The sequence below is a fragment of the Leptonychotes weddellii genome, chromosome 13 (genome assembly GCF_054177405.1).
Source record: "Leptonychotes weddellii isolate Sample4059 chromosome 13, ASM5417740v2, whole genome shotgun sequence".
In the NCBI taxonomy this organism is placed as follows: domain Eukaryota; kingdom Metazoa; phylum Chordata; class Mammalia; order Carnivora; family Phocidae; genus Leptonychotes; species Leptonychotes weddellii.
The window spans coordinates 37,253,959-37,360,768 of record NC_138381.1 but is presented as its reverse complement, the minus strand read 5'-3'; the positions used below and the strand labels follow the sequence as shown (position 1 = coordinate 37,360,768).

Here is a 106,810-nt window from a genome sequence, read left to right as displayed (position 1 = left end):
TCCACAATTTGACTTAGCTGAAATAATTTAGGATAGAAGCAGGAGGTTTCAAAATATTTCTCAGCATTCAGACTAAAATACACAGAAAAAATACATACTTCATTACATAGTTCACCAACTTACTTGAACCAGACATCTTAAATTCCCATAATCGTGTTCATTGATGCAAGAGAAGCAAGAGGACTAAAAACTAATACAGACCAAACAGAAGACTAGCAAAAGAGAGGATTTTTTTATGCTTTCCTGTGCATATATTATAGTAATATATATTATAGATAATAGTACATCAGTAAAATATTTTATAGAAAATGTTACTATTTCTGTTCACCTGTTCCAGCAAAATTTACAATTTGTATTTAAGGAAAATCATTTCCATTACATGTATTCTTAAAAGCTTTATTATTTCACTGAAGATTTAGGATCAGCATCTTCTTGCACCTTTGTGAAAACAGGGACTACAAATTTACCATCATTTAATTGGTTTGAGTTGCCACAGAGTAAAACATTTTGCGATGCCTGATTTAGGTAATAGAAAAACCTAAACCACTGAGAAATGCTGTCTCGATAAATTTGAAGGCTTGGCCCCTAAGGGACAAGATTCACCTATTTAACAAGGCTTATGAGTGTAAAAAAGAAAACACTCTTGTCTATACCCAGAGCCCTTAATTTCAGGTAACTCTTTTTCCACTATACATTCTTGAAGGACATTGGTGCCTAGTATCCCCGTGTCCTAACAGGTATTGCCTAACAAATAAGCAGAAAGCATGCTCGGCATTGCAGTTACTCATTATGCTTCTGTCCATGAGGGAATGCCCTACAGAGTGCTGGGACATGCCACTCTTGCTGGTTATGCTTGCCACGCAAATTCCTTTAAAGGACTTAGGCAGGTCGAAGTAGTTTAAATGCCATTGGCCGCTGATCTATATTCTCTATTGGTCTTTGAGAATAGGGTGCAAACTTATACACTTGCCTAATGAAAAGCCACATCTCCACAAATTAATGGCTGCTGGTTGCTCATAAAACTACTTGACTGTAAGTTATTTGAGGACAGATTCTGTGTCTGAATCACTTTTGTATCCTTCGTAGTCCCTTGCACCAGTGCAAGATTGCTCAATAGATGTTTAATCACACAAAGTTGGGGCATCAGAAGGCAATTTGGGGATAGTTTATATTTCTCTTCCCCTACACGTTCCAAAAAATCATCAAGGAATTAAACATAGAAATAATCAGGTTGAATTTCCTTAACACTTATTTTTATGGTGTTTTATTATATTTACTTTACATTTCATCTAAGTTTACCATAGTATTTTTTAGAGCTTAAGCCCTTTATCTGGTCTTTATTCCACATAATATACATTCAATACATATTTTTGTCAAATAAATAAATAAACCAATGAGCAAATAAGAAAAATCAACCTATCGAGATGTTGTCAACTCCAAACTGATAGTAATACAAAGACAAAAAGGTTTTAAAAAGAAGCAAATTGTTATATTTTGGCTCGGTCTCAAGTTCATCCTTGTGATGTAAAATACAGTTATCAAATATGTCAGCATTTGATGCTTAACAACCAGCGAGTGGCTATGGAAAACCAACTCCCAATTAGTATATACAAGAGGTTTTCCTCGTTCAAATTACTTATTACTTTTAAGACCATTTTATTATTTGCAAAGAAATGTAAACCTCAGTATCAAAGGAAAAAAAAACCTAAAAATGAATATAATTAGAGAATCATTGAAATTAGCATGTGTCTTGTGACTTTTTAAGTTTTTTATATGTGGATTTGCTCTTCAAATAGAACTGAAGGACGGACTCACTGAGGATGCACTTCAAGTGAATTATATCCACTACTTTTTTAGAATTTTTGAATTAGAAAGGGCTTTAGTCTCATAAACAGCCGAGGAAACGGAGGCACAGAGGGACACACCCAGTAGGCAAGAGAGATGAGATATACTCAGCCTAATAATGCCTGTATTCATTTCTAAGTGAATCTCCATCACGAGCCTCCACAGTACATATTTTCAACTCATTTAGGAATCCAAACTGCTCCCCTGATTGACAGAAAATAACCTTATCTTTACTCTACAGACAAGGTCTAAATCAATCGAACGATGTCCTTCAACTACCTCTCATGGCCTATTGATTTTAATCTCCATCCTTCCTCTCTTCCTCACCCTCTGTCTTCAGAGTCTTTTCTTTCTGCCTAGTCCCTTCTGCTCTCTCCATCACACTTCCACCAAATACTTTCTTTTTGAACCTCTCTTTCTAATCAAAATCTCCTACTTTCTTCTTTCTTCGCCTTCAAAAATCCATGTCTCCCTCTCCCAGAATATTTCCTTGTATGCCAGATCTCATTCTACCATTCCATCTTTGTTTCCTTTTACAATCAAATTTCCTGGAAAGGTGGCCATCTTTATGTCCTTTCCCCCTCCATTTTATGCACCAATCCCTTTCAGTCAGGAAGGACTCATTCCATGGAACTGAAAGGATTCTCCTGAAGGTCACAGGAAACCTCAGGATTCACTCTACTCAAGTATTTTATGTCATCTGACACTTGTTCCCATCCCATCTCTCTTTCAGTTCTCCCTTCCTTTGACATCTGTAATATTGCATTATATTGTCTTCCCATTTCTTTGGCTATTTCTTTTCTCTTTTTCTTTGTTGCTTGTTTCTGTCATTGTTCTTTATTCTATCACTGTAGGAATTCCCCTAGTTTCATGCTCAGCCACAGGCTGTTTCTTTGTTGTATTCCCTACTTTAGGGTTTTCAAATTCTCCCATGATTTAAACTGTTCTACCTGAGCAGATGTCCCTCAAATCTGTGTATGAGGACTGAACTATTGTTCATGGTGCTGAGACATATTTCAAATTGCTAAGTACCTTCACCTGGCCATTTTTGTAGCATCTCAAAGTCAATGTGTTCTAACCTGCTAAATCTCATCTCTTAGTTTGAAACTGCTATCACTTGAGATTCTTCCTTCTCTTGACTCCCATGTCCTACTTGTTCTCAAGCCCCATCAGTTTCAGTTGTGTGGAATCTCTCCCTTGATCTTCCTGGTCTGTTACCACTACTACTGCTCCCCTTCTTCTCTGCCTTATCTCTGATCTGTTTTGATGTGGAACACTCCACTACTCATGGCCTATAATCCTGCCTCTTCCTACAACCTGTGGTGAGAGTAATCTTGTAAACCCACGATTTTATCATGCCTTTTCCATGATCAAGTAACTTTGATATTTTCCTACTGCCCACAGGGATTTGGTGTTAGAATTGGAAAGGTAGCTGTATATAATTCAGTTTACCCCTGTCATTTTACAAATGAGAAAACTAAGGCTTGAGAACTTAGGAAGTACATTGAAAGCTTTCTGACTCTACCAAATACTCTTTTTATCTCATTATTTTGCCTTTGAAAGTCCAAGAGTGACTTTGTTTCATCGTTTATTCTAGACTCTGAGCAAAAGACAATAAGGCTACGTCAACACAACATATTTTTAAGCAGACTTGGCAGTTTTTTAATTACTAATTCAATTGGGAGACTGACACTATGGTGAAACTGACTTGGTCTTCTGCCTAAATTGCTTCTCATGGGAAAAAGAATGACCCAGCTTCATAAAGTTGGAAGGTTTATTAGTCATCTGACATAGTTCTCCACAACAAACAGTAGGCTCTGACACTTCAGTGCAGAAGGGAAGTGCAAGACATATAACAGATGCCTACACAACTCTGTAGCTATGAAGAAATGGCTTCCAAATAGACAAAGAAGGTATCCCCACACCCCCATTCCACACCCACAAATGAGAGGAGAGAGTGCTCATGAGTTCATAGGTAGCAAGAAGTAACATTATCTTAATTCTACACCCGAGAGGGACTCAACAATAACATTTCAGTTACTCATCCAAACCATTTGTGCCATCTACTTCTTTTCCCCCTGGAATTCCTATTACTGTTGTTGTTGTTGTTGTTGTTGTTATACATGAACATTCTTAATTGTAAGGCTAATATGAGATGAGATTAAAATCAGAATGGCTTGAATTCTCAAAGTTGTAATGTCAATTCTCCGCTGTATATTTTATTAGTAATTTAGTTGGAATAGGTTATCTTGCATTTCATTGTAAAACCCATACCACAAGCACAAATTTAGGCTGAATTGTATTGGGTAATATTTAGCCATAAATTAGTATTCCAAACTCAATTTCCTCATCTGTAAAATGGAGATAATGAAATTATAGTATTGACCACATGTATTTGTGAAGATTGAATGCATGGATTTCTCTAAATACATTGTCTAGTAATTAGTCACTATTCAGTGAATTGTAACAGTGATAATAATAATAAACATTAAATATATACCATGAGTATATAATTCCTATAAAAAAATCTCTTTACACTACTCTTATTAACCAAAAAATACGTATTTTCCTGAATTATCAATTATAACAATTTTTGAAAAATATGTACTTGAAAACCAAAATTTTATTTTTATCTATTGGTGAGATTAAAACTATAAAAAGTAACTTACTATATTTTGAAATTACTCTTATTAGTATTTTTAAAATGCAAGCTAAAATTTCTTCTATCAGTGATACAGAAGAAGTCTGTGATAATTTTCATACATTGCAATTCTGAAAAAATTCAAATAGTTGAAAATTTTGTATTTAGGGATAAATAAAAACTAAGGATTTACACCTTCTTTAATGACTCCAAGTGCAAGTTAAAACTTAATAAATGCAAATTAACCTTCACATCTACACCTAATTTTTTATTTTTTTATTTTTAAAGATTTTATTTATTTATTTGACAGAGAGAAACAGCGAGAGAGGGAACACAAGCAGGGGGAGTGGGAGAGGGAGAAGCAGGCTTCCCGCTGAACAGGGGACCCCGATGCGGGGCTCCACAGGGCTCGATCCCAGGACCCCGGGATCATGACCTGAGCTGAAGGCAGATGCTTAACAACTGAGCCACTCAGGCACCCCTACACCTAATTTTTTAGATAGGTATTTTACTCTGTCTTAAGTATATTGACACATTAAACTTGATATATAGATGTCTGTCTTTTTAGAAATGCCTTTGGGTTTTAGAGAAAAGTAATTTAAATTATCCTGATCTTTCACTACAAATCGTATGTAAAGATTGAGGCCAAGTTGAAACAAGGCAGACCTCTGCTTGAGTAGCTCATTTGTTGGGCAAGGAAATTGTTTAACGCTGAAGAAGAGACTAATGGAAGTTGCTTACCCACTAATTTGTCCCTACATGCCTACAATTTCTTCTCCTTACTATGGAACTATAGAAGGATGCATTTATATCTGCAGGAACTCATTTTTACAGAGGAAATTATTTGCTTTTATTTTAGAACTTTTTATTCTCATATTTCAAAGTAAATCTATCATCTTAAGATTTTCAAAAATACTAGAAAATCTTCCATTTAGAATTAGAATATGAAGGAGCAAATATTCTGGAACTTTTCAGATATTTTCCGTTTCATGTCCTTTCTTCACTCCAAAACACTTTTTTTTCTATTTCCGTCGATGGCTAGTCAGATCCTGGAACTATAGTCAGAAGTTTAAGTATCATAACTTACTACTGAATATCACTGAGTAACATCAGAGTATCCCTAGCTCCTTAGGCACAAGATTTACAAAGAAAGCCTAAATTTCCAACCCTCACTCCCTCTGGGTTCAATATCCTAGTTCATATCATAACAAGTATCTGCATAGGCAAAGAATGAAAAAGAGGTTAAAAAATAAAAGTGATTAAAAAGAAGGGCATAACTGAAAAGTAAAGACAAAAAGAAAAGGAATCCATAGCATCATCATTAGACCTGAGAGAGAAGCCAGATCCATCTGCTATCCGGACTGATGGAATAATTCTAATTACTCACAAGATTTATTTGACTTTTTAAAATGATTGGATAACATGAATTATAAAGCACTCAATAAAAATTAACTGCTGTTATTATTTTGTTTTTTATAGGTGGTGGTGGAAGTTAACAGTGAATTTCGAATCCAGGTAATATACAGCAAATCTATCTTTTCCAAATTAAAAACAAGGAAAATGGTTTGGGAGTAACAACACATTTTCCAAAGAAAATTCATCCTTATAAGTAAAAATATAATGTTATGCTAAAATTAATAGATTATCAAAATCACCAATTTTCCCAATTAAACATCCTCTCTTTCTGATATTACAATTACCCTCTCCTTCAAAACCTTCAGTGGCATGTGAATTATGAATAAAAGTTCATAGATATCACTATTTTATCGTGCCCATTCAAGGTAAGAGATTACAACACCAAAAATGGCACCATCAAGTGGCATTCAATCAGGAGGCAAAAACGTGAATGGATCAAGTTCGCTGCAGCCTGTCGTGAAGGTGAAGACAATTCAAAGAGGAACCCAATCGCCAAAGTAAGTATCAACACCAAAGTGTAAAATCAAAAATCAGAATGGAGGGGCACCTGGGTGGCTCAGTTGTTAAGCGTCTGCCTTCAGCTCAGGTCATGATCCCAGGGTCCTGGGATCGAGCCCCACATCGGGCTCCTTGCTCAGCGGGGAGCCTGCTTCTCCCTCTCCCACTCCCCCTGCTTGTGTTCCCTCTCTCGCTGTCTCTCTTTCTCTGTCAAATAAATAAAATCTTAAAAAACAAAAACAGAATGGATGGTGTTAAATATCGAAAGAACCTGTCTCTTAAGTATTTTATGAATATAACTCACTGAGAAGTTATGATACAAAACCGAACTATAGTCACTCAGATTATGAAAACTGAAGCCATGAAAAGGATAAATTAAGAAATTTAGGCACTGGGGTAAACAGTTAAACACTGATGCATCTCATAGGTAAAATAAATACACATGATCATAATTTACCCCAAATTCTAGGTAGATAAATATAGTGATTTAAATAATGAATTTAACAGCACACTCAGAGGGACTATTTTAATCTGTATTCTTTCTGCCTTCACCTACTAGAATTGAATTCCTACTTTTGGCTTTTTTTAATAAGAATTCACAATGTACCCTGTTTCATACTCTTTTCCTTTCATTTCCCTTTGTCTTCCTTTGTACAAACACACACACATACACTCACAAATACATCCCCACACAGAGATATATATACACATACATAGACACATACACAAATATACACACACATTCAGACAGATATACAGAGACTCCCCAGTTAGATTTGCTTAGAGTCATACAATATTTCATTTCAAAGAAAGAATCCCAGCTTCTATAGACCACTTATTTGGGACAATTTCCTTACTTTTCTGATAATACATCCTCCCCATTTTCAGAATTAAGGGCTTCTACACAGAGTCAGATGACTCTTGCCAACTACATAAATCTACTTAAGATTTTCTTCTAAAACTTTACATTTTAAAAAATTTTTGGATCGGGAGATCAAAGTTATATAATGACAATACTGGTAAACTCCTTAAGAGGGCAAGGAGTTCCCTACTCTAGCACCAGGGCTAGTACAGAGCAGGAAAATAATACGATCAATTGTAAATGTTGAATGAATGAATAAATGAATGAATGAATGATGACTGCCTAGTCCTGGATTTATTAAAAATAATATTTTTTTCTTATTTGGTAGAAATAGAAATTGAATTTCTTTTATTACATTGCTAGTTATTATGGAAAATACTAGAGTTGTAACTAGAAAAATAACTATTTCCAGCATTTCCCAAAAGATAACAGGTACTTACATTTGACAGTTCTCGAGAAAGGTAGCTGTTGTTAATCACACCTAACACTTTTTATTTGCTCTCCGTAACATTTTCACCTGCGCTCTCTCTGCAGATTCACTCAGATTGTGCTGCAAACCAGCAAGTTACATACCGCATCTCTGGAGTAGGAATTGATCAGCCACCTTATGGAATCTTCATCATTAATCAAAAAACTGGTGAAATTAATATCACATCCATTGTTGATCGAGAGGTCACCCCGTTTTTCATTGTAAGTAGGCTCCACGTCAATATATATGTTCAGGCTTACATTATTTTTGGAATACCTTAACTTCGGATCATATTTGATTTGATTTCAGAAATCCCAAAATTATTTTTGGTTGTCCCAATTCATGAGCATCTCATGACCCAACAGAAACGAAGAGATTAGGAGAAATGCCTTGCTGAAATGCCTTAGCAAAAACATTAGCCTCAGTCTGTCCCTGGTGGCAAGCTGGAATATCTGTTTGGAAGGGCAAGGGCCTAACTCTTCTTTTTCTTTAATTCACCTGAGAATATTGGTTCTCTTTAGCTCTCAAGTAATGATTTTTGAGCCACTAAGGGAGCCTCTTCTGAGTAAACATACTTTATTATAAATCCACATTGCTCCAGCTCACCTGAGCTCAGAATGTGCTTTGGAAACACTCTAATCCATCCTTAACTGAATCATACCTCCATACTTGACAGCGGCCATGATAAAACTTCAAACCTCATTTCCACTTTAAGCAGCTGACATGATGACCAACTTCGTTAAAAAGTCTGAGGCCTTCCATCACACACTCCCACAATTCTCTCTCCCCTGGTTCAGAAATGTTCTGCCGTAAATCCAAAAACAGGATTAATTTTCTGCTTTTTCCCACAGCTTACCCTCAAGAGGTATCCATTGTTCCATAATCACCCGTTTCTTCAAGAGCCTTATTCTATCAACTTTGTTTTATCATCTCTTTTCTGCTTGCTCCTTGCCTGCTTCCATTTCCATTTATCATCATGGTCAACACTTGTTAATACTTAAAATAAAAAGGAAATACAGAAAACCTTCCTTGATCTTGTAGGCTCTTCAGTTAAAACCCCATCCATCCATATCCCCAAACATGTTCAAATAGGAATGGATGCTTGTGCTTTCAGTCATACTGCCTAAGCTACTTTAATTCCTTAGTCTTCTATTCCAAATCTGTATTCCTGCCTTACCTCTGACAATGTTTAACAACAAACTCTCGAGGTCAGCATGCCAACCTATTAGTTTTTCTGGAAGCACAATGCATTTTTATATGAATATACTACACAGGTAAAACAGCATACATTATACTTATATACACTTCATATATAAATAATAATAATAACAATAATAATATGAACACCCACATAGTCACCACCTAGCTTATGAATATTACCTTCCTTTGAAGCCCCCATGTGACTCTCCTTTACCCCATCCTCAAAGCCAATAGCCCCCACCCCTAATTTGAAACAACGCATTTTCATTACTCTGCTTCTTTCCTCACATAAATCCCTTTGCTTGGAACATCTTGCCAAATACCAGTTACACTTGCTGAAATTCTCTTTCAAGATCTTTCTCAATCATTACATCCTCCTGTGATGTCATACTATTTTTATTCTTCTTTTAAATAACTTATCATGTTACTTTTTTTCAAATGGTATTTTGAGTTTGTGTTTGCCTCCCCTTATCGATTATAAGTACTTCTGGTACCTACATTCTAGTAGGAAATAATATGTCTTAGTTTTTTTGGTTACCCACAGTGCCTAGCATAGTGCCCAAACAAAGTAAGAACTTAATAAATATCTGGACACCAAATAATTATTCTTATCTTCTCTCCTAGATCTATTGCAGGGCTCTGAATTCACTGGGTCAAGATTTAGAGAGGCCTCTTGAGCTCAGAGTCAGGGTTTTGGATATAAATGACAACCCTCCGCTATTTTCTATGTCTACTTTTGTAGGACAAATAGAAGAAAATTCTAATGCAAGTAAGTAATCCATCTTATTAAGTAAACAAGAATATACTGACTTCCAGATCACTCTTAGCCAAGCAATGAGAGGCCAAACTAAGAAGGCACTACTTCATCATGAATGTAAGAGATTAAGTATAGAAAAGCATTCAGGACAGAAAGGCATGAGAAGTCTCCATAACGGCTTTCCCTTCAACTGTGGTGGCAGCTCTAATCTGGCATACCCATGGAGCAACTCCAAAGAAATGAGAAAGATTTTCTCATGTAACTCACACAGCAGCTGTTTTTTAGATTCCTAAGGAGAAATCCCAAAATACTTTGTACGGTGGTGGCAGGAGTACTGGAAGGAGATTTAGCCTCCCAGCCGGGCTGCTCTGAAGGACAATCTCATCCACTTCTGTTCATACTGACTTTTTTTTTATTATTCATTTAAGAGAGAGAGAGAAAGAGTGCAAGAGCGAGAGTGGCAGAGGGGGGGAGAGGCAGAGAGAGAGAATTTTCAAGCAGACTTCCCACTGAGCGTGGAGCCCTTCATGTGGCTCTATCCCGTGACCCATGAGATCATGACCTGAGCCAAAATCAAGGGCCAGACCCCCAACCGACTGAGCCACCCAGGTGCCCCCCCCTACCCTTTTTTTAAACCTACTTTAAAGTCATTAGTAGAAATCACTTCCAGGCGATCTATTTTGTGACCATAATCTTCAAGAGCTTTTGTTGACAATAAATGAACACTAAACAAGCATTGTTTTCCCTTTTTATATATGATGAAATAAATACAGGCCTTGCTTGCTTTTTACTCAAGTTACCAATTTTATGTATTTGAAATGTACTATAAACTTAATCCTGTTTGGCCCACCATGCATACTGAAAGCTGATTGTCTCAAGTGGAGTTAGTTGAGAGGTACCAGAAAACCTAGAAACTAGATAGACTATTTACCTATAAGAGTTTTGGCAATCTAAAGGTACAGTGTCCTCCTTGTGGATTACTGTAAATGGCAACATTTCAACTGCCAAATATTCAGTCACTTGAGAATTAACTGCCTAGCACACTGGTGAAGATTGTCCTAAATATATTAAAAATAGCAGAGATGATATCTCATTTGAATTCAAAATTTCAATTTACCATAGTTACTTTTAACCTTTGAGTGGTATAATTTCTTATAAATTCCAAAAATCATCACATTTTACTTTTATTCATTAAAATACTAATACTATACCTATATTTTGAATAGGTATCCATTCTAAAATATCATTTTAAAAAATGTTTGTTGTAAAAATTCACACAATATGGAAAGTAAAAATGGAATAAAAATCCATTCTTTGTTTTCCCTAGTACCATTCTTAAGAGGCAAACACCATCATTAGTTACTTAGATACATATGTTTATGATTATATAAACATGCTTTTGGAAACAAATGGGAAGATATTTTATATACAAATCCATAATGTAAATTTTTATTTAAATATATTTTTAACATTTTTCCATATTAGGAAATGAAGATGTCTTCATTCTTTTTAATAGCTGCATTGGGGGCGCCTGGGTGGCTCAGATGGTTAAGCATCTGCCTTCGGCTCAGGTCATGATCTCAGGGTCCTGGGATCGAGTCCCGCATCGGGCTCCCTGCTCCTTGGGAGCCTGCTTCTCTCTCTGCCTTTCTCTCTTGCTCTGTCTCTCATGAATAAAAAAAAAAAAAAAAACTTTAAAAAAAAAATAGCTGCATTGGATTTTACTATATGAATGTACCATAATTAAATGCCTACTGAAAAAATTTTTAAAAGAATGCTGAAATGAATTACACAAACACACACAGAGATTGAGAGCGAAAATGGGAGGGAGAAGGGAGATACTCTGTTGCATTTGTGTTTAAAGACAGGACAACTGTGCTTGAAACAGAGTTGAGTGTAGAGATTTCTAGTTTATGAACACTGGCAGCTTTTCCTTCTTCAGTGTCCTTCATCGAAATGGCTTATAAGATTCACAGAAAAGATAAGGGATAAGACAAAGTATGTAGTTAAACAAGCACCTTTTTCAACCTAATAGTTACCTAGCACTTCACTAGGGACCATGCAAAACAGAACAATAATACACATTTATTGAGTATACATCAGTCAATCAGAACTTTCTATGATTTTCTCTCATTAAACTGATCAAGTCTCTCATGAACTCAGTGAGGACAGTACTGTTATCGTCCCCATTTACAGATGTGGAAACTGAAGCCAAAGTCATAGAGCTAGAAAGTTCTATAGTTGCGAAAGAGCTGGTCTGGCTTTAATATCATTTTATTTCACAACGGCAGCCTTAAAAAAAAAAAAGGATTATACTAGAATAAGAAAAGGAAAGGCAGAGTTAAAACATTTCTTTATTTTCTAACTATCAGTAATGTGTAAGTTCCTGATAAAATGTGGTATTTTTGTCAAGGCAAAGGTATAGAAAGGAGCTAAGCTAATGATATGTTGAAGAAGTAGAAAGGAGAAATCGTAGCGCATACATTATACAGACGAACCAACCCTAATGCCTTGTTAGAAAAGCAGTATACTATCCTATAACGAAAATGTAAACTGTCCACTTACAACCAATTTTCCTTGATTTCTAGATACACTGGTGATGAGACTCAATGCTACTGATGCAGATGAACCAAATAATTTGAACTCAAAAATAGCCTTCAAGATCATAAGACAGGAACCTTCTGATTCACCAATGTTTATTATCAACAGAAACACTGGAGAAATTCGAACAATGAATAACTTTCTAGACAGAGAGGTAATTTTCTTTTTCTTTGAGTGGTTTGTTAGTTTCAAAGGAAGTGATTCTAAAAGCAAGAGTACCTAAGAAACAAAGAAAAAGAAAACAATATGTTATAATTATATAACCTTTTCACATAATGGTAATGACATAAGAAATACCTTCAGAATGAAAAAATAGGGATTCCTCAAATACATTTTAAACCGTCATTTTTCATTCAATCCTACTTAATATTTATTTGCCTTAATTTAAGAAAACTATATTCTGAAAGTACACAAGAATATACATAAGGCAGAGGCAAAAGCTCTTTTTCAAAAAAAAAAAGTGTGATTTATATTGAAATAGATTTAAGAAACAATTGTTATTATGTCCCCCATCTTGGCAAGTCACAATGCATGAACATGGTAGAAACTCCAAGAATTCTTACAGGCTAAGAACTTGCTTCTCTTTCTTTAACCCAGAATACCCTAAGCTCATCTGACAACAGAATTCTTCTTTTTCCTTCCTATATCTCACCTACTGACAGTCCCCTGATTACTTTGGGAAATGTATCACAGAATCAGAATGATGGATAGCAACTGAGTAACATCTAGACCAATCTTTTCATTTACGAATAAGAAAATAATTAGTGATTGTTAGCAAGTTAGAATCAGCATGGTTTCTATTAATAACATATGGTCCCATTGAATATAAAAGTACCGACTTTTTCATTTTAAAAATACTGATAGGATTTACCTGATCTGTGTGTATTTTAAGGATATAAATGAAGAAGTTTTACTTTTGAATTTGTACTTAATTAAATTTTATTTTAATTACTATAGTTACTTTGAAATGACAATTCCCCTGTTAATGACTCCTAGGCTTAAAATAAATCAGATGATTTTCACCTTTAATGATCCAAATCCTATCAGTTCCTAAGTTACCTATATCTCCTTTTGCACTTGTTTGAAAATAACCATCAGAAGAAACTGACTATTAACGTTTTCTCGCTCAAACTTCTTTAAAGGGCCCACTGAGAGTCCTTTAATGTCAAAAGAGGTTTAGTGGCGAAGAGCTCTAGAAATTAAAGGAAGTAAAGTCACTAGCAAGCCACCAAAGCAGATTATTTTTAACCTGGAGTTCATGGAGAAACCTCAAGATGACTCCTAACTATGAATCCTCTAAAATTATATCCACAGTTTTGAATGAGGATGTGTGCATTCATGTGTCTGGGAAAGGCTTCATTGCTTTTGCCAACTTCTAAAAATTTAAGCACCATTGAGTAGAATCAAGAAGATAGATTATCAATAACTCCGCTGCTTCAGCCCACTACCCCCACCTCCCAGAAATATAAACCATTCATTATCTCTTTATTTTTCTTGCACATTCCATGGCTGATTATTTACGGCATGGAATTTTCATGTCATAAATACTTGGTAAACCTTAATCTCTCTCCTCCTAAGCATTTTGGTCCACTTTACCCTTTATAAACTTTTTCAACCCCTGGACATATAATCAGGCATGAGGCCTTTAAATGTGTTCTTTCTTTTAAATGATGCTGGATAAACATTTTAGGAAATAGACGTGGCAACTGCCATATTGATTCAGGTGAGATCTGTGGATTTTCAATATTCTGTGTTACTGCATCTTGATCATAGATTTAAGTAAATGTTGAGCCAACATTTTAAAAGAACTTTGCATGAGACAGAATAAGGACTGTGTGGATCAACTGTGATATTTTTTTGTAATGTGTGCTTTTAGCAATATAGCCAGTATTCCCTTGCTGTGAGAGGCTCAGACCGAGATGGTGGAGCAGATGGTATGTCAGCAGAGTGTGAGTGCAACATTAAAATCCTCGATGTTAATGATAACATCCCATACATGGAACTGTCTTCCGTAAGTATTTGACCTTGAAATTAATAACTTCAATTCATTACATTCTAAAATTTGTTCAAACAATTCTGTTTACAGAGGTCCATGTTATCTTTAGTCACATACAACCCAAATGTAGACACGTACTTTGTCTTGTGTTTGTTTATATAATACCTAGGAAAAATATATGTATTTGGACAGTGAAGCATGAGCCTATAAACACAGATTTCATTTCTAAATAATGAATGACTATTAAAATTCTTTGTAAGTCCAGGATAGTTCTTCTCTCACTCACACAGTTAGTGTTAAGATTTGTTTGCTTCTCGTTTCAGTATTCCGTTAATGTTCAAGAAAATGCTCTATACTCAGATTTGCTCCAGATTAGAGTAATCGATTTGGATGAAGAGTACTCAGCTAACTGGATGGCAGTAATTTTCTTTATCTCCGGAAATGAGGGAGGTTGGTTTGACATAGAAATGAATGAAAGGACAAATATGGGAATTTTAAAGGTTATTAAGGTATGGTATAATTGTCCTAAATATTTTGTTTTCTCGGTCTCTTTCAAAATGTTAATAATTCACAAAATTGGGGGGGTGAAAGAATAAAAATTACCATGTTTTAAAATGATATATGATTATAGAGTTTTTAAATAGTTTTTCTGCTTATTATCACTTTATGAAAACAGGCATTAAACTTGAAACTCTCTTCTGTTAATACACTACTCCTTCACAGATCATATAAATTAAGAGCATTTCTAAAAATGAATCTTATTTTATGCTTAAGGTTTTGTTTTAGATGTTTGAAGAATACTTTTTTATTTTTTTTTTAAAGATTTTATTTATTTATTTGAGAATGAGAGAGAGAGCATAAGAGGGGGGAGGGCCAGAGGGAGAAGCAGACTCCCTGCTGAGCAGGGAGCCCGATGCGGGGCTCGATCCCTGGACTCCAGGATCATGACCTGAGTCGAAGGCCATCGTTTAACCCACTGAGCCACCCAGGCGCCCTTGAAGAATATTTTTTAAGCAGGTTTCACATGGCTTTAAAAAATGTGTCTTTGCCAACATTGTACATTAATTATTATGCACTGAGAATATTTCTCATGTAAATTAAAAGTTGTTTAGTCCTCCGGTGTGTTTTTATAAAATTAAAATTAAATTACTGTAATTACAGAATTATCACATTCCCATCTCCCTCCGGCTGCTGACCAGGACTTATTATGAACATAAATATACTAGAGAGTTGGTCCAAGTCAACAGAATTCTCCTATGTCCCCACTATATTAATGATCCACTTCATGTACCAGAGGTAGAATTTCCTCTAAGATTTGAGGGGAAAAAAAATGTGACTCTTAGGGAGCTAATAGTGAAGGTTTGAGCCTGTGTTAGAAGACTCGTGGATTCTTTATGGTAAAATGTAGTCCCTTTTTTTAACTATTTCCTTCCTTCAGAATAGTCCTGGGAAATAGACTTCTAAGGAATTCTGTTCCCAGAAGAATGTGTGATCATTTACCTCAGTTATTCATAAAGTGTCCCCATGCCTATAGCTTCCATTTACTGAGGCAGAATGCAGATGCTTTCATTTATTCCTCACAGCATCCCTGCAAATTAAGTTATATGCCCATACTGTAGATTAATACACTGCAGTTGAGAGAGAGTACATTATCCGTTCAAGTTCTGATAGCTCGTAAGTGGTACAGCTGACATTCAAATGTAGGTTTCTCTAGCTATTAAGTTCATATAGTCATCACTATCCTATCTATGATTCCATGCTGGGGAAACAGTCCTAATCTATTTCACCCCAAACTACTATATTACTTTATTTATTTTTTTTACTATGATATTACTTTAAAAAATTAGTCTATTTATCCTCAACATCTCTATCGGTAAAATGGGAGTAATGTTGATTTTTCTCCCAAGCATGACATCATATATTAATTCCTTTGTTATGTGTGTGCGTGTGTGAGGTATGTGTATACATGATTTTATAGCCATTCTTGGAATTACAAATAAAGCCAACATTGGAGCCAAGATTGAAGGTTTTACTAAGTGGAGAGTTTGATGTGTGAATCGAGAATCATCTAAATTACTCTCATGTGAAAATTTAGAAAAATATATTTGGAACTTATGGGCAAAATGCATAGTTGTTTGTGAATTTCATAAGTAGTAGATAGTGACACCAACTTTCATAATGAAAATGGCTACTTGAAATAATTTTTTTCCAGAATATGTTGAAGAAAATAAGGATTTTTATTATTTTTATACAACTATTACCGGGCTTATTGAAAGAAGTCACATTTACAGGAGTAAAATTTCTACTAAATAGTTCTTTATGGATAAAACCTGTCAAATGATTGAACCTACTATATATTCGGCCCATACTTTGTAATAAATAGAGCTACTTTGTGAGAAAAATGGAATGACAGAAGTTAACATACACTGTCTTTGCACTACAAAATGCATGGATTTGAACATCTGTATTATTTTAAGTTTTTAAATTTGTTTTATGGATAATTAAAACTCATTTCATATATTTTCAACTTTTTTGACTAAGGATTTAGGGCAGTTGGATTTTTTTTCTTACTATATTTTCATGCATTTATATTGCGTTAAAGATAAAGAATAGAGAGTGTATTTGTATGTATTTAAATTAAATTAAAGAAAGAGATGTAAGAGTTTTCTTGCCTATTATCAAAGGATCTGTCTTTTTTCCAGAATGGTTTTTTTTTTTAGAGTAAAACTATTTCACTCTGTATTTTCTAGCCCCTAGATTATGAAGATATGAAGAATCTGCAACTTAGTCTTGGTGTCAGAAATAAAGCTGAATTTCACCATTCAATTATGTCTCAATATAAACTCACAGCAACTGCAATCACTGTGACGGTGTTAAATGTAATTGAAGGTTCGGTGTTCCGTCCAGGTTCAAAGACATATGTAGTAACTAGTAACATGGGACAGAATTATAAAGTGGGAGACTTTATAGCTATTGACTTGGACACAGGTAAAGCTTCAACAACTGTTAGGTAAGACTGACATTTTCCAAATAATTTTTACCATATGCTGAACTAAAGTATATATGTTCTTTTTAGAAATTTTAAGTATCTGAACTAAAATATTTTTCACATTTTTGAAACTATCATTCAATCATAAAAAACACTAACTACTGAATTGTTATTTAATTTAGAGCTTTGACCTTAAGAAAACACAAAACAGTTGCGCAAAAAGTAAAATGCAAAAAATGTGAAGATGTAAAATATGGAAAATACTGGACCTTGAAAGTTTGACATTTCTGTATTTATGTATTTTATTGACCAATTAGCTGATTACCACATATCACAGTTATTCCCCTAGAAGATTTTATGGACTGATTTTCCCATTGCAAACGTGCCCAGATTGAAATCAAATAGAATTAGTTAGCTCATTTCAGTTACTCTCTTCACTTTACTCAGCATTTAATATTGATAAACTCTCTTGTACTCCACAGATGTGAGTTCACGGAGGGCAGACCATCCCACTCTCCACCCCACTCTGCTCCTCTCTAAGTTCTAGTCTTTTGAGTTTAACAAATACATAAATGAGAAGGAAATCCAAAGAAGTCCTATGAAGTCATCGTGTATACGGGGAGGGAGAGTGAAAATAGGGAGCGAATGAAGCCCCAAGCTTATGGAGAAGTAACTTCTTTGATAAGAGAACAGTTCAGAATTAGAAGCAGCCCAGGAGGTCCCAGGATCTGGGTCTTCCAGGAGAGTTCTGATGCTACCAAAACCAAATGAAAATGAGACTGCTAGATTCAAAGATTATTCTGACATCCAAGTGGGCATACGAGATCATTCCGTCAGAAATGGCTGCCAGCAATTCATTTTTCTTAAATTTAAACCTTTTCTATTTCTGAATGTCCTCAAACAGAAGGCACCTGCCCTGAAAAAAAATAAAGTCCCTAATAATTGACAATGATATCCAGAGGTTATAACCACTGACTTGAAACATGTTTTATAACCAAAATTTCTCTGTCTCTCTGTCTCTTTTAGAAAGCTAACATTAATTCATACTGTTTCTTCAAATACAGATATGTAATGGGAAATAATCCAACTGACCTACTCAATGTTGACTCAAAAACAGGCATAATTACTTTGAGAAATAGAGTTACCATGGAACAATATAACATGCTTGGGGGAAAATACCAAGGAACAATTTTATCTATAGATGGTAAGAAATCAATTTAACTTTTTCCCTGACTAGAGGAAATTATATATACACTCAGAAATTAAAGTTTCATTTGTTGTATTTTGAGATAACACTTTCCCAACAACAGCAAAAAACCGTAGAATCAAATTTTAAATAATATGAGAGACAGTATAACTCAGTGGCCAAGTCCATGAACTCTGGAGCAAGACTGGATTGGTATCTTGTACCATCACTTAGTAGCTATGGGATTTTAGAGAAATCATTTAACCCATTTATTCCTCAACCTTTTCTTCTGTAAAATGAGACACTAACATTAGGGATTTAGAGATATTAAAGAAGTTATTACATGTAAAGCACTTAGAAGAGTGCTGGTATTCCATGTTAGTTCTTATTAATGTCAACAAATGAAAATTTTTAATAATATTCTGAAGTTACTTTCAAATAATTAGTCCAGAAGCAAAGTTAACTTAACTTTACATAATTTTTGGAAAGTTGATGTACAACTTTGTGTGAACAATTTGGAAGTAGCATGCTTATATTACTTTTCCAAACCAACAAAAATAAAATTAGGCTGGCCACCAAAGGGATGGGGAAATGGGGAGATGTTGGTCCAAAATACAAACTTCCAGTCACAAGACAATTAAGCTCTGGGGATCTACTGCAGAGCCTTGCCTTGCGATTATTAATGACAGTGCTGTTGCTACATACTTAAAAGTTCCTAAGAGAGTGGATCTTAAATTTTCTCATCCCAAAAAAGAAATGGTAGTCATGTGAGGTGATGGTGATGTTAGCTAACACTACGGTGGAAATCTTATTGCAATATACAAGTATATCAAAATGACACACTGTGTTTATACAATGTTATATGTCATTTATAGTACCTCAATAAAATTGGAAGGGGAAGAGAGCAGGAGAAAAGTTTATCATGGAATTTTTAAAAATTGCTTCAGACACAACTACATATAAATAATTGTAAGTGGGCTACAGAAAAGGGTTATGTTCCATCAGCATCATTCCTACACTGTAGTAAAAATTATAATCACCAATGTCCAGCCAGAGTCTCAGAGTTATGACACATTTCTAACCTAATAGCTGTATAGTGGATGCTAGACTTTGGAAATCTTATCTCCGAAGGAGGAAAAAAAAAAAAAATCACACCTTGAACTTTCAGTATTGTGGGTTTTCTGCACTGAGCAGTTCCTAATCAGAGATTTTGGTATATTCAAATCCTACGGGAAGTAGATAGTGCAGATGTGATGAAGGAATCCCTGTCAAGGTAATCTAAGAGAGAATAAAGCAACTAACTACTGCATATAAAATACAAATACAAGTAACTTCCATTCATTTAAATAGTATGCGGAATAGGACTGATTTATTTATCTAAGGTGAATGACAGCACACACAACATGGCATTTACTGTTAATGCTTCTCAGCATATGGGATGGTCTCTCAGGAGCACTAATCTTCATCACGGTTTGATTTAAAAACTGAGTCACAAACAAGGGATGATTTGGGAAGTTACTGAATCGATGAAAATAAAGACACTGAAATAAGTTACTGATGCAAAAACAGTGGCTTTGAATTGTTCGATGAGTACTGCATTGAATGCATTAAATATTTCTTCCGTTTTGAATCTTGTTGCAGATACTCTTCAAAGAACTTGTACTGGAACAATTAATATTGTTTTTCAAGATTCTGAATGGACTGAGAAGGGAAACGTTACTGGTGGTGACACCAGTCCTGGAAGCAGTGAGACTACTAGTGGAAGTGTCACTGTAAATACAAACCTAGGTGATAGCGGTACTGACACAGGTGACAAAACGTCCACGGGGGATGACCCTGGGACCCAGATAGGGGGAACCGTCAATCCAGTATTAAGTTTTTCAGATAATGTCCATTTTGGTCCTGCCGGCATTGGACTGCTCATCATGGGATTCTTGGTCCTAGGATGTAAGTACTTTTAACAATTCTATTCATATGTGTCCCTCTTCCCCTGAAACTATGGGGAGAAGATAAGCTTTCTGATCCTTTGATAAAATATACTTTACCAAATCTTTTTTTTTTTTTAAAGATTTTATTTATTTATTTGACAGAGAGAGACATAGTGAGAGCAGGAACACAAGCAGGGGGAGTGGGAGAGGGAGAAGCAGGCTTCCCGCCGAGCAGGGAGCCTGACGCGGGGCTCGATCCCAGGACCCTGGGATCATGACCTGAGCCGAAGGCAGATGCTTGACGACTGAGCCACCCAGGCGCCCCTACTTTACCAAATCTTATTTTGTGCATTTATCAAGAAATGCCTGTTTGCTGTTGGGTCTATAAGATGAAAAAAATCAAACTGCTTGACCCCTTAGAGTGCATTGGAGAATAAAAATTTGCATTCAGTTTCAGTGCCATGGGAAAGTGCCATAACAGGCTGGTTCGGATTGCTATTTGAGTGAAGAAGACAATCAGAGATGATCCGAACAGTCAGAAACGGCTACATAGAGAAAGCAAACTTGCAGAATATAACATAAAATACATGAGAAGACATCATTCTCTAATTTCACTTTTTTAGCCATATTAATTATTAACCAACATTTTAAGACTTTAGAATTAAGTATTTTATAAAAGTAACTTAATTACCCAGGTGTTGATTATCTCTACTGCAAGTAATATATGACTTTCACTTTGAACTTGTTCTTTGTATTGTTGATTGCCTTTGGGTAGCATAGTTAATAAAGATTTAAAAATTATATATTTGGGGTCAAATACCTCTAATTCAAAGCTTTCTCTAAGCCTAGCAAATCTTCAAGAAAGCAAAATACACGGGATACTTTTCCTCCTTTCTTTCCTTTTTCCCCTCTCTTACCATCCCTCCCTTATTACTATCCTTACTATGTTCCTTCCTCTCTACCTCGCTTCCTTCTTGTTTCTTTCCTTCCTTCGTCATATTTTCTACTTACACATCCTTTCCTTCATCCGTCCATTCATTCCAGATCATTTACCAAGATTATATTATATAAAAGGCTCCATGCTAGAAACATATTTAGGTGAATAAGAAAACCCAGCTGATTAACAGAAAGACATTGTTAGGCAGTGTAATGTTCTCTATTTGTGCGGGAGTAATTTCAAGAAAAAAAAATCCATGTAGAGGAAAATAATAGAGGGAATAATCACCCGAAGCATGAGTAAGATTTTACTGCTGAAAGTAAAAAGGCAGGCATGTGTGTAAGGAAAAAAAGTGAAGGCATGCAGGAGTGAACACAAAGACTCAAACATATTGCCTGTCCTCTGCAGCTCTCCTTTTTGTCTCCTTTAATATTTTCCAGAGAAATGACAGTGGAAAGACTAATCTGTTTTAACGGTATAATACTATTTGCCATTTGAATACCATATAACAAATTACAATGGATTGCAGTCTAGTATACTGAAGCTCACATTGATTTTGGTATCTGACCGTTGTTCAGTTTGTTTTCTGAAGCTTTCCTAAGAATTTCGAAGCCAATGCAATGATATTAGGGTTTCAGATTTAATCATAAAAGAGCAAGTTGTTTTATTTTAATGTGGTTCCACTGTTAATATTCCAATATTCCTATCCTTTCACCAACAGTGGTCCCATTTCTGTTGCTGTGCTGTGATTGTGAAGGCGCCCCGGGTGGGGGAGCTGGCTTCGAGCCTGTCCCCGAATGTTCAGATGGAGCAATTCACTCATGGGCAGTGGAAGGCCCACAGCTGCCTCCCGGAGTAAGTGCTAACTTTTAAGAAATGGCCTTTGGTAGGCCCCGAGACTCAGCCTTATGCACATGAACCAAGATGCTGGCGATCATGCACAGTCTGGCTCTTCTTCATTCTGGGATAGCCCATGGGGAAAATGAAGAGAAGTCAAAGGTGCATCCAAATAAGATGGAAGTAACCAGGAAAGGCTTTCTAAAATGAAGTGTGGGTTTTAAATGGATTTCGGAAGTTTTGTAAATAGTATTCTTTCAGAATCTGCGTCTATTTTGAGAACAAACCCACTGTATAAGGATAGACAGAAAAGAGCCACTACAAATGGGGATATGTTTCTTGTCTTTTAGGATATGACCACTGTCTGTGTACCACCCATACCTCCTGATAATGCAAATCTAATTGAATGCATTGACACCTCAGGTAAGAAGGTTTTGTTTCGTCTTTTTAATTTTAACAGCTCAAATGACTAAGAAGGAATTCTGCTCTGTCTCTGCATACCTTACTATTTCTCAGTTATCTCATCTTTAAAATTGTTTCTATCATTCATTTTTAAATGACTAATATGCAAATCAAATGGGAAGGGAAAAACCTCCAGGAATTACTATTCTTATATGTTGAATTTTTAAAATCTTCCTCAATCATCAGAGAGTACTTAGGAGATGACTCTATTAGGACCTCTATAAATAGGAGAGAAGAACCACAAGTCAATTCTGGTCCAGGTTTTCTGTCTAATAGAGCAAACATTATTCACCCAAAAAAATACAGTTGACCCTCGAACAGCACAAGTGTTATGGATGCTGATTCCCGTCAATCAAAAATACAAGTATTAGGGGCACCTGGGTGGCTCAGTTGGTTAAGCATCTGCCTTCAGCTCAGGTCATGATCCCAGGGTCCTGGGATGGAGCCCCGCATCAGGCTCCTTGCTCGGCGGGGAGCCTGCTTCTCCCTCTCCCACTCCCCCTGCTTGTGTTCCCTCTCTCGCTGTGTCTCTCCCTGTCAAATAAATGAAAATCTACAAAAAAACAAGTATAAACTGTTGACTCCCCCAAAACTTAACTACTACTTAACTACCAGACACCTTACTGTTAACATAAACAGTTAACACAGAGTTTGCATGTTATATATACATATTATATACTATGTTCTTACAATAAAGTAAGTTGGAGAAAAGAAATTGTTATTAAGAAAATCATAAGGAAGAGAAAAACATTTCTATTACTGAACTGTATCCATAAAAAAAAAAAAATCTGCATTCAAACCCACTCTGACTTTAGCTGCTATCATGACAAAAAAAATAAACTGCATCTATTCTCAGCATGAGCATAAAGTTGACCTGAAAAGATTTGTCCCGTTTCTCAAATTGGAAGTAAGCGGATGAAACACTATCAGAATCTTTCCAAGTTCTTGGCTGAGGCCTTGTGCCGGGGGTAGAGTTTCTCCTTGCACAGGGTTAACCAAGACTCTAACGACAACATGCCTTAAAACAGGGGTCTAGACCAGTTCACAGGCAGAAACAAGGGAACAATTCGAATTTCACAGCAAGGGAATAGCTACCACGCTAATAAAAAAATTTCTTTTAAACTTTTCAGATCTTTGAAATCAGTTGCCTTTTCTCGGAGTAAAAAAGTTAGTGATTCTCGGGCGCCTGGGTGGCTCAGTCGTTAAGCGTCTGCCTTCAGCTCAGGTCATGATCCCAGGGTCCTGGGATCGAGTCCCACATAGGGCTCCCTGCTCGGCGGGAAGCCTGCTTCTCCCTCTCCCACTCCCCCTGCTTGTGTTCCTGCTCTCGCTGTCTCTCTCTGTCAAATAAATAAAATCTTTAAAAAAAAAAAAAAGTTAGTGATTCTCTTCTTTTTCTCTCAGTCTTTTTCAAACTTGTCATTACTTTCTTACTTTGAACTCTTTAAAATAGGAGAGACGTAGGAATGCTTGTAGGACTGCACCTTACTTAAAGCACTAGACACACTGGCCTCTAAACCTATTTCTCTTCCAGATGTTTCCATTTGTGTTAATGACATCAACATCCTCTCACCTCAAAAGCAGCAGCCCCAGTTGACTCTTCTATCTCCCTATTCTTGACACCCAATCCGTTCTCAAGCCTTGTCAAATCATCAAATCCATCAGGATTTACTTATGCATTTATCCCCTCATTACATCTACCAGCCTTTACACAAACCTGGAACAAAGCACGAGCGCCACCAGAGTCCTAAAAGGATGAAGAACACACTGTCCCTAAAAACCAAGATCTTTAAAATATTAAAGCCATGGGGCACCTATCTCACTGTCAACACTTTCCCTATTCATGGCTCTTGCGTAGTCTGAGCCATCATTTGGTCTAACTTGCCTCGAATATGGTAACAGGCTTCTAATCACCCATCGCATCCAAGTGAAAACCCAAGAGTCTCCGTGCAAATCTTTCCCCTCACCACAGCCATGGCTCCTCCTCTGAAAGCCAGTGGTTCTCGGGTCTCCTTCTGGATGTCCTATGCTTCTGTGCCCTGTGTTGGGGGGTATTCTTATACTATTTAACTTTGAGAATTTGGGTATTTCCCCCCAAACTCCCTCAATTTGAAATCAAACTCACTAACGCATAGGTTTTTATAACGCCTATGCAGCCCCCCCTTCCAGCACGACACATAATTAGCAACAAATAATTAACATCAAACAACTAACAAATTAACAAACTGTTTAATAATATTATTTCAAACTCAATATTGTATTTATAGCCCTGTATGTATTGTCTTTATTTTACTTCAGTGAAGAAACTGTACATTATAGAAAGTTATTCGTTTTTGGTCTATAATATACTATAGAAAGTAAACTGCATTTTATCAACACTTCTAGGGGTTTACACAAATGAGTATGGTGGCAGAGAAATGCAAGATCTGGGAGGGGGAGAAAGAACAACAGGATTTGAACTAACAGAAGGAGTTAAAACGTCAGGAGTACCTGAGATATGCCAAGAATATTCTGGAACATTAAGAAGAAATTCTATGAGAGAATGTAGAGAAGGAGGTCTGAATATGAACTTCATGGAAAGCTACTTCTGTCAGGTAAGGTCTCAAGCGCCATGCCTTCCTCACCATCCTGTGCTTCTGGCTCTACTCCAGGCTGCCACTATTTCTCAACCGGCTTTGGCGGATTCCCAGCCTTTAGTCTATGGCTGACAATCATACTGCTGCTGGATAAAATTTCTTTAATTCTGAACTGATCACTTTACTCCTCTACTTAAAAACAGCCAATGGCTCCCAGCTCATTTGTCCAAGGCAGTGAAGTCCAAACTCCTTAACACGACAATTAAGATTATTCATAAAATGACCGCTTCCCTCAACTTCAGTTACTCCTTACCACCAACCCCACATACCAAGTGCCTTTGCCTCATTCACACCATGCCTTTGGCTATGCTGTGCTCCTCCCAGGATGCTTTTATCCATCATCTCTTTCATAAACTCCTATTCAACCTTTAAGACTCAGTTCAAATATCACTGCCTCTCTGAAGCTTTTACTGGTAACCCTCACATCCCAAACAGAATTGATGTTTCTTTATCTGTATTTCTGTAGTGCTCTGTGTATAGACTTTATAGAACCTACCATTGCTAAAATATGTTTATATGTCTACCATGGTTTTTAGTGCTTTGTCCATATGTTCTCTACATCATGTTGCCAGTACCCCCTAGCTCAGTTCCAGGCACATAATAAACATTCAGTAAGTATGGGTTCAAGAGCCATAGCACACTTCCAGAATATTCTAAGAACCAGCAAGAATTAATTTTGCCATCCTCAGGTAGAGACAGAATTGTCTGTGGCTACACACCATCTGATACTTAAGCCTTCAGGGATTTCTTATCTCTGAAACTGTCTCTGATAGATCTACGTCCTTCTACATCCTGGCCTAAAATACCTTCTTTAACTCTATTGGTTTAGAGGGTGGCTGATATCTTGAAATAAAACAGTGATAAAAGCCTTTCAGATGGCAGTAGATAATAATAAGAAACCTGTTGCTGAATCCACAGGAATGCTTCCTACCCATGTCCCTACAAATGCATGTTATTTTCATGAAAAGTACAATTCTGCCTCAAAACTTTTGCACTTTGCAACTCCTTCTGCACAGGACATTCTATGTGCTTTCCTCACCCCGCTGCCTTATTCTAACCTCTGATCGAACATCACTTTATGAGATGCTGCCCTTGGCCACTCTATCCCTTCACCCTGAGTTTACCACCTCCCGACAAATATGTTTATGTATTGTCTGTCTCATCCTACTAAAAGGTAAGCCATATGAGAGAGAGACTTCATCTGCTTTTGTTCACTACTGCATTGCCAAGTTCCTAGTTGAGTGTCTGGCAAATAGTAAGGACTCAAAAATACTTTTGAATGAAATGTCAAAATGACTTGGTTTGCTAATAAAGATATTTCTGATACTTAACCTGAAAGTTTACAATCCAGTATTATAAACGACAAAAACGAAATAAAAGTGCACGTTTGGGGCACCTGGCTGGCACAGTTGTTTGAGCGTCCAACTCTTGGTTTCAGCTCAGGTTCAGGGTTGTCAGATGGATCCCCACATCGGGCTCTGTGCTTAGCGGGGAATCTGCTTGAGATTCTCTCTCCCTCTGCCCCCTCCTGCTCGTGCTCTCTCTGAAATAAATAAATAAATCCTAAAGAAAAAGAAGTGCACATGTCTGTAGGCTTTACCTTTGAATTGAAGGAGGTCCTATTTTTAAGAACTTCCAGTTCTGAATTCCAAAATGGCATAGACCCAGAGTCAAATGTTCTGTTGTTTTGCTGAAAAAGCAAATCTTCACAGAACCACCAAATTCACTCCACTGGAGGAAGGAAAGTGCAATCCTGAATGAACCCAAATCAACTATGAGCTACCTTTTTTATACAAACAAACAAAAAAAAAAGAAGAAGAAAAGAAAACCCCCCACAATTTGGTGTACTTCATGTTCAGTACTTCTAGTACCTCCTTCTAAATTGGTTACAAAGTAATTCATGTGATTTTTTGCATGTGCTTTTGTATCCAAAGTACACTATGATGAGGGAAGTCCATTTAAATAAATTTTAAAAGTCAAAATGTATTAATAGGATTATAGTTAAAACAATTTCTAACCAAATTCTTTCAAGAAATTATATAATGAGGGGCACCTGGGTGGCTCAGTCGTTAAGTGTCTGCCTTCGGCTCAGGTCATGATCCCAGGGTCCTGGGATCAAGCCCCGCATCGGGCTCCCTGCTACGCAGGAAGCCTGCTTCTCCCTCTCCCACTCCCCCTGCTTGTGTTCCCTCTCTCGCTGTCACTCTCTCTGTGTCAAATAAATAAAATCTTAAAAAAAAAAAGAAATTATGTAATGATTTTTAATGCATCTCTAGGAGAGGTTAGAATTTTGTCTAATATATTCTTCTTTGGTAATGCCCCCGAAGAAAAAAGAATGATAAAGACTTCTATTATTGTTAAATATGTATCCATAATCTCATTTTCTCTCTCCTCTACAAATCCAGAAAGCATATGCTTATGCAGATGAAGACGAAGGACGCCCGTCCAATGACTGTTTGCTCATATATGACATTGAAGGTGTAGGTTCCCCTGCTGGCTCGGTGGGTTGTTGTAGCTTCATTGGAGAAGACTTGGATGACAGCTTTTTGGACACACTGGGGCCTAAATTTAAGAAGTTGGCAGATATCAGCCTGGGAAAAGAAATTGAAGCATATCCAGACCCTGATCCCTCTTGGCCACCTGAGAGCACCGAACCGATTTGCCCTCAGCAGGGAACAGAGCCCATCACTGGTGGACACCCACACATCTCCCCACATTTCGGCACCACCACAGTCATTTCTGAGAGTTCCTACCCCTCAGGACCTGGTGTACAGCAGCCTATGCCTATTCCTGATCCTCTGGGCTATGGTAATGTCACTGTGACCGAGTCTTACACCACCTCGGGCACTCTGAAGCCCTCTGTCCATGTTCATGATAATCGACACACATCAAACGTAGTGGTGACCGAGAGGGTGGTCGGCCCAATCTCTGGCACTGATTTGCATGGAATGTTAGAGATGCCTGACTTGAGAGATGGGTCAAATGTTATAGTGACAGAAAGGGTAATAGCACCAAGTTCAAGTCTACCCACCTCTTTGACCATGCCTGATCCTAGAGAGTCATCAAATGTGGTCGTGACAGAAAGAGTAATCCGACCAGCTTCTGGCATGATGGGCAATCTAAGTATACACCCTGAGCTATCAAATGCCCAAAATGTGATTGTGACAGAGAGGGTTGTTTCTGGCTCTGGCATAAACGGAATTAGTGGCCCAGCTGGGATGAGCGGAGGCAGTGCAGCTGGACTAAGTGGTGGTGGCATTGGGCTGAGTAGCCTGGGAGGAGGTGGGGGCCTGAGTAGCAGCATGGGGGGCACAGCCACCATTGGCCACATGAGGAGCTCCTCTGACCATCACTTTAGCCAGACCCTCGGATCTGCCTCCCCTAGTACAGCCCGAAGTCGAATCACAAAGTACAGTACAGTACAATATACGAAGTAGCCAGGATCCCAGCACACTTGTTCTCAGTAGTGGTGATTTAGATTCAACTCCCACCACCAAAAAACTAACAATGTGATTTATGATGCACAACTCGGTGCCAAGTAACTGTGGAGCGAGGTGAGAAACCACAATGAGAAAAATAGATGGAAACAGTGCTGTTGGACAAGAGCTCTCCTTAGCATATGTAAACTTCTTTCTTACATTAATACTAATGGAACCATGACAGTGAACTAAAACTTGAGACAGGATCTTCTCTGTGCCTGTATGCCCTGTAGGGTCTTCTTTGCTTCTGTGTGGCCTGTCTGGTATCTCCAGCATATGGAATAAATTAAACTCAGTCACACAAAAGCACTGGCCTTAGGATGGCTATTGGTACAATTCTCCTCGCTCTGTTTTGATTTGCCATGTAGCTCAGGCAATATTCAGAAAGGACTAACCGTGTACTATGAGCTCACGTATGCAGGAAGAATCTGAAATATGTGCCAGCACTGATCAATTTCACAGAGAATAGAAATAAAAATCCAACCATATATTCAGACCATGATTAACCAGTAAAGAAAACAAATCTGGCTACACAACCCAGCTCATAAGCCACCAAACTGGACTACCCTAATAATTGCACTAGATCAAATAAACCTCAAATTAGGAAATGTTTCCTGGGAGGAAATTTCCATACGAGAATGGCAATAGGGTGAGATTCGTTTGGGGAAAATTGGCAATGTCTGAACCTGAATCTTAAGATGGGCTTCAGCTAAAATTCCCATGGAGCCAAGGAGTTTTCTGATTCTAGTTTGTGTTTAGTAGTAGATGCAGTGTTTATGAATATTGCATACTGGCGAGGGTGCAGGATATCCACTCACTTTTCTCCTTATCACTGTGGCTCTGACCTAATAGTGTAAATTTGCCAAGTGTACTTCTCTGACTGAAGCAAGTAACATCTGACATGGTTGTCATCCCTAACGGTAAATTACCTTCCAAGGAAGCAGATGGAAACCACATCGTATTTTCAGATGTGTGTTTAGTAAGTGTTACTCATCTATATCCAGCTCTTTATTATACATCTCTTAAGTTAAAATAATTTACTTAAGCTGAGCTGTGAAAAAAGCCTGCAGTATGGTTAAGCTTTGGGGGAATTTTTTTTAAGGGGGTCTAAAAAAAGTTTTTAGAACATGTAAAATGTTTAATGGGAAAAGTTAGAATTGTTCTGTAAAGTAATACTGTATTATTAGTTTTAATTGAGTTTAGTACTTTTTAAAACAACCCTCTGCTGCTATTTTAAAGGGGTCAACTAAAAACTTTTAACAGAGTTGATGGTATTGTGTTAACACAAATGAAATTGCACTAGACAACCCCATATCCTTACTTTATCTCACTCCCTAACTAAATTTTCTCACTAGAATAAATCTTGCATTCCTGATTTGATTTGTCAATAAGCTCTTGGCTTACATAATGCTCCAATTTATAGATAATTCCCAAATTATATAGTATGATATATTTTTCTAGCTTCAAAATTTAATAATGTATTATTTATGATATGTCATTTATGTTTTGCTATATAGTATTACCCGGTTTAAAAAATCTCTAAATAGAATCAAAGCATTTTTAGATGGGGTAAATTTACTCTAGCAAAGTAGACGAATTTTTTTCTCTTTTCTAAATTCAGTGTTAATACGAGCTCACTGAAGTGAAACTGGATATGACAAAATCTTTTAAGGATTATTCCCCGCCAATTACTCAAATTCCCCAGGGTGTTACAAGATAAAAGAATAGTCATTCAACTTCCAACACTTGTCAAAGGGGGCTAGGGAGTGAACTATTTTATTAGAGCTATTTTGCTCTATCTTATAGCAGATGATGTCAATATTTTCAAAGCCACAATATACATCTTATTTTATGTCTGTAGACTATGTGAAATTTTGATAGTCTGTAGCATGCCAAAATGCAGAGGTATAAATAAAATCATTCACAGGGACTCTTTCTTTTATTTCTTTCTCTCCCATTTGGGAGGGGGGGTTCCCATTAATGATGGATAATCTTTCCAGAAATAAAGTCAAAAGGTATTTGTTGAAATATACTTGAGTATGCGGGACCCAGGAGTTTGAAGGAATAAAAGTAATTATTAGTTAATTAATTAAAGGGAATGGTATCTGACCACAAGTAGCTTATGTGTCACTTTGATTTATCATCAGAAGTGTTTGTTAAAGACTCCTGATATCTTCCAAAAAAGTTTTTTAGGTTGTCTAACAAAAGCTAGAGTGACCAACTTCAGTAACTCTTGTTATTAAGATCCATTAGTAAAAAACCATGGAAGATATAAAAAGGGACAATATTAGTTGTCAATCCTTCTAGGAAGATACTTTCAAATAAATTTTTTGTCAGGATTACACACTGATGGTCTAACTCTTTATTCTCAAATTTTAAAATTATCTTTTTAAGATGCAATTCTAACAATCATTTAAAGGCCTGTCATTTTTTTCAATAAACAACCTTTGGGCAGAAATCAGTTCTTCTCTGTAGATCCTTTACTCCAACTCATGGACCTTATAGGTCATTCTACAGACCTAAGATAGGGAAATTATTTTATAAGTAAATAGTTATAATTCAAATCTATATTGCAAGCTGAATCTTAGATCAACATGCTCTTAACAAAAGGAAGGAAGAAATAGTAATTTAAATGTTATGTGTATATAGTTTGAAAACAAAAAGTTTAATGTTTATAAAACATCTGACTTTCTAAAGAGGTGGCCCTTAGGGTCAAAAATTAGTATATCGTAAATACTTTATAATTTAATATCAACCAAAATACCATCTTGAGCTAATTTTGACATTGAATTCCAGATACATCTGCTACATCTTATTAGCCTCTATGTATATCGCCTGATGTAACTGTATGTGCACTAAAAATCTGCAGAAAGATTATCTACCTGGGGATATATACAGGCCTTCATCTGGACCTCTCTTCTACACTGGTGTATAGTTTTTATCCTTATAATCTCCATTCAATGTAATTTCCTGACATAATTTTAATTATATAGCTTCAAAAATTACATATTCGTTCTAACTAGATGTTTTCAGTTATATACACAATTCATTTCTGAATTTATACCAACATCTGAAGGTCAACCCGGGTGTAACACATATGATACCCTTTGGCTAGAGTAGGAACTAAAAGGTTTTATAATCATTGGCTAAAATAGCCAATTTAGGAAACCCAAAACGAACTTCTAAAAGTATTTGCCACATTTTCCCATGCCTAAATTCCCATGCCTATTTAATAAATTCCAACCTTTGGTAGGATTTCCGGTATTTTTAAGACTTACTTCCCTTTGCACTGCAATACACCAGTCCACATAGATTACTAGTCCCCATGAAATAGAATCTGCCTCCCAGTTCTAGATGGTTCAATTTATGTTGGGACAAAAGCATGAATGGATCAACCAAATAACCATCAAAAAATTTTAAAACAAGGAATAATCTATTGTTTAGCTGTCTGTATTCTTTCCATTTAGTTATATCTGAATTACTGAACACTTCATCATCAAGCAGTATCTAGTCTAACTTATTTTTCTTTTGCTATTTTACAAGTATTTTTAAGCTCTAATATTCATCTTCGGTGATGTTTAAAACAGGGTGTTTTCTTTCAGGTTTCAGTATAAAAGTTCTTGGCTTATTTGGGTGCTAGTTCCTTGCTTGGTCCTCCCTTGGCTATTTTAAGTCGGTTTGTAATTTCCAAAGGCTTATGTTTATAGCAATAAAATGATTGGTATGCTTCCATTATCTTTTCTGAATGGTAAAGGTGGGGAGGTTTAGACTGTAAGGAATAATTAGAGATGTTAAAACTTATTTTCATTTTCCATTTTCTACCTCTTTTTTTTTTTTTTTTCAGCGTTTACTGAGGAGCCTCCTCTCTAAGAGTGCTTCCCAGCAGTGTCTGGGTGCAGGCATGAGCAGCCTCACACTAACACATAAATGACAAATAGGATTTTAAACATCCGTTGGATACTTTTAGCATCTTTATGCTTTCATCTTTCTCTCTTTCATACTCTAATGTTTATTTTTGTTTACACTAGCATTATATTTCTTTTAAAATGGATTTTCTTGGGGCATCCTGGGTGGCTCAGTCGTTAAGCGTCTACCCTCGGCTTGGGTCATGGTCCCAGGGTCCTGGGATCGAGTCCCGCATCGGGCTCCCTGCTCAGCAGGAAGCCTGCTTCTACCTCTCCCACTCCCCCTGCTTGTGTTCCCTCTCTCGCTGTGTCTCTCTCTGTCAAATAAATAAATAATCTTTAAAAATAAAAAAAATAAAATGGATTTTCTTATTTGCCTTTCAAATCCCACCCTTTCATCTTTATTGGGCGTACATCTCCTTTTTTGCTCTCCAATACCACTTTCAGAACATGATCACCTTCATCTTACACAAAACCTTACCCTTTTCAGACTCCTGTGATCTGCTTGTCTCCCTGTCTTCTGCTTGTATCATTCCCTGACCTCCCAACAAGGTCCTCACTTTTACTGAAGACTCAGTCAGGACCACAGTTCGCTGTGACCTTTCCAACTCCGGAGAGCATTCACAGGAACTCAACTGACCCCATGGGCGAGGCAGCCGACACCTGGAATTCTCAGTTCTCCAACCTCCATTCTCCCCATCCCACCCCAGGAAGGCAGTGTTCTGGATGCCTGTTTCAGTCTTCCCAGCCTCTGACCACTTCCTCCTTCTCCTTCCAGCTCACTTGTTCATGGATTCTGATTGCACACCTCCTCTGCTTCATCGAAGCTTCCTTGTTTTGACTCCTCCCACTTTCCACTATCCACCACCCCACTTGCCTCCATGTCTAATCAAGCTTCATGAGTTCAAATACGCTATCTCTTGGTGAATGCCTTCGAACTCCTTGCTTTGCTCTCCCCTTTTGTATCCCAACTCTTTCACCCTCCATCTCTGTCCTCACACAAACAGCTAAACAAGTGATTCAAGGCAATTGATTTTTTTGTTTTTCATTTTGAATACTCACTCTCAAATCTCAGATTAATATAAAATGCTTTCCCACAATCCTACCTACCTCTCCAATAGACCTCCCATCTCATTGTACTAGGTCACTATTCCGTACCTTCTCTGTCCTCAAAACTCCCACACCTCTTCTTTCCTCCTCACTCTTAGTTGACGACCTAATCTTATTGTTCACCAGACTTACACAGCCACCTGTCCTTGCACTCTCTCCCTCCGTCTTATTACAATGGAGTTAGTGTCCTGTTTATATAAAAAGACCATCCCCTATTTGTGCTCAAGGACTTTACTCTTTCCCTAATAGTCCTTTTTTGAAACCATCTCTCTCTCTCCCCCTCTGTTTCTTTCAGAGCATGTTCATCAGCACCCCTTCCTGGAGCTACTGCTTCATTTTTTGTTTGTTTCATCAAACTTCTTAAGACTCAAATACACATGCCTTCTTTACTTTCCCATGTCCTATCAAACTTCAACCCATCCCATCAATCTGCCAGAATGGCCCTTGTCAAGTTTGTCTAAGACTTATAGATTGCCAAACACAAGATCCATTTTTCTGTCCTCATCTTTCTTAACTTCTGGGAGGAATCTGAAAAAAGTAACTATTCTTTCTTCCCTGTAACACTTTTCTTGGCTTTTATACCATCTTTTCAAGATAAAGCTTACATTTCATTGGCCACTCTCTCTCTTATTTTTTTGTTTGTTTCCCATCTACCCAATTATTAAATGGTGATGTTCCCCCTAAAGATGCCCTCTGCTCTTAATACTCTACACTGTCTCTATGAGACCTCATCAAAGCCCCTTTTAAAATGTTTAAAATTAAACACACTTGTATCCCCAATACCCCCCAATAAATATGATCCCACGGATCCATTGCTCAAGACAGAAACTAAGCACTCCTCCTTGATTTCATCCCTTCCCTCACATCCCCCGCCTTCATTTCATCCATTAGTAAATGCTAATGACTTTGACTGATTCTATAACCAAAATATAGCTCAGGCCATCCAATAGTTTCCATCCCCATCTGCCATCACCCTACTAGAACTGTCTCTTAAGTAGTCTCTCTACTTCCATACTGGCCTTCTTCAAACAATTTTCTACAGATGAGCCTATGTGGCCTTCTAAAATGTAAATTAGATTAAGCCAATCCTCTATTTTAAGAATTTTAATGGATTTCCATTAGATTAAGTTCAAATTTCATTATGAAGTGTCTTGAAAAAACTCAAGCATAATAAACACAAGTGTAGCATATTAAATTGGTCCAAAAGTTTGAAAATGAGCCAATTTCTGGGTGTGTACTTAGTGACTGAGTTCAAATAAGACAAATTCTAGCTGACCCTTACTTTTCCTAATTTTACAAACAAAACTTAATTATGAGAAACTTGGTATATCCCTGTCTGTGCCTATGTGCTAGTCATCCCTCCTTATATAAAACCAAAGAAATCTACAGATTTAATGTAATCCCTATCAAAATACCAACAGTATTTTTCACAGAACTGGAACAAATAATCCTAAAATTTGTGTGGAATCACAAAAGACCCCAAATAGCCAAAGCAATCTTGAGAAAGAAAAACAAAACCAGAGGTATCACAATCTCAGATTTCAAGATATACTATAAAGCTGGAGTAATCAAACAGTATGGTACTGGCACAAAAACAAACACATAGATCAGTGGAACAGAGAGCCCAGAAATAAACCCACAATTATATGGTCAGTTAAACTTCGACAAAGGAGGCAAGAAAGTGGGAAAAAGACAGTCTTTTCAACATAAATGTTGGAAAAAACTGGACAGCTACATGCAAAAGAATGATACTGGACCACTTTCTTACACCATACACAAAAATAAATTCAAAATGGATTAAAGACCTAAATGTGAGACCTAAAAGCATTAAAAATCCTAGAAGAGAAGACAGGCAGTAATTTCCCTGACATTGGCCATAGCAACATTTTTCTGGATATGTCTCCTGAGGCAAGGAAAACAAAAGCAAAAATAAACTATTGGGACTACATCGAAATAAAAAGCTTCTGCACAGCAAAGGAAACAATCAAATAAACAAAAAGACAACCTACTGAATGGGAGAAGATATTTGCAAATGACATATCTGATAAAGGGTTAGTATCCAAAATATATAAAGAATTTATACTACTCAACACCAAAAAACCCCACAAATAACACAATTTAACAATGGGCAGAAGACCTGAACAGACATTTCTGCAAAGGATACATACAGATGGCCAACAGACCATGAAAAGATGCTCAACATCACTTATCATCAGGGAAATGCAAATCAAAGCCACAATGAGATATCACCTCACATCTATCAGAACAGCTAAAAAAAAACAAAACAAAACATAAGAAACAACAAGTATTGGTGAGGATGTGGAGAAAAAGGAACCCTTGTGCACTGTTGGTGGGAATGCAAATTGGTGCAGCCACTCTAGAATACAGTATGGAGGTTCTTCAAAAAATTAAAAATAGAATTACTATATAATCCAGTAATTCCACTACTGGGTATTTACCCAAAGAATACAAAAACACTAATTTGAAAAGATATATTCACCTCTATGTTTACTGCAGCATTATTTACAATAACCAAACTATGAAACCAAACTATGAAAGCAGCCCAAGTGTCCAATGATAGATGAATGGATAAAGAAGATGTGATATATATATATATATCTGTATATATATATATACAGGAATATTACTCAGCCATAAGAAAGAATGAAATCTTGCCATTTGCAACAACATGGGTGGACCTAGAGGGTAAAATGCTAAGTGTAATAAGTCAAAGAAAGACAAATGCCATATGATTTCACTCATACGTGGAATTTAAGAAACAAAACAAACAAAGAAAAAAAGAGACAAACAAGAAAACAGACTCAAGATATTATAAAATATAAAGAACAAACTGGTGGTTGCCAGAGGGGAGGATGGGGGACGAGTGAAATAGGTGAAGAGATTAAGAGTACCTTTGTCATGATGAGCACCACATAATGTATAAATTGTTGAATCACTATATTGCATGCCTGAAACTAATATAACACTGTATGTTAGTTATACTGGAATTAAAATAAAATAAAAATAAATAAATAAAATAAAACCTTGCCTCAAGAACTTTCCCATAACTACTCAAAATGTCAGACTCTAATTCTTGTCAAAGGTCACATCTGGGGGTGCTTGGGTGACTTAGTTGGTTAAGCATCTGCCTCTTGATTTCAGCTGAGGTCACAATCTGAGGGTCATGAGATTGAACCCCGTGCTGGGCTCTGCACTCAGTGAGTGGGGAGTCTGCTTCTCTCCCTCTGCCCCTCCCCCTCCTCATGCACACACGCCCGCACGCTCTCTCTCAAATAAATAAATAAATGTTTAAAAAAAACTGTCATATCTGGTTGGGCCCAGAATGTAATTTGTCACATTTTTCAGTGGAAAATACTTAGCTGTGTTCAAATTAATAGATATTTTTTTCAAAATATATGCCAGTTTCTACTTGACAAATTACTGACCTGGGCTTCTCGATTTGTTTTGATCACATCTGAGGTTGGGTTTACCCAGAATTAGACCCTGAGAAACAGGATTTGTGGGCAACCTGAGGGGGAAGGGGATGGATGTAAAGGAACACTGCTAAGTAAAGGAGAAATAAAATAGAGAAGGGAAAATAGCCAATAGAGGCCAGTCACCCCCACGGGCAACTAAAGCTCAGCCCTCCTGGGGAAAATGTTGGAAGTCAGTGTAGTGCACACACCGCAGAGTTAAACCATCCCAGAAATGAGGATTTCACAGGCCTGTCCTCCACATTCCACTGTAAATAAGAATGGATTGTAAGTTAACATACTGATAAACTGGATAACAAAACCCGGTGGTGTAAAATAGGAAAGTCTTCAAGTCCCCCTTGTCATTAATTTGTACCTTTATGATATTATATGATTCATGTTAATTAGATGCCTGTCCCTGTAAAGTGTTTAGACATGTAATCATTCTCCCCTAAGAGATGACTTAGCTTTACTGTTATAAACTTAGGAGTGACCTTGATAGGTAATTGGTTTAGATGTTTGTTTACTGCTAGAAAGAAGGGTCATGAGTCCATTAAAGTCATCATTTTTTGTATAGGCAGCTCAACATTTTAAAAGCTTATTTCCAATAACATCATGTTATTTCACTCAGTTTCTAAGACATGTTCTTCACCTGGCTTATTTAAAAAGGTACACCAAAAATTGTATTGCCATTCTTTGGATGTGGAAGTGATTAAATAATAAACTTTGAAATTATGTGTGATACACAGAGGTCAGCACAGCAACAAACAACAACCCAATAATTATTTGTTGAATACATACATAAATGCAATCCATTCACTACTCGACTTTTCTAAAATCCATCCTTGCACTGACAGTCTATATAAGAACTGAGCCCCCAGATTACACTATATTGCTTGTCAAATTCCACCATTCCCAATAGGACTTCTCCTTCTAAATTATTCTTTGGCCTGATGATTCCTCTTTAAAATGAGGAACAAGATAATTTAATTTTGTTAGATTGTAAAATACATTTTGACCAATGGTCTTAAATGTGCTTTGGAGAAAGATTAGATATATAAAAATTTAGATCTTACTAGGATGTAGTTGGAATTAAAGGTAAACTAAAAAGTAGTTTATTTTCAAATACAACTAAACATTTTTCAAGTGGAAAATATTTGGAAAATAGAGTCCAAAAAAACTTGGGATGAGAAGGTGGCTTTCTTCATATGACAGAGGTCATGGTGGCAGTTGAAAAAGCGTTCCCAGAACTCTGTGAGATTGATAAATCAACAAGCAGAAACTCAATAATTATTTGTTGGATACATAAATAAATGCAATCCATTCACTTACTCAATTTTTCTAAAATATATCACCTGATAAATTAAATCAAATCTTTGTAGAAGTTCAGGCCTTTCCATATGCTGTTCCCTGAGAGAATAAATAAAGGTATTTCCTCTCCTGGTAAAAGAATATCTTACTAGATACGCCTTCAGCTTAGATGAAAGGCATGTCAAAATAACTATTCATCTTTGCTTTCCATTCATGATCAATAAACAATTTTCGAGCTAGTACCTTGATTGCTAGGGTAAGTGGAGGGCATTTAGAGAGAGAATATAAACTTTATAGTTATCCCGCAATGGAAAAATCTCCTCATGGCAAATTAATAAATTAGTATTTTACTTCATAAATCATCTTCTATAAACATGATTATTGAACACCAATCACCAAGAAAACTAATCTACTTTCAATATAAAGATGAAAATAATCTGAGGCTAGAAAGCTTGAATGTAAAGCTTGCCAGCCACCCAGGCGCCCCTAATGAACCAAATTTTTAAAAAGATATATAATGTATTTTGGGGCACCTGGTTGGCTCAGTCAGTTAAGCAGCTGCCTTCTGCTCAGGTCATGATCCCAGGGTTCTGGGGTTGAGCCCCACAACAGGCTCCCTGCTCAGCGGGGAGTCTGCTTCTCCCTCTGCCTCTGCCCCTCCCCCTGCTTGTGCTCTTTCACGCGCTCTCTTTCTCTGTCAAATAAATAAATAAAATCTAAAAAAATAAATAAATAAAAATAAACTTTTTAAAAAAAGATATATAATGTATTTTAAAAATCATTAAAACCAAAATGAAGATCAAAAACCAATTAAATAGAATAAAATTTCAAACACAGGTACAAAACTGTCAGAAATTAATGTGCTATAAACTAGAGGAACAAGCAATAAGGAAAACCATATTTATTGACTGTCACTACAAATTAAATATTAGTATATGGAAAAATAGCATATCTTTTTTTCTAAGATTTTATGTATTTATTTGACAGAGAGGCACAGCGAGAGAGGGAACACAAGCAGCGGGAGTGGGAGAGGGAGAAGTAGGCTTCCCACCGAGCAGAGAGCCCGATGCGGGGCTCGATCCCAGGACCCTGGGACCATGACCTGAGCCGAAGGCAGATGCCTAACGACTGAGCCACCCAGGAGCCCCCCAAAAATAGCATATCTATATCTAATGCCATAGGCTTTAATAAATGGCAAGTCTGTTACAGACATACACACTCTAGAAATGATGAAGAAAGAATACTAGTCAAAGAGAATGGACTATGTGCTAGTTTCTCTATATAAATGTATCTAATTTAACTCCCAAAATCTGCCCGGGAAGGAAATAGATGAGGTAATTGCAATTTACAGAGATAAATTAACTCACTCATAGAAACAAACCAAGTTAGTGAAATTTCTGGAATTTGAACCAGATCTGCATCTTTATCCCTTTCAATCTGCTACACTAGCATTACACATTTACCTTAGCTCTAAATAGATAATTCTATGAGCATCACAAACTAGAAGCTATAATTAGAGATAAACTACATAAATAAAATTAAATTCTACACGACAAAAGCTAACAGATGTGATAATAATACATTCTTTCAAGATCTAGTGATGTAAGCAAGCTATAGAATCATCAGAAACCATTCTTCGAGGAACCAGTTCCACATCAGTGTTCAGTAGGGGAGTTGAAGCTGAAAGGCAGACTCCTTAAAGATACCACCTTTATTTTCTGTCACTAAGCTTCTTCCCCCATAGAGATTTTTGGGTATGAGGCAGGATGGAAAGGCACAAAGAGAGAGAGAGAACACAATAGCACGTTCAACGTAACTCAGAAACCAATCCCAACTAGATTTAATGAGTAAAAACCAGCAGAAACAAGGGAAAGCAGAAAAATACCTAAAAAGACTTCAGATACGAAAATCATCAGGCATATACTATCAAACAAATAGAAATCTAGTAAAATTTATATACCTAGTGAGGCTGATCAAAACAAAAAGAGAATGTACAAATAAAAAATATCAATAGTTCTTTAAAATAGGACCTGATTGTAGATTCCACAGACATTAATGAAATAAGAGGAGATTATAAATAACTGTTGCAGATTTAGATGAAGTGGACAAATTCAGAGTAAAAAGTACAATTTACCCAAACTTTCAAGAGCCAAACACTCAAGAAAGAAATAATTTCAATCTTATACAACTCTTCTACATAAGAGAATAAGACCTTACAATCCTCAACTCATTTTATAAGGCTAGCATAACTTTTTGACAAGTTCGACAAGATCAGCGTAAGAAAGGAAAATTATATGTTAATTTCACACATGAACATGGATGGAAAATTCTGTTTAGGGGAGTGGGAGGTACAGGCTTCCGGTTACGAATGAATAAATCACAGGGATGAAATGTACAGCATAGGAAGTAGAGTCAATGGTATTGCAATAGCATTGTATGGTGACAGATGGTAGCCACACTCGCGGTGAGCCCAACACAACATATAGGGTTGTTGAATCACTGTATTATATTTGAAACTAATGTAACATTGTGTGTTAACTATATGTGAAGGAAGGAAGGAAGAAGGAAGAGAAAGTTTAGCAAAATTGCTGGATATCACAATCAAAAGGCCAAAATCAATTGTATTTCTTTTTTTTTAAGATTTTATTTATTTATTTATTTGAGATAGGGACAGAGAGAGCACAAGTGGAGGGAGGGGTAGAGGGAGAGGGACAAGCAGACTCCCCACTGAGCCCGGAGTGGGGCTCAACGCGGGGCTTGATCCCAGGACCCTGAGATCATGACCTGAGCCGAAGGCAGACGCTTAACTGAGTGAGCCACCCAGGAGCCCCAAATGTATTTCTGTATGTAAGAAAATAAATGTTAGAAACTGTAATTAAAGAAAATACATCATTTATACTAGTAAGGTAATGAATTTTTGTTGTTTTTAGTCACTAAGTTTGTGATAATTTATTACCACAGCAACAGGAAGCTAATAGACAGGACTATTTATAACAGTCTATTCCAAATAAAAACATAATCATTTTCAAATGCAAAAAAAAAAGAAAGAAAGAAAAATCACAACAAACTCAAAAGAGAAAAAAAGCAAAAAACAGTTTCAATGTATTTGACAGAAGTTGATTTCCCTTATATATGACGAGTATTTACAAATCCATAGTAAATGCATCAGTAACACTGATGGGGGGGAAGGAAGTAAATTTTTCAAAGAAACACAAATAGCCAATACCAACCCCTCATGAAGAGATGCTAATCTCATCATATTAGAAAAATATGTTTACCAGCTGCCGTTTCTGCCTACACCAACCTAGGCTTAATTACCCTGACTCGGTAGTTCTTAAAACTTCAGCCTGCACCCCCAGAATTATGTGAAGAGCATGTTAAGAATAAATAATTTTGGTCCCATCTCCAGACATTCTGATTCAGTAAGTCTGGGGCCAAGAAATCTGTATTTCCTATATACTGGACCATATGATTTTTGGCACAAGTGGTCCAAGAAACAGTTTCAAAAACCACTGCTTAGCTTTTGACCTTCCTACTCCTGAATTTCTTCCTAGACAGCCTAAGCCCACATCCCACTTCAGAGTGTGCTGGATGCATAACTAACAGCATAAAGGGTAACCTATAAACACAATACAACTTTGCCAAAGAGGGGGGGTCATCGCCAGAGCCACTGAAGCAGCCTGCATGACACTTAAGTAATTACCATAGTGCAGAAGGTGCGGCCACTGACATCATGACCAGGAGTCAGGGGACAGACAAAGATGATATTTTTGTGGGATAAGGATGCAGCAAGTATGTAATAAGCATGTAAGTGCACACTTTAATTAATACAGAGCGAGAAGCCACACTAGTCTTTCTGCACTGACTGAGAAGACATCCCACACCAAGGACAGGACATCACAGAGAGAGTCAACAAGGCCCCTCTGTCAGGGGGTGAGTATGATTTTAGGGTGTAAACTGACATCATCCTTATGGTATTAACGTAACTCTTTAGGAAACTGACATTTAATCTCTGTGATTTCCAACACCTCCTAAATAACCTGGTTTGCAGGAACCACAGTTGCCATACATAAATTGGCTTTAACGAGGAGACAGGTTGTTTACCTTCAGTGCCATTAACTCAAGGTGGACAGTCAGAGGTGTATTCACAGCACGGCTCTAGGTCAAAACCAAGACAAGCTTTGTTTACATTTTTGTTCATGCCCCTAGGCCCATGCTAATGAAAACCCTTTTGCTTGAGTCAACTCTAGAACCTACTTGCCTACTGCATTTGACAAACATAGTTTAGGACCATAAATATTTTTTAAATTTCCTTTCTTCTAACACCTGCTATCAAGAAATAGAGCTGCCCTTGGATACTTAAATAATACCCACCGGTAACCCTACACTGATAACTTGATGGCAAATGCTGCCTTAACATCATGTTCACAATATTTGGCCTAAATAGATTACATTTCTTTTTTTCAAAAAGAATTTGTACTGGCATGCATTCAATTACCCTTCTTTGACGGCATTACTTTTAAAAATATGTAAGTGTTAAGATACTTACTCTTTTAGATGGACATGAGGTATGGAATGAGAAATGTCCCACTACTTTAAAATGTCCCAGTACGAGACAATATTACAGAAGCACAGAACAATGCTTAAATATCAAGAGCATCCCTGAAATTCTACGTAGGAGCAAATGAGATGCTACTGGTTTGATATTGAACAATAAGAGGACAAACTTACTTTTAGAATTTGCTTGCAGTGCCAGCTATTAAACTTAATAGTCTGGTAAACTCTAAACTCTGTAAAGAGTTTTTGTAAAAGATAATAGCATTTAGCCATCAACTCTTTTTTATTTTGTTTTCACATATCCAGCCAACACTGAATAGTGGTTTGGTATTTATATAAATTGACTATAATCAGGAGGTAGAATTCTTGCCCTACTTTGGCACTAATAAACTGTACAGCCTCTCAGGGTTATACCTGTAACATGGATCGGAGAGAAGGAAGAGAGGAGAGATTGCATTAGATCATCTCTAGGGTATTTTTAAGCATTAATATTTTAATGTTCTGTTTTTATGATGGCTGGTACCCCAAAAGAGAAAGAAAAGTAGCTGCTCTTTATCTACCTAAGCTCAGAATCATGACCTAAGTTTTGCCCAGAAAAGGATTTCAGTTAGTAACTAGCCACAAACTGAAATCCTTTCAGGATTCTACTCTGAGATCACTTCCACAACTGTCCCAAGGAGTAAATACAAATGAGGTGATGGGGCATCAAGTGTCCACTTCTCATTTACTGCACAACCTTTTAAATTTGGCTATAATCATAATCACCAGATTCAAATTCTGAATCACTGAGTACTGGAGTTACAAATGGGGAAATCTGGAGGAATCACCTAAAAGATCTAGTACCTATTTCTATTGTTTGCTGTTTCTTTTCTTTTTTCCTTTTTTTGAAACTCACCTTATGAATAAATAGCAAGTTGGGTAAGTAGAAAATTTTATATTTCAGGAGAAATCAACCAATCACGATACAAACAAAGGGTGGAAACCCTTGCAAATACCTCCATCAGACATAGCCAGGAAAGAGTATAATTTTTCCCCTTGTGAAAAACAATAACACAGAGAGATCTAGATCTGTTTCATTAATCCTCTTAAGCAAATTAAATTATTCTAATTCAATATTAACTAAATATTGAACTGAACTATTAAATAAAACAAAAATGAATTTCTTTAGCTGGCTACACAATAATCAACTTGCCCTACAATGCCTATTAATGTAATGCACTATTATATGTTGACTCAGAGCCAACATACAGTGGTGAAAATAAAACCATCATAACAGCCCCTGACTTCTCCCTGAACTTTTAGTTCCTTCTTAAGCTCTGACTGACCCATTGTTTATAATCATAAATCTGCTAAAGGATCCTTACTGGCTTCTCCCATTCTCCACTGTTGTGCAGTTAGTCCCATTGCAATAGAAAGGTCTCCCAGATTCGTCTCTGCTTGATGGCCAGGAGCATCATACTGAAAATACTGAAGCTATACATTCTCTTCTATGCCTTCATATTTTCCTTTGGATACAGACACCAAAGGAAATTTTATGTACAGAGGCCACAGTCAACTGGGTGGCACATAGAAAGAAGATGTCAGCCATTTATTTTTTAAAGCCTAAAATTCCATTTATTTGAGACACTTTATATTCTCCTCTTATATTTCAATAATTCAAATCTGAAGTAGCCTTGCACACTGAATTTCCACAAGACACAAACCATCTCCATAGCTGTTTTTGGTGCGTTTCTAGAGATAAAAATGCACACCGTTAGCCAAGGACTAGCCCTACTCACTGATACAGCGCAAATTCTCATCATCCTTCCTTCTTTATTCCAAAATAATTCGAGCGCTTTGTGCAAAAATTAAAAAAAAACAAAGCCACAACACAGTCTTAGCCAATGAAAAGGTCTTTGGTAGGCTGGATTGGAGAGAACCACTCCACACCACCCTGTCTCTTGGAAATCATTTTAAGCAACAACACCCTTTGTATTTCTCACATATAGAGAAACACAGGGAAAATGCCACTGTGTCCCCAAAGCCCAAAGCTCACTAGCACTATTGATAAAGGTTATATTTCAAGAGTAAAAATATTTAATTTAATGCTGCCCTAACCTTTCTATAAAAGAAAATTTTTCCAAGGTAGATAAAATTGTCACATTTCAAACCTCTGAACAATTCATGAAAACAAAGGATGAAAGCTCAGTTGTGTGTAAAAGAGTTGTAAAAGAATTTTCTTAAAGCTTATTTACTCAAGCATAGCTTTCCATAACTCTTGGTTTAAGGACTTATCTAACACACAATGAAAGAGTAAATTAATATCTGGAGGACTACCTGATGTACTTTAAAACTTGATATCATACGCATGCTTTATCAGGTCAGTTTATATATTTTTTAATTAGGTAGATATCTTCAAATATTAGATTTGCCTTGGGCAGATGTATCCAAATACCACCTTTTTGTAACAATTTACTTTTCCCATTGTTTAAAGATAATTTCCTGCTCTCTTTCTTATAAATCCTTTCAACATATAATTCATTTATCTTCATTTTAGGATACTATACCAGCCCTTTATTGCCCTCTCCTATGCTCCCCAAAATGCCAAACTAAGATTCTCAAAGACTAAGTGTTATTTAGAATACTTTCCACTACCAGCGATAGAGCCCATCTTGTTTCTTAATTGCAGCAATGGGGTAGTGAAGACAAGAGGCAGTCTCCAACCAACATGTATTAGCAGTTAGAGAATTGTATCAAATTCTCCAACCAACGTGTATTAACAGTTAAGGAACATTCAACTACATTTTCTTTTTATGTTTGTTGATGATGCTTGCCAACTTGCAATTTTTTCATAGGGAAACTATACCTATTCTAAACTCACACTAACAAAGGGTTAGAGAGAAATGAAAAAAGGGAAATGATTTTCAGGAACATCCAGCCGCTGCTCTGGTCTTTTCCCCCTAAATTCTCAGGTTCTCAATTTCAGCTTTCTCTTAATAAATATTTATGAGGGATTCAAATGTGTTCCTCACCCATGTTATGTACTTTTTTTACCAGTGGAAATGCCATGAAGAATGAGCAAACTCTGTCTTGCGGTTACCTTAAAACAGTTTAGTTAATTAATACCATATATAACAGGTTCAACTGTATATTGAGGAAAGAAGTTGCGAAAATGTGGGAACAAACATACTAGTGAAATCAGAGTCTCTTTATCCTAACCTTATTTTTTTCAGAACATCTTTAAAGTTGAGTAATGCAGTTTGACCATAGGACTCCTCAAGGAGGGAAGCAGGAATCACCTGAATTAAGAGATGAGAGTTTCATTATTCTATCTCTCTCCCTACACCATCCTTTGGGCCTGATACCTTTTCACAGTGTCCTCTGCTCAAAGTGTCACCCTTGAAGTTGGTTCTGTAGTGGATCTGTGTGTGTGTGTTGTCAGTATATATAATTTTGCTTTTACGATGTTGGCAGAAGAAGAAGCCTACTAATTTTATTCAGCATGATGATAGGCCCTAACATTTTAATTATTTTTCATGTTGTGAGTAATTTATTATTCATTGGGTATCTTCCCTGTAAATCTTGTCCTCACTCTATAAGATTTTTCTTTGGTGTCCAACAAAGGGTTTCATTGCAATAAGAATCAAGGTGTGTCTATGTTCTTACCCAGAGCTCAAACAATGCCAACCTTCCAGACCAGCCCAAGAGTTTGGGGTGGGGAAACAGAGTCATTATAGAACATCTTCAATCCTCTGCGCAGACAGCACCAGAGTTCTCACCCATGCCCTCCTAAAAGGGCATCTTGAAGCACATCTTGCTGCAGAGCCGAATTCAGAACCCAGAGGACTAGGACTAAAATCAAATCTCACTGGGGTTCGTGTGCAAGAGAGACTCAAAGGAATGGATTGGCTCCTTTTCAGGAACATTTGCCTTTTGATCATTTTAATGGTAAGTAGAATTTAAAGGCCTGGAAAGGAAATGCAGCCTTATCTCCTCTGTCGGTTTTCAGACTTTCCACGTGGGATTTATTCCTTTCTAAACCTGTTCCTATAAAGAGAGTTCTGTGAGTTCAGCCAGTGGTGACTTGAAAGTACTCTCCATGCTTGAGGGACCAAATGCCATAGAAAAGCAGGGGGAGAATCTGGCTAAATTAGAATTCAGTGGCATCACAGACATAATCTAATTCAGATTCAATATCAGAACAATTCTAAAATTTATAGTCAGAAACAAAATTATTTTTCTATCTTCTTTTATTTATACTTAAACCAAACAGATTGCTGTCAAAATTCCCAGTGCAAATGGATTCTACATGTGTAGGGAAGTAAAGTTGGTCAAGGCCATTTCTTTTAAACAGTTATTTCCCTGTGAGTTTGTTTCAAGGTGAAGGAATGGTAGCTATGTCAAAATTACATTGTGAATAACTATGAAATATTTAAGTCATATGAGAATTTTTTCCTATCAGAAATGGCTAAAGAAAATGAAGAAAACCAAGCCATCAGGACAAACCCTTTCTGGCATTATTAAAGCATTCCTACAGTCCAGGAAGGAACCATTTAGATGATGTATTTCTTTAAAATAAACATGGCATTTTGGATATTGTACTACTTTCCTCCAACCCTTGGGTGCTCAAGGCATGAAGTACTTTCCAGATAGGTATCATGCATAGTAAGTGTCCTATCCTTGAAAAAGGTAAGGCAGCTCCTAATGCCAGGGCCCTAGAGAACAAAGATCAGGTTGGTCAGTTCACCAATTTTCAATTAGAAAAATCTATTTTAAAAATTCAATTAAGGGGTACCTGGGTGGCTTAGTCAGTTAAGCATCCGAAGTTAAGCTTGATTTTGGCTCAGGTCATCTCATGATTGTGGGATCAAGCCCCGAGATGGGCTCTGCACTCAGCAAGGAGTCTGCTTGAGATTCTCTCCCTCTCTCTGCCCCTCCCCCCACTCATGTTCTCTCTCTTTCATAAAGAAATCTTTGAAAAAAATGAATTAAACTACGTTAGATTACATTAGACATAAGTCTATTGATGTTCAGAACAATTCAATCAACACAGTTAAGAAAAATTAAAGGGAATGATAAGAGGAGGGGATCATTGAAATTGTACATATTTTTTTTCAAAGCAAATAAATGCAAATACCCTATTGCTGGCCTCACCTCAGTCTCCCAGGAATGTCCACAGTGATGCTATGATATTAGCTTGGAAAATGATTCTCACCATAGTCAGGCAACTGGCATTATATGGGACTCATCTGTACATCAGTTCTAAAAAGCAGAGGACAGCCGGGCTAGGGAGATATGGGAACACATGGCCATCCAGTTGGCCCAGCAGGTGCCATTCTTCAGGGCTTCACAGTTACCACGAGCTTCAAAAGCAGTGCAGGAGCCTAACACTGCCAAAGGGCACACAGCCCAAGCTTGGAAGGGAACAGTGGTAGAACATTCCATTCTCTGAGTTTGGGAGACAGATTATTAAATAAGATCATTTTTGAAAAATATTTGTAAACTGAAAAACTCCAAAAAGAAGTGTAACGCTCTGTTATAATGATCATTTTTATTTATGTTACTAAAGGAAAAGGAAAGAATCTGACTTAATTTTTAATAGAAATTAAGAATCATCCATATAGGGGCACCTGGGTGGCTCAGTCAGTTAAGCGTCTGCCTTTGGCTCAGGTCATGATCTCAGGGTCCTGGGATCAAGCCCTGCGTCGGGCTCCCTGCTCAGCGTGGAATCTGCTTCTCCCTCTCTCTCTGTACCCCGCCACTCATGCTAGCTCTCTCATTCTCTCTCTCTCAAGTAAATAAAATCCTTATTAAAAAAGTATTTCAAAAAAAGGGAATCAGCAGTGTAGACCTCTTGTTATACTTCTGTGGGTTATCTCCATGATTTTAAACTCAGATAAATCTTTTGTTTTTGTAAGGAAATCTGATTGCATGCATCTAGATTTTAAAGGCTACTTCTGAGCACTAAATTTTGCCTCCTGTTCTCTGCACAGGCATGTTTTATGACAATATTATTTAATTGAAGAGTTAATTTTTCTTCTCCTTGATCTTGAAAGAGTATTATATTTCAGATTCTCAGCATCTCTTTTTGGTAGTATTGCTTTATTACTCTTACTAATTTTCATGTTTCTGATGCTTAATTTCTCCCTACTCCCCACTGATACTACAGTATTTGTGTTTTACATTTCTTGGTAATTGTGATAGATTTAAGGTCTTTTCTAATAGATTTCTAATAGAGCTTTTAACATATCAAATAATAACATCTGTAATTAGAAGTAGAAACTTCTAGCATGTCTCAAGATTGGAATAAGTTAGGGAAAAATCAGTATAATATTATGGATGTTGTGGAAAATAGGCACACCTACTTGCCTTTCCCTTCTTGAACATGAACTCTGCCCTTTTTTCATTAACTAAATCAAAGGCTATCTGGGCATCACAGCAGCTTATGCTAATGAGGGTGGGGCAGCTTCTCAGAGATGGGTACTTTGTGTCATCTGTATCTCGACCACAAAGAGTACTTTAAACAAGATTTTGACTGACATGATCTATAAATGGTACCCAAAACTCTAAGCTACAATAGGGTGTCTCATTTTATCACGTGAGCCCTTTGGCATCGTCCTCCTAAGGACGTTCACCACGTTTTGCTTAAAATGGGTTGGGGTGGTCAGGTACAGTCAACTGTACAGTGAACTGGGACTCAGAAGCCTCAAGGGTGAGTCACAGCTTCCCCTCAAAGGGGCTGGGTAACTTTGGTCAAAGTACCCAACCCTTCAGGGCCTCATTGTGCCCCGTGTCAGGACACACTGTTAGACATGATGTCATGAAGCTTCTGCCAATGCAGAAACTGAGATCCTTTAATGACCTATATTGAAGAGTCGGGTAGTAGAAGTTCATCTCTGGCTCCCAAATATTATTTTCATAACTTTAGTCAAAGAATCTAAAGATTTAGGTCATGCTGTGGATTGTATAAGTTTTACTAGGAAAGAATCACTTAAGACAGAACAGTTATTAGCTGTGAGAGACCTATATTTTATCAAGTTGATACCATAAAAAAAAACCCAGCCAAGTAGCTCTTGTCAGATAAGAATTCTTGTGCATATATGGTGATCATTCCTGCTACATATGAGATGTAAACATTTCAACTAAGTCTTCTCCTTCTTGGAAAGTAAAGAAGGTAGATGGCTAAAGCATATAAATATTATATCTCACTGTAAATTGAAAACAGACATCAGAATTTAAAAACATATTTAGAACTAACCGAGCCACTTACCAATTTAGTTCTCACATAAAACAATGTGATTCTGCCATATAGAACAGAAATTTGTTTTATTTTATTGTCAGGCAAATCTCTAGGAGTATAGACTTACGGGAACACCACCAACAACAACAAAAAAACACCTTATCTGATTTTGTTTTTCACTTGTGCTAACCAGAATGCCCTAGATAATATTAAATGACTGGTTTTAGTACTGCTTGTCACAGAAACATTGATGTCCCAATTGGGCCAGTGCTGTATCCCTTCCATGCTTCTTTTATATTGTCTATTACATTCCAATATCTTTTCTCAGTTACTGACTTTCCTCCTTCTTTCAACACGTAACACCAAAGGTCACATGGAAGCAAATCCCACCTCTATTATTTTTGTTGTTGTAAATATAAGGAAATATAATATATATTTTAATCCCAGTTGGCAAATTTATATTTTTACCTTCAGATTCCTGCAGACTACATGTTGGACTAAAAAAAAAAAAAAGTTATATCCCAAGAGATATCTCGTATTATCATCATAACATGACCCATAATTTTACTATAGTCTTCTCAAGAATATCTATCTGTAGAGCTGTAGGATAAAAATCCTGCTCTAAAAATACTTCATGCCTCTTGAGATTCTATGATGTTTCCCCTTTTTCAAAGATATTTCTCTTTTTAAGAGAACTCTTCAATCCTGATTACATAGTCTTCTGACTCCTTGTTAGTCCCTAAGTATCCAGGCAGGAGTTCCTTACAAAGTAATGAAACTATTGTTTGAGCTGCCGGGACATTTCCTTCCCTTTCCCAAGTGGGAGCACAGTTGGAATATTTCATGCACAGGGAGCACCTCTGATGAGAGGGTTTGTGGAAGGAGTGATTGGAGTGAAACTTTCAGATATTACCTGCATGAGAAGTATTTGCCTTTCCTTTCTACATGGAAAATTACACGGCTTACAAACTAAAATGCCACTACTCGATATACCTTCAATTATAAACAAAAGTGGTATAATTAGGCTTGTACTTGGCATCTCTAACATACCTCTGTGTGGATACCAATGGTTTTACACAATTATTTTTATAAGTATTATTCAGGAGAGAACTGCTTATTAATAAGTTAGTCCTAGGTGTGCAAGTGACTTCAAAAACTGACTTCAAAAAGGTAAGTCACAAAAATGAAAAATAGCTTGTTCAGTAGCTACTGCTTTAAATCACTCAGTATGTAAAAGAATCATGTGTAGTCTAATATTGCAGGAAGCACACATAATGACTTAGATTCCAATATCTTGTATAAAAATCATCCTATTCTCTCTAGGAGAAAGTACTGACAAAGAAAAATAGGCCCAGGAAAACTTCAGCAATTTGCCAAAAGTTAGATGGCTACAGAATATTGTCTATCCTTTTATTCTCCCTAGAACGGGTACGTCATTATAGGTTGGAACTCCCACACAAAGGATAGTACTTGTTCCATAATATTTTATCAGTGAAAATTTTTAAATAATCAATGGGTTTCATTTCTAATTTATCTTTCTTACCAAGTCACTTCACCATATGTCCCACCTATATGCTAATGGGCCACTTTTATGTGGCTAGTGAGCTTGAAGGTTTAAAATTGAGACAACCGGGGTGCCTGGGTGGCTCAGTCGTTGAGCGTCTGCCTTCGGCTCAGGTCATGGTCCCAGGGTCCTGGGATCAAGCCCCGCATCGGGCTCCCTGCTCATCGGGGAGCCTGCTTCTCCCTCTCCCACTCCCCCTGCTTGTGTTCCCTCTCTCGCTGTGTCTCTCTCTGTCAAATAAATAAAATCTTTTAAAAAAATAATAATAAAATAAAATAAAATTGAGACAACCATGGAGTTGGATCTTGGGGATTCGGTCTGCCACTGCATTCCCATTTTACTGTCTTACACTAACAAAGCACTTTACAGTTAACAAAGTCATTTCACACACATAAAAGAAGTCCTCAAGGATAAAGAGAAGTATCCTTGTTTTACAGATAAAGAAATTTTCAGGGCATAAATAATTCATAAATGTACCATAAGTGGTATAGTCATCAATACCACATGTCCAAAACTTTATCCACTGTTCCAGCACTGACTCCTTCCCATACCTGGGCGGATGCTCTATCCTATCCATGCTTCTTCGATAGTGCCTATAAGATGCCCATCTCTTTTTATACATCTCTGCTTTCCTCCTTCTTTGAATGTGGGAACCCCTTCTGGGCAGATACTCCGTCTTAGTCTTCATCACATTCTTGGAGAGTAGGTAGCACAGGCACATACGTTTTAGCTTCTGAGTTCTTATATTGCCAGAAAAAGTCCTCTTCATGTTACTTCCGCTGATGCAATTTATGGTAAAGACATCCAAAGGAAAAAGGAAGATGGGAAACCCTCTCATCAAACTAGGCCACAGAGAGCATAGCACACTCAGCATACCAAACATCTCTCTGGGTTATTTCTGCTCCCTCAACTGCACGTGCCTCTAACACCCTTTTTCCTGTATTCTGCCATTATGGCAACTGGTCCAAACCTCTCCATTCTGTGTGATGTCTTTTAGCCAGGCTCTCAGGCCAAACCACATCTTAGCATGATGTGTGACCTACATAGGCTCCAAAAACGCGACTTTTATAGACAAGGAATTTCTGCAATTAGCCAGGAACCCATAACTATCCTGCACAGTTTAATTGAGGTTCATGCAGGTAGGCTACTACATGCAATTTAGAAAGATGATGTCATTTCACGTTTCTTCCAAAACACCTATTCACAGGTATTTCCTGGAAAGTGAGGAGTCTCCTGACAGGGCTCATGATTTTGTAGGGCTTAAGAATAAAACCCACAGTTCGTTCAGTAACACCTGCCCATAAAGGGACAGGATTTGGAGAGTATGGCTATTAGGACTCTCATCAGTAGAGCCAGCTGAGCAGAAAACAGAAATACCAGAAGTGTACCATCCCAGTCAGGCACAATGAAAGTTCTCCTAGATAAGAACCCTAGGATCTAACACTGCAACTTCCCCAAACTAAAAAAAAAAAGTCAGAGACATTTACACCTTACACTCGCAGACTCATAGGGCAACCATGGATCGTTGCTACTCTTCAACTGAGTTGGATTCTGTAGAGAGGACAAGAGCAAATAAAATAAATTCAAAACATTGCCTTTATCCCTTTAAACTGAGGACTAATCGGGTTGATGTGGCTAATTTCAAGTCTTTCAAAATGAATGACTAGTACTTTTATATGATAGGGTGTGCTGTGAACATACCCTCTAAAGCACAGAAGGAAACTCTTCTTTCACTCTTCTTCCTCTTTATAAATATACTGAGCATTTACTGTGCCTATCACTTTCACACTTTTATTCTTTTTTAGATCAGAACCTGAATCAGAGAGAGGCTAGGAAATTTATCCAAGATCACACAGCTGGTAAACAAAGTCAAGACTCAGACTCAATTCGTCTGCGTCCAATTTTTATGAAGCTAAATTATAATTTAGGGCTACTTATCTTTGAGATATAAATTATTTGACTTAGATACAGACTTAAGAAACTTGATACCACCTTAATTGCTGCTATAACAATAATCTTCATTTGGGGCACCGATATCTCTGATGTACATGATCACTTCAGAGGGTACAAGTGTACAGATAGTCCTAAGTGAATCATTTACTAGATCTTCAGCTCTCATATATATATATATATTCTTTCCTTAAGTCAATCTTATGATCATGCACCTGAACTTGAGGTATCAAGCTAGTTGTCCTCTCCCAAATCACCCTTTAAAAAAAGTCACACCTCTCAACAAATATTATTATGTTGCACTGCAATGGATTATAAAAGTATCTGGGGGCACTGAACCAAGGGATAATTCAAAGTATCTATGTCAGTATTGAGAAAAAAATGACTCTAAAACTCATGAAGTGTCTTCTTGCAAGTCATATGATTCTCAATTATTTATTTTCAACAATATTAAAAGAGGACCCAATAGAATTGTCAGCATATAGATCATTTTAAAAATCATTTTTAATGATAGATGAAATATTATTAAACATTCTCAAGAATGTAAATTCTATAAAAATGTTTCTTTTCATGGCAATGTTAGTGTTTAAAATTATCTGCAGGATCACTTATAAGAATATGAAATCCAAAGATTTATTTTGGAAATATAAAGAAAATACAAGTAAAATTTTGTTCTCTTAAATTTTACACCTGTATTCTATTTCTTAAAATATTTTTAAACACTAAATGCCTCTGTCAGATTCATTATTAGCAATAAATTCCAAATAGTCACTCAGCAAAAATAAAATACCTATTTTGTCCTACTTTTAGATCAGAATAAGACTTTCACTTACAACACATACCTCCATGTATACTTCCCATAAATGCACAACTTGAAGCACAATAAATCTCCATAATCATTGATGTTATATTTTCATCTAAAGTCGGTATATATAGTAGAACTAATTTTATGAAGACCAAGCAGTTGGATAAGAGGCAGGGGAAGAACAGTACTAAATTACAAATATTATTTTGTCTTCTTTTTTTTAAACCCCCACTTTTTCTGAAAGGTCTACATTTCACCCAACTATTTACAAAGTAAATACAGATTATAAACAAAGCCAACTTCTAGATTTCAAACCAAGTTTATATATTCCATTTTTCTTAAACAGAGTTTTGTGACAAAGATCAAGTCTAATAAGACTTTAATCATCCCACAGAGCCATCACATGGCCCTGTAGAAGGCAGTCCCCTCTAGCTATTTTATCACAGTGCCAATGTATATGTAAGGAGTAGAGTTCACTTCACTGCTACCCAACTGGTTTTCTAATCTATCATCTATCCATTTGTACAAAACCATAATTTAGTCACATTGACACTAAAAGTCCTATGGTACAAATGCATGATATATGAGTTTAGTCATGCCTTCAGATACTGCTAATCAAATAGTTATTTTCTCATGTGCGTTTATCATATTTATAATTAGATTAATGCTTTACAGATAAGGTAAAAAGTTGAAAAGAAATCTCAGAAAATTACCATTTAAGGTACATGGGAAGTCTAAGAAATCATTTAAATTTGGAGAGAGAAAATTCTCCACAAGGTAGAAGTGTGTCTGAGTGGACATGGAATGCAACCCACTCATTCCAAGGCTGCTCCAAGTTCAATGCTTAATCAAGAGTAGGGATAGTGAGTGATCACATGCATATCATGAACCAAAAGAAAAGGATATCAAAAGGCACTGTAAAACAATTTCTTTCAAAGAATTATGTGGATTATTTCATACATCTATGTATCTGTGTATATTTTTCCTTTTATATCTTCTACATTTTCTAATAATGCCACACTCAATTTTTGCAAGGCTTAGTATCTTTATCATTTTTATAGTGATTGTCCATTCGTTTCTACAACAAATATTTACTGCATGCCTAGACACTGGGCATTCTGATAGGGGAGAGAGTAAGAACATGATCCCCAAAGTCCCAGCTTTCTTGGAACATGTATAGTAATGGACAGGTACAGATAATAGAGAAGTAAATGGATAGCTTTTCAAAATAACATCGGACACTGAAAAATGCTAGGAAGACTCCTACAGAGGAAGATGTAACAATGATGGATTTGACAACCATTAACAGAGTGGTGGTCATGGATGCTGACTGAGCATGGAGGTCGGGAAGTCAGGGATGTCTCACTGAGAAGGGGACTGAGCCAGTGCTTTGAAAATCGAAGCTTGAGCTTTCCAGGCAGTGACTCAGTAACCTGAGACAAGGGAGCACTTGGGTCCTGGAAGAACAGAGAGCAGCAGAGACAGAGATAAGGGATAGAGTTGAGAGATCGGCAGAGCCAAATCAGATAGAGCTTCTTTGCTATGAAGGCGGTGTAAATTCCATTCTAATGGCCCTGGGAAGTTGCCTTGAGAGTTTTAAGCAAGGGAGTGACTTAATCCAATTTGTGCTTTAAAAAGCCTGCCTTAGCTATTAAATCATTTTTATTTGGCCCTTGCAAAAGATCTATGATGTAGCCCATATATATATAATATCAGATTTAAATAAGGACTTTGTATTTGGTAACTTTTTCAATCTTAAGAGAATTGGGGATAACCAGTTAGGAAAGAATCTTAATGAGAAAAGATTTGGTACTCCTAAGGAACATATATAAAAGCTATACATTATACTCCACAATAAATATGTTTGTACAATATTTTTCTTTTTTCTTTTTTTTTAAAGATTTTATTTATTTATTTATTTGAGAGAGAGAGAGAGAAACAGCATGAGAGGGGAGAGGGTCAGAGGGAGAAGCAGGCTCCCCGCTGAGCCGGGAACCCGATGCAGGACTCGATCCCAGGACTCCGGGACCATGACCTGAGCTGAAGGCAGTCGCTTAACCAACTGAGCCACCCAGACCCCCTGTACAATAGTTTTCAATAGAGGTACAATTCATTAGTTAAAAATAAAAAAGCTTCTATGCAAGCAAGAAAGATTTTCCAACCGTCCTTTAAAATTAGCACAACACAAATGCAATGACATGATTGTCTATGTAGAAAATTGAAAAGAATTGACAAAACAACTCCTGGAACTAATAAGCAATTACAACAAGGTTGCAGGATACAAGATTAATATACAAAAGCCAAATGCTTTTCAATATACCACCAATGAACAAATGGAATTTGAAATTTAAAACACAGTATCATTTAAATATCCCAAAATTAAAATTTTATATATAAATCTAACAAAATATATACAAAGGTATACATGAGAAAATCTACCAAATTCCGATGAAAGAAATGAAAGAAGAATTAGAGAGATATTCCATGTGTGAGAAAGAGAGAAGACAGTGCAGGAAAGGGAGAAAATAGAGACTAGTGGGAAGCTGAAGATGAGGAACAAGAACCTCTAACAGTGGGCTCTGCGCCAAGTTCACCAACCTTCTGGCATCCATCAAGGAAGGCCATGCTTCTAATTACATTAACCTCCCACTGGAAGACAGTACCTGACAGTCTCATGTCAGATTTAGTCTGTAGCACTAACTAGTCAGTTCTCTGTTACCCTGATAACCCAAAGACCTGAATGGAAGACACCTGTTAGAGTGATACATTAGGCAACCTTCACAATGTATGATGTCTCTATGTATTCACTGATGTGGAACTTTACCACAGTAATCATTGAGTGCAAAAAACATATTACCAAATGGCATATTATAACTCCTTTTAGGTTAAAAAAAAATATTACAACTTGTATATGTATGGGTTTGGGGAAGAAGAAGAAAAAAAGCCTGAAAAATTTTTTCCAAATATTAACAGTGATAATCTCCAAGTAGTAGGATTTAGTGTGATTTTTACTTTTCCTCATACCTTCCAGAATCATCTAATTTTCTAACAACAAAAAAACACCTAAGCCCCAACAGGCATTATTTATTATGAAATAAAACATCCTTTGCAATCAAATAAAACCAGCTTCTATTAAATACTGAACTTTTGGGACCCTTGGGTGGCTCAGTCGGTTAAGCGTCTGCCTTCAGCTCAGGTCATGATCCCAGGGTCCTGGGATTGAGTCCCATATCGGCTCCTTGCTCAGCAGGGAGCCTGCTTCTCCCTCTGCCTGCTGCTCCCCCTGTTTGTGCCCTCTTTCTCTCTCTCTGACCAATTAAAAAAAAAATCTTAAAAAAAATCAATAAAAACTGAAGTTTTTTTCCAGGTCTAGATCTTTTGTTAATGTCTAATAAAAGTACATGTTAGGGAGAAAGTGAATTAAGAGGAAACACTATGCCCCACTGCCAAATTTCTAATCTGTGTTTTTCCCCTTTCTGGACTCAGGTGCCATTCCAAATCCCCACCAGAGCCCCACTCCCTCTTATACCCCCCCACACACCTGCAGACCTGCTCTGCATCCTCTCCCAGTCAGTCTCTCTCCAGTCTCTCCCTGATTTCACTCTGCTCCCTGACTCACTGGAGTTCACCTTAGTACCTTATCACCTCTCTGAATCTCCCATCTGCCTTGGTAACAATCCCCAGCTAAAGGATAGCCCTCACATTCCTTCTCTTCCTGCTCCCAGGCTGCCAAGTTCTATTAGAAAAAGTACAAAACAGATGGGCTGCACATCATATTCTTGCTTCCTCATCTCAACTAGTCTTCAAACTCTTCAACAACTATGGACTAAGAGTTGGTTTCCTCTGCTTCTAACTTTCGGTGCTCAAGTGTTCCTAACTTGAGAATGCTAGGTAGAACTACTGCTCCTGATTTGAGGCATTCGTTGGCTTCCCGTCACTTTCGCTCACCTCTCCCCATTCTTGCTCATTCCAACTCCACAAAACGGTGGTATGATTTTTCTCCAGTTATACCTCAAAATGATTTTCTCCCTTTATTCTTCTATTTCAAAGGAAGAAATAGTCTACCTCATTACCCAATCTCTTTTACTCACAGTTTTGATCCAGCCATTCCTATCCTCTTTTAGTCACAGTTGTAACTGTTCCTTGATGTGTTCCTCCTGCTCCCTTCCCTTTATCCTCTTCCTCTTATCACTCTTTCTCCACAAACCCCTTTTCCTCTCCCTTTAAACTGTATATTTGGTCATGATTTCCCAACATAAAAAATATGTCTTGATCTAATTAACTCCTCAAACTGCTCCTAACTTGAAAATGTAATCTCTGCTTGCTATTTCCACTTTTTCAGTAACTCGTCCCTTGACTCTAATTTGGCTTATGCCACCAGCAGAAGTTAGCAATGACTGCTTGCTTTAAGATCCCACAACCTTCTCAGTTCCCATTCACCTTGACCTTGCTATGCACATAAATCATTAAATATTCCCTCTTTGTCTAACTTCTTATCACCTCACTCCACTTATTCTGCTTCTTTTCTTGCTACTTTTCCACCTACTTATCCCATCTCTCCTTTCTGAAGTCAGTTTCCTCACCAACCCACCACAACCACCACAATCGCTGCCATTTCTTAGCATTCTGACACTGACAGAATGTGCTGTGCACCCACAACCCTGGTGCCTTGATCTCTCTATTCCCCTAGTCTCTCAGAGCCCTTGGCTTTTAGACTTCTTCCTTCCGTACACTGCACAAATGTCAGCATCTCCCATAAGATTCTTTTCCCTGCCTACTTCATTTACTTTAAACCATTTCATGTAATATCCTCATTTCCTTTAACTTTAAATAGCACTCTCCTTTGGAAAATTCGACTTCTTTAGCTTTGATGTCTATCCCAAATTTTAGAATCACATTAAAAATAAATAAAACAAACATCAGTCACCCTCTCACTGCAGTGACACTCTCCTGCTGAATTTTCTGTTTTTATTGTCCCTGAAAGCCAAGCTTACACCACCAGAACCATCTGACCCTTCCTCCCCTGGCACCCATGATCCATAAGCCCTATCTGTCCTTTGGGAATGTCTCTGTCCTCTCTCCATTCCAGTGCCACTTCAGCATAGTTAGAATAGTTGTTGTTCTATGCCCTACCTAAGCAATTGCTAATTACTAAGTGTCTCGACTTCAAGTGTTTTTCCTTTAAAATCTACCTTTTTTATCAATGCCATGTTTTACACACACTGCTTCAGTCACTCCTAGTCTCTTATCCAATAAAGTCCAAACTCCTTAATCTGGTATATAAAGCACTTCATGATCTGTCTCCAAACTGACATTCCAAACCTTGTTTCCTATGTCTCCTTAATACTTCTTCTATCTTCCAACTAATATATTAGTTATCATTTCTGGAATATCCTTGACACCTGTGCTCATGTTTTACTCTGGCTGAAACTTTCTTTTTCATCAATTCCTCTTATCAAAGCAGCTTCATCCAGAACCCCTTTAATCCCTACTTTCCTACGAGGCCTTACCAAAATTCACTTTGAACACTTGAGTTGTCCGCTATACCCTTCCACTGAGCCCAGGGGTGACTCTGCTAAAGCATGTATCCTAACCTGCCTTGCTGTAATTAAGGGTCTTTCTTCCCTAAAAGTTTAAAAGCCTTTGGAGCGCAAAAAGTCTATTATTTATTTTGTATTACCCATGTTTATTCCATATTATGAACAAAATGCATATTTAAGAAATGAATTAATAAAAGAACATTGTCAATGGTTTTATGATACTGCTTCCTTTAATTATGCAAATTTTTGCTAACGTTGTACCTTCTGTAACAGGTGCTGCTGGAAGTAAACAGCAAATTTATCATTGAGGTAATGTATAATAAAACTATTTTCTCAATTTAAAATTGAAAGAAAAATGGAATTTTGTAATGCATCATCTATCAAATATCAGAATATTTGAAATCATAATCATCTAGATAAAAGGTAAGAGAAAGAACCTCTGCCAAATTGAAATAGCAATGGTAAAACCCATACTCCCAAATATCCATGTTTTCAGGCATAGTTTGTGACAGCTCAATGTCATAGTAACTCCTACTTTTCAAACTATATTAGTAGTTTATCCATACATTTCCCAACTTAAAGCAAAACAAAAGAAGCGCAATAACACATTAGGATGGGAAGAGGTTTTTTAGACAGTTACATCATCAAGAAAGACAACTGGTGATCTATCAATGAGGGAAAGATAGAAAAGTAAAAAAAATATGTAATCATAACTAAGTAGAACAACAGAGAATCTGGTGCCAGTTAGAGTGGGGCTCAGGAAATAAAGCAACCATCCTCGATCTCTGGGAGGGCTTTACTTTATTACAGTAGTTAAACTTTCATTATGATAGTCCCAAATCATTGAAGAAAACAAAATTTCTTTTCTAATCTCTGTTGACAAAATAGAGAATATGTGGTACATTTCAGGAAGTTGTATCAAAATGGGAGGAAAATGTACATGCTTTGGTTCTTGAAAGGATAAGCTCCATTCACAGGGAACATTTCCTTCCCACAAAGTGCTAATTAAATGAAGCCTTAGCTTAAACAAACCTACAACCATCTGTCTCAAATAAGTACCTTAGGAGTTACTTAAAAATTTATATATATACATATATTTATACATATAAATATATGCATACATTTATACATGTATACAAATGCTTATGCATGTAGTAACATTTCTAAACTCTTGAATACTATAAAATTCTTAGACATCCTCCAACGAAAGCAACATAAGACTATAAAGAGAAAAACATATAGCTAGCAGAGATACAAATGGACAACATTGAGAAGTCACATATTTGTCCATGGGATTATTACAAGTACCATCAATTCAGTTAAAATACATATTCTTCTAATCCTACAATAATATATCTGGATGCTTAGCCAGAGTGGTGTCCTTACCAACAGAAAAGAAAAATCCCTTCCCTCTTTTAGGTGAACATACTCACCAGCACAACTTTCCTTTTGCATAGGACGTACTCACTGGAACGCTAATAGTCTTTTAAACTCAGGAGACCAGAAAGCCTGGTCAGAGTTCAATAAAGGGTGACGTAGGCAAGGCCTCCACGTTTTGAGGACAGAATGAAAAAAGAAAAATCATAACATATTATCCAATATAAGACATTGTGAGCACCACACATAGCTAATGAAATTTGTTTCACTAGAATCATATAGTTAGAAGTGAGATGGATTCCAAAAGAAGTAGGTAGGCAGGTGACTGGCTCTACCTATCTAGAGTCATGAAGTGTTTACTAAAAACACTTTCTGTGTTCCTCAAATTCAATACCATTGCTTCTTCTGGGTGCACCTTGTAATGTTGAATAAATATCCTTCCTAAGTAAATGTTGAATAAATATCCTTCCTAAGTAAAACTGTACTAACACTGTACAAAATGTGAACTATTTTGCATAAGGTGAAAGAATTAGACATTGAAAATGGCACTACAAAATGGCAGACCGTCAGAAGACAAAAGCGGGAGTGGATCAAGTTTGCTGCTGCCTGTCGAGAAGGAGAGGACAACTCCAAGAGGAATCCGATTGCCAGAGTAGGTGATGAAATAAACAGGAGCATGCTGTGCTGATAACAAATGATTTTGCAGGGCAGGAAAGCCCAGACGTTTTGGAGATTGGCAGCCTTCACTACTCCATAGTGATTTAGGAAGATGAGTGACATGTATTCAGTCATCTGCTCATGTTGCTGAGGCAGTGTTCTGAATATCACCTTTGGGGAACTGATACAGAGCAGAGAGTCTTTGAGTAATCCTAGAAGAGAGACCTGGATCTCCAGCACAACTGGGCTTTATCTATTCATTTGTGTTCTGCTCATCTGTCTTATGTACATGTTATAGGAAAGGTAGGCATGTAGTAATAGTCTTCTGACTATCCCTCCCCCAAATCAAAGGTTTACAGTATTGATTAATTCTCTCCAAGAAAAAAAAGAAAGTGTCAAAAGTTCCCACTAGATTCCTATATCCAGAAATTAGGAGAGACTTAAAAAGTATTCCAAATAATGGTAATTAATAAGGAAGGAGAGTTAAGAAAGTGTAGTAAATTGATCCATGAAGAATGGGATCCACATTGGCAGTATCACTAGCTCTTTCTGGGCATCTAGGCCTTGCCCCACTAGTGAAATCAGCAGAGCGATCAACCAGAATTCTCTCCTGAAAGCTTTACATTTATACATTGTTTAAATGTATATATAAAGTTTTACATAAATATAGTAAGCATCAGCAGTGATGTGACAAATACAGTCTCAGCTCAAGAAGAGATTATATATTTTCTCTCGGAAGTTTTCAGAATTTGGGAAATTTTTGGAAAGCTTTAAATAATTATTGTTTCCTTTCGACTCACAGTTATAGCTTTATGTTCCTTCACTCTCACTGCACAGCATATTCTTTTCTTTTTATTGCATTTGGAGGATTTCCTGGATTTTCATCTATATAAATAAAATCTCTGGATTAGAGTGGAGCTAATCCAAGTTGTATTTCCAGTTGTCTTCATTTAGTTGTGGATATTTGGGTCACAAATCTTAGTATTTTACTGAATGTTCTCATCTTCAGTGTACAGGTGAGATTTCAAAATTTAAACTATCTTTGTTTAAAATTATGAGCAATAGATATAAAACTATTAAGACAAAACCTATATGGCAGAATATTTGCTATAAAATCGATTTGGTAGATGAATGAAAGATATGGTAGGTTTCAATTCAAAAAATTATTGCCTGTATCTCTAAACACTGTGTTTCTCTTCTGGTTTTCTTAAGTTATCTAGAATTTTGATTACATCTGCAACTAAAATCTAGTCAAGGTACATATCAAAATGACTCAATCTTTTAACAAATACTAAAGATGGTGATTTCTTCTGTCAAACTCTTTATATGCAAAGAAAATCAGAGAATTGAACAATGTGTTGTTAATAATAACAAATCCAGCATCAAGCATGTATGTGCCTTATGCCAGGCATTGGGGTGGGGTGTATGCATGTTACCTCATACAATCCCCACAACAAAATTAGGATGTAGGTGGGATTATCTCATTATACACTGATACGTGGCAAATTTAAGTGAACTTTCCATGGTCACACAGGCCTAAATCATGGTGCCAGGTTTCAACCCAAAGCCCATCTGTCTACAAAGCTATTCCCTTCTTATTCTATTATCCTCTGCAGTTCATGATCTGCTTTCAATAAGATCACAGTCCTAGCCATTTTCTTTATAGATTCGATCAGACTGTGAAGCGAACCAGAAGATTACATACCGCATCTCTGGGGTAGGAATTGATCGACCACCTTACGGAGTGTTCACCATTAATCCTCGGACTGGGGAAATTAACATCACTTCAGTGGTGGACAGAGAGATAACTCCACTTTTCTTGGTAAGTCACAGCAGTGTGTTTTAATTTATGCATTTTATTTTTCTTCCCCTTTTAAAACACAGTAAAGCTGAAACCAGATAAAGGGATCAAAGAGATGAAAAGAGTATGAAAACATAAGTTTATAGTTCAAGAGTGTCTGTCTGGCGTGTTGCATATGCCATCAAATGTCTTGATAATGTTTAAATTAATAAACTGTAATATAGTCTGAATTCACTAAGTAAATTGTTTCTTTGCATATTTCCTGAAATATTTTTGAGCATGTTACTTAATTTCCTTTGATGGAAAAAGACAATTTTTTCCCCAACTCTCCACAGATCTATTGCCGGGCTCTGAATTCACGGGGTGAAGATTTAGAAAGACCTCTTGAGCTTAGGGTCAAGGTTATGGACATAAATGATAACCCTCCAGTTTTTACACAAAATGTGTACACAGCCAACATTGAAGAAAACAGTGATGCAAGTAAGTAGATGACAATCCTCTACATTATACCACATTGATTTCTCTTGGCCAAAAGCTGTAGGAAATTGACATACAGGTAATTTAAAGATCAGAAAAAGTCAAACTTGTATTTTGAACAAACCCTACAAATTCTAACTTAAAACTTACCTAGAAAAAAAAATTGTATCTAAAATGTTAAATATCCCCTTATTTGTGGAGGATCCTTATACATGTGATTTAGCAGGAGCTCTAGCACCTTCCTTAAAGATTGTTACTGGCTCATGATTAACTTAATCGAAATGAGTAAACCGAAGAAGAAACCACGGATGTGGAAAAGCGCTCTGTGTTGGCCTATTCCTCAAACTCTGGGCTGAAGCACACCAGAGAGTCATGAAGGGTGCATCTCTGACAGTACCCATTGGGTTGGTCCCAGAGGATAATCACTGGTTCTTCACAGTCTACACAGCAAGCTACATTACATTCTCTCATTTTTTTCACTTTTTCTATCCTGCTTAACACTTTTCTCCCTCTATCAGTTCTCCTGAACGTCTTTCCTTTCTGTTGTTATTTTCCTCTGTTCTCCCCTTTTTCCTTCTGCCTCTTTCTTTTCCCAATCCTCTAATATTCCTTTTCCTTTCATATCTATGTCTGCATGTATACCTCTAAATTAGATTTGGAGAAAAGAATAGAAAAAGAAATTTCAGAAGAAAGGCAGATAGAAAGCAAACTAGAGATACTGATGGAGGGTCAAAGAAAGAAGGATGGAGAAGTCCAGAGGAAAAGAGACAAAAGGCAAGAAATGCTGGAGAAGAGAAGGAAACGGTAAAAAGGCAGGAGTCGAGAGGGGGTGTCTGCAGAACTCCTTCTTCAGAGACCCTAAAAACGGTGATGTTGAAAATAAGAAACACAATATGTTTTATAACAAAGGATGGGAAGACATACAGAAGTAAAACAAAAGTTTTGTCCAAGAGAGGCCAAACAGAGAGAAGGTCTCCAAAGCCCATCATTGTTTCCTCACTAATATACTCCAGCACAACCTGATGAAGGGAAAGAAGGTGAAACCCACACGCAAACCCACACCCAAGTCCACGTCCACCTCTGCTTGGTTGCTGGTTAGCAGTCTTGTTAACACTCCCTCATGTGAGAAGAGTGAACCACAGGGCCAGGGCATGTTTTCATAAACTGTGAACTCCATGAAAACTGGCTTTTTCTATTGAAAGGGTCCCTGGTTCTCTGTGTTAGGGTTTTTCACTTTGAAACTGGGCTAGGAAGGAGAAAAACATCAGGGACAAGCCAGGTCTGGAAAATCTGTCCTGTGGGCTGATGTCCTAGAGGACTGCCTAAGATGCTTGTTCTTTGTCCCTACGAATAAGTAAGAACTTTTTCTATTCCTGTGGACAAGTCTTCTTTTCAACAGTTATATGTTTTTGATGAATCAATAAAGTACTATCATCCACCAAGGCAACCAACAGTAATTCTCTACTTTCTGGATGAATGAAAATAAAGAATATAGGTGCTCAATAAATAATCTTAAAATCGAATTTAATTAAGCTATAATCTTTCTTACTTAAGCATTTTAAAGTAATGTCACATGACCACAGCAAAAACAAATTGATAAAATCCGTTTTTCAGCTTTATGATAAAGGCTATGGAACTTTTCATACATTAATGGTTACTCTAGTTTGCTCTTAATTTACCATTTAATCACTTAAAGAGTGCAAGTACTTTATAAACCGTAAAGGATTTTATAGAAGCAAACCACCATTATTTTTGCAATCAAGGGTGTAGCTGAAAGTTATGATACTATATTCTCATCAGAACTAAAACAAAAGAAAATTCAGGGGAAGGCCAACCACTCTTTCCTCCTATGCCTGATGATTTGCTGAACTGATTCTAACAGAACCCCAAACATTCTCCACCTCCATCTTCATTTCTAGACACACTGGTTGTAAAGTTAAGGGCCACAGATGCAGATGAAGACAATCATCTGAATTCTAAAATAGCCTATAAGATCATCTCTCAGGAGCCAGCAGGTGCACCAATGTTCATCCTGAACAGGTACACTGGAGAAGTTCGCACGATGTCCAGTTTCCTTGACAGAGAGGTAAAGCCTTCTATGAATGAATGATAAGAAATAAAGAATTCCATTTTCAAAAGACAAAGATAAAATGACCTATGTATGCCCTTCCTCCAATGTAAAGGAGGGAAGGAAAAATAATCCAACCATGACTTTTCAATGAAAATTGTAAGAAGAAAAAATTATATTAGAGTCTTACATAAAATTATAAAAGGAAATTGGAAGAACAACATCAGAATGTGTTGGATTTCATTCAAAATGAGATCTAAGTCTTACAATTCTTTTTCATCTTAAGCAACACAGTATGTATAACCTCCTCGTGAGGGGCTCAGATAGAGACGGAGCTGCAGATGGACTGTCTTCTGAGTGTGACTGTAGAATCAAGGTTTTAGACGTCAACGATAATTTCCCCACCTTGGAGAAAACTTCTGTAAGTTGTTACTCTTATAATCCTTTTTTCCTAAGTGTCAATAATTGATTTGCTTTCTTGGCAGTTTGTGAGCCTGATTATGTTATATGTATGGATGGACTCAGCTTTGCTGCATAAACCTCGGAACTTCTTTTGTATGATAATAATAGACCTCATATAATCAATAATGTTGTACTAACTCTGTATGGTGACAGATGGTAACTAGACCTACTATGGTGATCATTTCACACTGTATATAAACATCGAATTACTACATTGTACGTCAAACTAAAATGATAGTGTATTTCAATTGTATTTCATTAAAAAATAATAATATGCCTTACTAGTCATGTTTACCTCTGAGTCACTGTTCTGTGCAACTCACATCTATGAAAGCAGCAGACCGTCTCCTCTGTACTCTCTACTTATAGAAATGCAGGATTTTATTAATATAAATCTGCGAATCATGTAACATTATTGATCTATCTTTATGGGTCTGATAATTTGCTGAATTAATTCTACAAGAGTCCCAGACATTCTCAACTTTCATCTTCATCTTTAGGCATAAAGAAGCATAAAATTGAAAATAGCAAGGCCAAATCTGGCTCAAAAAAAAAAATGTTGGTTAAAAAAAATGTTTTATTGGACCACAACTTGACTCATTCCTTTATATGTTGTCTGTGGTCCTTTGATCCTACAGCAGCAGAGAAAACTAGTTGCAACATGAACTCTCTGGGTCACAAAGCCTAAAATATTACTATCTGACCCTTCATAGTAAAAGGAGGGAGTAACTCAAGGAAAATTAAAAATAAGCAAGAAAAATGAAACAAAGTGACAGTTTGACCTTGATTTCACATACAGCACCAAAAAACTCAGTTTTATTATCTTATAATCATTTTATTCTTATATTTCTGATTGGAATGTATGGCATTTAATAATGGTGCAAAAATTATTGATGGAGTTTGTTGTTAGTATCTTAAATGACAGTTATGCATTAGTAAATATCTTTCCTCTTTTGAAACTTTATTGATTATAAAATTGATCTATGTCATTTCAGTATTCAGCAAGTATTGAAGAGAATTGTCTAAGTTCAGAACTGATACGATTACAAGCAATTGATCTTGATGAAGAAGGCACCGATAATTGGTTGGCAAAATTTTTAATTCTCTCCGGAAATGATGGGAATTGGTTTGATATTCAAACAGACCCACAAACCAATGAGGGCATTTTGAAAGTCGTCAAGGTACAGTATGGGATCTACAATACTTCTAAAGCTTTAAAATACTCTTACAGACAGAATCTGCCTCCAGAAAACACTCTATAACCTCAAATACTACTTATGTGGACGAGTGCAGTAACTTAGCTCACTATGTCAGTCTGAGACTTGCAGCTCAGCAACACACTCTTTATTACCAAGAGCAATAAGAAATAAGGAGGGTGTTTTGTTCTCACAGTGCCCAGTATCTAGTTGAGAAGACAAGGCATGCACTCCTGAATTAGATAGTGAGTTAAAAACAAAGAAGTAGTTGTATAGATGTTATAATGTTAAACATAATTAATGGCCAGATGGGTGAAATATAAAATAATTACTAAGAGGTGAGATCTTTCTGAGCTGGATTTGTCTGAAAAGATTTCGTGCAGAGAATACAGCTTAAGTAAGACCTTACAACTGAGATTGCTAATGTGAGAACTGAAATGAGCAAACTCACTCAGGTGAGGAAAGGTAAACCATGTTCAGGGTACTGTGAGGAATTCTTTGAGGCTGCAGCAGAGTGTTCATGAAAGGAAACAAAGATGCAAGAACAAAGATGTTGAGTTAGAGTCGGTCTACTGGTTTGACTTTTTCCTGTAAATTAATTTTTCTTAAACTACTTTACGATTTTTACCTTATGGACAGCAATCAAATCTAAAAATACAAATTAGAAACAACTAAAACTGTGAACCAGTAAGATTCAAATTAACTTTAATGTAATAAGGGAAATTAATTTTTTTCTCAAACGAAATTACTACTAACAACATAAGCAGAACTTACAGTTATGAAAATATATACTAATAGACAAATGCACACATTTAATTTGGTACACAGGGTGAACTGTAATTATTCCATTCTGTTACTACTTTTCTTTATCCCAATTACTATATATCAGGAAGCCATTTGGCCTTTATCTAATGCAAACATATCATTTCTATAGAGTCTTTCTCCGTTCTTTTTGCAGTTGTCTGGAGCAATTAAAGTATTACTACTTTACCACAAAACACAATCAACAGCACTGAAATCATGCACTGCATTAATTTATGAGGTGGTCACCAAAATTATGGAAAATATCTATGTATACCTTCTAAGATTGTCATTCAAATGAACACACAAAATTTCAAAATTCCTGAACAGAACACAAGGACTCTAAGAACATACCAGAGCCTTCCTGTTTGAGAAATATTGCTTTAGGCCATAGGTCAGCAAATTATAGTCCAAAGGCCAAATATGCCTGCCACCTTTTTGCACATAACATTTTACTGAAACACAGCCACACTCATTTATTATTTTCTATGTCCATTTCTGCCTTCCAATGGCTGAACTGAATGTTTAAGACAAAAACTGTATATGACCTCCAAAGCCTAAAATATTTACTATCTGCTCTTACCCAAACAATTTTACTAATCCCTACTTCTAGATGAAGAAAACTTGGGGATATTAAAAAAAAAAAATTGCAGTCACATTATGAGCTCAACTCCGGAAAGATTAAAGAAAATAATTACATACTGTAAAGCAAGTCCTGAAGTGCTAAGAACCTGATCTAAGGCAATAGCAATAAAAATGGAAATGAGGGAATAAGAATAACAGCCACTGGCAAATTAACATAGGTAAGGAAGAGACAAGAAATCACCTACCATCCTATCAAACTCTGAATATTTAGTCAAGTTTGTTTCCAGGGATCAGAATTTGTTCAACCTTGTATCTCAGTTAAAAACCAAGATCTAGACATGTCATATAATTCTTACCCATCTTCTTACCATCTTCATCATTGACTTCGATTGTTATCTCATAACATGTAACTGTTCTTTGTTTTGGTTTGCCTCCGAACCTACTAAAAAACATAGTAAGAACTTTGCATATAAACAACTCGATCTAAAATATCATTCCACTCTTAGCACCTGGCCTAGTGTCCGGAAGATAGTAGAAACTCACAAAAGTTTGAGGATGGTGTGGCTTTCACCCAAATGGGTGTCACCAGACTTGATTGCATATTTCATATTTCCTAAAAAATTATAAAAATGAGAAAGAAAACATGTTTATAATGCAGGCAATACACTATAACTTACATGATGTGTCTTCTGTGAGAGCTAAAAAGTGTTTTGCTTTTTTTTTTTAACAGACTTAGCTCATCACAAAGAAAAACTATGGGAAATTCAGTTTCATGAAAAATTGGTCAAGGTAGTGTTAGATGTTATGTAGACAGAGTGTCTCTCTTTCTTTCCTGGATGATAACTTCTCAAGTCTATTAAAGAAAGCAGGAAAAATATGCTTAAGAATATCAAAATAATATGGAAAGGCTAATTAAAATAAATGTAAAACCTTAGTATGCATGTCAGGACACAGCCAGAGGAATTATGTATTTAGAGAACATATGTGTAATTTCCTGAATTTGGCATTTGGAATGAGGTCACTAATGCCCTCCTGCATCTTCTCCATTTTCACCCAAGCTGCCATTTAACCTTGTGGAAACTTGCCCCTCAGCATGGGTTTTGACTAAGTTTTCCATAAGTCTTTTCTTAGTCTAAGGATATAACCCTTTTCTTAGTCAAAGGATATTACAAATGATTCAATTCAACTCAGATGTATTGAGAACTGCGAGGTGCTAGAGATATGAAGGTGAATGAGACATGGTTCTTGTTCTCAAGGAACTTGTAGTGTAACAAGAGAAAACCTTTAAGAAGGTAAAAGATCTCTCTGTCATTAATAACTTCCTTCCGGTATTTATTGATAAATGTGTATGGAAATACTAACAAACAATATAAATGTGTGTGTGTACACACATTCATTTCAGCACTGAGAAGAAAAGCAAAATGTTATCCAATTGGAATTCTAACAAAGAAATGTTGGTTCTCTGTTTTTATAATAATTCTAATTAGCATTTACTAAGCAGCCACAAAATACCAGCTAGTCAGTCATATGCATTATAGAGGTTTTATGCATACTATCTAATCATCCCAACTCTGGGAAGAAAATACTCTGATTCCTTTTTTTATAGAAAGTGAAACAGGGGCGCCTGGGTGGCTCAGTTGGTTAAGCAACTGCCTTCGGCTCAGGTCATGATCCCGGAGTCCCGGGATCGAGTCCCGCTCGGGCTCCCTGCTCGGCAGGGAGTCTGCTTCTCCCTCTGACCCTCCTCCCTCTCATGCTCTCTGTCTCTCATTCTCTCTCTCGCAAATAAATAAAATCTTAAAAAAAAAAAGAAAGTGAAACAAAACCGAAGAGGAAAACTAACTTTTCTTAAGTTCACCCAGGTGGTCAATGACAAAGACAGGATCCAACCCGAGCTCTCTGTTTCCAAAGCCTTACTGAAATGCCACCTCCGTGCCTCACGGTGGAAGGTGGGACCAGGAAAACAAGTCCGGCTCAAGAACTCGTGCCTTGAGACATTTCCCTCTGTTCACCCCTGTAAGCCCCTTCCCAACTGTGTGTGCCTGCTGCTGTCTTCCAGACCCATTTACAGCAGAAAATGTCAATTCCTGCAGAGCAGAACATACACACCCCCACACACATAACCACTTCCTCAGTCCCCGGCCACAGAAACACTGCCGTTTGGTGTACAGACTGCTAACCTCCTCCCTTTCTCCATCCTTAATTCTGAAATGAGCCAGCATCCCCCTGAGAAATAGCAGGGTCCTATTAGACCCAAAGCAAAAACAAACAAAATTGCACGGGAGACTCTAACAGCTAAGCTTCTATGTTAAAATGTAACATAGCAAAAAACTCCCCAGAGGCCAAATCTTTTTCTGAAGGGGTCATCTTTATCCTGAGCCCTTCCTGAGCCTCCTGTAGACTCTCTAACATTCGCTCCACCCATTCTGACACAGATCTGCGTATTCCTTGTGAGTATTCTTCAGTCAGCCTTACAGTGCAGAAACCGAGTTGTTCTAGCCACTCCATTCTAACTCCAAGCAGAAACTCATAGTTGTTTTTATTGCTCTTCGCACAATCCCAACTTCTGCGCACAAGCGCAAAACTCTTGATAAAAAGTCCCACTTGCATAGGATATGAGACAGTCTCTGCTATTGGAGGGAAGATTAGCCCCCAACCAATTTCCTGTCACTATATTCTGTGAATGTCTATAATTGACACGATGTTATATACATATTAATATATTTTTCACATCTATCCAAAAGGGAGAGAACTATTCTGACAAACAAAAAGCACACACGTGTGTACACACAAAAAAGCTCCAAGAGATTTCTCTACCAGAAGAGAGGATCTCAGATCTTTCATTTGTTTAAAGACAGCATGGAATTCTAGAAAATAAAAGCTGAGTTATAGAAGAGGGGTTTCTTCTGATCGAAAATCTATTTTTGAGTACACCATTCATAGTCGGCTCTGTGCAAGGCATCCTGTAGACCAGGGAGGAGAACAGATGTACAAAAGAATCAAAACCCCAAACCTGAAGGGGCTGAGCTGAAATCTAAGAAAATCATGTGATCACAATTGAATTCCTGTGAATACTTCTTTCTTATTAGCTCTTATGAAGAAATTAACTAAAATTTACTGAGAAAATATTTATGATGTCATAGAATTTCTTTGAGAAGCAGAGATTTACCTCAGGGTCTTGCTGATGGGGCTTCTATCTTGACTTCTGTTGTTGGTAAATGTGGTGCAAGTGATGCTTACATTAGCTTCCAGAACACTTCTAAACAGACTTTGTCCAGGACTCCCTTTTTCACAACTGCTTTCTCATTTGTTGTGCCAGAGGGAAATCTCTTCCAACTGAAAATCCATTTTTTAGTACACAATTCAGTCAGCTCTGTGCTGAATTGTTGGTGGTGACTTTTCATGTCACCACATCAATCATTCTGGATCAAAAGATTCCATTCACCTTTCAAAGAACCCATTTCAAAGGTGGCTTTTCTCTGGGAAAGGTATTTATTTATTTGAATGTGCCCTGTGAAGAAACCTTCTTGTCCACCAGATCCAGCACAATGAAATTATAGTTTAGGGCTGCATTTAATAATCATGAATTTTCTTTTAGAAGTTGTTTGCATCATTTTTTTTAAATTACATGTTCATTTACATCATATATATTGGCTCCTTTATTCTGCTGATTTCAAGAGATTCTCAGATGTGGATTCTACAAAGAAAACCTGGGTCCTATTTATTCATTCACCAGGTGTAAACCCCTTTTATTTCATGCTAAGTTTATTTTTTATGTTTCTCATTTGGAAAGACATCGTTTTTGACTTCAGGGTTTTTATAAAAGAAGTTTAAAACTCTAGGATTTGAGTCCAACTTAAGTCACAGGTCAAAATGACCTACATACCTGATTATGCCGAGAGATAAAGGGAATAATATGTCTGAAATATCTGATGCAGTAATTAGGAAAGTTTTATCCATTAAAAATCTGAATTACATAGCTCCTGGACTTCACTCTCGTGTTTGCTTTCTTATCATGGCTACTTATTCTATCAAAAGAGAGTCGTTTTGCTGTTTTGGAATTTTTTACTTTCCATCATTTCAGATGCTGGATTATGAACAAATGCCTAATATTCATCTTGGTATTGGAGTGAAAAACCAAGCTGAATTTCACCACTCAATTGCCTCTCGATTCCAAATGCACTCAACCCCTGTGAGAATTCAGGTTGTTAATGTGAGAGAAGGACCCACATTTCATCCAAACTCTATGACCTTCAGTATACGAGAAGGAATAAGAGGGACTTCCTTATTGAATTATGTGCTTGGCACCTATACGGCTACAGATGTGGACACGGGAAATCCTGCCACCAATGTCAGGTACCACAAATACTGTGCTCATGTCAAAGTGATAAAATGTGGTTTTGTCCAGTGTTAGCTCACGCAGAATGTGCTAGATTATGTGGGTTGAAGTGCTTTTTGAGTTTTGCTTTGCTTCTCTTGTTCATTTGCTTGTTTTAGAACGCTTTTGTAGCACTGACATTTTTCCAAGATTTAATAGTATTTTAGGGGCAATATGGCCTCCAACTGGTTAGAAAGGTAATTGTGCCCAGGGAGAAACTATGAGGTCAAAGGGCTACCTAAGAGACTTTGTGAGTCTCTCTAATCTTCTGTGGCCAGTTGCTACCACCCTGGCCCCAGGCTGATTAAGCCATATTGTAAACTATGAGACATCATAAAGGATGAAGCACTGCTTGTTTCCTTAAAACCCATGTTACCTAATGATTTTGGGGCTAATCTCAACCCCCAGCTTAATTTAAAAGGAAGAAAAAAAAGAACAGGAAAAGCTGAAACACAGGCGTTTCAGAAATTTGATGAGTATAAAGAAAGTCAGAATTGGAGAAATAGAAAGGTAAGCATTTGAGGCACTAGGTACACAGATTATATACATGAATTACATTATATTACAAGATATTCTAGAAAATGACTCTAGTGAAATATTTAAGTATTCTTTCCTTATCTCTCTTCTTTTCTCTGAACAGTTTATTGACTTGTAAATTACTTTGATGTTAACAGTTTTGATTACTTAATGACTAACAAATTGACAGACAACAAAAATTATGAAGTCTATCAATATGGGATAGAGGAAAGGGTGTGTCAGATAAGTGCTTTGGACCCTTGAAATTGTGCTTGGTACAGAGATCTTGTTCCACTAAGGTCAAGCACTTTGAATCCATTATTATATTATAGTATATTATATTATATTAATATAATACCACAATCCCTAACAAGCCAACAGTGAGGTACCCTAAAACACATACGCCTTAAAATCTAGGAAAAACAAAGTACATCACATGTGAAAATGAATAAAGGATATTCCCTCAGTAGATATTGCTATAATAAATAAATCTGAAAGAGACTCATACATTTTACTAACAATTATAGTAAGAGCTAGAAGAGTGAGAATCATGAAATTTTAAAACTCTGTTGTGAACCTGTGTATTAATAAGTTCAACACTAAAATTTTATTGATATATATATATATTTTATAAACCGAGGCAATTATCACCATAAACCATACAAACACCATATTTATGTTTAACACATTGTATGTGACTTAAAATTATTAACTTTCATATGAGCAAATGATGAACTTATTTGTTTAAAAAACAGGTATATCATAGGACATGATGCAGGCAGCTGGTTAAAAGTAGATTCAAGGACTGGTGAGATAAAATTTTCTAGGGAATTTGATAAGAAGTCAAAATATATTACCAATGGGATGTACACGGCAGAGATCCTCGCTATAGACGGTAAGAAAATTTCTTCTCAATATTTTAATAAAATTATTATTCCATTAAATATAAATGTAATTCTAATATTGATATTAGATTGACTCAAATAAAATATATCATTTAATGTGTCTGTCTACAAGACTTAATAGAGAGTTCTAAATACCTTAGATTAAGAACTGAACTCAGTACACTCATAACCATAATTTACATTTAAATCATAATTTATTTTACCTACTTCCAAAAAAGAACTGTATGTGACTTACAGCAGAAAGCATAAAAGTTTAAGTCTATAAGTAAAATTCAGTTTCTGCTTATGGCCTCATTTCTTGAAATGGTTAATCCAACTTTCAGAGTATGTTAGGAATGTTTACATAAGGTAAATGCTACAAGGTGTACACAAAGTTCATTTGGGGATGACCTATGGGAAAGGCAGTGTCCCAAAGAGTATAGTTTTTTTAAGGATTTTTTTGTTTATTTATGAGAGAGAGATTGTGCACACACATGCGAGCGGGGGTGGGGATTGAGAGGGAGAACAGAGGGAGAAGGACAAGCAGACTCCACACTAAGCGTGGAGTCTGAGGTGGAGCTCCATCTCAGGACTCTGAGATCATGACCTGAGCAAAAAACAAGAGTCAGACACTTAACCAACTGAGCCACCCAGGTGCCCCAAGAGTATAGTTATTTTAGAATCACTAAAACTGAGCTACAGTGAGAAGCCTGTGTAAATGCACCTTAAGTGGACATGTTGTAAAGCACAAAGTAAAGCACAAGATTATTCCAAATATAAGAGCCAAATTAAAAGTCATAACTGCAGACACACTGAACTTTTAACTGAGCTGCTTCTCATGTGGGAAAATCTATTAAGCATTCTTCCTGGTGACTACAACAGGAATTTATTTATCAATAATCATTCTCTAAACAGTGCCTAGGAAACCAGCTACTACAGAACAAAACAAAAGAAGGTCAATAACCAGGAAAGAAGAGTGAAAACAGGTGTTCCAGACATATACCTAATATAAGATAGATACTATGGGTTTGTATTGTCTATCTGAGCTTTACAGTGGCCAAAGACAAAGATAAAGAGGCAGTATAAGATTTAAAAAGAAACCATAGTAACTGTGGTCCATAATTCTGGTCTTCATCCTGTGAGTGTCACTTTTAACACCTGGGTCAGTTATCAAAATATTGTAGTTTGATTTATTATCAGTATTCTGGAAAACCTATTCCTATAAAGGATTCTAACCATGTTGATCACGGCCTATGTTTGCACACTGGTCATATGTGAATATCTTCAAAAACTAGAATAAAAATTAGTCATTGAGGGAATAGAGGGAGGAAAAAACTATCAAAATGTACAACAGAAAACTAAAACCAAGGGCTATTGTTATGTACCTAAGCAGAGTATCTGCACAGACACAAGCCAACCAGATGAAAAAGTGAACTAAAAGCCCAGATTCCTATTTCTTGGTCCTCTGCCCTTTCTAATAAACTATATTAACCCAAAATTTGTTCCAAGTAGGTTAGGAAAAAAATTTAATAGATTTATGTTTGTTTTCAGAAGTGTCATTTCAAAGAGAAATAGCATCTAAGGGATGGCATTAAAATAAACAGCAAAACAGAAAGAAAAAATATACAAACAATTATTGCATTTGAATTTTGGGTATTTTCCTGCAAACACAGAACTCAATAAGCATCCTGAATGGAAGGCTATAGGCTGGACTGGGAGTCTTGTTCACGGGGACAGGGTAGGAACAGAAAGTTGTGAGCCTTTTCTGAGGGACATTTACTTTTGCATCTTGGGATATGTAGGAGTTGGCTGAATGAAATTGAGATGAAAACATTTTGGGAAGAATGAATAGAATGCACAAGAGTCTTGGGTTAGGAAGTAACTTGTTCCAAGAACTAAAAAGAAGCTAGTGTGGCTGGAAGGTAGTGAGCAAAGGCAAGGGTGGCTTCGGGTCATTGAAATAAGCAGAAACCCATCAGGCACCACCTCAAAGAGTCATTCATGTTATTCCTCTAAGCTGCAGCATCATCATGGAATATAAGAAAGAATTTTCTCCCTCACACCATTTACCCCAACACCCATGATGCTCTGCTGTTTCAGATGGCTCTGGGAAAACGGCAACAGGGACCATATGTATCGAAGTTCCTGATGTCAATGATTACTGTCCAGTTGTTTTGGCTGAAAGTGATTACATATGCATTGCCTCTCCATCGATCCTTATTTCTGCAAGAGATGTTGGTGATCATTCTTATGGGTCTCCCTATACCTTCTGTGTGGTTGATCAGCCACCAGGGACAGCTGACTTGTGGGATATCAGATCAATAAATGGTAAGTGGAATGCAAACTTGCTCATCTTTAAGACCAAAGCAAAAACAATGACTAAATAGTTAGGCAAGACGTGTAATAACACTTTCTATCTCTGTTTCTATGATTCTTGGCCATATTCATAATAAATAAGAAAATCTTTCATATTCACACTTAGGATATTTGGAAAATTTTTAAACTGAAATAAAAGTAAAAATGTTTTATCAATACTGCAATTACAAATAGTAGTATGTAAATATCAGTTTATCCACCATTTTGTCTACATGGGGTGCTACACCAATATTTGATCAGTTTGAAATAAACAGAACCCTTGACTAACTCACCATATGTCACAATTGCCTATTTTGAATTATTTCAAGCAAATCACTTAAAAGTTTCTGAAACTTTTCAAGTATCACATAAATACATCTATGTATTTGGTACTCAGGTACATAAGATCAATGAAATTCTTTTTAGAAAGAGTGATAAGCTCAGACTTTTTGTAAAGGTAAAAATTTAAATCCAAATTGCTCAATATGGGAAGAATGGTTAGGCAAACAGTAGAACATATTATTAGGATATAGTATGAACAACATTAAAATTAGAATTATGTGAAGCATTTAGATACAGAGAAACACATAAACCAAAGTATTTAAAGAGTAAAGATCTCCAAGTAGTTAAGTGTATTGTGCTAAGTGTTGCTATGTAAAAACGAATGCCTGAAGGTACTGAGAGCGAATTTCAGATGACATAACATTTTATATACTTAGGTTCTAGTTCCTTGAGATGTTAAATGTATAATAGAAAATGAAATGCTGTAAGAGAACCTCATTTGGGTTACAATAGCTCTCTAATTTCATATTCATTTGAGGCAAAACTAAAAGATGTTTAGGGGGTGATGGGATGGGGGTCAGACCTCAGAGCCCAGAGTGAGAGGAAATATTTCCCACCTCTCTGAAGCTGCTAAGCTTCTCCATTCAGAGAATGGAGAAACCCTAAAAGGATGCCAGAAAAAAATGCCACCCGTAAGGACTTAGTCAAAAGAGGAAATTAAGCAACTTGTTTTCATGATAAAACTTTTTGGCTCTTTTCCACAAAACCGCTTTAATATTTTAAAAAGCTAGGGACATTAAAGTAACCCCATTAAAATCAAGACAACTTTGAATTCACCCTTCCTATAAAGCCCAATATCCCATTCTTAAATAACAACTGCTAACCATGTTTTCCTCATTAAGATCCTAGATATTATGAGTAAAATCATTTTTAAAAAAAGGTTCAATGTGGAGGTTCATAAAGGTATTCAAATTATATTATAGATTTGCCAATAAAAAATATAATCGCATTGGAGACAATATGCCTGGAGTCCTATTTCGATGTTGGTGTTAAAGAACAGAATAAACTTTCACCTAATGTGCTATAGCATTGCACGTTATTCAGCTCTTGCCTTGTGCACAGGTTACATTTTGGTAGACATAGCTGGCTTATCATATAGCTAAATGAAATTAAGAAACCATAATATTTATAATTATTGCATGTTATGGATCAATTAATTAACATTCGTGATTTAAGTGTAAATTTAATCATCTCTAAACCCTCCCTGGGTTAATAAATAAATTTCAACCTACGTTTTAAGCAATAATTTCCATGCAAATCGATAGGCAATGGTAGCAAAAAGATTTAGGAAAATAATAGTTACTGGAATCACTTAAATGTAAATGATAGAACAGCGTCTTTGAATAAGAGATCAACAACAGTCTTAAGGAGGGTATTTGCAAACCATAATCCTAAATAGAAGACTTTTAATATTTCCTTTCTGCTCGATAGTCTTCATTCATTGGACAAATATTTATCAAATATTTCTATAATATGCCAAATATTGTTGCTCTGGAAAATAAGCAACAGGGTCCTAGCCTGCTTCAGAGAAATACCAATTCAGCAGGAAGAAGTATTCAACAATTCATTATAAATATTAAAAAAAAAAATAAGTAGAGGGTGCTGTATGACTAAGGGAACATGATAAAAATCAGGCCCTAGGTGAGTCTTGGGTATTAAGAAGGGTTACCCCAAGGAATTTCAGTTTATTTTCTCTTTCCTCTCTTCCTTTTCAGCCACCTCTGCAATCCTGATGGCTGAGCAGCCTTTAAATCCCATAGTTTACCAAATCCCAATCATAGTGAAGGACAGCTATAACCGAGCATGCGAATTGCCACAGACTGTGGCATTAGAGGCCTGTGATTGTGACAACAACCACATGTGCTTGTACTTTAGTACCACGGGCATCAACGTAGAGGACGGCAGCTCAGCTACCAGTGACGTATATGGGACTGTCACTGATGAACAAGCTGGGGGTTCAAATGTTGGTCTCGGACCGACAGGGATTGGCATGATCGCTATGGGACTCCTACTACTACTTTGTAAGTACTGGATCGAATCCCCCTTTTCAGCAATTTTTCAAAATAAGAATGTAACCAGGCTCACTGCGGTGGCTAGGTTCATTTGGCCATGTCCTTTTGGTATCTGTAGCAATTCTCAGGGGAATCTGGAAGAAAACAGTGGGACTAATAAGGGCATGTACTTGTTCAGTAATGATAACTAGAATTAGTGAGGGTCATAGAGATGAAAAACACAAGCAAATTTCTAAGTATAATACAGCAAAACATAGAGTAAATCCCATCATGAAAATTTCAGCAACGTGCTTTAAGAGAGGTAAGAAGCAATTCAAGTCCAAGTGGGAAAGGTTGGGAGTCTTTATGGAGAAAGTGGCTTTGACCCAGACCCTACACGCTGAAGATTTTCTTAGAAGGAGGATGGCATTTGAGGGAAATCTGAAAGGAACAACACAAACATAAACAAGGAGAAGGATCAAAGGCATTGAACACTCAGGAAATGGACAGGCTAAAAACCAGGCTGGGAGTCATCACGCAAGAATGTTCATGATAAGGGGCGCCTGGGTGGCTCAGTCGTTAAGCGTCTGCCTTCGGCTCGGGTCATGATCCAGGGTCCTGGGATCAAGCCCCGCATCGGGCTCTCTGCTCTGCGGGAAGCCTGCTTCTCCCTCTCCCACTCCCCCTGCTTGTGTTCCCTCTCTCTCTGTCTCTCTCTCTCTCTCTGTCAAATAAATAATAAAAAAAAAAAAAATTAAAAAAATTAAAAAAAAAAAAAAAAGAATGTTCATGATAAGCCAGACATTCTGGGCTTCAGTCCACAGGCAATGAGAAATCAGTGAGGATGTGTGAGATCAGGTGACCTGTTCATGCTGGCATAATAAGAAGCAGGCAGAAGAGCCTAGAAGAGAAAATGAGCCTCTGGACTCTTGATAGGAGTGTCTGCAAGTAGGACCAGGGTCATAGGAATGGTGAGGTCCCTAAGCAAACACCGCAAAAAGGGTCCTCCTCTGCCTATACCATTTTTTAAAACATGTAGATCCTCAGAGGAGTAATACATTTTAGGCTGCGCCTGCAATACTTTAGATTTTGTGGACATCAAAAACTGGATTCTAAAATTAAAGCAGACTAAATCCTTCAAACTATAATATGAATATGTTTCAATGGAGAAGTACACACTGAAACTTTACTATTTTGAGGAATGAAAAAATAACAGATGACTTTTGGGCAGACTTTCTTTCTTAAACTAATATGAACTTTCAAGATTATACCAAGATCATGAGTGATCATCATAACGGTATTAGAGATATTTTCCCAGAACACGACAATAGCAAATGAGTCGAGGTGTCAGCTTGCCTTTAAGCCAGCAAGTCTCCGTCTCAGCTGCACATCAGAATCATTGGCAATCTTTAAAATTAATCCTTTTCAAGCAGGAGTAATCAAGATGAGACCCCAGGTGTGGCATGTGTAAGCTCTCTGCTGAGGCTGATGTGCAGTTCAGGGATCAGCCGCATTCCCAGGTGGACTAGCACTCAAAATTTCACACCTCTTCCTTAATCAGGCCAAGGAAACATAAGAGTTGTGAAGTCGATTGTAGACGGGGCATACCCTTTTGGAAAAAGTTATTTGTTCTCAACGGAAAAGCCCAGGCTGTGGTCTGGTGGGGGAGGAGCAGTGTGATGGAGAGAGGAGGGGTCACCGCCCAAAACATCTTCTCAAAGGGCCTTCATTTAAGACTTTTGATGTTTGCTCCAAGTGAGATTAACTATTTCAACGAAATCAATAAAAGCCCTGATTTAGCAGCTTTGATATTTTCATCCGTACCTCTAATTAACTCAGTGGAATGCATGTTATACTAGGGAATTAGGAAAGTATAAAAAAAAAAACTAGAGTGGACCCAAAGAACTAAACTGAGTGTATACTAGAATCTTAGAAAAGTTAAGAAATGTCGATATTTAGGGGCGCCTGGGTGACTCAGTCGTTAAGCATCTGCCTTCGGCTCAGGTCATGATCTCGGAGTCCCGGGATCGAGTCCAGGATCGAGCCCCACATCGGGCTCCCTGCTCAGCAGGGACCCTGTTTCTCCCTCTCCCACTCCCCCTGCTTGTGTTCCCTATCTTGCTGTCTCTCTCTCTGTCAAACAAATAAATAAAATATTTTAAAAAAAAGAAATGTTGATATTTATGGATTAAAGTGTAGAATTGAGGTAAATTTTTCATCACAGTTTGTAGACAAAAGTCTTAAAATAGGGGCGCCTGGGTGGCTCAGCCGTTAAGCGTCTGCCTTCGGCTCAGGTCATGATCCCAGGGTCCTGGGATCGAGCCCCGCATTGGGCTCCCTGCTCCGCGGGAAGCCTGCTTCTCCCTCTCCCACTCCCCCTGCTTGTGTTCCCTCGCTCGCTGTGTCTCTCTCTGTCAAATAAATAAATAAAATCTTAAAAAAAAAAAATCTTAAAATAATAAATGTAAATAGCTCAATTAAGTTTAGTGGGTGATATTTGATTGATTCAAAGTATAAGTATAAGGGTTGAAGAGGAGACCTATTTCTAGGTCCTATACTGAAATTTGTATTCAATCCTTCTGATAGCATATATTGATTATGTATTTAACTTATACGTATGTACATGATGTTTGGCTACATAGGTTTGTATATATTGGTTTTTATATGGATATGCAAATATATATATACATATCCACAGAGACAGTCTATGTGTATGTTTATACATACCCAGGTACCTGTGCATCTACACATGCTTATGGAGATAAGTACATATTTATCCATATGTATATATAGCTAGCAAATACATATACATACACAGACAATTATATGTGTGTACAGGAGGGACTAGGAATCAGAAAACTGGATTTGAATCCTGGATCTGCCAGCAACCAGCTGGGAGTGCTAGAGCAGAGGGAAGAAAGACCCTTACTCTCCTAATCTATCAGTAAGAACCCTGGTTACATGATCCCAAATTCCCTTCAGTCTAGCTTCAAAAGTCTATGTGATTTGGTGGTTTGGTGTTTATAAACATGGATATGTATATTCAATCCTTTAGGGGAATCCTTTAGCATTCAATCCTGATGCTTTCTTACACTTGCATTTAACCCTTTGGTTCTCAATATAATGCCACGTTTTTCAAAAAAGGAGACATTCAGTGACTTCCCAAATTGGGCAGTATGTGCGAGCTCTCTTTCCACTTTCTTGGGTAGTGTCACCACTCTTGCTGCTCATGTGTTGTTGCAAAAGAAGACAGCCCGAAGGTCTGGGGACGAGGTTTGCTCCTGTGCCAGAAGGGGGAGATGGAGTGATGCAGTCTTGGAGGATAGAAGGCGCCCATCCCGAGGACAGGGTGAGTGCACTGACGTGTTCCAGGGAAGTGTGGGGTTTCACTGGAATTGAGCATGTCTTGACAACTATACAAGACACAGAAATAAAAATATGTCAGTGTTTATATGTTTAACATAAAGCATGCATTTTAAAAATATTTTTCTTTCTTTTCAGGATGTGTCGAATATATGTGTACCCATGACAGCCTCCAATACCCAGGATCGTATAGATTCTTCCGGTCAGTGGACAACAAATTCTGTTGTTCTTTTTTTTTTAATTTACAAAATTATTCCACCAGATAAATTTCATGTATAAGTAATTTTAAAGAAAACAGTATGTCTGCCAATCTCTTTGGATGACAGCATAAAGGCAGGGAAAGTTACGTGTTTGAGGTTAGCACTCTCTTTTTCTTAAACTACAGGCAGCGGATTATGGTGTAGCAATTTAAAAGGCAAACTCTAGAACTAGAATGTTTGAGTTTGATGCCCAGCTATGTCTTTGCGCAGCACTTAACCTCTCTGGGCCTCAATTTCCTTATCTTTGAAATTGAGTTTGTGATAATATCTACTTCAAAGTGTCACTGTAAAGAGTGACACACACACAGACATATACACATACGTATGATATATAATGTATGTATTAGATATTATATAAGTTAGATATTATATATGTATATGTGTGGTATGTGAATATATATCACAAAATATACACATATACGTATACATACAAAATTTATATATATATATATCACAAAATACACATTAGAACAGTGCCTTGCACAGAGTGGTATTATAGCCATTATTTGTAATGCAAGCTGTTCAAAAAAAAAATAAGAGAACAGAAAAAGCAGCAAATATGCTCTTCTAATATACACTGAAGCACTTTTCTTAAATCCACACGTGCATTTGCCTCACCAGTTATATTCTCCTAATTTACCAGCTCCATGTACACCTAGCAATACTGTACAATACCCAGCTAGTGGGCAACGACTGAACAAAGAGGAGAGGTTGCCCAATTCGAGAGCAGACAGGAGATTTCTCAGTGGTGGTTCCTTAGTATCCCAAACCAGACTCTGGAAGGCTGAACACGCCTCTGGAAGCCAGCTGTTCCTCCAGCACTGGGGTGAACGAGGACTGTTTCCGTTTCTGCCGGCCTTGGGGTGGAGGGCTCCTGGGTGGGGTGCAAGCCCTCTCTGACAGCCGGGGCAGGTTGCCAGATGCAGTGATGGAGAGCCCCGGGCGGAAGCGGAGGTCCTGCTCCTTCTTGGCGAGCTCTCCACCTGTGAGTCTAGGGAGAAGCTTGTGCAAATGTGAGGCCAAAGTCCGAAAGCTGACTCCCTCTACTTTTATTTCATCAGCCAGCCTGAGACTGGGTAGAATTCGAATGGCCCCTTGCCTTGGTTTCCAGGACCTACTCGTGCGGATAGATGGGGTGTGTAACACGGCACACGGTGGCCGGCAGTGTTTCCCATGGATGAACAGGGCAGACCATTCAAGCACTGTCACCTGAACACTCTCTCCTTTCAGAAATCTACACTAACACCTACGCGGGCGGAGGAACGGTGGAAGGGGGTGTGTCAGGAGTGGAACTCAACACAGGTCTGGGGACAGTCGCTGGCCTGGCCGCGGGAGACCCAGCAGGAGCCCGACGGAGAACGAGTTCCACAATAGGGACCCAGTGGGAATATGCAGACACAGGTCTGAACATGGCTTTCCTGGACAGCTATTTCTCTGAGGTAATCCCCCTGCACACGGTTACTCAAAATAGTCTTGAGACTGAATGATAACAACAATGGCAGTAGGTTCTTCTGAAATACGTTCAGTTATTCTCAACTCTATCCCAATCCTGAAAAAAGAAAGTCTTTCATTTCTCCTTAAGATACAGAAAGCCAATTCGCCAAACGCATTTCATATTCAATTGACCTACATCCATTTTTGTTTGTTTGTTTTCTGTTTCCTTCCGGTTTTCCTGCTTTGTTTCCCATATCAGCAGCAAAACAGGAGGATCCTGATCAAGAAAAAAAAAATGTGTATCCGTGTCCCTGTCTTTATGGTGTCCTTCCCGCTCTGCAGGTATCTCCAATAGAAAGGAGAGAAAAATAGATTAAAGGCTAGGACGGGGGAAGGAAGAGAATGGTAACTCAGAAACAGAGCATCACCATGACTTGATGATAGATCAGGGCCTAGAACCCCTGTCTCCTATTCTGTATCCAGTGCCCTATCCCAAGGATACCTGTCCCTCACTAAGAGAAGGGATCATGGGTCTATGAGCATTCTAAAGAAGAAAGCTCCATAGGCATTAGATTGGCCTAACAGAGTAGCACAAAGGATAAATAAATCCCCTTGTGAATCCCTACTAAGTATGCTTATTTCATTTAATTAGCAATCCATTTCATATCACATTTCAACTGGTTTGTTTTACCCCCTATATGGTAGTACATGAATTTCACCACTGATCTTAACAAAAAAAAAAAAATGCTAAGGGTGTTGTGGTAATTCTAAGCTCTCCTAAAATTGGTGGTTACAAATACTATCACAGACTATGCATGAATAGCATCGATTATTTAAATGAGTGATCAAGGGGCGCCCGGGTGGCTCAGTCGTTAAGTGTCTGCCTTCAGCTCAGGTCATGATCCCAGGGTCCTGGGATCAAGCCCCGCATCAGGCTCCCTGCTCAGCAGGAAGCCTGCTTCTACCTCTCCCACTCCCCCTGCTTGTGTTCCCTCTCTCGCTGTCTCTCTCTCTGTCAAATAAATAAATAAATCTTTAAAAAATAAATAAATAAGTGATCAATATCACTAAGTATACTCAATAAATGGGCACAAATTATATACGTATCATAGAAATGTCATAGAAATTATATTTAACGAATCATTCATAAAAATCACACTCATTTTAAAAGAGCTTTACCATTAATGTCAAAATTGCACTGGGCATTCTGATACGTCAAATAAAATCAAAATGTGTTCTCCTTCTCTGTGTGCACTGAGGTCATCCTTCCCCAAATATTTCAGCTCTACACTTAAAAATTGGCACTACATTTCAGAGGTGGTGAGGCACAGACTCTCCCTCTACTAGGTGGAACCTGCAGGACGGTGAAGTGCTTCCTTCCTGCCACGTTTTACACCACCACCCTCCACCCCTACAGCCAACATGTGCCCCACGCAGGAGGGGATTATCCTCTTACAGAGGTGTCACTTCAAAATATTAAACGGCAGAGCGCCCGGGTGGCTCAGTCAGTTAAGCGTCTGCCTTCAGCTCAGGTCATGATCCCAGGGTCCTGGGATCGAGTCCCACGTCAGGCTCCCTGCTCAGTGGGGAGTCTGCTTGTCCCTCTCCCCCTGCCGTTCCCCCACAACTTGCACTCTCTCTCTCTCTCTAATAAATAAAAAATAATAATTAAAAAAATATTAAACAGCAAAGTTTTAAGGTAATACCAAACTCATGAAGAACTGATTTCAAGACTTAAAACCATTTATTTCCAATGGTAGAATTTAGAGTCTAGTACATAGTACAGACCGGAGGGTAGGGAGCACGATATAGTGTAAAAAGGATAGTTGGACTTGAGGTAGCATTCTACAATTATTTGAGTCTTGGGCACACCATTCACGCTCTCTGGGCCTTCGGTTACCTTATTTATAAAATAGAGAGGCGGTAAGATTATATCAGGTCCTGCGGGATTTCATGGAACCCAACAGGGCCACAGCAACTGAGGGAAAGCGAGGAGAGAACTAGCAGCCACTCCACCCTCTTCAAACAGAGAAGTTCCCTTTCATCTGTTCTACATAGAGGGCTTCTACCTAGGATTTCATTTAAAGGGGCTGTCATTAAAAATAATTTGAAAGTCACAGTAGGTAACCTCTTATTGTCTTTTCCTGTTAACCTAACTCCAAAGACATCTTGGGTCTCTTTGCTTAGGTCACATAAAACCACTGAACATTTGGACATAAGCCTCTGAAACTTAAAGATATTGACATCTTTATACATGCTTTTATTCCAAGTTGATCAACTACCTCTCCTTAAGTAAATAACATGTTGAACATAACTAAATATATTTTGTTATTTCTAGACCACCTCAGAAACAAAAGACTATAAATCCAAAAAACTAAAACCTTGCCTTTGACAAATCTGGATTGTCAAAATCTGAATAAAATGTAGAAATTATTATTTGTTAGCTTTCAAATAAGAACAATTCACATTTATTCCAATTCTATGCACCATTAATACAGACTGATCTCCTTTAAAAATTCCATTTAGAATTTCAGCAAAAACTCATCAGTGTTTTTGTTTTTTTTTTTTCAGTTCATTCCATTAAAATCTTCTCAAATCAGACACCTTTAAAGCACTGTTGTCATTCTTTGGTTACTTTAAGGAAAAAGAAACTTCTAATTTCCTGTTTTTCTTCTAATTTTAGAAAGCGTATGCTTATGCAGATGAAGACGAAGGTCGGCCGGCAAACGACTGCTTGCTCATTTACGACCACGAGGGAGTGGGGTCTCCCGTTGGCTCCATTGGTTGCTGCAGTTGGATTGTGGATGATTTAGATGAAAGCTGCATGGACACTTTCGATCCAAAATTCAGGACTCTGGCTGAAATCTGCTTAGATACAGAAATTGAGCCATTTCCTTCACAGCAGGCCTGCATACCTATCAGTACCGACCTGCCTTTGCTGGGGCCTAATTATTTTGTTAATGACTCCTCAGGAATGACTCTCTCAGAGGCTGAATTCCAGGCAGAAATGGCAATACCTGAACCCATGATCCATGGGGATATTGTAGTGACCGAGACTTACACAACGGCTGACCAATGTATGCAACCCACTACAATTGTTTTCGATCCTCAGCTCGTACCTAATGTTGTAGTGACCGAAACGGTAATGGCACCTGTCTATGATGTTCAAGGGAATATCTGTGTACCTGCTGAGTTGGCTAACACACACAATGTAATCTACACTGAGAGAGTGCTGTCTAGTCCTAGTAGGCCTGACATGAGCAGTGGTATCATGACTGATGGCTGCGTGGGACCTGTAATGAGCGGCGGTGTTTTGGTAGGGCCCGAAATTCAAGTGACACAAATGGTGAGTCCCAACATGCACAGAAGCCAAACCACTGGTTCCACATCCCCAATGACATCTCGACACCGAGTAACACGGTATAGTAACATACATTACTCCCAACAGTAAGTGTTTTGGGGTCAGTATTCTACAGGGAGACCTTGCACCTTGTAATCACCAACATATCCATCAAAGATGTATAATGTACTATATTTAACATTTTAACAGCCAACAAATATTCAAATATCCTAAGGTCAATGGCACTCTTTGAATATATCTTTTGGGGGGTGAATATGTCTAAGCACTTTAGATATAAGCCTTTTATAATTCTTTCTGGTTTTAAATAATGTGCCAAAAACTTAAAGAAAATGTGTTCTGTCCTTTGATACTGTCTAATAAATAGCACATAACTCATAAGGCGAATCTTAGAGGTCTTCAGGCCTATAGGACTGGTCGTGTAAGCCAAGATGCCCTTGTTCTTGGAGGCTGCAAAAGAAGTCTTGCCTGCATTTACCAGTCGTATTTATCTTTTGAGAAATATTTCTGTTAAAATTTTTTAATTGAAAAAGTGAACAAAGTGTACATTTCTGAAAGGAGGTTGAAAAGGAAAATAGAGCATCTCATTAGCGATCTGAAATCATTTGTCCCTTCAAACAGTTTCTCAAGATATGCAATATTTCGGGCATAATTAATATAATACAGGGAAAGAGTTTGCCAGCTGAGTGCATCACTGAAAAATGGTTCACTGAAAAGAATTACATATGTATAGATATGCATATATACATAAATCAATATGGATGAATTTTTATCGCACTTTATTGATTTATATCAGTAACTGTAAATGAATTTAGGATAGTAAAAAGAATTATGACAACAGTAGGGTACAAATAGTTCTTAGGGAAAGCATTAGAGTATTTCCTTCTTACAGAGAATGTTTTTTCTATTCTTGCTAATTGTGTCAGAAAACCGTATGAATATGGTTTATTCCATTTTGTTGATCCAAATCATAGAGCTTTGATTTGGTGATCAGATATTCTCCAAAGCACCTGGTAGTTATGCATGTATTCAACAATATTTACTTAGAAGCTACTATGTATTGAGTGCCGGTCTTATCTCTATGAATAAATAGATGAAGAAGACAAACATGATTTCTGTCTTCCTAGAACTTCTAATTCATTTCTCGACTTAAAACTCTGGGGATACAGCTTTGAGTTCCTACCAAGAATAATTAACAAAATATTTAAGTCCATTACCAAGTTGTGTTTCTCTTTTTAACACTGCTACTTATGTAATGAATGAATGAAATGGAAACACATGCACAGATTGCTTACTTTTAGTAGGTATAAAGCAGGCTTGAGAAAAACAAGTTCTAGCAAGACCATTTTATTTAATTCTGTAAAATATGTAAACTATATAGTAGTAACTATAATGTGACGCGTAAAATAACGTAAATGAAATAAACTTATTTTCAGGGCGTATTCCTTTTGGAAGGAAGTATCTGTAGTGTTTCTTGCTTAATTTGTTCCTTTATAAATAAAACTACTATCGAATTTGGAGCATCTCCCATAATCTCTTGCCCAATTCTCTCATTTTACAGAAGAGGAATTTAGAACCTGAGAGGTAAAATGACCACAACCTGCTAGTTGTGGTACAGAACTTTGAAGCCATTGCTTGGGTACTCTGGCCCGGGTTTCCATACTATAACTTCAGCAGCCATGGAGAGGATCAAGTTTGGCCTGTTGCATGGTCTTTGCTATTTCCTGATTGGAAGAAGAAGTATCTCAAAAAAAGACAATAGGTTTTGTGAAGTTTAAGTGCAGAATGTCTAACACAGTATAATGCCAGAAGGTTATTTACATGTTTTCTCATTTTTTCCAAATTACATGTACTACCAGTTGTTATAGTCATTCCTTACTGTAGTTACTCACAACCAAGATCCCGCTACATTTCATAGCTCTATAATTTGATGAATCCATATGGTAGCCAACAAGCATTAGTACCATGGTCATTTTAACAGTCAACAACCAGCGATGCAACACCTTGCATGCATTCAGTGCTATGGCATATCCCGAAGAGGATATTTCTCTCTTGAAGTCTGCATTCTACTGGGCCAACAATTTTTAAAATTATGAAAAAACTAGTGAATAATTAAATGTAATGTGCTAATGGGTTTAAAACTGAAAACACTATATGATTTGAGAAATGACAAAGAAAATAGTACTAAGCATTTAACTGAAACCACTTGTGAGAAGGCTAAGAAAATTTCTCTATGAACTTTTTTATCAATACACAAAGATTTAAGGGTGCTTCCAAAAGAGGAAATCTACCTCTAGTGGATGTTTTCCCTTATTCTGTTCATGGAAACAAGACCAGAACCAATTTATTTTCTCTCTCAACATTATCAGTGAGGAGGAACTCCTCCATTATTTCTAAGATGGTCTTATGATAAGCCTCTGAAGTTGGAATATTATTAAAATATCATACCAAACAAAATAGAAAGCATAAAGTAAGATTTCCCCTTCACTGCTGAAGAGTTAGGGTATTGATTTATCTAGGATATAAAGATTATATATAGCATTGATAGCACTGATGTTAAGGTTTGAAAATGGACCCAGAAATCCAAGAAATGAGATTTAATCAATAAATATAATAACATACAGTCTGAGTCATATCTCTTGCCACATGCAATTACCTGAAGGGAAGGCATTATCAAATGCATAAATGGTTCTCTTAGAAAAGACTTATTAGGTGAAGGGAAAGGAAGACATTAAGAAGACAGAGTATTTATAGGGGTGCCTGGGTGGCTCAGTCAGTTAAGCATCTGCCTTTGGTTCAGGTCAAGACCCTAGGCACCTGGGATATGATCCCAACCTAGGCTCCCTGCTTAGTGGGGAATCTGCTTCTCCCTCTCTCTCTGCCTCTCTCCCTGCTCATGCTCTCTCTCTCTCTCTATATATATATATCTCCTATCTCAAATAAATAAAATATTTTTTAAAAAAAGAGTATTTATAAACTTTTCAGAAAAAAATGATGTGAAAAAATTTCTTCTTTTGGATTAGATATTTCTGATTGCAATATATAACTGAATGTAATAATGTTTTATATATTTCTTCAATAAAAAATATGTGATAAAGAAAGAAATGTTTTATTTTCTCTTTGGCACATGTAGGGTTCTAAACACAAACACGCATCCAGAAAACCTTCCCCATTGTGTTGCTAGGTGATTATCACGTCTATCATGATGGGTATAATACAGGAGAATGGATTTACTTGTAAATTGAAATTCAGAATAATTTATTTACTCATCAATGGTAAAATTTCTCAGTAAAATCATTTTCTTAGTAAATGCTCACTATAAACAAGTCAACTGAATAAATTCCAGAAATTGTTCTAGACATTGTATAAATTACAGAATTAAATATCCTCTTTTCCCCCCTTGGATTTAAATTCAATAAAATTATCATTATTGTTCCTTTACCAGAGCCACTAATTTCTGTTGAAATAAGAAAATGATGAATTTTCGTAAGGGGAATTGAGGAAGACTTCTTGAAAATGGTGAGATCTGAGCTGGGCCAAGCAGAATTGCTTTAGTTTTTAGGTATAAAAACTAAAAACATAGGATATATTCCAAGAATACTAAGTGGTCAAATTAAATATAATAAAAAAATGTCTAAAGCAAAATAGGCATTATAAAATTATTACATGGTCAGCCATTTGATATGATGCTTACTGTACTAATTACTCAGAATATATTGTCCTACTGAATTCGTAAAACAACACTATGGTATGACTGATATCCATGTCATCCATGAAGACACTAAAGCATTGTTATTTTTATGTTAGAGCTTACGTGAGTAGCAGAGTTAAAATTCAAACCTAGGATGGCCTACTCTTAACCTTCAAATTCTTTTGACTTAATTCTGGAAGGATATGTGAGAAAGGCAAATGGTAAAGAAACTTGAATCCCATTAGGGGTTTGGTTTTAACTTGGTATAAAATGGGAAATAAGTGAAATTTTGTGTGCTGGTAAATGGCCAGCTCTCATTTTAGGAGATGACACTGGGGTAATCATCAGGGTCCTCATGAAGCTGGTGTGCTGTTGATCACAGAGACACCCCCGAGACCAGAGAGCCAAGGACCCTCCAAAAACTCAACATTCCAAGGTGAGATTGCTGGCCCCAAAGCCCCAGCGATCCTCTTGGACCATCACTGTGATGAGCAGGTATATGTTGGGCCGTCTAAAGTGACTCCAATCAATCAATCAAAGTTTTTCTACAGTGAATGCCCTTGACCTTCTTTTTTTCCCCCCACTTCAAGTGAGGTGTATGGACTATTTGCAGTTCCTGGAATAGGGCATGGTTTCTCATACATCTGTCACTCCGCCCCTCCCTGGTTCCTTAACCTGTAACCCTCTTCACTCTCCTCATCTACTTAGCTTTTCCTATTTACCCTTCAACACTCAATTCAAGCATTGCCACTTCTTGAGAGCATTTCCTGGTATCTCTTTCACTGACCCCAAGCTGCTGGCTTAGCTAGCTCTCCTCTACACCCCAATAACACACGATTTTAGCCTATGCCTGCCAGTCTGTGAGCGCCTTGGGGAAAAGGGTCCTGCTTTTCTCCAGTGTTAATAGAATATCTAGCATATAACATGCACTCATTAATTTGAGAAGTGAAGAATATAGTCCAACTCTTTCAGGCACCTAAAAGGAATTGTCTACCATCTAACAACATTGCCTCTAGATAGCAGCCCTTTGAATGATCTTTGAAAAGCTTGTATAAATGCCATCCTTGGCAAGAAAATATAAGTATATAACTCACAAAGACAATTAATTTCAGGAGAAATTTACCTTTTGCAGAAAAAGTAATAAAGTTATTGAAAACCTCATGTGCTTTTCAAAATTATGTTACAGCTGAGTAAAGTAAATTTTAAAATGTTACAGAGAAAGTGACTTTACTTTCAGGATTTACAGGATAATACATCAGAAGAAAGTTAAAATTTCTGAGAATTTGAGAGACAATAAGGGAGAAAATTTGAGAGACAATAATAAGATTACCTTTCATTAGAGCCATTGATTGTGGGTTTTTTCTCTTTCAAAACCATTTCTTCTTTATAAGGTCGGTAACAAAATGTGTGTGTTTGTGTGTGTATCAGAGAGCATCACAGCCAGGAAAAATAGAGTTCCCAATACTAAGATAAACATTCTTTACTTTTTATGAAAACCAAATAAATGAACCCTAAAAATTATATATTACATGGAAAAAATTCCCAGAAAGCCAACACTTATTGTCACTACATATGGTATAATTTCTTGAATGTTACAATATTTAAATGGTTGTTACAATATCTTAAACATGGACTAATTATTAAATACAGGCAATGAAAACTAATTTGCTAAGACAACTTCTTTAAATTCTATTTCAGCTTGTTTAAGGCGTCCCGTGGCTCCGTTGGTTGAGCCTCCAACTCTCAGTTTCACCTCAGGTCATGATCTCAGGGTTAGAAGATGGAGCCTCATGTGGGGCTCAGCACTCAGTGCAGAGTCTGCTTGGAATTCTCACTGGGTCTCCCTCTGCCCCTCCCCCACCCCTCTCTCTCTTTTTCTCTTTCTCGCTCTCAAAATAAAATAAAATAAATCATAAGTAAGTAAGTAAGTAAAGAAATAAGTACATTCTACTTCAGCTTATTTGAAATAACAGTAAGACTGAAGAAATGGAGTTCACACCAGGAAGGAATCCTTGATGGGGTTTGCCAGTGCTTTTGTGGATTGCTAAGAAAGTGAATAAACAAAAGATTGTGAGGTATCTTATCATTTTAAAAAATAATAAAGGAAAAGGCAATAAAACCCTTCTCATAATTACACAAATAAATTCTCTTTTACAGATAAAGATAGCAATTGTCTGGAACTCAGGCATCATGTGCTAACACAAAGTGCTTGTGCATTAGCTCATATGCACGTGGGATTGTGCATAGACAGGCAATGTAAGGAAGGGTGGATAAAGTGTGTTGAATAAAAGTGGAACAAATGAAAATCGAAAATTGTATTTATTGTTGTTGGTATAAAAGATCAACTCTCAGCATTGAAAAAATTTTCTTAAAAAGAGGTTGGGTTAGATATCCATAGAGCTGAGTTTCTCTGTGATTAGCAAGATGACTAAGTTAAAGGCAAGAGACTTTAGGCTGACTATGTGTTTAATAGGGAGGCAGTGAATATGCATGGTGAGTGATGCTGAGGTGTTGGTACAAAAGTCACAGTGCACACATGTGATCATCATAAATACTGGTTGACTGGGAAGTCTTCATTATGTATTAAACACACAGGAGGTACTGACTGGGTGGGGACTTTGGTATCAGTGAGACATGAGCCACCAGGTGTGGGGAACATGAAAATACAAAGGTGTTGTAAAGAGAGAAGAATAAAAAAGAATAAAAAATCAAATATTTATTTATTATTATATGTAAAGGATTACACTAATTGCTTTTCAAACATATTCTCATTAATTCACTTATGATCTGTCTTTCTATATGGAGAAAATTGAGAAAAAGAAAACTTATGGGAACTACCATGACCTAGTTCCAAAGCTTATTCATTCATTCTTTAAATGTTTTCCGATCATTTCACTATTTACCCGTGAGCTAATTGCTAGGAGTAGAGAGGTAAACTAGGGTCCTTGCCATCAAGGGCTTCACAGTCCAATGCAGAAAGAAGTAAAGAGTTAAAATATAGTTTGACAAGTGTTACCCAAGAGAATAAATAAGAGAGCTATGGGAAAAGACTGGGAGCATCCAGCCAAGTGGGAAAGGCTTCCCAGAAGAAATGATCTTTTAGCAGAGACTGGAAGAACCCGTGAGAAAAAGCCAGATGAAGAAATGGGAAGGGCACTCAAAACTAGAAAGAATGGGAGAGAAGCAGAGAAACCGAGGACATGGAAAAAGAGATTAGCCCCTCTGAAAACTGGAAGGAGTTTGGTAAGGTTGGAGAATGAAGGAAGATGATTCTAGTAGAGACAAGAAGTCAGAAGCCTAAATATGTATGGCATGCTAAGGAATTCTTATTTTAATCTGAAAGTTAAAGAGAACCATTGAAATATTTAAAGAATAGTGAATTTGAAATCACTTGTGAAGTTTGCTCTGGTACAGATAGAAGGGGCACAAAGCTATTGATAAGGAGATCAGTGAGGAAGCTGTATCAATGAACCAAAGCAGTGAGGGAATGATTTGAGTTTCATCTACCCGTCATAATCTTTGAGATAATGGACCAATTAACTGCCCATATTACAAAATCATAGTATGAGTGTGTATTTCATGGGGCACCTGGGTGGCTCAGTAGGTTAAGCGTCCAACTCTTGGTTTCAGCTCAGGTCATGATCTCAGGGTCATGGGATCAAGCCCCACATCAGGCTCCATGCTCAGTGGGTAGTTTGCTGGAGAGTCTCTCTCTTTCTCTGCCTCTGCCCCTCCTCACGCTCTCTCTCTAAAATAAATAAATCTTAAAAAAATAATTGTGTATTGCACATCACTAAATGGTGGCAACCAGTTATACCAGCCATGTCCCAAAGATAGAACTGTAACCTAAAGCCACCAAGCCCAGTAAATGCCCTTGAAATAGTAGGGCTCTCCCTGGAGGACTATCTGCTAAAGGAGCAGAATATAGATACTAAGACCCAAACTTTCACTTCAAGAATCATATGTTTTCTACATTTATAAAGGAGAGAAATGAAAAATTTTGAAACAGGTCAGTGTTAAGATTTTAAGGGTTTTTTGTTTTTGGTTTTGTTTTTTTGCTATTCGTACAGCTTTCATTATTTTCCTAGTATAAAATTAGTGTGTAGTTATTGTAGAAAATTTAGAAAATATAAAAAGGTAATGGCAATCATATACCATCACCCAGAGATAACTACTGCTAACACCATGATAGTTTTCCTTTCAGTTAACCCTTTCCTAGCTCTACCCTTCGGCTGACAGATTAACGCCCAAGAAATCCAAATTTGTGACTGTTAAACTTTGTTTCTACATCCTTTCTCCACACCCTTATTTGTTGCATCTCACTTTAAAGTTGCAATTATTATATATAAAAGTTCGTGCCTATTTTATATTTAAAATTATTTTATTTATTTATTTTAGGGGGGCAGACGGAGAGGAAGTTTTTTTTTTTAAGATTTTTAAAAAAATTTTTATTTATCAGAGAGAAAGAGAGAGAGAGCACAAGCAGGGGGAACGGCAGACAGAGAGAGAAGCAGGCTCCCCACTGAGCAAGGAGCCCAATGTGAGACTCGATCCCAGGACTCTGAGATCATGACCTGAGCCGAAGGCAGACGCTTAACTAACTGAGCCACCCAGGTGTTCTGAGTCTTTTTTTTTTTTTAAGATTTTATTTATTTATTTTAGAGAGAGAGAGAGCAGGGAGGGAGGGGCAGAGGGAGAGGGAGAGGGAGGGAGAGAATCTCAAGCAGACTCCTTGCTGAGCAAGGAGGCTGACACAGGGCTCCATCTTACAACCCTGAGATCATGACCTGAGCCGAAACCAAGAGTTGGATGCTTAACCCACTGTACCACTCAAGTGCCCCTATTTAAAATTCTTTATAAAAGTGTTTTAAGGGATATTCATGCCGTGAATGAACACTGAGGTTTCTTTCATTCCTTTTATATTGTAAATAATGATGTGGGACTTTACATGCACTTTACATTATTTCCATTGGAATTGAAATTTCTGCATTTATTAAAGAATTTGTACACATTACATTTATGCATTTATTAAAGAATTTGTATACATTATTAACAAGATAGTCCTGGATATTCCTGAAAACACCTTATACACTGAAGTACAATAATCACAGCAATAGTATATATTTTTTGATTTCTGGAGTTCCAGTTTCCCTTCCAATACTCTGATGGAGATCATGAATCTAATAGATGTATCATATAGTTATGAAGCTTATATTCGTTTGTAAGGATGCCAACATTATAGAGGAATATTTGGATAGATATGCCTTGCTACCAAGGCTTAAATTATCTGAGGTGAGGGGTGCCTGGGTGGCTCAGTCAGTTAAGCATCTGACTCTTGATTTCAGCTCAGGTCTTGATCTCAGGGTCATGAGTTCACACCCTGCATTGGGCTCCACATTGGACATGAAGCCTACTTAAAAAAAAAAAAAAAAAGATCCCAGGTTATTTTTGATAGTCTTAAAACCTACTCATTTTTCTCAAGTGAAGACAATATATCTATGTGTTCAGCCCTGATCAATGTATAGTATAATCCTAGAACCAAAGTTATAGGCTATAATTTTCTAAGAAAGTACCAAATATCATCTAACAATTTGAACCATGAAAAAAAATCTCTCCCCCCCAAAAAGTATGAGAAAACCTAATCCACAATGCCACACTGGCATCTCCCAAGTACTGCCTATAGGCTGGTTGATAGAACCAGGTTCACCATCCACCAAGAAAGATTCTTAGATTTGGGTACATGCTTAGAGGAAAAGACCTATGCCCAGCAAAGATAGAACATAATCTGATATGATGACTGTAGATCTCATCCTGATGGGAGATTGAGATTTTTACACTGTCCAGAATACATTAAACTATGACTAATATTCCACAATGTGTGGCTTTCAAGTACTAGCCTGTTCCTGATGTTTTCCATTTCCACAGTTTCAAACCAACGTTTCTCATCTGCCTCCCTTAACTTGAGAATTTGCATTCTCTGTTTCACCGGCACTGAGATTTTGTCAGGAGAGAAGTTACGAAGACAAACGATGTTAAAAAATCACCATAAAATGTTTTGTTTTACCCTTGAACAGCAAGGATAGAAGACCTGGACACTTGAGGGAACATCTGGCTTATTCAGTAACCACTTTCAAAACAAGTACAAGCAAACTTTCCCCAAACAACGACCACAAGCTAGTAAGATTCATTAACTCTTGCTGATGGGTGTCATCTATTCAACAGCAGCGTACTCTTCACAGAGTGGCTAAAGCCAAGAGCTTCCACCAATTGCTGAAATCAAGCAGTTACTTAGGACCATATCTCACAGCAAACTCCACAAAAAGTCAACTGGAACCTTAACACTTTTTTCACCCACCCCAATTTCATAAAATGCGTCAGTGAAAAATAATTGATTATCTAAAGAAATGAAAAGGAAAATCCATTATCATATTCTGGTAACTGACTACTTTAAGTACTTAGTGCCTTCCTCCCTCAATCTTCAGATTTTCTGGTTGGGAGACCCCGGGTAGCCTTGCTTTCTGTTGGGAGGAAGCAAGCAGGAGAATCTGAAAGAGGGAGCAGTGCTTTAGTAGAACAAGAAGGAACAGGACACCCACCCTCCTGTAATTCAATCCTCTCCCAGTCTCTCACCAAGTCAATTGTGTCTTTCTGCCCTACACCACAGGCTATTTCAGAAAGGAAAACTCAGCGGGTCAAGAAGACAGCACACTCCTCCCAGATTCCTCTCTCCCCTAGAGAGCAAAAGAAAGGGAGGGGAGAAAAGACTACAGAAAATCCCACTGGTTTAGGAATTATGGTTTCTGTGGCACCGAAAAGGGTGTCCTTTCTCTGAAATAAGGGTGTGTTCAGTTCATTGCATGTTTTGGCAGAGTACTTGTTAAGTGCTCTCAGCTAAGACAGGAAAGCATGTAGCTCAACAGGAAAAAGGCTAAGAAGTGAAATCTGAAGATGGAACCACTAAGCTCCATGATAGTCAGACTGATTAGCAGTGAATACATAAAAGAGAAAACATCCATCACTTTGTCAACTGGAAAATCCGGGCAAAATAAAAAAATGCTTTATAATGAGTTTTGAAATTTGGAGCAGTTGGTGATTCTTAGGGTTGGATGCATAATTAATAGTAACTTTATTTCCTGGATTTCCAGGACAGGTTCACAATGATCACCATCTCTTTCACCATCCCTTAACTTAAAATCATCTACCTGTTATCCATTACCTCCTCATTCTTGTTAGACAAGTTGAGTTTTAGAAATTGCAGTCACCACTGAAGGCGTTCATTAATTATTTGTCAATTTCACAGGCCAAGTTAGTCATGTAAAATCCTTCACATCATGAATTGGTCACTTTCTTTCTATGCAAATGGGCACACCCTGATCTAAGATTCTAACACTATGTCATTCATCTTTGTATCTCTAGGCCCAAACTGTGCCTCGTATATATAGAGACTCAGTAAATGCCAGTGGAATGAGTACTTGTTGATTGAATTACCCTTCTTCGATCAATTCTTAATATTGTTTTAAAAATTATCTCTTCTACTAGCTGTAGATTATAGGAGAATCTATCTTTCTAAAAGAGAAATCATGAAGAGATATTAATAATTTACCGGGAGGTAAAAATGATTAGATATTCACCTTCCACCTCTCAAGGCTTGCAGCTCTGCATAACCGGACTGAGGATTCTATTCATATTTGGGACCAATTCTTGGATGAGTCACTTAAAGCTGTTCACCTTACTTTATTTGTAAAACTAGAGAATTGGATTATACCAGTGTCTTTCACACTGTGGGTCATACTCCTTAATAATAGGTCTTTAAGTCAATTTAGTATACCTGGCTCGATGAACATTTTTAATGGAATTAAACAGAATATAAAAGAAAAAGAAATAGCAGAGTACATCACACATAGTAAGAGTATGTGTTTGTGTCTGTGTGCACTGGTTGGTGACAAACTATGTTTTTGACTATGGTTAAAAGAAGTTTGAAAACCACTAGACTAGATCACCTTAAGTTTCCTCAGGTTCTCAAATGCTTGAATTTTTTAATAAGTTGAAAGAGAAATAAGAAGGGTTTTAGTGCTGGAAATGGGAAGCCCCAAAAGAGGGCAATGCCTCTTGGAGCAGAGCAAAAGCAGTTCAGATGAGAGATATCTTAGTGCCCTTAATATTATTCACATCACATGAAAATAAGCACTAGTCAGATCTCTTATATAGAATACCTTTTCCTGGGAAGCACTGGGAAAACAAGAAAGTTATCAATCCCTGGAATACTAAGGAAGAATTTGTAAAATGAGCACTCAGTGATCCTCACCTACCATAGACCTATTATGATTGTAGCTAAGGAAAGATAGTTCATCTACATGGAGAAAAGCCAGTGGGTTGTAGGTGCATCATATCTTCGTTTACACTGAACCTAGCAAACCCCACTTTTGACAATCTTTGCTTTGATCTTCAACTTTTAGAGTATGAAATAGGTGGCACTTTGTAGATGCTGAGGCATGTACCCATGATCCCTGCTCAGTGGCAATTTGTCATTCTAACCTGGCCACAGGATGGGATTCTCACTTATGCCATACCACTGATGAGACATGCAATGGTAGGCAAGCCCCTTACCTCTCCGGACTTCTCCGTTACCATCTTCCAAATGTAAGTTTCTGGAACAACATATGTCCCTGGGTATGGAACTGTATGAACTGCTCCTGCTTAACAAGATAATCCCTATTACACATGAAGTCTTTCCTAAAATGAGAGTGACCTGAGGCATTCCAGGCATTTTGTTCAAGAAGAAACCAGTTGTGGAGGATCCTCTGTGAGTAAAACTCCAGGTATGTAATCCCCAGGATGTTTTATGGTCAAGTGAGAAAGTTGGGGATGAAGCCTTTTGGAGAGCAGTGAACTATTGTTCCCTGAGCAACAAGTCTTCCTACAGAACCTCCAGAATTCCTTGAGATTTTTGTTTCCCTTTTCCTGTGCTGCCCTTCCTCATGGGCAGGGGGCTTCGGGGGCTAAGTTCAGTGGCTCCACTGCCCCCACCCTCACCAGACACACAAGCTCTAGCAGAGTGGGTTTTAATTAAATTTAAATGAACAGTAAGCAAAGGATCTTTGCTTTATTAGTTGGATCTTTTTGTTTGTTTGTTTAGTTGGATCTTCTTTTAAGAGTAAGAAAACAGTGGGGGGATTCATGTTTTCTAGTGAAAAAAGGAAATATAAAATTTCCCTTGATAAACAGACTAATACAAATTTCAGATCTACATTCCACCCAGAGGTCATATAGAAGAGGGAAAAGAAAGAAGGGGACAGTAATAGAAAAGAAAGAATGGATGGAGGGGTTACCTGAAGAAGCAGGAAGAAGGATAAAAGGGAAGAAGAGGAACAGGAATGGAGAGAGTGAGTGGGCTGCACCCAGAAAGACAGGCTGGAGGGCTGGAGGAGAGACGTATCCAGAAAGAGGGTTCAGAGCCTCTACTGGGCTCACAAGCCTGAAGATGCCCGCTGCACTCTGGAACAAGCCACACCTGCCCAACCTGATCTCTGACCTCACCAGGAAGCCCGCACAAGGCAGAGCAGAGATAGTTCTTGTTCTAGGATAAACAGTCATTTCCTGGTTTGGAGCTGGGTGAACCAGTTAGTTGCCTGTTGTGCTTCTTATTCTTTATTTGTACTCCATTCCCATTGTTGTTGTTCTCAGGCTAATCCTAAATGCCAAACTCAACTTTTATTCAGACTGCTTCTCCCTCATACCGGACTTAGAGTTCTGACTGCTAACATAACAAGAACGTTTTCAGACACTGAAACTTGTCTGCAACCTACAGGGTGACTTGGAATCTCTGAACCTGATCTCAGGAACCACTCCACCCCCCCACCCCCCCCCGCAAGGGCTCTCTGATGCATTTTTTCAATGTAACATTCAGATGCATGATTCCCAGCCCACATTTTGCTGACTTCCAATCCACTGATTTCATTTTATTTCAACAAATATTTATTGAGTATCTGCCATGAACACACAAGGCACTGGGGCTACAAAGAGGAATAAGACAAAGTTCGACCCATGGGGACGTTACTGAATAGTTAAGAGGGATCAACTCTTAAGCAAATACTTCAGTATAATCTTTAAGAAAGCTCTACCCAAGTGCTCTGTGTGGGCACGCAGACACAGAGCCCCGGCTAGTCTGGGAGATCAGAGATGGTACCTGAAGTACATAGGATGGATTCTGGACAAAAATGTCTGATTTATCATCAAAAGGAAGATTAAAATGTATAAATAAAGGGATCCATCACCATAGCAACAGAGTATAGTAAATTACTATTTGACTGCATGTTTGTTTTCTCGTATCTTTTCCTATCCCATCATCATATCACCTGAAATGGTGAAAAGACCAGGATGATGTTAGATCCAGGAAGGATGCCAGGTCCTTAGGATCTAACCAAGATCCAGAACTTACTTAGCTCTCGGTCCAATACCTTAGATTGCTATGCTCGGAATCTTAACCTTATTTTAATATATTAGAATCTAATAAATTATTAGCATTTAAATAAACAACATTTAAATCTTTTCTTTAAAAGATTTTATTTATTTATTTTAGAAAGAGAGAGAGAGAGCACAAGCAGGGAGAGCGGCAGGCAGAGGGAGAAGCAGGTTCCCCACTGAGCAAGTAGTCCGATGCAGGACTTGATCCTAGGACCCTGGGATCATGACCTGAGCCAAAGGCAGACGTTTAACCCCCTGAACCACCCAAGTGTCCCACAACATTTAAATCTCTTAACAGAACTAAAAATTTTTTTTTCATAAGGGTACTGTTTTCTCATAAAAGAAGCAGAAAAGATTTATCTGTGACAAACATCATACCTGGCAGGGAGGAAGGACTGGCATTTTCTTACACTATCCCCAGGAGTGCAAATTGGTATAGCCTTTTGGATGACGATCTATTAAGACTTTGAACTGGATGTGTCCTTTGTTCTAGCAGATAATACTTGCACAAAATTTTTAAAGATATATTCATTTGTTCACCCTGCAAAGTCCTGGGAATATGCTATTAAATGAAACAGATGTGATTCCTCCCTGATAGAGCTCACAGTCAAGTGGTGGAGAAAGGCAACATAAGCAATCTGACTAAGAAAAAGCAGCTAACACATGGTCCTAAGCCTGATAGGCAAAGCAAATTGGGATGACTGATAAAAAAGATAATAAGGAAAAGAGTGCCCAAGTGTGGGGAGTCGGAAGGAGAGACCTCACTGAGAAGGTCGAAGAAGCTACCACCTGATGAGTGAGAAGAAGCCAGGCAGGAGAGAAAGAAACTGAGTGAAGGTCTAAGGCAGAAAAAGAGCTGAGGGTTTCTGGAGAACAAAAGAAGACACATGTGAGAGGGATGGAGTGTGGGATATGGTTGGAAAGGAAAGCAGAGTTGATCAGGCAGTTCCTTGTAGGCCTTGCCAGGCAGTGCTGCTTCTGTTCCAAGTATGCTGGAAGCCACAATCCTTTTACAGGTAGCAGTCAGGGTGCCGAGTGAGGGGTGGATTGGGCAAGAGAAGAGAAAGGAGCAAGAGCTCAGGCATCGTCCAATTGCCTGGTCTACATGAGAGATGTTAGGAATCTGGCTAGTGCAGAAGCCCATAGAAGATAAGAACCTGATGGATTCCGAATATATTTTGCAAATAGATCCCACCTATTCACTTTGATCTCCAGCAAACCACAAGAACCAAATCAAAGCTATTCCTAAAGAATGTTGGAGTGAGCATGATGTGCATTTGAAAAATTCCTCCTTCATGCTTATTACCTGACAAAAATACTCCCAGAAAGAAGCAATTGCCTAATCAGATTAAATCGAAGCAAAAAGATGTTGACCCTAGTCTGCAGCTTATATAAAAATTTTTTAGATATGCAGTCACCTATAATCACCCTTCTGAAGTTTGGGCTTCAATCAATATATGATAAAAACTACACAAATCTTTTTAAAGAAATAATTCCAGGAATTACAGAAACATAGTGAATCATGTTACACACCATCTAATAGAAAATCGGATTAACAGCTCTATTTTCACTAATTATTAAAGTGCAGACTCTTCTCTGCTGATGTACAATTATTACATTCTCTGACATTTCTGCATGCCTTCAGGTATGATTGTAATGGAAGAGGTCTGATTTCCATGACCTTGAACAACCAAGGGTGATGGGTCACAACTTTTGCAGGCCACTTCAAGATATACGTATAATTCTGTTACTGCATGATTTGTGGAACTAGTATCTTAATTCATGGATTTTGGATATTCAAGAACGATTAAATACAAGAAAGTAGTAATGTCTGACATATAAAATATATTACATACATGTTTCCAGTCAAAACAAACAAAAACCAGTGAAGGCAAAGTCTCATTAACATACTCTACTTGGTGAATAATAGAATTGTTATAGATAATAAGGGTTTAGAAATCACAGAAACCTCAGAAGCTACCGCCCACTTGAATAAATATTCATTCTTATTGCTTCACTCCTTATGCCGTGGTTCAATTTTTAGCAAACTAAGGAATGGTTTCTTTAGCTTTATAACCTGTGATGTGTCCTACTGTCCAATTGTTATATTTTCAATATGGTACATCAGTTGAACCACAATATACGCATACAACGGAGCTCCCTTCTAACGATTATGATTATTATTGTTATGATCCTCATTTCTATTTCAGCCTCTGGAGTAAGAGCCAGTTTTAAGTTGGGTTTAGGTTTCCAAAGCCATTATTCAGAGAGTAATAACTAACCACTCAACAGAAACCACTGGAAAATGCTCCCTTCTTTCCTTTTCACAAACAAATGAAATGGCAAGTGAAAACACTGCTTAGTCCAAAGGCATTATGCAAATGATCTCCCTTGCAGAAGTAACCTCCACTACCTTCTCATCACCATGTAAATCAGGCCCCAACAACATGTTTTATTACCTTACTAAAGTCTCAAATCCTCCAAACAAAAGGAAGTGTTGGCTTAAAGTACTGTCAAGAGCACATGGAAGATCAGAGAGCACTGCCTGCCTGTAGAATGCACAGTGGGATTTGTTGTGGATTTCTACAATCCTCCCTGACTGGGACAAGTAGATGGAGCCAGGTTGCAACAGGCCAAGTCGGGTATATTTCTTCCTACAAGGATGCCCACAGCTTTTACATACCACCTGATCAATAATCTGGAACTGGTATTTTAAAATACAAAAGTAAAATACTTCCTTACCTGTGTTCAGGTAGGGAAGGAGTGGAAGCCCCTAATTAATTAAAGTTGTCAAAGAACTGGAATTTTAGAACAGGTAAATCAGAACAAAGTAAACCATGTCTAGAATCTAGATTCAATGCAACTTATGGGTATGACTAGGAATATCATAATTCACTGTTATCATCTTTTTAATCTCTTTTGTCTTTATTTTTTTAAGATTTATTTATTTGAGAGACAGAGAGAGAGACAGCATGAGCAGTGGGGAGGAGGCAGAGGGAGAGGGAAAAGCAGACTCCCCACTGGGGCGGGGGGGTCAATCCCAGGACCCTAAGATCATGACCTGAGCCAAAGGCTAGCTGATTGAGCCACCCAGGCACCCCTCTCTTTTGTCTTTAGTACAATATTTTGAAGAATTCCAAGATATTAAAGTATGGGAAAGAAAAGAATTCATTAAATTTTTCTCTTCTTTCCTGCCCCAAAGTTTACAATGTTATTCATAAAAGGCTCTGCACAACTCTTCATTGTACCACAAAAGCAGTCATTCGTAACACATAAACAAATGGGCATGTCTACGTTCCAATAAAACTTTATTTACAAAAACTTTATTACAAAACACAACATTTTTCTGGAGATGGATCTTGGTGATGATTGCACGGCAATTTGAGTATACCACTAATTCCACTCAGCTTTACACTTAAAAATGGTTAAAATAATCAATTTTGTTATGCATATTTTACCACAATTTAAGAAAAACAAGAGTTTGCCCACAAGCTGTTTTTTTCCCTAACTTTTAGACTAGAAATAATTTCTGTCTAAAATACTCTGTGATTCATCAAAAACTAATGATGTACTATGTGTTGGCTAATTGAATTTAAATTTTAAAAAATTAAAAATAAAATAAAATACTCTGTGATTAAATGGTTTCCCTGAAATTAAAACGCTTCCAAAACCTGATGCACAAATACTTACAAAGATAAAATTGTTCTTCTACCAAAACTTTCTTTAAATATTCTGGAATATTTAGGGGCACCTGGGTGGCTCAGTCATTAAGCGTCTGCCTTTGGCTCAGGTCATGATCCTAGGGTCCTGGGATCGAGCCCCATATCGGACTCCCTGCTCAGTGGGGAGCCTGCTTCTCCCTCTCCCACTTCCCCTACTTGTATTCCCTCTCTCACTGTCTCTGTCAAATAAATAAATAAAATCTCAAAAAACATGTTTTGGGGCGCCTGGGTGGCTTAGTCATTAAGCGTCTGCCTTCAGCACAGGTCATGATCTCAGGGTCCTGGGATCGAGCCCCGCATCAGGCTCCCTGCTCTGCGGGAAGCCTGCTTCTCCCTCTCCCACTCCCTTGTGTTCCCTCTCTCGCTGTGTCTCTCTCTGTCAAATAAATAAATAAAATCTTTAAAATAAAATAAAATAAAATAAATATTCTGGAATGTTTAAAAGCGTTTTTAAC

The 106,810-nt window shown here is 37.3% G+C and overlaps 2 protein-coding genes across 2 annotated transcripts; both read left to right on the top strand.

The window, feature by feature from the left end:
- Positions 1-5,938: 5,938 nt before the first annotated feature.
- On the top strand, positions 5,939-29,305 carry DSG1 (desmoglein 1; the record flags this gene model as incomplete). Its single annotated transcript, XM_006740622.3, is given in 14 exon segments — positions 5,939-6,001; positions 6,268-6,399; positions 7,797-7,952; positions 9,556-9,700; positions 12,277-12,443; positions 14,166-14,300; positions 14,609-14,794; positions 17,036-17,295; positions 18,339-18,478; positions 20,102-20,407; positions 22,047-22,180; positions 22,513-22,585; positions 25,010-25,218; positions 27,666-29,305. Coding segments are annotated over 14 exon segments (3,138 nt in total), but the record flags the coding sequence as incomplete, so codon positions are not given.
- Positions 29,306-29,640: 335 nt separating this feature from the next.
- Positions 29,641-88,571, top strand: DSG4 (desmoglein 4). The gene is made up of 16 exons (XM_081802538.1): positions 29,641-29,718; positions 60,447-60,482; positions 62,071-62,202; positions 63,874-64,029; positions 64,344-64,488; positions 66,405-66,571; positions 66,840-66,974; positions 68,011-68,196; positions 73,682-73,953; positions 75,247-75,386; positions 77,476-77,703; positions 79,788-80,093; positions 83,273-83,412; positions 83,565-83,628; positions 84,917-85,125; positions 87,804-88,571. Exons 1-16 carry the CDS (start codon positions 29,641-29,643, stop codon positions 88,569-88,571), a joined length of 3,162 nt encoding a protein of 1,053 aa, XP_081658664.1.
- Positions 88,572-106,810: the final 18,239 nt, after the last annotated feature.

What these genes read in the sequence shown, in the direction of transcription:
- DSG4 (XM_081802538.1), top strand. Translation starts at nt 29,641, where the DNA reads ATGGTTGTCATCCCTAACGGTAAATTACCTTCCAAGGAAGCAGATGGA. An exon ending in AATCCTGCCACCAATGTCAG is followed by an intron (nt 73,954 to 75,246) that starts GTACCACAAATA and finishes TTTAAAAAACAG; the next exon opens with GTATATCATAGGACATGATG. An exon ending in GGGACTCCTACTACTACTTT is followed by an intron (nt 80,094 to 83,272) that starts GTAAGTACTGGA and finishes TTTCTTGGGTAG; the next exon opens with TGTCACCACTCTTGCTGCTC.